Source organism: Rana temporaria, chromosome 3 (assembly GCF_905171775.1).
Source record: "Rana temporaria chromosome 3, aRanTem1.1, whole genome shotgun sequence".
In the NCBI taxonomy this organism is placed as follows: domain Eukaryota; kingdom Metazoa; phylum Chordata; class Amphibia; order Anura; family Ranidae; genus Rana; species Rana temporaria.
This window is the reverse complement of record NC_053491.1, coordinates 45,806,267-45,928,162: the sequence shown is the minus strand read 5'-3', so window position 1 is coordinate 45,928,162 and position 121,896 is coordinate 45,806,267. Positions and strand designations below refer to the sequence as shown.

At 44.7% G+C, this 121,896-nt stretch overlaps 3 protein-coding genes across 3 annotated transcripts; 2 read left to right on the top strand and 1 right to left on the bottom strand.

Moving 5' to 3' along the window:
* Positions 1-815: 815 nt before the first annotated feature.
* On the top strand, positions 816-12,493 carry HYPK (huntingtin interacting protein K). Its single transcript, XM_040342490.1, has 4 exons — positions 816-1,012; positions 3,290-3,345; positions 8,942-8,993; positions 12,043-12,493. The coding sequence occupies exons 1-4, from the start codon at positions 854-856 to the stop codon at positions 12,136-12,138; spliced, it is 363 nt and encodes a 120-aa protein (XP_040198424.1). The 5' UTR covers positions 816-853; the 3' UTR covers positions 12,139-12,493.
* A 23,093-nt stretch (positions 12,494-35,586) lies between these two features.
* On the bottom strand, positions 35,587-51,073 carry MFAP1 (microfibril associated protein 1). Its single transcript, XM_040342488.1, has 9 exons — positions 50,896-51,073; positions 45,811-46,030; positions 44,276-44,414; positions 43,525-43,706; positions 41,915-42,023; positions 40,921-41,081; positions 39,299-39,458; positions 37,621-37,710; positions 35,587-35,985 (listed from the first exon to the last, which is right to left on the bottom strand). Exons 1-9 carry the CDS (start codon positions 50,972-50,974, stop codon positions 35,806-35,808), a joined length of 1,320 nt encoding a protein of 439 aa, XP_040198422.1. The 5' UTR covers positions 50,975-51,073; the 3' UTR covers positions 35,587-35,805.
* A 7-nt stretch (positions 51,074-51,080) lies between these two features.
* RPL37A (ribosomal protein L37a) lies at positions 51,081-61,417 on the top strand. Its single transcript, XM_040342489.1, has 4 exons — positions 51,081-51,171; positions 55,057-55,185; positions 55,262-55,344; positions 61,277-61,417. The coding sequence occupies exons 1-4, from the start codon at positions 51,169-51,171 to the stop codon at positions 61,338-61,340; spliced, it is 279 nt and encodes a 92-aa protein (XP_040198423.1). The 5' UTR covers positions 51,081-51,168; the 3' UTR covers positions 61,341-61,417.
* Positions 61,418-121,896: the final 60,479 nt, after the last annotated feature.

The window sequence follows — 121,896 nt, the reverse complement described above, 5'->3', positions numbered from 1 at the left end:
CCGACGCAGTAAAGTTACGATGTTTACGTTAGGCTTTTCCCGGCGTATAGTTGCCCCTGCTATATGAGGCATAAGTGCGGCGTACCAATGTTAAGTATGGCCGTCGTTCCCGCGTCAAAATTTTAAAAAGTTACGTCGTTTGTGTAAGTCGTCCGTGAATGGGGCTGGACGTCATTTACGTTCACGTCGAAACCAATGACGTCCTTGTGGCGTACTTTGGAGCAATGCACACTGGAAAATTCCACAGACGGCGCATGCGCCGTTCCACAAAAACGTCGGGTCACAGTAGTTTTACATAAAACACGCCCCCCTGATCCAAATTTGAATTAGGCAGGCTTACGCCAGCCGATTTACGCTACGCCGCTGCAACTTACGGAGCAAGTGCTTTGAGAATACAGCACTTGCCTGTCTAAGTTGCGGAGGCGTAATGTAAAGCGGATACGTTACGCCCGCACAAAATTACGCCGCTGGACGAGAATCTGGGCCAAAGTGTTTAGGTTTGACTTGAATAAAAGGTGACAACCCTACTATTATACATATAAGAGCGAGGGAGAAAGGGGGAACCTGAGGGAATTGCTTCCAAATGAAGGGACTTCAGAGCTTTAATTTTTTTACATTTTATTCACTGGTATGACTTATACTTTATAAGTATGAAATATATTTTATGCACTAGTATGACTTATACTTTGTCAAAAGCGTTTAATAAGCCGACTGAATAGCACGTCCGCATCTTCCTGCCCCACTCCAAAATGGCCGCCGAGGCCTATCGCAGGATGTGATGTCACTGGCTGCACCGGAAGTAGAGGTCCACGCTCGGGTCTGTCACCTTTCTTCCGGTTTGTGAGAGGAAAACATGGCGGCAGAGGGGGATGTGGAGCTGGAGCTGGAAAATGAGGAGAACTGCGAGCGGCCGGCTGACAAGCCTAGGAAACATGACAGCGGGGCGGCCGACCTGGAGAGAGTGACCGACTATGCGGAGGAGAAGGAGATCCAGAGCTCCAACCTGGAGACGGTGAGAGGACGGCCGGGGGGGTGGGGATCGGGCACACATGGCTCGGTGTACTGAGGGGTCCTCCCTGTGATGACTGGAGATCGGGTTCCCGGGCCATATGATTCCTGTCATCACTTCTACAGGATTTTAATGATTTTTTTTTTTTTTTAACCACTTCAGCCCCGAAGGAATTGTCTGCCAAATGACCAGGCCACTTTTTGTGAGTAGGCACTGCGTCGCTTTAACTGACAATTGCGCAGTCGCGCAACCCAAACAAAATTGACGCACCCCCTCATTTTTTTTTTTGCGCTGTAAACAAAAAAAAAAAAAAGGAAATTTTGAAAGAAAAAAAAAAGCAATATTTTGTACTTTTTTCTATAATAAATATCCCAATTTAACCACTTGCCGCCCGCCAATGACATATTGACGGCGGCAAAGTGGTTGTAGAATCCTGACTGGACGTCATATGATGTCCTCAGGATTCTGAGCCGCTGCGCGCCCCCAGGGGCGCGCATCGCGGAGATCGTTGTTGCGGGTTGTCAGTCTGACACCCCGCAACACCGATCTTGGTAAAGAGTCTCCCGCGGAGACTCTTTACCACGTGATCAGCCGTGACCAATCACGGCTGATCACGATGTAAATAGGAAAAGCCGGTAATCGGCTTTTCCTCACTCGCGTCTGTCAGACGCGAGTAGAGGAGAGCCTATCGGCTGCTCCTGTGACGGGGGGGGGGGTTTGTGCTGATCGATCATCAGCACAGCACCCCCCCCCCCCCCCCCCGAGGATGCCCACTGGACCACCAGGGATGGCCATATAGACCACCAGAAATAAAACAAAAATAAAGGATGCCACCCTAGACCACCAGGGATGAGGAGGACACAGAAAATGGATGTCAATCAGTGCCGCAATGAATGCCAATCAGTGCCCACAATGGGCATCACTGATTGGCAGGCATTGTTTGGCACTGATGGGCATCCATTAGTACAACACATACAATAGTGCCCGTCCGTGCCGCCTATCCGTGCCCGTCCGTGCCGCCTATCCGTGCCCGTCCGTGCCGCCTATCCGTGCCCATCCGTGCCGCCTATCCGTGCCTATCTGTGCCACCTCATTGGTGCCCATCAGTGCCGCCTTATCAGTGCCTGTCAGTGCAGTACCATCAGTGAAGGAGAAAACGTACTTATTTACAATGTTTTATAACAGAAACAAAAAAAAACGTTTTTTTTTTTTAAATTTCGGTCATTTTTTTTTTTTGCAAAAAATAAATATCCCAGAGGTGATCAAATACCACCAAAAGAAAGCTCTATTTGTGGGAACAAAATGATAAAAATTTAGTTTGGGCACAGTGTAGCATGACCGCGCAATTGTCATTCAAAGTGCAACAGCGCTGAAAGCTAAAAATTGGTCTGGGCAGGAAGGTGTATAAGTGCCCGGTATGGAAGTGGTTAAAAACCAAAAACTATTTTTTTTTTCTCAGTTTAGGCCGATACGTATTCTTCTACAAATTTTTGGTAAAAAAAATCACAAAAAGCGTATATTGATTGGTTTGCGCAAAAGTTATAGCGTCTACAAAATAGGGCAAAGATTTATGGCATTTTTATTAGTAATGGCGGCGATCTGCGTTTTTTATTTTTTTCCTGGAACTGCGATTTTGCAGCGGACAAATTGGACACTTTTTTTTTGGGACCAGCAACAATTATGCTGTAAAAATGCATTGATTACTGTGAAAATGTCACTGGCAGGGAAGGGGTTAACACTAGGGGCTGATCAATGGGTTAACTGTTCTCACTGTAGGGGGATGGGACTGTCTAGGACAGGTGTCCTCAAACTACGGCCCTCCAGTTGTTCAGGAACTACATTTCCCATCATGCCTAGTCATATCTGTGAATGTCAGAGTGTTACAATGCCTCATGGGACTTGTAGTTCCGCAACAGCTGGAGGACCATAGATTGAAGATCCCTGGTCTAGGAGGAGAGAGAGTGGTACTCATACTTTTGTATGAACACACAATCTGTCTCCTCTCCCCTGAGAGAACCGGGATGTGTTTTTACACACACATTCCGGTTCTCGCTCTGTCACAAGCAATCTCAGATGCCCGGTGGTCATTGCGTGTGCCGCCTACAAGCGTTTTTAAAGGGCCGACGTACAGCTACGCCCAGGGGAGCCATTCTGCTGCAGTATAACTGCGGGGCGGCCGGTCGGGAACCGGTTAAATATGATTCACCTTCTTCGTAAAAACTTTCGACTGCACATGAATTCAAAGCATATTTATCTATTTATTTTTTTCCCCTTTTTCAGGCCATGTCAGTAATTGGAGACCGACGATCAAGAGAACAGAAAGCCAAGCAAGAAAGGTCAGTTTGTGCGACTTCATCTCTTTTTTCCCCCATAGTATCTAGTAGCCTGATGTTGATGGTTACATTCTTGGCCGTAGGGTTCAATATTGAGTTGGTCCGCCTTTTGCAGCTATAACAGCTTCAACTCCTCTGGGAAGGCCGTCCACAAGGTTTAGGAGTGTGTCTATGGGAATGTTTGACTATTCTTCCAGAAGTGCATTTGTGAGGTCAGGCACTGATGTTGGATGAGAGTGGAGACTGGGAACCAGGCCTTCTAATTCATCCCGAAGGTGATCTATAGGGTTGAGGTCGGAACTCTGCAGTAGAGGTGCACATCTTCACTGGTCTCACAATTGGATTATGATTACAGTATTTATCGGGGTATAGCACGCACCCCTAAAGTTGCCCCAATTCCTGTGGAAAAAAGATTTTTTGTACTTAGTTTTGGTGTCTTGCATCGTCCATCGTCGGGTCCGGCGTCCGTCTGTGGCTTCGGGTGTCCTCTTTGTCGTGTCCAGCATCCTTCTGCGGCGTCCTCGCATCCTCCCCGCTCGTTTCCCGCGCCGAGTTTTAATACTGCGCCGACATATACAGAGCGCAGTACACTCGTGTATCGTCGGGCAGGCTCGGCAACTCTCGCGCTGACGTCCTGTACGTCCAGGACGTCAGTGCGAGAGGAGCCGAGACTGGCCGACGATACACAAGTGTACTGTGCTCGGTATATGCAGGCGCAGTATTCAAACTCGGCGCGAGTATCGGTGTATACCGCGCACCCACGATTTTATGGGCAAAAAAGTGCGCGGTATACGCCGATAAATACGGTATCTGGTCAACGATTTGATTCCGCCATGCATCACAATTACCAATTGAGCTCCCACTTCCGCCTGGGCTGCCTAGGCAGCCCTTCCTCCCTACAGTCTTCTGGGACACATCACAGGTCCCAGAAGATTGCCAGGCTATGCAGGACAGCGCAGTGAGACATGCGCACTCTACTGTAAAGCTGCAAGCTGTCACAGCCAGATGCCCACAGTAGTATTGCCAGTGTCGTGGACAGGCGGGGGGAGAGAACGGAGGGTTCGGGTGGCCACGTCGCTGGATTGTGGGATAGGTGGGTGTCTTTTTGCGCAAACTCGTGGAATGGCGACAAACTACGGTACCTAAAATCTCCATAGGCGACACTTTAAAAAAATATGTATATCGCTTACCAGGTTAGAGTTACAGAGGAAGTCTAGTGCTAGAATTATTTCTCTCACTGTGATGATCGCGGCGATATATCACATGTGTGATTTGAACATCGTCTACATATGTGGGCGCGACTTGCATATGCGTTTTCTTTGCTGCGGGGACAGGGAAGCTTTAAAAAAATGAGTTGCACACACTTTTTTTATTAAAAAAAAAAAAATACATTGATCAACTTTTTTTTTTTTTTAAACACAATGTAAACATCCCTTGTGACAGTAATAGGTGGTGACTGGTACTCTTTATGGAGGGATCGGAGGTCTAAAAGACCCCCAATCCCTCCTTTGCACTTTAAAGTATTCAGATCGCCAAAAACAGCGATTCTGAATACTGTCTTTTTTTTATTTATTTTTTTACACCAGCGCCACTTCTGTGTTTACATACAGGAGACTGGAACAAAGCCTTTTCCGGCTTCCTGTCTGTCTCCAGCCCCGGGAAGTGTCAGATCAGGTCCGCCCGCTCTAAAAAAACGGTATCGGGATGATGCCTGCAGCTGCAGGCATCATCACGGTATAACCCCCTAAAGCCGAGGCTGCTATACGCTCAGAGCGCTCTTTGGGGAGGGGCGGGGCAAGTCAGGATGACATCACCCGGAAATCGATTTCTCCGGTCGCATGCAACGATGACGCATCAGGGTCACCAGAATCGTGATGCAGCGATTAAGTTCAGCACCCCTACTGTGCAGGCCAGTCAAGTTCCTTCACCCCAAACTCGCTCATCCATGTCTTTATGGACCTTGCTTTGTGCACCGGTGTGCAGTCATGTTGGAACAGGAAGGGGCCATCTCCAAAGTGTTTGCACAAAGTTGGGAGCATGAAACTGTCCAAAATGTCTTGTATGCTGACGCCTTAACCACTTAAGACCTGGACCAAAATGCAGCTAAAGGACCTTGCCTCTTTTTGCGATTCGGCACTGCGTTGCTTTAACTGACAATTGCGTGGTCGTGCGATGTGGCTTCCAAACAAAATTGGCGTCCTTTTTTTCCCACAACTTGAGCTTTCTTTTGGTGGTATTTGATCACCTCTGCGTTTTTTATTTTTTGTGCTATAAACAAAAATAGAGCGACAATTTTGAAAAAAAAATAAATTTTTGCTATAATATCCCCCAAAAATATATAAATCGCAATAAGCGTTTATCGGTTGGTTTGCGCAAAATTTATAGCGTTTACAAAATAGGGGATAGTTTTATTGCATTTTTATTAATTTTTTTTTTTTTTTTTTTTTTTACTACTAATGGCAGCGATCAGCTATTTATTTATTTATTTATTTATTTATTTTTTTGTTCCATGACTGCGACATTATGGCGGACACTTCGGACAATTTTGACACATGTTTGGGACCATTGCATTTAAAATGCATTGTTTACTGTGGAAATGACAGTTGCAGTTTGGGAGTTAACCACAGGGGGCGCTGAAGGGGTTATGTTTCACCTAGTGTGTGTTTACAACTGTAGGGGGGTGTGGCTGTAGGAGTGACGTCATCGATGGTGTCCCCCTATAAAAGGGATGACACGATCGATGCAGCCGCCACAGTGAAGCACGGGGAAGCCGTGTTTACATACGGCTCTCCCCGTTCTTCAGCTCTGGGGAGCGATTGCGGGATCCCAGCGGCCGCCAGGCACGCGCATTGGAAACTCAGTGATGCGGCAGGCTCCCTGCGATTGGCATCCACACTGCGGTCGTACGGCCGGCAGGAAGTGGTTAGAGTGGCGTGGTGTTAGAAGTTGGGGTGATTGGGTGATTGACTCATCTGTATTGGTGACCATTGTCCTCAAGGAAGGAAATACTACATTTTAGAGTTGTTTCTAGAACAAGAGATGAAGGTAAATCTTCCAATAGGGATCCCTGTTCCAGGGACACCGAATGGCAATTCCCCACACTTTTACATATTTTCTGTTGCTTCTCTGGGATGTGAAGAGAAATGTTTCCCATTGCTACACAGCAAAAAAAAAAAAAAAAAGGTTTTGGCTATACATTCACTTTAAAGTGATTGTAAAGTCTGAAGTTTTTTTTAAAATTTCATTGCATTCTATGCATTGAGATAGAAAAATTCTGTGTGCAGCAGCCCCCCCTAATACTTGCCTGAGCCCCAACTCTATCTAGTAATATTGCAGGAGAGACTGAGCAGTTCAACTGCTGTTGATCAAAGCCAGTTAGCCAATGAGGGGAGAGAGGGGGCAGGACCCAACTGTGACTCTGTGTCTGAATGGAAACGCAGAGCTGTGGCTCAGCTCGGGTGCCCCCCATAGCAAGCTGCTTGCTGTGGGGGCACTCAACAGGAGGGAGGGGCCAGGAGCAGCGAAGAGGGACCCGAGAAAAGGAGGATCCAGACTGCTCTGTGCAAATCCACTACACAGAGCAGGTAAGTATAACATGTTTATTTTTAAAGCGGTTGTATACCCGCAACTATTATTATTATTATTATTATTATTATTATTATTATTATATATATATTTTTACACACCTGAAAGGCAAAAGGCATAATGAGACTTCATTCCGGCAAGGTCCGGTGGCTGCCGGGCCTCTAGCCGAGGATCCCCGCTGCGCCGCTGCAGTTGGCGGCGCATTGCGAGGGGAATGTCTCCTAAACCGTACAGGTTTAGGAGATATTCTTTATACCTACAGGTAAGCCTTATTATAGGCTTACCTGTAGGTAAAGGTGCTAGTAAAAACTTTACTACCACTTTAAATAAAAAAAAAAAGAGACTTTACAATCACTTTAATGTGTTTTTTTTTTTTATAAAGCAGTCACCTTTTCTCAGCATTCACACATCCATCATAAACATTCTCTGTAATGTATCTAATATGTGTATTTCCTGTTATCAGTTCCTTCTAGTGGCTATACTGCATTACCTGCACTAGATGGAGCTGATGATCATAGGAAATACACATATTCGACACATTACAGGCAATATCTTATTTATAAATGGACCCTAATGGCTTCCTAACTCTGCATTCATTTCTCAGCCTTTCCAGTAGTTTAGAGCAGGGACCCTCAAATTACGACCCTCCAGCTGTTGTAGAACTACACTTCCCATGAGGCATTGTAACACAATGACTTTCACAGACATGACTAGGCATGATGGGAATTGTAGTTTCTGAACAACTGGAGGGCCGTAGTGTGAAGATCCCTGGTTTAGAGTGTGAATAGGGAAATTATCTGCTTGCATACATCGGCCCTTCACCCCTTCTCACACAACTTAACTGGCTCTTAAGGGTTGGGTGATCTGATGTCTCAAGTACATGACCATTGTAATTGGGTGTCGCAGTGGTCACATTATTGGGAGCGCACATACCATCAGCTCCTGATTATAACTAGAGATTGGGAGCTGTTGGTGACCCCCTCTATCACTGTGCTGGGAGTGTGCAGTGAGCTTTCATTCAGCACGGAACCCCCAATCACCATGGATGTATATGTGTGTGTCTGTCAAGATGCACCCTCCTTGCTGCTGCACATGTGCTCTATGTGGTCGGCAAAAGATTCATGGCTTATTTAATGAAGAGCAGACCTAGTATGGGCGGAATGATGGAAGACCCTCTTGAATCTATTTATTTTTCATTTAATAATCTGGTAAATGGGAAGTCTGTTTATACTATTCCCCGTCCTGTGTTGCCACTTTGCTTCACACTTTCTAAATGCTGAACATTGACGATTCTGAGATGTTTTGTGAACGGAATGATTTACATAATACTGAAGTATTAGAATTATTAGCATTAGGGTTGTCCCGATACCGATACTAGTATCGGTATCGGGACCGATTCCGAGTATTTGCGGGAGTACTTGTACTCCCGCAAATACCCCTGATATCGAAATAGAATACTTGAACCCCCCCGCCGCCACTACGCCGCCACTACGCCGCATCCCCGCTGCCGCTTGGTTAATACGGGCGGGGAACATTACAGCTTTCATTTGAATAGCTGTAGTGTTTCCCGCCGCGTATAGACACCCCCCCTTGTTCGGGTGAACTGTCCAATCCCGAGCAAGGGTGAGTGTCCATACGCAGCGCGGCGCGAAAGACTACAGCTACCAAGCGGCAGCGCGGCAGCATGTACGGGGGGGGGGGGACAACATGGCTGGATATAGGGGGAGGGGGGGGACATGGCTGGATATGGGGGGGGGGGGGGGGACATGGCTGCATTTAGGGGCACATTTAAAAAAAAGTATCGGTATTCGGTATCGGCGAGTACTTGAAAAAATGTATCGGTACTTGTACTTAGTCCTAAAAAAGTGGTATCGGGACAACCCTAATTAGCATGCTACAGCTATAACGTTTAGATAGGTACAAACTGACGTAACCTACCCTCATCTTTATAGATTTCTAAACTATTAGGAGGTGAAAATGTATTTATAAAATGTTTTTCTATTTTTTTTTTTAGAGAAAAGGAACTTGCCAAGGTCACAATCAAGAGGGAAGACGTGGAGCTTATTGTGAGTGAATTAATTTTCATCTGTAAAACATCATTTAACTGACCTTGCATAAAATCGGGGCTTGACAAATCTCAAAAGGGAAATTCTTCTAAGGCCCCTTTCACACGGGCGCCTCTGTTTTGCAGAACCTGTTTGCTCAGAGGGGGATCGCCACTAATCCCCGCTGAGCAGGCGGGTGACAGGTCCGTCACCGCTCACTGTGGAGAGGGACACAGTCCTGCCCTCCTCTGTGGGGCAAACGGACCGCCGGTCACATTCATGATCAAAGGCTGTGAGGAGAAATTTCTCCTCGCTCTCACAAATTCCCCATTAGGGAGGGCTTTATTGTATGTGCCGGATGACAGCTTGAAGCAAACAAAAGGGAATTGCCGGCACATTCTTTCCTGAAAGTTTTGGTACTGACTAGTCCATTTTGAATGTGTCCAATAAGGATTAAATCCAGGTAATCGATTTACTCACAATGACAATTATGGCTGAACTCTAGCTTCAAATGATTGTCATGTATAGTTTTATACCGACATGTACTCCTGTGCTTTACGTTTCACAGCCCTGATGGAGGATTTGTGAACTCGCAAAACTTTTTTTTAAATCCTTGCATTAGGATAAAATGATAAATCCCAGGACTGAACATATCTGTGTGGCACTTGCATTCATTTTTTTTTTTTTGCACGATTTTTGTGGTGTGTTTGAAGCAAAATCATTCATTTTGAATGGTCCTCCCTTCGCTTCACAAACACAGCAAAAATATTCATACCAAATTTTTTGCATTTGGCGATGCTTGTTTTTCGTGTTTTGTCACACGACAATCGCTGAAAACCCACACTGCTTTTGGGGCTGCCATTAAGAAATAATTAGAACATTTGTCATGTTTTTATCGCTGTAGGTGTGTCCCCGTTGGGGAGATTCACCCTCTCTTGGTCATGTCTACATTTATCACTGATTGAAAAATCACAACGTTTGAGTTGTCACCAGAAAAGGAATAATCTTTCTCACCAGGACCCTAGTTCTGGTGACCATGCTAAGGACCAGGGATTACACTTGCTGAGAGTATTTTCACTTCCTGTTGTCACTATGGGACAGGAAATGAAGGGTAATACCCCCCAACGGGACACCAATGGCAAAAAAAAAATTACAGGATTTCTAACCCTCCCTTACTCTATCCAAAGTAAAAAAAATATTTGACTTTAGTTCTACTTTAACAGTATTTTCCCCTATTGGAGTGTTTAGCAACATAAAGAACTTGACCTTCAGTCACACTGCTGATTACATTACTTGGCTGACGGGAGAACAATCAATGGTTTCTGTGGAGTTGACACCATAAAACCAGATTTAACAATTCTGAAAGTGAAACTTGTAATTCTAATGTTCGCTCTCAAGAAAACCCTGGAGACAATGGGGGGGGGGGAGGGGTGGGGGGTGTTTTATGAAGCAGATTTGCACCCAGTCACCTGAAATTACTCTTGAAATGGGGAAAAGAATAGTCCTGCTGGTGATCACTTGGCTCAACGTTTTTGGTTTTAAAAGGCAAAATCTTCTATATTAGAGAAGTGTAGGTTTTGAAGAAAAATTTATGCTCCATCTAGGTGGATGTAGCATGGATCTGATGCTGCATCTATCCCTCGCCACCACTACAATTGAGTAACCAAAGACCGCTTATCACTCAGTTCTCGGTCTACAGAGAACAGTGACTGACAGTCTCCAGTTCTTTCCTCTGCCCCCCCAGCGTTTACTGGAGCGCCAGGCTGTGGAGAGGGCTTGAGCGACTGGCTCAGGTTCTCAGTGGTGTGCTGAGAGGCTAAGCCAGCTGCCAGTCGGGCATCTCGGTGGATTCCGACATTAAAGTTGGGATCCGTCCAGAGTTCAGCTGACAGCAGACTTTTTAGCCCACTGTAGGTCACAGGAGTGCAGAACAAACGGCATTTGTGTGACTTACAGGTGAATGGTTTAAGGGCTTGGTCACACGTGCAGTATGCTCTGAAGAGTGATATGCGTTGACCTCCTGTTTTAACCCTGTAAATGCCAAACTACTGCGCAGCAGTCATGTGCATTCCACGTGGTTGTAGGCAGATTGCAGTGTGGCCCCATAGACTTGTGTTGGTCATGGTCGACAGTGGTAATGCCTGCCAAATGCAATATGCTGTTTAAAGCGGGAGTTCACCCGGAAAAATGTTTTTAACATTAGATTCATGCTTATTTTGTCAAGGGGAATCAGGCAGTTTTTTTAAAAACAAAGCAGTACTTCCCGTTTTAGAGAGCGATCTTCTTCGCCGCTTCCGGGTATGGTCTTCGGGACTGGGCGTTCCTATTTGATTGACAGGCTTCCGGCGGTCGCATCTATCGCGTCACGAGTAGCCGAAAGAAGCCGAGCGTCGGTGCGGCTCTATACGGCGCCTGCGCACCGACGTTCGGCTACTTTCGGAAAATTCGTGACGCGATGTATGTGACGGTCGGAAGCCTGTCGGAAGACTGTCAATCAAATAGGAACGCCCAGTCCCGCAGCCCATACCCGGAAGCGGCGGAGAAGATTGCTCTCTAAAACGGTAAGTACTGCTTCGTTTTAAAAAAAAAAAAACACCCGATTCCCCTTGACAAAATGAGCATCAATCTAATGTTAAAAATGTACATTTCCGGTTGAACCTACACTTTAATTGAGAGTTCACGGGGGTAGTTGGGGTGGTAAAACCATCCGTTTGTATACTGTTCCTCCAGCCACTCTCGCATAAGCTGCAAAGGCATTGGAAGGGGGGTGTACATATGCTGCGATGCAAAGCAAAATAAAAAATATCTCTGCTGCCACATTTGGTGGGCAGTGTTACTCATCGTATATATAATCCACTCAACTGAATGGGAGCACCCACCAACCTCTGTGTATAAATGGGTGGTGAGGAGGCGATATAACACCTCTCCGCCTGTGAAATGCGCTCTGAAGAGCGTTTCAGTGCAGATCGTTCTTTAGAGGGGAACGCTACTGTAAATAAGGCCATACTGTGTTTAGCTACGACTTGCATTATGTTGCAGTGATGATTTAAGCTTTACCTTCTTCTTTCAGATGAATGAAATGGAAATTCCTCGATCAGCAGCTGAACGAAGTCTGAGGGAACACATGGGAAATGTGGTAGAAGCTCTCATCACTCTAACCAACTGAACTCAATCACATTTACTAAAGCTTCATCTCTCCTTATGGAAACCTTCCATTAAAAGTGGGAGCAAGCCTGGATGGTGGACTATTCATTATACCAGAGAGGAACAACCTGGATCTCCGAGATAATTGTGAAACTACAAGTCCCAGCAAGCTCCGACATAGGTGTGTTGGGACTTCTAATTCCACAGCTGACAGGTTTTCTTTAGATTATGCCATGTTGGTTAAGAACATGTTTAACAAATGGACCAACTAATGGATACATCGGGTCCTATTCAAGTGTTTATTATCAATTTGAGAGCCCAAATGGCAATGTGTAATAAGTTATTTTGAATAAAGGACAACTTTATTATGTTTGCTGTATGAGCCTTGTGTGTTTTTTTTTTTAATTTTTTTACAACAATATATTTTTTATCATGTACGTCTTTTATGGAATAACCTTAGTGAAGTTGTAAAGGCATTGTTTTTTATCTTAATGTACTGCTCACATTTTTATTAAAGAACACTTTGAAAACACATCAGATCTCCATGGAGGGAAAAAAATCACGCTGGATATCTACAGTGCATCCGGAAAGTATTCGCAGCCCTTCACTTTTTCCACATTTTTCTATGTTGCCTTTTTCCAAAATTAAAGTCGTTATTTTCCTCAAAATTCTACAAACATACACCATAATGACAACGTGAAAGAAGTTTATTTGAAATCTTTGCAAATTTATAAAAAATAAACGAGATACACATGTACGTGAGGATTAACAGCCTTTGCACAATACTTTCTTGAAGCCCCTTTTGGCATCAATTACAGCCTCAAGTCTTTTTGAGTATGATGCTACAAGCTTGGCACACCTATTTTTGGGCAGTTTCTCCCATTCTTCTTTGCAGGACCTCTCCAGTGCCATCAGGTTGGATGGGGAGCGTCGGTGCACAGCCATTTTTAGATCTCTCTAGAGATGTTCAATTGGGTTCAAGTCTGGGCTCTGGCTGGGCCACTCAAGGAAATTCAGAGTTATCCCTTAGCCACTCCTTTGTTATCTTAGCTGTGTGTTTAGGGTTGTTGTCCTATTGGAAGAGAAACCTTCGCCCTAGTCTGTGGTCCAGAGTGCACAGGAGAAAGTTTTCATCAAGGATGTCTGTATATTGCTGCATTCATATTTCTCTTGATCCTAACTAAAGTCCCTGCCACTGAAAAAACATCCCCACATCATGTTGCCACCACCATGCTTCACTGTAGGGATGGTATTGGCCAGATGATGATCGGTGCCTTGTTTCCCCCAGACATGACTCTTGCCATTCAGGCCAAAGAGTTCAATCTTTGTTTCATCAGACCAGAGAATTGTTATCCATTCTCATGGTTTGAAAGTCCTTCAGGTGCCTTTTAGCAAGCCCCAGGTGGGCTGTCATGTGGCTTTTACTGAGGAGTGGCTTCCATCTGGCCACTTTACCATACAGGTCTGATTGGTGTAGTGCTACAGAGATAGATGTTCTCCTTTCTCAACAGAGAATTGCTGGAGCTCTGTCAGAGTGGCCATTGGGTTCTTGGTCTTATCCCTGATGAAAGCCAATCGTACCGTGTACGAGGCTAACTGAGCATCTGGTTTTTGTCAAAAGGGTGCGTGTCAGGAACTTGTCTTGCATACTAACGTTGCACAATTGTCATGCCACAAACACGAATGTAGTGACGTTCTACAAGGAATTTTCAGCTCTTGAGTGCCATGCTTTGGGCCCCTTCTGCTTATTTTAGTGTTGGGTGAGCATTGATTCAGAGTATGCCTGTTTGTACTTTTGACTTTTGTGTGATGGATTTGAGTACTGACCATCAGAAAATCTGACGACAAACCGTTGTCCGCCAAAAATGTACTAACATTGTTGGCCGAAAATTAGACAAGTTGTCAAAAGGAGCTTAGTAACGGTAAGAATTTAGGACAACAGTCTGTCAACAAACAATCCCCTTCTAACAATCGTACTGTGTGTGATAATAAATAAGGCTCTGCTCCCCTGATCGTTCAATACAATCCTGTCTCGGAGGTCTACAGACAGTTCCTTTGGATGTCATGGCTTGGTTTGTGCTCTGACAGGCACTGTTTCCTGTGGGACCTTTTATATAGATAGGTGTGTCTTTCCAAATTGTGGACAATCAACTGAATGTACCACAAGTGGACTCCAATTGCCGTATTTTTCGGACCATAAGGCGCACTTTTCCCCCCAAAAATATGGGGGAAAATGTGTCTGCGTCTTATGGAACGAAAATACATTAGGCCCCGCCGCCATGAGAACCAAGTGAGGGGTGCAGAAATGTATTCCTGCCTGCGGAAAACCCATCCCCCTGCTCCTCTCCTCCGATGGCCGCTCTGTCCTCTGTCACTGTGTGCGGACAATGCAGCTGACGGCTCGGGAAGTGTAACTGTCCTACGTGGAGGGGATCCAAGCCTCACGCTGCTCCATCCAACTCCACCTACAGCATGCCTGCAGCCTGTCCCGACTGAGCAGCTTCACACATCCCTTCTATCGCCCCTCCCTCCTTGCTTGTGTGTTCTGTCTGTAAAGGAGAGGTGGGCAGGAAGATTAAAAAGAAGCAGCCAACAAACACTGATATACTACTGAATGATCCAGAGAGCCCCCAGGAGTATTCCAAGTGAGTGTGCACACTTCTCACTGACCCCCTCTGACCTCTCTCTCTCTTCCTAACCCCAGCTCAGCATAAAGAACATCTTTTAGAAAATTTCCTTTTGCAGGGATAACGAAGTTGGCTCTAATTTCCAGGAGCACATATACAATCTCTCCTTTGTTATTTTTGCATGTTTCCAACCTTTTTCTCCACTCTCCATTCTTCATCACTGAGGAGGAGTAGCACAGTTTTACCTTGAAATCATTTGAAACAATGAATTTCCCTGTGCTGTGCAGAGCTGTACAGAGTACACTGATCAAAGATACCGTATTTCCCAGCGTATAAGACGACCCCCTAATTTTCCAGCTAAAATGCTGGTTTTGGGATATACTCACTGTATAAGACGACCCCTCACTGTGCCATTATACATGCCTCACTGTGCCAGTATGCCTGCCTCGAAGATCTTCCTACCTTCTCCTGTTTGCAGAGTTTCTCAGGCTGTGGGCGTCCATTATTCAAATGCCGCGCCTCCTCCTCAGGCTGTTCCGTGATAGGCGGAACACTAATTTTCCCAGCAGAGCCTCTGTTCAGTGTTCCGCCTGTCACGGATGTCCTCTCGTCCGAGGCCGAGGATGAGAAGGCATCCTTGATAGGCGGAACACTGAACAGAGGCTCTGCTGGGAAAATTAGTGTTCCGCCTATCACGGAACAGTCTGAGGAGGAGGCGCGACTTTTGAATAATGGATAGCCGCCGTCTGACAGACAGGTACCCGGCGTATAAGTCGACCCCGACTTTTGGGGCATGATTTTAGATGCAAAAAGTCGTCTTATACGCCGGAAAATACGGTATATCATTTTTCTTCCTGCAAGCAGCCAGTGACTATCTTTGCAGCAAAGTGGACTGTGTTTTTAATTTAATTTTATTCATTAATGGCACAGGTCAGGCTGCATTTCATGGTCACTGGTAAATATTCTTGTACACCATTTGGTTCAGAATACTTTTTTTTTTTTTTCTTGTTTTCCTCCTCCAAAACCTTAGTGTGTCTTATAGAGCGAAAAATACGATAAGTTGTAGAAACATCTCAAGGATAATCAGTGAAAACAGGAAAATAATGAATTTAACCCATTTTTCAATAAGGCTGTAACATAACAAAATGTGGAAAAAGTGAAGCACTGTGAATACTTTCTGGATGCACTGTATACTGACGTGGACTAGGTTAATATGTTAGGAACAAAAGAATACCACATTGTTTGATGGAAATGAAAAATTATCAACCTACAAAGGGCTGAATTCAAAGCCACCCCCAAAAAAACAAAGTGAATATATGATGCAGCAGGCTAGTGCATTTTGCTATAATTTCATTGCACCAATTCAAAATGGTACTAAGTAGATTATATGGCCCCCACGTGCTTGTATGTATGCCTGATGTCAGGACATGCTCTTAATAAGGTGACGGATGCTGTCCTGGGGTATTTCCTCCCAGATGTGGACCGGAGCATCACTGAGCTCCTGAACAGACTGAGGTGCAACCTGGTGGCTTTGAATGGATTGTAACATAATGTTCCAGAGGTGTTCTATTTGTCTTAGTTCAGGTGAATGTGGGGGGGCCATTCAATGGTATAAATTCCATCATCCTCCAGGAACTAGCTGCATACTCTTGCCACATGAAGCTGACCACTGTCATGCACCAGGAGGAACCCAGAACCTACTGCACCAATGTAGGGTTTGACAATGGGTCCAAGGATTTCATCCCGATACCTAATGGCAGGGGGTCATTGTCTAGCCCAGAGGTCTCCAAACTGTGGCCCTTTGTTTGCATCTGGCCCTTGGGGCACTGTTTCGTCTACTGATCCCAACAATGGGACATAATTCCCCCCACTGACACTAATGAAGGGACACAGCTCCCCAAATTACACCAATGATGGGGCACTATTCCTCACAGGGACACCAACAATGGGGCACAATTACTCCCACTGAAACAATGGGGAATTATTGTTTCATACTGACATCGGGTATTTTTCTACTCCCAGTGGCTACAGTCCGGCCCCCCTAACGTCTGAAGGATAGTAAACTGGCACTTTGTTTATAAGGTTTGGCAACCCCTGGTCTAGTCTGTAGAGGTCTGTGCGTCTCTCCATGGATGTGCCTCCCAGACCATCACTGACCCACCACCAAAACCAGTCCCGCTGAACAATGTTACATTCAGCATAGCATTCTCCATGGCTTCTCCAGACCCTTTCACATCTCAGGGTGAACCTGCTCTCATCTGTGAAAAGCATGGGGCACCTGCCAATTCTGGTGTTCAATGGCAAATGCCAATTGAGCTCCACGGTGCTGGGCAGTGATCACAGGACCCACTAGAGGATGTCAGGCCACCCTCATGAAGTCAGTTTCTGATTGTTTGGTCAGAGACATTCACACCAGTGGCCTGCTGAAGGTCATTTTGTACGGTTCTGCCTTACTTCCTGGACAAACTTTAGGTCATTATATAGGAAGGAGTTGACCCGCTGAGGGTAGATGATGCAGGGTGCGTGCTAATAAGATCAGCTGGTCAACTCCTTCCTGTGTCATGATCTGTCCAGGCAGAAGTAATCGAGCAGTGTGTTTAAATATCTATGAAGAGAATGAGGTAATCCGGTGTAGATATAATGGAAAGCTGTTTTATTTTGAAAAAGAAGTACATTAATCCAATGTTGCAAAGAAATTATATATATCTTTATCTTTCAATATGACCATCTAACGTGGAGGCTACACCTAGCCACATACCCTGCTGGGCCTTCGAACACATTTAAAGTGGTATCTAGACGGTCCGTGCTGTGGCCTTGAGGTGAGCATTCTATACCACTAGAGGTGTGTGCACCGAAGCTTGCCTTTTTCTAAACACTGGAGTTTTGGTTCTTCACTATATTACCGTTCACAACCTACCAAGGATTGCACTTTTTAAACCTTTTTTCTGGATGTGAGACTTTCACTTGTATTTTACTTCATTGGATTTTGCACCTCTTAATTTTACGGTACCACAATTAATTTGGTCTTGCGGTACCAATCTTGGACTAATATACACACTTATTATATATTTATAGCATTGTGCCATTCTATTTGTGTTTCTATTTTTGATATATGTATATATTGTTTGTACACTGTTAAGATTTCTTAGGCCACTTACCCTCACTGTTTAGATTGGATATTGTTTTAGTGACCACCCCGCCCAACTGGTGGGACTCTCTTTTAGTTCTACCCCTCACCATCTACACAGCGCAGTCACTATCACTCATTTCATTCACCTTTTGTGGCCGGGACCGATTTCAGGTAACTACAGCAGTGCCCCCTAGGTTTAGAGCATCGATAGCGCGAGAGCCCTTCCATTTCATTGTATGTATAAAGAAAGATACACACGTGCAAAGGGAAGATAATGGACTTTGGAGGCGTAGTATAGTTAAAATTATGGATATTTAATATAGAAAAGTAATTTAATAAAATACAAAATATACATAAGAAAACGCCAGAAATACGGCCTATAATTGCAAACACAATGGAAGACTTGCAACCACTTGAACACTGCGTGACATCCCACCTTCTGAGAATTCAACCGGTCTTCAAACTCTACGATTAAGTGGTTGCAAGTCTTCCATTTTTTTTTACCTTTATAACTGTAATTTTAGTTAGTAGGTGGCTTGTCATGCCCTTGTGTTTGCAATTATAGGCCGTATTTCTGGCATTTTCTTATGTATGTTTTGTATTTTATTAAATTACTTTTCTATATTAAATATCCATAATTTTAACTATACTACGCCTCCAAAGTCCAGTATGGAACCAGACCCTCTCCGTAAGCACACTCATACAGACCACAGCAGGAATAATGCAGCCAAATAATGATCATAAGGAAAGAAAGGAACTCCAATACTGTGCTATCATTCGGACAATTTTTTGAACAATTTGCCAAAGGGCTATTTAAAAGGTTAAAAACGTCAATCTCACGTGTAAAAAGCAAATTTGCTGGTAAACTTTCAGATACGAACACACACACTTCCGGGTCACATGGGCCGCAAAGGCATCAGTGCATAGCTCTGCCCGACATGTTTCGTCAAACGTGAAGTCTTCCTGGGGCACGGACGATGCACTGATCCATCGCGTTAAATAGAGTAACCAGGCCTCATTTTCACACAGTGGCCATGACAGATAGAAGTTTCCTTCCCATGCATAACATATACAACTACATTGTAATTGGAGATGGCAGTGTTAAAGTCCAATTTTATGCCCAATCACGAATAGCGGGATTGTACTAGTAGACATCAACACGAAATGTAAAGTATAGATAGAATTATGTTAAAAAACCTTTAATACCGTTACAATTGATCATACTAAAAAATACTGTAGGAACCTTGAGTGGTCAAAACATAAAATGCTGATATAAATTCACATGAATTCTAAAAAAATCCACCAACATTTTAAGGGAAGATTAGTGTCAAGTGTACTGTGCTACTTCAAACATGCGGAATCCTTATCGCGTTTCATGATCAAGTCCCTTTTACGTGCGAAAAAACTATTGCGGACCCACAGGGTCGTTACCTATTACTTTGGGGTACCCTGTTGGATTTGGAGGTGACAGTCTGTTCCTATTATGCTCCCAATGAACGTCAGCTTCCCTTTTTATCTCATCTATTTAATCTGATACGCACTCACTCCAAAGGTACTTTGTTGTTCTGTGGAGATTCTAACATGGTGCTCAACCCCACACTGGATCGATCAGTTCCAGTTCCAGATGGGGTGGACTCCTCCTCCAGGTCCTACAGGAACTTCTTGAATAATATGGGATTAGTGGACATTTGGAGAGAATTGCATTCCCTGACAAAAGATTATACTTACTATTCCCACCCTTATGCACGTTACTCTCCTATTGATCATGCGTATGTTTCTCGAAACCTTATTCCTAGAGTCTGTTCTGCTTCTATCTTAATGGTGCCCTTGTCAGACCATGACCGGATTTTGGTGGTTTGTAATTCACTTTCACTTAAACACCCGTTATCGAGCTGGTGTTTGAATGATTCCCTCCTATCCCATGACACGCTTGTCAACGACATGCGTTCCCACTCGGCGGAATACTTTCAAATCAATGCCTCTTTGGTCTCCTCACCGCATACCCTTTGGGAGCCGTATAAAGCAGTAATCCGTGGCCATCTCATTCAACAGGCTAAAATCTGTCGCCTGGAGCCTGAATTGGCCCTTTTGGGAGGCGTATAAAGCAGTAATCCGTGGCCATCTCATTCAACAGGCTGAAATCTGTCGCCTGGAGCCTGAATTGGCTTCGACCACAACCAAAACTGAATTAAAACATCATTTATCGACTCTTAATAGGGGTCTAGTTGACAATTTGCACTGTGACCTTGACCTCTGTCTGACGGACCAGGCAGATCGACATTTGCTCTGGACCAAGCAAAAATGTTATGCCAATGCCAAAAGAATGGGATTGTTATTGGCTAATAAACTTAAGTCCTTTGACTCTCGGAAACTAGCTTTGTCACTCAGAACGAGGTTTCAGGTCCGTACATCTAACCCAGTTAAGATCCTGGGTGAATTTAGTTTCCATTAAGCAAAGCTTTATTCATCAGGGGCTACTGCCTCCAACGTCGAGATTCAAGCCTTCCTACAGAGTTCGGCTCTACCTTCTCTACAACAGTCCCACAGCACTGAGCTGGGGGCCGATGTGACAGAGGACGAAGTGCGTCTGGCAATTAAAGCACTTAAATTGCATAAGCGTCCTGGGCCGGATGGTTTTACAGCCTTATTCTAAAAAAAAAAAAACTACCGGATATAGTAGTCTCTCATCTAACAACCATGTTCAATAGTCTAAAGAAAGATGAATATTTCTCTGCGGATATGTTACGGGCCTCAATAGTGATGCTTCCAAAACCTAGGACAGACACGCAGTCATGGGTTAATTTTCGCCCAATTTCTCTTATCAACATTGACGTGAAACTCCTAACCAAAGTGCTTGCTAGTTGCTTGAACAAGATTTTGCATCAACAGATTTTGTCCCTCTGTGCCAGGCCACTGAAAACATATGCCATATGCTCCTTCTAACCCATTTAGCTCACAGCCACGCTATACCACTCAAGTTATTGTCCTTGGATATTCGGAAGGCATTATATCTAAAAGAAGTCCTCCGCCATAGAGGCCTGGGTGATTCCTTCCTACGCTGGGTTAATACGTTGTACTCCCAACCGACGACCTCGGTCAAATACATGGATTATGAAACCCCTAGATTCCCCATTTCCCAAAACTTTTGTACACCCTCCAAGTCCTACTGGTTCTAATCCCCTCACATGTCCTAAGTTCTCTGCATTCTTAAATTTGTCTGGGAATCTACAAGGCCAAGATTAAAACAGGCAGTATTGTACAAACAGAAGCTTACTGGTGGTTTGGGAGTTCCAAATTTAATTCACTATTATAAAGCTGCGCAGATTACACCCTTAATACAATTATATGCTGGAGGGTCAGCTCCACTTTGGACATATATTGACCTGGTGACATGGCGGAGGTAGACCATGTCCCTTTATCGTCACTTTTGTGGCTACCAGCTCAATGTCGTCCAAAGCCTCTAAACCCTATTTTGACTCATTCCCTCACAATATGGGACCCGGTCAAATATTCTGCAGAGCTATTGTAACCCCACTTACCCCTCCTGGACATATTCCACTGCCCATGGTTTCCCCCAGGGCTGCATGCCCTACATAGCTTTCAGTGGTTTCGCTCCAAAGGCCTGACAATGGTCCACTCTTTCCTCACATCTAGAGGGGTGTACACCTTTCAGCAACTTCAGGAGACTTATGAGGCCCCCGACCGAGAGAAATACCGCTTTATTCAAATTCGCCATTTCCTGGACTTCCTGGTTGAAAATTATGATAGTTCCAGACCATCAACTGCATTCGAAACCAGGTGCCGTACTCATCCGACCATGCAGGACTTAGTCTAATTACTCTACTCTTCTCTTCTAGGTGCCTCTAACACTTCAGCCCCCTCTTACTGCACAAGATGGGAATCGGATTTTGGTGCCCTTCCATCCCCTGAGCTATTCTGATCAGGGCAATATGAAGCACATATGGTGGGCATGCCCCAAAGTTAAAAGGTTTGTGTGCACGCTCTGGTCAATACACTCTTTCATTCCAATATACGTAAGAACCCGTGGGAAGCGTTACTTCATAAGCCTATTTTGGAGTTAACGAAACGAGAGAGAGTCTTGGCAACACACATCTTCATGGCCACTAAACAAACCATTGCGAAGGCATGGAAAACACCCCTTCTCTTGTTTGAGGAGGTGAAGTGATGGGTGCATGGTACATTGACAAACAAGAAGCTTATGGCGATACTTGCGGACGATAGGGACACATTTTGTAAGATCTGGCAACCCTGGTTGGACCAGCTCCCAGCGACAAGCCTGTCCTCCCATTTTTTGGACATATAGGAAACCCTGACGAGACCCACCAATGCTGACCATGGTTTCCCGGGGCTTACTTTCTACTTTCTTCTTTAAGATTCCTATTTCTTCAGATTCTTTCTCTCTTTTTGCTCTTTTCTCTCTTCAGCCTCTCTTCTTTATTTCATACTTTGGGTCATTTTGTCACTAAATGCCAGTAGGCGGTGTCTGTCAATTGTTTTCTGGTCACATTTCTAGGAGGTCCTTTTTATACATATACTGTATATACACAAACATAGCTCAAACTCAGGTATTGTTTAAGGTTTGTTATATGATGGTCGTTACAATAATCCCTGATTAATGTATTTCTAGGCTTTTGATGGTAACCTTACCTGGTTACCCCTTGCCTATGCTTGTAGTTCTTAGCTATATCGCATAAAGGGTCTATTTATCTGTGACATATAAGTTATTCTCAATCTACTGTCCACAATTGACCCTGGTGTCTATTCACTGTTTAGTGTGTAAAAGAAAATAAGAAACATACCTAGAAGTGATGATTGGCTATGCTCCCACCTGGACACAGTCTGTTCCCATTGAGTGGGAGGCATATACCGTTATCGGTTCAACTGACTTGGTTATATGTTGACTTTTTAGGCATTGAATCCGATAAGTATTGCTACTATGCGGTTATTTTTAATCTGCATATATATTGTATATATTATTAACGGAAACCTGAAAATTTCTTATTTGATTCCTGGAAATCTCTTTTGGAAAATCTTCAATAAAAAAAGTATGGTAAAAGACAAATTATATTGATAAATTCATAAATAAAATGTATTCAAACACTGTTTTTAAAAAAATTCAAATAATATACCGACAGACTTGGGCTCCATATGTTGCTTACAGGTAAAGGGGGGAAGGGGGATAGGGGGGGAGAGGAACGGGAATAATATTAATTATTTTCTTTCTTTCTTTCTTTCTTTCTTTCTTTCTTTCTTTCTTTCTTTCTTTCTTTCTTTCTATCTTTCTTTCTTTCTCTTTTTTTCCCTCTATCAGGGACGGGGATAAATGGGGTGGGTCTTGGGTGGATAGTAAATACAAGGATAGAGTGTAAGAACAGTTCCAAACCAAAATAGAGTTTTGAAAGTGATAAAGGAAAAATTTTAGATAGGAGCAGTTAAACATTTTCGAGTTTTGAATAGGTAAAAAGTGATAAAGGTAAAATAAAAGTATATAAGAGTGAATTATGCAGAATTGTCAAATACGATGTACTATCTGTAAAGTTGTAGTTTGAATATCTTTGTGAAAGAAAAAAAAACATTAAAATAAAGAATAAAAAAATATAATAAAAAAATCAAATAATCAATACCCAATAACATTAGTTATTTATTTGTTTAAGTACCGTGTTAGAATAATTTTTATTTATGAATTTATTAATATAATTTTATCAATATGATTGGGCATAAAATTGGACATCAACACTGCTATCACCAATTACAATGTAGTTGTATATGTTATGGATGGTAAGGAGACTTCTATCTGTCATGGCCGCTGTGTGCGTCGCCCATTCCCCACGTGTGATGAAACATGTCGGATGAGCTACGTGTTGACGCCATCGCGACCCATGTGAATCGGAAATGTGCGGGTGTTCATATCTGTAAGTTTGCCGACAAATTTGCTTTTTACATGCAAGATTGACATTTTTTTTTATTCTTTATTTTATTTTATCAAATATAAAAGATTGACATGAATCATATACATTTGGTACAAAAGAAAACACTCCTATTAACCCTGTTATCTTCCCCTTTATATATTTTTTCTTCCTTGTGTCACCCCCCTCCCTCTCCTCTTATCTCTCCATTACTGATTTTATCATTTAACATTTGTCCTTTGCTCCCACTATGGGTGAGGTCTCACCATCTGAGGTCTTATTTCCACAAAATACCTATGGGACTTTTTAAATCCTTTCCAGCATTCCCATTTGTCTGTAAACCCTTTGTTTTTTTTTTCCTCTAGACCCTGCTTTAGGCTTTCCAATCTATATGTCTCCTCTACGCCAGTGTTTCTCAACTCCAGTCCTTGAGGCGCCCCAACAGGTCATGTTTTCAGGATTTCCCTCAGATGAAATGGCTGTGGTAATTACCAAGGCCCGTGAAACTGATCAAATCACCTGTGCAAAATAATGGAAAGCCTGAAAACATGACATGTTGGGGCGCCTTGAGGACTGGAGTTGAGAAACACTGCTCTACGCTAACTATCCATTCCTGTACTGTGGGGTTTTCCACCTCATGCCATTTTTTGGGAATAAGTCTTTTTGCTGCATTCTGTAAATGTGGGATTACTGATTCTTATTATATTGTTTTACCGGTCCTCCTATTCCATTATGCAACACCACCCAAGGATCCTCAGGAATTTCCTGTTTAGTAATTACTTTTATTAACTGTACAATCTTTTTCCAGAATATTTTTACTTTTGGGCAATCCCACCACAGATGGGCCATCGTTCCTGTTACCTTACATCCTCGCCAGCAATCTGCTGATTTTCCTGGTTGGAATTTACTAATTTTGTTGGGGGTTGCGTACCAGCTTGTCAAACATTTATAGTTAATTTCCACTGTTTTAATGTCAACCGTGGAACTGTAGGTTAATTGCAAAATCTTTCTGATAGTGGCTTTATCTCTCTGTGACCCAAGTTCCCTTTCCCATTTTCTTATGAATGGCGGGAACTCCGGCTGGTCAATTGCGGATAATATTTTATATTTGCGGGAAATTTTATTTTTTGTATTTTCTGCTATACTTAGCCATTCCAGTACTGTTAAATCATCTCTTGTTCTTATTGGTTGAGGTAACTGTTCAACAAAATGACTTATTTTCTAAATAGGTTCCTTTAAGCTAGTGCATTGTTGGTTCACTTACCCTTTCCTTCCATTTCCCTTCTAATTTTTTCCTTTGTTTTCTTTGTCTGAATTTCTCACTTCCTGTTCCTCCTCAGTAAGCTGTTCAGTAAGCTGTTCTAAATGACTTTCCGCCATTTGGAAGATGGTGGAAAGCTTACTGAGGAGAAACAGGAAGTGAGAAATTCAAACAAAGAAAAAAAAACATTTAGTAGGGAAATCGATGGAAAAAGTAAGTGAACCAACAATGCACTAGCTTAAAGGAACCTATTTAGAAAATAAAAGACGAACCTTTACAACACCTTTAACTGGAGGTACCGCCACTCATTTATTACCATTAAATTAGTGTTGTGTTTCAGCTCTTGAAAAGGTATAATTTTCCCTCATTTTACTATATCTCCTAATTGTGCAATCTCAGTTTTTATCCAATTACCTCCTATTGCCTTTTTACCTGGTGTGAAGTAATCGTTTTCTTTTAGGCCTTGTACACACGGTCGGACAAAACCGATGAAAACGGACTGAAGTTCAGTTTCATCGGTCCAAACCGACCGTGTGTGGGCCCCATCGGTCCGTTATCTTTCGGTTGCAAAATTTAGAACTTGCTTTAAAATTGAACCGATGGACGCCTAACCGATCGGTCAAAACCAATGGTTAGTACGCAAAAGCATCGGTTCCAAACTCGCGCATGCTCAGAATCAAGTCGACGCATGCTTGGAAGCATTGAACTTCATTTTTCTCTGCACGTCGTTGTGTTTTACGTCACCGTGTTGGACTCGATCGGTTTTTGAACTGATGGTGTGTAGACACATCAGACCATCAGTCAGCTTCATCGGTTAACCGATGAAACGGACCTTCAGTCCGTTTTCATCAGTTTGGACTGATCGTGTGTACAGGGCCTAAGTGTAATTAAAGGTGAGTTATATTTCCCCTTACTAACTTTGTACGTTGCATCCCATATTTTAAGTGCCATTCGTGTCAGTGCATGTGTATTTACATCTAGTGTTCTGAGTTGTGGGGGATTCCAAATAATACTACCTAATATAGTGTTACTCATTGTGTTTTCTAGGTTAACCCACCTTTTTAATTTTTACCCTTAGTTCATTCCATCACATGTGTTAGCACTATTGCAATGTAATATTTTATAATATCAGGTACTGCTAACCCCCTTGCTTTGTTCCTTGTTTTAATACTGAAAGTCAGATTCTGTTTTTTTTTGTGTAGCCACATGAAATTCTTGATTATCATTACTAGCGCCTTAAAGTAGTGTTGTGAAAGTCAAGATTGATGTTTTTAACCTTGTAAGTAAACCTTTGGCTTTTGCAAATTGGCCGAATGGTATCACACTATTATAGCTAGATTCAGGTAGGCCGCCCTAACTTTGCGGCGGCGTAGTGTATTGTGTTTACACTACGCCGCCGTAAGTTAGCGAGGCAAGTACATGATTCACAAAGTACTTGCCTGCTAAGTTACGGCGGCGTAGCGTAAATGCGGCGGGCGCAAGCGCGCCTAATTCAAAATAGGCTGAGGGGGCGTGTTTTATGATAATTTGGTTTGACCTGACGTGATTGACGTTTTTTTGGAACGGCGCATGCGCCGTCTGCCTACATTTCCCAGTGTGCATTGCGGCTAAGTACGCCGCACGGTCCTATTGATTTCGACGTGGACGTAAATGACGTAAAACCCTATTCACGGACGACTTACGCAAACGACGTAAAATTTTCGAATTTCAATGCGGGAACGGCGGCCATACTTTAACATTACTATTCCAACTAATTGATGGAATATCTTTAGGCCTGATAGAGCGTTACGTAAACGGCGTATCTGTACTGCGTTGGCCGGGTGTACGTTCGTGAATAGGCGTATCTAGTGATTTACATATTCTACGCCGACCGCAATGGAAGCGCCACCTAGCGGCCAGCCTAAATATTGCACCCTAAGATAGGACGGCGCAAGCCGTCGTATCTTAGATACGTTTAAGTGTATCTCTGTTTGAGTATACACTTAAACTTACAGAACGCAGATTCCGAGTTAGGTCGGCGTATCTACTGATATGCCGGCCTAACTCTTACTGAATCTAGCTATTAGAGTTCCTTTCTCTCCTTATGATCATTATTTGTTTGAGTGTGCTTACTCACTTGGACTTGATATATGAAATATTCATCATAGGGACTTTTTTGCACATCAATTGCTTAAGTTATTTATATATGCACTGCACTTTATTATGTATTACTAGCGCAATTATTTTTTTGTATACGCTGCTTTCCTTGATTATGTCACTGGGATTAATTGCTGCTGTTATATATCAATTTATATTTTCTTCACTTCACTTTATAACACTACACTTTGGAACATTTATTACCACAAAGAGATTGGAACATTCCCCAGAAATACTTCATATCTTGCCATCTTCAGACGGGCCTCACGCAGGGGAAGTATCTGCTTCTTGGACTAAGATGTTGATCGATTACACAATCATACTACATCCTGCCGTTTTTGTTATAGCCTAGTGTGCACACATTTCTCACTAAGATCGATTCTCTGCTGCTACCTCTGTGTTATAGTGTTCCGTATACAGTATGTGGAATGACTGGGAGAGGATAGATGCAAGAAATGCTTCCCATTGTCTGCAGAATTCTGATGACATTATTTCAGAAGCACCTCCCAGTACTAAGCACAGGAGAGGACAGATCTTACCATTATTCAAGTCGCTCCCACAGATCGCCTGGTAAATCTGGCAAATGATAGTGATCTTCTTAGAGCAGGGGTCTCCAAACTGTGGCCCTTTGCTAGCCTTTATCCGGCCTTTGGGGCATTATTCCTCCAACTGATATGAGGCACTATTCCTCCCACTGACACCTACAAGGGGGCACTATTTCTTCTACTGATATCGTTGATGGGATACTATTCCTCCTACTGATAGGGGCCCTACTCCTCCTCCTACTGACCACCAACCCTGAGGCCATATTTATTCTCACTGGTGCTGGGCCTGGGTCATTTTCTGCCCCGCTGGCCACAATCTGGCTCTCCTAAAGTCTGAAGGACAATAAACTGGCCCTTTGTTTGAAAAGTTTGGAGACTGCTGTTCTTAGAGCATCCCTAGCTCTATCATGGCCTACAGGCTCTATTTGATTGCTGTTGGCACCTCTCAAACTAGAAATGAAAGCATATCCCTGTGTCCCAGAACATGGGTTGCAGGCTTGTCCTAATATCAATCCGGTGGTTAGTAAATGTAAAGAGGAAAGAATCACTGCTACTTCCGGCCAGCCCAGGTGAATAAATGATAGAGTTGCCTCAGCCTACATTTCTCCACTAAACCACACGTGCTAATGCATTTAGCCCTATGACGAAGCCCTGGTGTGAAATGCATCGGCACGCGTGGTTTGGTGGAGACATGTAGGCTGAAGCTGCTCTTTATTGTTTATTCACATGGGCTTGCTGGAGTAGGGTGATCATTTCCAGTTGACAGGGCTGAGGCTTGTTAAATTTGAAGTGCTCTGAACACAGCCAGCTTATGAAAAGAACAAGAGGCAAGGGACAAAATGTAAACAGAACATTGTTGCAAGGGAAGTGAAAGGATGATACCCCCTTTGTTAGAAAGGAAAGTTATGAAAGAGGACCTCCTTATATTTATTGAGGACCAAGAAGATGTCAAAACTTGGCCTTTGAGCTGTTGACGACAGAGGGAAGGCCACAAAAGGTCAACATGTGCACAAGACCAGGACAGAGAAGATCACCACCAGAGGGCACTGACCTCACCCAAAGGAACACAGAGCCTGAATCAGCAAGAAGTAGTGACACCTATTTAAGGAAACTATGGGCCAGATTCATGAACAATTACGGCGGCGTAACGTATCCCGTTTACGTTACACCGCCGCAAGTTTTCAGCGTAAGTGCTTGATTCACAAAGCACTTGCCTGTAAACTTGCGGCGACGTAGCGTAAAGCCGTCCGGCGCAAGCCCGCCTAATTCAAATGGGACGGGGACCATTTAAATTAGGCGCGTTCCCGCGCCGAACGTACTGCGCATGCTCTGTTTTGAAATTTCCCGCCGTGCTTTGCGCAAAATGACGTCGCCCCAACGTAATGTTTTGAACGGCGACGTGCGTTACGTCCTTTCGTATTCCCGGACGGCTTACGCAAAAAAAATAAAAATATTTGAAATTCGACGCGGGAATGACGGCCATACTTTAACATGGGATGTCTATTTTTACAACACCTAAATAGCAGCCGTAACTTTGCGACGGGAAAAGCCGACTAGCGACGACGTAAGAGAATGCGACGAACGCGCGTACCTTCGTGGATCGCAGTAAACAGCTAATTAGCATACCCGACGCGGAAAACTACGCGATCTCCACCCAGCGGGCGCCGAAGTATTGCATCCTAAGATCCGAAGGCGTACAAAGCCGTACGCCTGTCGGATCTTAGCCAAATGCCGTTGTATCTTTGTTTGTGAATTCAAAATAAAGATACGACGCAGCAAATTTGAAAGTACGCCGATACTACGTACTTATTCTGTGAATCTGGCCCTATCTGTTTAAGGAAAAACAGAATTACGACATGGTGTGGCCAACAGAAAAAAAAAAACACTGGGCCTCAGACAAAACCAAGTCCAGAGAAAAAATTGTCTAACCACTTCAGCCCTGGACCATTTGGCTGGCCAAAGACCAGAGCGCTTTTTGTGATTCGGCACTGCGTAGCTTTAACTGACAATTGCACAGTCGTGCGACCTGGCTCTCAAACAAAATTGGCGTCCTTTTTTTCCTACAAATAGAGATTTCTTTTGGTGGTATTTGATCACCTTTGCAGGGGGTTTTTTTTGCGCTATAAACAAAAATAGAGTGCCAATTTTTTTTTAAAAAGCAATATTTTTAACTTTTTGCTATAATAAATATCCCCAAAAAATATATATATATATAAAAAAAAATCCTCAGTTTAGGGCGATACGTATTCTTCTACATATTTTTGGTAAAAAAATAATTGCAATAAGCGTTTATTAACTGGTTTGGGCAAAAGTTAAAGCCTCTACAAAATAGGGGATAGTTTTATGGCATTTTTTTTTTTTTACTAGTATAGGTGGCGATCAGTGATTTTTATTGTGACTTCGAAATTATGGCACATCGGACACTTTTGGCACTTATTTGGGACCATTCACATTTATCAGTGCTATAAAAATGCACTGATTACTGTGTAAATGTGACTGGCAGTGAAGGGGTTAACCTGCAGGGGGCGCTGAAGGGGTTAAGTGTGACCTAGGGATGTGTTCTAACTGTGTGGGGGCGGGGCTACGTGTGACATGACACTGATCACCACTCCAGGGAGCTGTGATTAGTGTCCTGTCACTAGGCAGAACGGGGAAATGCTTGTTTACATTAGCATTTCTCTGTTCTTCCTCTCCATGAGACGGTCACGGGACTCCCGGCGGATGTCGAGCCCGCGTGACCCGTAGTCAGACTCACGGAGCTTGCGCCCGCAACTCCAGGCCTTAAAGGCGACGTATACGTTGATCTGCCCAGCTGTGCCATTCTGCCGACGTATATAGTAATGCAGCGGTCGGCAAGGGGCTAGTCAACCCTTTCAACAACGAGGAACCCTTGAAATAGCTTTCTAGTCTCGGAGAACCCCTGCTAATAATTACTATTATGTATAACTCATGATACATTAGTCAGTGGGAAGAATGCGTCTTACACTTGTGGTCTTTGGAAAGAATCGCCCCCTTACAGATAGACAAAAAGCTCAACGGTGTCAATGAGAACTTATCCGAGGCAGAATTTGCTCTAGGAACCCCAAGCAACCTCAGGAGGAACCCTGCTTGAGAAAACATGGTCTAGTCAAAAAAACAGTCTTACTAAACAATATAGCCAAAGAATGTGAGAATCATCACAGCATAACAATCCATAAGGATTGAGAAGTTTTAGGAAAACCAGTAGACAACTCAAGGGTACAATCCTATGAAGTCAGCCAGACTGAAGGGGGAAAGAGGCAATTCTACGAAGGAGGGGATAAAGGATATACCACAACCCCAGACTGGTGAAAAGTGCAGTTGAAAGAGGCTGAAGGAAGAAAAACATCCATTTAGGACTCACAGGCGCCTAACGGCAGAACGAAAACAATCTAACAGATTCCTTTTTTAGTGTTATACATCTAATCTCCAGCTCCAACTATTCTTTTTTTTTTTTTAAAGGTACATTTTTATTTTGAAATTTTTGTACATACAAAACAGACAATACAACAAACACACATCCTAGGCGAACATTGCCCGGTACATCATTTTACAAAACTTTGGTAGCTGGTACACATTGAGCATTTTCATAGAAACACAGAGAAAGGTGGGAGAAAAACAACAGAATCCATAATTTACTCACTTGGTTCTATTCAACGGGCAGAGGTATCAGTCATCAGTCAAAGTTCAAGGAGCAGGAGGTATGGTGCTCTCGGAATCAACCCAAGAGCCCCAGACCTTCAAGAATTTTTTGGCCTCATATGTCATCTTATACAGCGGTATAGCACGATTGATGGTGGTGAGCCAAAAGGTAATGGTAGGTAAGGATGGAGACTTCCAGTGGTAGGTTATAGACTTCTTAGCATAGAACAGTACTATCCGCAGGGCTCCAACTATTCTGCCTGACTCTTTTGATTGTACAATCGAGGTTCATGGGGATGGAAGTGTTCATCGGGTTTTACCACATTGCTAAGCACATTTACTTAAAGGGGTCGTAAAGGTAAAACATTTTTTCCTAAATAGCTTCCTTTACCTTAGTGCAGTCCTCCTTCACGTACCTCATCCTTCCATTTTGCTTTTAAATGTTCTTATTTCTTCTGAGAAATCCTCACATCCTGTTCTTCTGTCTGTAACTCCACACAGTAATGCGCCCCCTCCCTTGAGGGGGGAGGGGGCGAGCAGGAGAGTCAGAACACCCTCTAACACACAGCTCCTTTCTCTATCTGCAACGTAGAGAGCGTCCTGACTCTCCTGCTCGTCCCCTCAAGGGAGGGGGTGAGCACAACACTCCACACCAGGGAGAAAGCCTTGCATTACTGTGTGGAGTTACAGACAGAAGAACAGGAAGTGGTGATTTCTTAGAAGAAATAAGGACATTTAAAAGCAAAATCAAAGGATGAAGTAAGTGAAGGAGGACTGCACTAAGGTAAAGGAAGCCATTTAGGGAAAACATTTTTTGGTCTACAGGGGTTTATTTGGTCCGGGAGCCCTGAGTGTTGAAAGTGTGCCCCTAGTCTCAGCATCTGTAGCTGCAGAGCCACGTGCAGCACTCTTCCCGCCCAATTATGAAACACTTTGTATTATGTGAACCTAGTCACAAAATACAAAGCATTCTTTAAATGGACACCAGGGGGTGGGTAGGGCAGAGCAGCTGCTGTGTGAGAAAATGGCATCTCCCCTGTCAGAGCAGCAGGAGTATAGCAATAGCTGTACTCCCAGCACTCAAAAATGTAAACTACAGATACAAAAGAGAAGTTCACAAGATGTCATACACCTCATTGGACCTAAAGAACAACTCTGGGATGGTGAAAAAATTTGCACAGTAGCCCAATATAGTCAGTTAGGCAAAACTGCTGACATTGTATTGCTTAAAACTGTGTATTTTATCCAAAACTTACTGTCTTAAAAGCTGTGATGTCATCATTCTGCTCTAAAAGTTACTGTCCCCAGGATCCAGGGTCTCAGAAGCGATGATGTCACTTCCTATTAATGCTCATCGCCACTCACTGAGACTACACATCCCAGAATGCCCTGGGATTTAGAGTCTGTGTGGGTGGGACTGCTGGCATGTGTGCTACACAGCGACTTTGAGCTCCACCCACCGATATCGCTTTCCTCTCATTTTATGAGTTGGTTTCACATTGTTTCCCCATAGTGTAAATAGTAAGCCAATGTGATAAGGCTTGCTTTCTCTCAGCAGTGCACATCCTTGTCTGCCAGTGAAGGGTCTGTCTCACAGGAGGGGGGACAGACCAGGAGTGCAGTGGCCAGAGCATCCAATGACACAGCACAGTAGGTGGATCAGACCGGGAGTCCGAGTATCCTTGGTCCACCCATTGCACCGTAATTACGCATCCCTTGCCTCTACTAAAAAAAAAACCTATAGCTGTGCGCAGCCGACTGACTCCTTCTGACTTCACAGCTGGCTGCCCACGTGTGAGTCGCACTGCACCCCGTGATCTCCTGGGACCTGCAATTTGTTCCAAGAGCTTGCGAGCTAACTGGAAGTGGGAGCGGGTATCTGTCAAAACCAGATACCTGTCGCCCCCCCCCCCCAAGAAAAAAAAATATATACATTCTAAAAATGTGGTGGTGGTGGGGGTCTTTAGGTATTGGAGGAGGAAAAAGAGAAACTTCCCCTGTTGGGTGAAGTTCTGGTTTAACTCATTAAAAGCCACCAAAAAAAGAAGAAAAAGGCATATGAACTCCTGGAGTTCTGCCAAACCAATATCCATTCCTCACTATTATAGTGGGGAATGGTTCATGCCCCCACAACAGCTTGTACACCAGTTGGAGCCCTTCTGGAAGGGTGTGAATTCCTCTCTCCTTCCTCACATATTATTACTGTATTACCTGAGGGGGCCAATCCTGAGGTCTGAGTACCGTCACCTGGGTGCAGGGGGAAGCCCTATACAAGGCTCTGACACAGAGCTTACATACGGATTATCACTCAAGGGTCCAATAAACCGGGAATGGAAATTATAGGCTGCATAAGAGAGGCTATCAAGAGAACCTTTTACTTTGACCTGAATAGCTTAACCACTTCAGCCCCGGAAGATTTTACCCCCTTCCTGACCAGAGCATTTTTTACAATTTGGCACTGCTTTGATTAACTGACAATTGCGCAGTCGTGAGACGCTGTACCCAAACAAAATTTGTTCTATTTTTCCCACAAATATAGATTTTTTTTTTGGTGCCATTTGATTATCTCTGCTGTTTTTTATTTTTTTTGCGCTAAAGTGAAAATTTAGAAAAAAAAAATTTTTTTTACTTTTTGCTAGAATAAATATGCCCAAATAAAAATAAATAAATAAATAATTTCTTCATCAGTTTAGGTCAATAAATTTTCTTCTACATATTTTTGGAAAAAAATAAATATATGAAAATCACAATAAGCATATATTGATTGGTTTGTGCAAAAGTTATAGCGTCTACAAACTATGGGAAAGATTTATGGCATTTTTATTTATTTACTAGTAATGGCGGTGATCTGCAATTTTTAGCGGTACTGCGACTTTCAGATCGGACACCTTTGACACATTTTTGGAACCAGACAATTATACAACGATCCGTGCGATAAAAATGCACTGCTTGCTGTGTAAATGACACTGGCAGGGAACGGGTTAACACTAGGGGACGATCAAGGGGTTAAATGTGTGTTCCCTTAGTGCAGGGATCCTCAAACTACGGCCCTCCAGCTGTTGCAGAACTACAAATCCCATGAGGCATTGCAAAACTCTGACATTCACAGACATGATGGGAATTGTAGTTCCTGAACACCTGGAGGGCCGTAGTTTGAAGACCCCTGCCTTAGTGTGTTCTAACTGTATGGGGATAGGACTGAGTAGGAGAGCAGACATATCACTTTTTCTATTTATTAGGAACAAACAACATGTCTCCTCTGACAGCACAGGGATTTGCATGTTTATACACACACACACACACACACACAAATCCCTGTGCTGGTGATCGCACTTTCCCAGCGATCACCACCAGCCACGCACATCGGGTCCCCCGCCGTGCAGCGGCATCCTCTGGTGGCCAAAAAGGGGAAGGATGTACCCATATGGGATTTCGCCCAGGAGAGCCATCCTGCCACAGTATATCTGCGTGAGCCGGTCGAGGAACTGGTTAAAGTGCACCTGTCGCACAGCACAAAACGTACTTTTGTGTAGGGTCCACAGTTAGCCATCAGCCATTGTTCCGAAATCAGCAAATAGCTGGTTGTCAAAGGGTTTGGTACAGTTAAATCAAATTATGGACTTCAGATAAAGACCTGAATCACTGGGGGAAGATCGACTAAAACTGGTGCACACCGAGTCTGGTGCAGCTGTACCATAGTAGTAAATCAAGTTCAAGGTTTTATTGTCAAAGTTAAACAAGCTAAAGTTAGGCCACACCTATGGATTTTTTTTTTGTGTGCGTTTTCAGTTTTGCAGGAAGACACTATAGTCCATTTAACATGGTTTCCTATGGATGTTGTTCACATCTGTGCATTTTATGGAAAATAAGGGACTTTTTTCTGTTTTTTGGTTCCATAGACTTCAATGGATCAAAATCGTGCATTGAAAAATGCAAAATGCACCTGTAATATGCAAACTGCATAGGTGTGAACCAGGCCTTAGAAGCCGTTTGGTTACTATGCAGAGCTGCAGAAAATTCTGTGTGCACCAGTTTTAGTAAATCTCCCCCAATGGTTCTTTATGTCATTACTACAAATACCACCTACAGTGGAATTGTCCCACCCCAGCTGTAAAACATCCCACACCTAAAGACTGCGCATGATCAGGTAGTCCAAACAATTTCAAACACTTGAATGCATATTGTAATGTTTGATATTAAATTTATGCAAGGCTTGATACATAAAACTAACCAAACATGTTTAAGGTTAAAAGTTACAGAGCATTGTGAATATTTACACAATCTTCATAGACAAAGAAAGTTCTGGGAACTGAGAATTTCTTACAAAAGAAAAAATAATTATTTACATGAAGGATTTAATCCCGGAATACAGGAAAAAGATAACAAGTTCGCAAATTGATCCTCTAAGTTTTCCTTTTCTTCACAGAAGGTCTCTCAAACACATCCCTTACACCAGCTGCCTTCTGCTTGAAGAATTTGGTGTTCTGGGCACTCTCCTGGCCCCATGCAGAGTCAAACGATGTTGTGTCTTGATCCACCAAGTGAGTGTATTTTGTCCTACCAGAACGTCCAAAGTTTTTGACCTAAAAGACAGAACACATTATGAACAAGTGCGTCACAGAAGTCATTTTCCAAAGTTGAACCATTTAATGCATCTAAATGTGGTCAGTTCAACAAAATTATTGAGCTAGCTCCAATATAGTTCATGTAGTCATGTTTTTCCTTTTTTTTTTGTATTTTAGGAGTATGAAAAAAAAAAATGCACTTGAATTGAAATGTTTTGGAGATTTGCTGGTAAAGCTAAAAGTGGACCCTAGAGATCACTCCAACCCCCTGGAAATGGGCCTCAGTCTGAAACATGACGACTCGGACCCACCACATGACATACTAGTCAAAATGCACTTCTTTCGCTCCAAGGAACGCCTTTTGCAAGCAGACAGGAACTCGGCCTCTCTTCAGTTCCAGGGTAATCGATTCAGCCCCCAAGCTGACTTGGCACAGTCCAACCCTTCAGAAGTGACGAGCCATGCGCCCATACCTGCTGATCCTATTCTGAGGGGGTCAGGTATCTCTGGGGATACCCCCTCTGCCTCCTTTTTTTCCCACAATGGCAAGGAAGTATCGGCCCACGCGTCTGAGGGGCTGTACTCTCATTTCTAAGAATTGGGCCCCGAACTACCATCTGGCACATCTGGGACCCTCAACAGCCCTCGCCTATTGGGATCTCACCCATCCCAGCGGAAACCTTCATCTCTGACCTACTCCCAGGAAGACAAGGCCTTGCAGCTCCTGCACTCTCAAACCTTCCAAACAGTGGGTGCTGGCTGATAGCTCAACTTCCTGTTCTTTAAGCAAGACTTCACGTGGCTTCCGTTCTTCATTGGGTGATGTTACATGTTAACATTTCTAACCGTTTTTCCATTTCTCTCAGGTTACCCTGTTACCAATGTAGCCCAATACTGGGTATCATTTAAAGCGCAATTTAATAGCGGCCACATCACCATTATGGCTGCCTTCAAAGGGCTGGTTGTATCTGGGGTGTGCCATGTACAGAGATGCACCATGTACAGGGTTCAGAGATGCGCCATATATAAGGTTCAGAGATGCGCCATGTACAGGGTTCAGAGATGCGCCATGTACAGGGTTCAGAGATGCGCCATGTACAGGGTTCAGAGATGCGCCATGTACAGGGTTCAGAGATGCGCCATGTACAGGGTTCAGAGATGCGCCATGTACAGGGTTCAGGGGGTGCTGTGTACAAAGTCCCTCGCATCTCTCTCCTACCTGGCCTGCCTCTAGTACCTCCCTGTGTAGGTGGGTCTTCCTCACCTTGCAGAGAGATTGTGCTCGCTCTCAGATTCTGAAGAGCTGTCCCTACTGTGAGTACATGCAGGGATCTGATGATAAAAAAGTCGGGAGCGGGAGGCGAGAGTCAGAGGTGGCTGAATCGAGTTCAACGTTTCAGCTGCAAAACGTTATGGTGCGAAAGGCCTGTGGGCCTTGCGTTTGACATATGTTCTCTAGTCTAAACTGTTGACCCTGTTGCCCCACTTTGAGCAGCTGGTCTTGTACTTGGAGATTACTCCACCCGCCAGGCAGCAACAACCTGGGACCCATTCTTTCTACACTGTCCTCATATGTTACAGAGCAACTTGTGTCTACAAGCAAACTAGCACATACACAACACTGTACTTGTGTACAATATGTACAAAAGTTACCTGCATGACTTTGGGTAGGATAGTTTTATTAAAGTGGTCTTCCAATGTGGGAGCACTGAAGTCTCTCTTATATACATCATCATCTTCATCCTGTGGTGAGAAAAGAAATATAAATGTTCCAGTTTCTATGTTAAAAATAACAGGTTTAAAAGCAGCTATAGCAGAAACAATAACATTCCAACAGTAGAACATATTGACCCCCTCAGCTCTGTAGTGTGTGGGGAAATTGCTCATTTTATGTACCCCCATTTACAGCACATTTCTTAGCTTTTCAGTAATGTAGGAATCTCCCTCTACCACAGTTCTGAACGACACATAGATCTTAAACTAGAACTTCATGTCTGGTGGTTTGCCTATAAAAATGTAGTTTGGGCCGGCCTGACCAAAACAATTACTCATTATTAAAGAAAGCTACGGTGTACCAACCATTCAGGGAGCATCCTGTATATTTATCTATAAATACAAGGGGCCAGACTCACAAAAGAGATACGACGGTGTATCTCCTGATACGCCGTCGTATCTCTGAGATTCGGTTGTCGTATCTATGCGCCCGATTCATAGAATCAGGTTACGCATAGATAGCCCTAAGATCCGACAGGTGTAAGTGACTTACACCGTCGGATCTTAGTCTGCAATTCTAGGCAGGCCGCTAGGTGGCGATTCCATTGCGGTCGGCGTAGAATATGCAAATGACTAGTTACGCCGATTCACAAACGTCTGCTTTGCCCGTCGCTCTTAATTTACGTCGTTTCCGTAGAGATACGCGGCGTAAAACTAAGACTGTCCTCTAGGTGGTCTAGCCAATGTTAAGTATGGCCGTCGATCCCGCGTCGAAATTTGAAATTCCACGTCGTTTGCGTAAGTCGTCCGTGAATGGCGCTGGACGCCATTTACGTTAACGTCGAAACCAATGACGTCCTTGCGACGTCATTTAGCGCAATGCACTTCGGGTAATTTTAGGGACGGAGCATGTGCAGTACGTTCGGCGCGGGAACGCGCCTAATTTAAATGGTCCCCGCCCCATTTGAATTAGGCGGGCTTGCGCCGGGCGGAATTACGCTACGCCGCCACAAGTTCACAGGCAAGTGCTTTGTGAATCAAGCACTTATGCTGTAAACTTGCAGCGGTGTAACGTAAATGGGATACGTTACGCCGCCGCAGCCAGATTCTGTGAATCTGGCCCAAGGTCTTTTCTGATTGGCCGAGGTGAAAAGGTGGGTGGATGACAATCACTGGCACTACTCTTTTCATAGGAATTATAAAACAACTTTTAGGCTTTATGACCCTTTCACATGGGCACCTGCCGTTCCGATCAGCAGGGAATCTGTGAGCCGATCCCCTGCAGATCAGAGCAGAGTGGGGCGGATGAGAGGTCTGTGTGCAGAGCAGACAAACAGACCTCGTACTGCTCTATGGGCAGCTGGGAGTAAACGTACTCCACTGTCTGATTACACCTGACTGCCTCCAATCCAGTCGAGGACACCTTCACTTTTTTTTTTTTTTTTTTTTTTCTTAACATGCCGGATCAGACCCAGAGATAGGCGTGTATATACTGAAGCAAAGAAAGGTTTTATGCAAATCCCCCCACAAGACCCAACTTTAAAATGCAATTGGATTTAGACTAGATGAAATCCCTGTACAAATCTTCTGAGGATAACTATAGAATATCATTTCTTACCAGGAAGAAAGCTCCTCTGTGGTAGTATTTCTGCAGGAATTTGTATTTTCCCTTTAGAGCTTTGTTGGTGATTATCTTTCCATTGGCACGAAGTTCAGCACGGCGTTCCTCTTCGGTCATATTACGCATGCGGTCTATTTCTGCCTTCTCCTTCTCCATTCTAGAACATAAAGAAGAGATTATCATAATTACAGCATTTCTGTTTATGGTGTAAAATGGTTGTTTTGTGGGCAGCATACTATACTAGAAATCCAGATATAGAACATCAACATAAATAAATTTGTTCCTTAAAGCGAACCTGTGTCTGCCCATGCAGTGCAGAGCAACATATTCAAAGTAATGTTTGCCTTCACCAGCCACACAAATATTCTTTACTCACTGGATGCTCCATTTAGCTGTTAGGAGCTAAGAAAAATACCCAGTACGGGCCTATGTTATGTAGGACTTGTCTTCATCCCATGATATGCCAAAGTACCATGGCGTCAATATGTATATGTGTTTTTTTAGCATGCCTTGCGTTTATGTGATTTTGTGTATGCACTTTTTGTCATTGAGTATGCTGTATATAATCTCACAAGGTACAGTAAAACGTTCTTTGCAATGACTGCTTTTTGGTATACATCTCTTATCTAAAGTCCAAAAAAAAAAAAACACTGTTGGATATTATGTAATATCTCATACAAGTACCGTATTTATCGGCGTATACCGCGCACTTTTTTGCCCTGAAATTCAGGGCAAAATCATGGGTGCGCGATATACGCCAAGACCCGCGCCGAGTTTGAACTACTGCGCCGGCATATACCGAGCGCAGTACACTCGTGTATAGTCGGGCAGGCTCGGCTCCTCTCGCAGTCACGTCCTGGATGTACAGGACGCACAGGACGTGACCGCAAGAGGAGCCGAGCCTGCCCGACTATACACGAGTGTACTGCGCTCGGTATGTGCCGGCGCAGTAGTTCAAACTCAGCGCGGGAAGGACACCGCAGAAGGACGCCGGACCCGACGAGGAGGACAGCACCGAAGCCGCAGACGGACGCCGGACCCGACGAGGAGGACACCGCCGCAGATGGACGCCGGACTCTATGAAGTACTAAAATGTTTTTGTTTTTTTTACAGGAATGCGGGTCCACTTTAGGGGTGAGCGCTATACGCCGGAGCGCGCAATACCCCGATAAATATGGTAATACTTTGCTTTATATCCTGTGCTTACTTCTTTATAGCGATTGGCCTCGTTCAAAGTCCCCCTGACCAAAATTCTCTTACTTTCTGTACTTCTAAGTATAGGGAACATTTAATGGAGAAGTCCAGCATTAGCTTGTTTGGCTGGGCTTCTCTTATGGGTCACAGGAGTGCAATTCGTTTTGCACACCTGTGACCCATCGTCAGCAGAGAGCGCTCTGAAGTCATCTCTGCTGACGTCACTGGAATCAGTCCAGGCACCGCATCATCCCGACAATAAAGTCTTGATCCGCCAGGTGCCTGGACTGATACCCATTTCAGCCTCTCAGCGAGTCCTGAGAGTGATGCTACACACCCCATATTGTATATATCATATACCAATTATTAAACATTTATAGTACACATTAGTTGAATGTTTCTGACAAAATAAAATGAGAACATACGCTTCTCTCTCTTCACGATCACGTTTAATGCGTTTCAGTTCCCGAACCTTCCAGGATTCATACTCCTCCTCATCATTCTCATCATCCGTGTTCAGGGCGTCCAGAGCTGCCAGAGTTCTCTTGTTTTCCTCTATCTCTTTCTTTGTTTCTTCCTCCACAATCTGTAAAGTCAGAGAAGTATTAGCTACACAGGCGACTGAATATTTCTGCTACTGCTCCTTTCTTGTACAGTTAGCGTTGCACAGATTTCAGTGTGCTGCACATGACTGCCAACAAGTGGATAAATCTCTCAGGCCCCCGTACACACGACCGAGGAACTCGACGTGCCAAACACATCGAGTTCCTCGGCGAGTTCAGTGTGGAAGCCGCCGAGGAGCTCGGCGGGCCGACTTTCCTCATTGAACAACGAGGAAATAGAGAACATGTTCTCTTTTCGGCCTGACGAGTTCCTCGACGGGTTCCTCGCTGAAAAGTGTACACACGACCGAGTTTCTCGCCAGAATCCAGCTCCGACCGAGTTTCTGGCTGAATTCTGCCGAGAAACTCGGTCGTGTGCACGGGGCCTCAGAATAGCAAAGAGATGTAATCACTTGTGTAGCCCCAGCCTTAAAAGTAGAATTCCAGCTTGAACATGGCTCAGAAAAGACTTGCACTTTTGTCAACAAAACACAAGGCTTTCTCTGACTGGCCGAGGTGGAAATCGTGATTTGCCTGCCTCTCCACCTCAGCCAATCGGAGAAAGCCTTGAATGGCGGAGAAGCACTTAACTCTGCGCCATTTAGTTTTGGCAGCAGTTGCCCATACAGCTGCCAGTACTCAGCACCGCATACGGGTTGCTGCTAATGCTACTACAGCGCAAACAGCGGCCACATAGTTATGTAATGGAAGTCGTTTCGTTTGGGTCATCTTGGCCCGCGAAAACTATTTACAGTCATATTAAACCTGGAATTCTACTTTAGCAGCATGAGAACAGATAGATCCGTTGCACAGTTACCTTTAGGGTGTATTTACGTCTTTCTTCTGCCATCTTCTTAGCTTCAACCTCCAACTCCTTCTGTTTTTGTGCTTCCACTTCTTTTTCTTGAACCGTTACTCTATCCTTCCTGGAAAAGTAGATGTGCACAATAACCCACTAAAAAGCTATTTTAAAATATCTTTGTGTCACTTTATATGCATGTCTTAGGAAGGCCATCGCAATATCACAAGGAATCATGTACACAGGTATGAGGGCAGAAGGTATTCTTTCCACTTGCATTATTTAACAGTTGGTAAAGCTTGTGTACATGGCAGGGTCACCACTCACAATGTGAACTTTCTAAAGGGGCATGTCGGGGGTGAAGAAGGGACGCTTTCTGCACGGGGGACATCAGTGACATCACAGGCTTCGGTTTCAGGCAAGCGACACATAATGGGCTACTATGCAATGCAAAGTAGCCCATTATGCTTTACCTTTGCAGGGAAATAAAGAGGCAGTAAAACCCATCAGGGTTTACTTCATCTTTAAAGTGATTGTAAAGTCTTGTTTAAAAAAAAAAAATATGTTATACTTACCTCCTCTGTGCAGCTGGTTTTGCACAGAGCAGCCCAGATCCTCCTCTTCTCGGGTCCCTTCTCAGCGCCCCTAGCCCCTCCCTCCTGACGAGTGCCCCATTCAGCAAGCAGCTTGCTATAAGGGCACCCTAGAAGAGCTGCAGCTCCGTGTGCCCAAAAACGGAGCTGTCGTTCAGCCCCGCCCCCCTCTCTCCTGATTGGCTAACATACTTTGACTGACAGCAAAAGGAACCAATGGCGCTTAGCCAATCAGAAGGGAGAGTCCTGGACAGGCGAGGAACTCGTGGACATCTCTGGATAGAGATGGGGCTCAGGAAAGTATTAGGGGGGGCTGCTGCACACAGAAAGCCTTTTATCTTAATGCAATAGAATACATAAAGACAAAAACCTTCTGCCTTTACAACCACATTAAACATCATATGTCACAACTTCAAGCCCCACTGACATAACAGATTAGGCCCTCAGACTGCTGAATAGTAAAAAGAGTGGTATGCAGTCCACAGTCACAGTACCATGACATATGATGAATAGCACAGTCTAATGATCAAAAGGTAGGTGAAGACTTAACTGCAGATATATGGCCCCAACAGTCTTCCACCCTAAACTGCAGCCATGGATCAAAGCTGGAACCAGGTGTGTAGCAATGGGGGTGTTACTAGTAATATCATAATTGTATTGGGGCACAATAAGCGCTTATTAGCAAGTCCACATTGTGAAATAGTAGGTCACAGTGCTTAATCCACACTCCATACAGAAATCCCAGCTAGTACTGCCTCAGAAGTAATTGCTCACCGTTCCCCCGGGTTCTAGATGGTTTCCGGCCATGTAGCACTGAAGGATCACATACGTGTTACTGGTCAGTGAACTATGGGCAGACATGGATGGCCAAAGCCTCTGTAAATAATGCCACCCACTGGGAATATACTTGGCAATAGCAGTTTCGCAAAGCATATAATATGAGGTGTTGTGGAATATCTGTGCTTAGATGTTATTACTTGCTTCACTGCATTTTTGATTTACTATGGAAAATGCATTGGTACCCCCCTCACTTACTTCCTAATGTATACTGGTTTAAGTTTTGGTTCTGGCTCTTCTTCACTGTCTGTGTATTCTTCATATTCAGATACCATCTCTTCCTCAGATTTCCATTCATCCTCCACCTCCAACACTTCCATTTCCTCATTCTTCCTCTCCTCGGCTTTTAGTCGCATCATACAACGTCGACGCTCAATTTCCTGCAAAAAATATAAGCCTATTGATGATCCAAAATCTCAAATCAACACTTACAGGAGTATCTATGAATATTGTTTGTTTATATGGTGCCAAGTGATTCTTCAGCACTGTACAGAAAATACAATCATTCTCATCGATCCCTAAAAAAGGGGCATCCAATTCAACAGCCCTACCAAATAAAAACATATACACAGACAAACTAAAGTAAGTCTGCTGATAAAACACAGTGATGATCTACAAACTCTCAGCGCAACAGCAAGGCAACTAGTATCTTCAGAAAGTCATTGATGGCAAGGTTATAATATTTATTATTTTCTTTAATGCCATTTCTAAAACAAAATTATCATCAACAGCTCGCTGATCATACCAATGTTGCATGAGATGTAGATGTGAACATTATTTCAGGGGATCCTCAAAGGTAAAAAGGTTGAGAATCACTGCTCTAGATATTCTAATTAGACAATGATGAACAACCGGCTTATGTGACATAATAGAATTTGGTCTTTGGCCTTCACAGTTACACCGGTTCAAATCACGCAAGTAATATAAAAAAGCAGAAGTGCAAACTTACCTCATCGTCCACCTCCTCTTCCTCCTCCTCACTGGTGTCCTCTCCTCTTTCAACCCCTCGCCATTCTTCTCCTGGTTCAGATTCTGGCTCACTTTCGCCTACCACTTCTGGTTCCACGATCTTACGGTGTCTGGCCAACCTACAAGAGGGAAAGCACGTACTCTAAGGCAGGGGTAGCGAATTAAAATTTAGGGAGATACGGTCACTAAAAAAAAAAATTCTGGCCGAGATTCGAAGCACAAGACTACAGACATGATACGAGAGATGGTCAGAGACTACAGACATGATACGAGAGATGGTCAGAGACTACAGACATGATACGAGAGATGGTCAGAGACTACAGACATGATACGAGAGATGGTCAGAGACTACAGACATGATACGAGAGATGGTCAGAGACTACAGACATGATACGAGAGATGGTCAGAGACTACAGACGAGATGGTCAGAGACTACAGACGAGATGGTCAGAGACTACAGACGAGATGGTCAGAGACTACAGACATGATATAAGAGATGGTCAGAGACTACAGACACGATATGAGAGATGGCCAGAGACTACAGACACGATATGAGAGATGGTCAGAGACTACAGACATGATATGAGAGATGGTCAGAGACTACAGACACGATATGAGAGATGGTCAGAGACTACAGACATGATATGAGAGATGGTCAGGGGTGGGGTTATGCTGCAGGATACTTTCAGACTATGAACATGCTAAAGGAGCTGTTGGAGACTGGGGACATGCTTTAGGACAGGGATATGCAATTAGCGGACCTCCAGCTGTTGCAGAACTACAATTCCCATGAGGCATAGCAAGACTCTGACAGCCAGAAGCATGGCACCCAGAGGCAGAGGCATGATGGAACTTGTAGTTTTGCAACAGCTGGAGGTCCGCTAATTGCATATCCCTGCTTTAGGAGACAATCATAGGCTGGAAACCTTACCCGAGACTAGGAATCACTGCTTGAACAGGGCAGTAGTGAAACACAGATTAGTCTACAGGGTCCCGGTGGGTCACACCCTGAGGGCTTGCACCTGGCTGAAGGTTGGGCACCAGAGATTTAAAGAGGTAGTATGCGATCCATACTAGCACATTATGAGAAACTTACCTTAGAACAAATCCCTCCAGCGCTGTGATGTCACAGCTGAGAGGGCTGACATTCTTCCCCGGTCTTCCTTCCAGATTCGCGGCCTCTGGCTACATGAGTGGCTGGGGGCGCGATGACATCACTTCTACGCATTTGCACAGAAACCGCCAGTTATGGCACAGGCCTTCAGAGCGCCGGTGATGTCATCCGCTGCAAGCACTCTGAAGATCTCCTAAACTGTGCATGCTTAGGAGATATTCACGGTACCTACAGGTAAGCCTTATTATAAAGTTTACCTGCAAGTACAAGTGGAGTAACAGAGTTTGCTACCACTTTAAATATTTTACAATCAGGACCGGGTACATGCAATATACCCTTCTGAAGAGCACAGCTGTGCAACTATCAGCTACTTGTGTATCATGTTTAAATGAATCCATTACCTCTCTTCTACATCTTCATTCATGCGGTTCTGTAACCGACGCAGACGTGGGTCGCTGGTGCTTTCTTCTGGCTGTTCTTCCACTTCCACCTCCTGTTCCTTCCCCTTCTTGATGAACTGGAACTCCTCATCTTCCTCATCAGAGGATTCCATAGGTGCATAGTCTGGTCTTTTACCGGAGACATATCTTTTTACCTTCACCTTCTCCATCGAGATTTCACCTGAAAGATACAGAAAGCATGTTCACATATGACAACGGTTTAGGTTTTAATGCAAATTACATTTTGGCTAAAAATGATCGGTAAAGCAAGAACTCCTCAAACACAAACAGAAATCATTTTCAACTAAATAGTGCATCAAAACAGAGCCCACCACTGGCATTACTCCATCCTCTATAATCCACAAAAAAAATATATATATTTTTTTAAAGGGTCCTCTGTGTTTCCAATAAATCATATGCCTGTACAAGTCCATGCACCCAACATCAGGTCAGGCCTAAGGGAAGGAGGTTTAAATTAAGGTTTTTAAACGATAAGTTCACCTTTCTGAACCTGTTACACACATATTTAGGATGCAACATCTGACATGTTCAGCATCCTACCGCAATCCCCTCCCTTAGTCTCCTTGACAGCGTGTGGGGGATCCTCTACCTGCACCCACTGTCACAAATTTGACAACAGTGTGGCCATGCGGAGCTCCACCCACACAACCAAGTCTTTCATTCACAAAGGTCTGTGAATGAATGAACTACAAGTACCCTCTCATACTGCAGTAGATGGCTTGTAGATCTCAATAGACTGTGAAGGCGCTGGTGAGCGCTCTTATCGTTTACTGATTCTTCCTGCTCTCCATTAAAGGGGAGTTCCAGCCATTTGTATGTTTATTAAAAGTCAGCAGCAACAAAAAGTGTAGCTGCTGGCTTTTAATAAACAGACACTTACCTGCTCCAGCGACGCGCCGGCCGGGGCTCCTCTCCCCCCTCCCCGGCCGGCGTCTTCATTCTCAGTGTGGGCACCCGGCCGTGACAGCTTTCGGCTTCATGGCCGGGCACCCACTGCACATGCGCGAGCGGCACTGCGCATGCGCGAGCGGCGCGGCGCCGTGTAATTGGCCAGGAGATCGCCTAGGACCTGTGACGTGTCCTAGGCGATCGCCTACAGCAGCCCCTTCCTGAAGGCGATTAAGCTTAGTCGCCTACAGGAAGGAGGAAGTGGGACAGGAAGTCCCACTCTTGCTGAAGCCCCCACTCCCCAAATGTGGCATGTAAGGGGGAGAGGAGTGGGTTAAGAGGAAGTTCCAAATTTGGGTGGAACTCCTCTTTAACTGTCTTCCCATAGGGGAGGTAAAAGCAGACAGCTATCCTGAGAGTCAACAGGGGCCTGACATTGCACCCACAATCTGCTGATTGCAGCAGAAATGCCCTGCAGGGTCCTAAAAAATAAAGACTTAAAGCGGAGCTCCACCCTAAAGTGGAACTCCCGCTGATCGGAACCCTCCCCCCCTCCGGTGTCACATTTGACACCTTTCAGGGGAGGGGGGTGCAGATACCTGTCTAAAAACAGGTATTTGCACCCACTTCCGGCCACACAGTCTCGGGTAAACTGCGGGCACGACGTCACCTCACGTCGCCCCCCCCCCCTGTTGTGTTCTGGGAACACTCGGCTCCCAGTACACAGCGGGAGCCAACCGGCAGGCGTAGAGCGACTCGCGCATGCGCCGTAGGAAACCGGGCAGTGAAGCCGGAGCGCTTCCCTTCCTGGTTTCCTCACCGAGGATGGCGGGGGGCAGCAGAGTGACGAGCGATCGCTCGTCCTCTGCTGCGGACGCCGCTGGACTCCAGGACAGGTAAGTGTCCTAATATTAAAAGTCAGCAGCTGCAGTATTTGTAGCAGCTGGCATTTAAAAAAATAAATAAATCAGCGCCCACCCGCTTTAATAAAATAGCATTTATTTTTTTAAAGTGAAACGTTAAAAACCTCTAATCCAGGGGTCCCCATCCCCCGGGCCACAGACCTGTGCATGACCAGGCCGCACGGTGGGAGGTTAGCGGCGACATCGCTCTGCAAAGGGCTATTACAGACGGCAGTTGCCTCTCACCACCTGCTGTGTCCCCATGTCCGTGTGTCCTCTCCTCCGGCCCAAAGGTAGAAGTACTAAGCAGGGAAGGCAGAGATTAGAGGGGGACCATACACCAGGGCTTGACAAATTTACTTTGAATCTAGGAGGCAGCTTAAAATAAAGTAAAACGTTATGTTTTTAACCACTTCAATGCTGGGCATTTTCACCCCCTCCTGCCCAGGCCAATTTTCAGCTTTCAGCGCTGTCACACTTTTGAATGACAATTGCGCGGTCATGCAACACTGTAACCCAGGGGTGCCCAACCTTTTGAAGAGCGAGGGCCACTTAAAGTGTAAGTAAACCCACCTATTATCTTTAGGCAAGGAAGCTGCCATCTTGGCCTATGTTTAATCTTCAACTGCCATGATGCTGCACATGTGATCAGTTATGACACAAGCCATTGGATGGTTTGACAGTTTGGTTGAGAGCACAACCAATGTGACAGTTAGCAATGCCGGCATGCCGGAAATGTAACTGCTTTTTGAAACTGCTAGATCGATGGGTTTACTTCCACTTTAAGCGACTTGGTAACCAGTTGCGGGCCACAATGAGCAGATGACAGTCACAGACAGTCAGCACTGACATACTGTACTCTTACCTATCTAGCTCCATGTTGTAAGGTATTTATACTGCTCAGATGTGCACCTAGGCAGCGCCAATACCCCTATTATCATCATTATTTTTAGATGACAGTCTGCGTCCACTCTGCATATGCAAAGCGGACACAGACCACTCTACTCTATGGGCCCTCTCATCTGATCAAATGGAAGGGGGCGGATCCACTTCTGTTTTTTTTTTGCAGATCGGATTAGGAGGCAAGTCTGTTTACATCTGCCGCTCCATAGAGGTGAATGGAGGGTCCGATTGGGTCAGACAGATCATGTTAAAGGGGCATAAGGCTACTTTTACACGGATGGTCTGCTGTCTACCCCCACCGTGGATGCAGTGCAGTGCACATGTGGCTTTCCTGCAGGTTAGCTGCACTTTGCCATAGAATTCTATCATATCTGCAGGTGTGGTGCACTTTATGAAAGTGCGCCACACCCACAGGTAAAACCAGAAGTCTATGGCGCAGTGCAGGTAGGCCGCAGGTACACTGTGCTACTCCTGCGGATCAGTTTGAAAGCAGCCCAATAACCACTGCAGAACAGATATATCCATATATACACTGTGCCAACAAGATTATTACTAAAATCAGAGTGCATTTGGTATCACTCCACCTATGACAGGAGCCAGTGCTATATAGTAAGCATTGGCTTATGCGGCTCGGCAGCTGCTTGCTTCCTCTACCACTGGCTTCATTCATAACACTGATGCTCTGGCATGGCGGGTAGACAACTGGCAATCTGGGCTTGCCAACCCACCATCCCAGAGCAGGCGATCACGGGCCACATATGAGGGCTCCGCGGGCCACTGGTTGGGCACCCCTGCTGTAACCAAATTACATTTTTTATTATTATTCTGTTCACACAAATAGAGCTTTCTATTGGTGGCATTTAATCACCACCGTTTTTTTTACTTTGCAATATATATATATATAAAAAAAAAAAAAAAAAAAAAAAAACACACCTTTTTCTTTATTTTGGTTATAAAACGTTGCAAATAATAAGTACCGTATTTATCGGCGTATACCGCGCACTTTTTTGCCCTGAAAATCAGGGCAAAATCATGGGTGCGCGATATACACCGATACCCGCGCCGAGTTTGAATACTGTGCCGGCATATACCGAGCGCAGTACACTCGTGTATAGTCGGGCAGTCTCGGCTCCTCCCGCGCTCACGTCCTGGACGTGAGCGCGACAGTAGCCGAGCCTGCCCGAGTGTACTGCACTCGGTATATGCCGGCGCAGTATTCAAACTCGGCGCGGGAAACGAGCGAGGACGCCGCAGAAGGACGCCGGACCCGACGAAGAGGACACCCAAAGCCGCAGACGGACGCCGGACCCGACGAGGCCGCCGCGCAAGGACACCAAAACTGTAAGTACAATATCCTTTTTTCCACAGGAATTTCTGGCCATCTTTAGGGGTGCGCGCTATACGCCGGAGCGCGCTATACCCCAATAAATACGGTATTTTTTTTGTTCTTTACTGATGTGCAGTGAGGAGGTTGTATTGATGGGCACTGATATTCTGCCCCCCGATTATCAATGCAAATGTCTCCTATTACAGGATCACCGTTATCGTTTTTCCTTTCCTCGCTCTGAGGAAAGGAAATGCAGATAACTGGCATTTGTTTACATGGGATCAGTTGTGATTTGACAAAGAGTACACGGGGGGCGGGGTTATGGGAAAACGTTAATAGACATCCTCCGAGATCTGGAGGACCGCGCTGTAGCCGTCTTTCAGCCATACCACGGTCTGCAAATGGGAGGTAGATGTGGTTGTCTGACAGAAGCCCAAGCGTCAGGAATGCAATTTCTAGTCGCCATGGTGACCAATCCAAGCCCTGCCATACACAATACAACCTGATTGTACAATCTCCTATAGATCTACCGCCAACTATGTAGTAGAAGGGACCTTCTGATTGGTTAGATGTGGTGGTCCTCCGAGTACACCATTTTGGTAACCCTAACGCTGATTGTAGGGAGATAATATGGTCAGATTGCAACATGTATGGTGACCTAAAGGAGGTTGGACAATCAGATTATATGGGCACCATAGGAGTGCAGGAACACTTTGGTCTGAGCATACACCATGGCACAATCTGATTGGACAATCTCCTGCAGATCTGCCAGTAATGCACAGATCTTCCTGATTGGATAGTTTGTGTGTCCCCCTCATACGATCTGATTGTATGGCCAGCAATAGAAGAATCTATTAGAGGAAAACAAATCTCCAGTTGTCCCCTCCCCCATCCTATGATCAGTAATAGAACGGTATATAGGTTTGTATACAGTGCGCCCCTCCCCCACACAGACTGGGCTCTGCGGCCTACCCGGGTCCCCGCACCACACACACGGCTCCTCACCTTTCTCATTGCGGACAGGGACGGCCCCGGCCGTGGACTGGATCGGCGGCTGCTTGTTGAGCGCATTGGAGGACGCCATGGCTCCGGTACTGGGGGGAGAACCGACAAACAGGTCTATAGAGGAAAAGCCCAGGACAGCTGGAGGACCGGAAACCACAGAGACGATAGAAGGACGGATTCGGCACTCTCTATGGTCACTTCCGGGTGCGGCGGGGTGCGTAAATGGCGCATGCGCGGTAGGCTCCTCCCTTTCCGCTCGGGTCCTAGAGGAAGATGGTGAGAGGATTGTGTGTGTCCGTGGCGGGTCATGTAATCTGGTGTCATCCTTCCCCGGGGGAGGCCCCGCTGTACAGCCGGGATGTGTGTCTGTCTGCGGGGGACTCTGCTGTCCCGGGCCGGGGTTGTATGGATGTGTCTGGGTGATGGTGGGCCTTCTAAAGAGAAGGATGGCCGGGTCTCCTCCTGTGGGGGTCAGGCCGGGTGTTCTGTACACAGGACAGGCCTCCAGTGATAGGGATGTGTGGAGGGTCCATCCTATACATGATGATTGGGCTGTGTACACAGGAGGGACACTTCATGTACCGATAAAGACACATTTCCACAGGAAGTGAAGAGGAATCTCCTGATCGGGGACACAGATGAGGGGCAAATGAACCTTTACAGGGGCTGTAATTCTCAATTATTCTGTATAGAATAAGTGAGAATTTATAATCCACCCCTGTAAGGTTCATCTTCCCCATCTGTGTCCCCCGTTCAGGAGATTTCTCTTCACTTCCTGTCCCACAGCCAAACAGGAAGTGAGAGGGAATTGCTGCAAAGTGAGGGAGAATCTGTGTCCCCCCCATGGGAAGATTCCCCTCTGTTCTTCCAATGTCACCCCCAAAACTTGGATGTCTTCATGTTTTATTCTTGGAGAACTGGAAACGGAGAGAAGGAAATATCCCTATGGGGACACAGCAATAAAAACTGACAGGGGTTCTAATCCTCCACAACTAAAGATTTTTGTTGCCTTTTTAGTTCTACATTAAATTCACCCACCCCCGGGATCAAAGCCGAATCTCCCATTCTGCCTGCGATCTCAAAGCGCACCACAATGGTAAAACGCGGGTTCAGGTGCCATTGTATTCAGTAGCAGCGGTTTTGTCGATTGAACCCGCGTCCCCTGAGAAGGAGCCGAGGAGCTTCGATTGGGGCGACACGCTTCACAGCCCCTGAAGAGCCCCGTCTCACTCAGGAGCTTACAAACTGCCCATAAAACGCTAGTGCTTTTGCGGCGTTTTTTTGAAGGTCCCGTGATTCAAAAACTGCTTCCAAGAAACATTTTGCAGAGCTTCCCATTCATTTCAATGGAGAGGGGCGTTTTTTTTTTTGCGTTTCAAACGTGCGCCAAAGATGCTGCTTGGGGAGTTTCTTCACCGCCTCGGTGTGAAAGCATTCGTTGGTTTTAATGGAAATATGTGCTTTTTTTCGGCTGCTAGCGGGTCGCCTTTAAACCGCACTAGCGGCCGAAGATTGGGTTAAACCTGCCCGTGTTGCTTCTGAAGCGCTGCCCATTCATTTCATTTTTTTTTTTGTTTTTAACATTGGGGGGTTTGTATGGAACATGTTTACATCAATGCATTTTTGTGCCTCTGCTTTTCGAGGTCAGACTTTTTTCAACACAACTGTGTTTTTTTTTTAAATTTAATGGAGAGAAGTGGCTGAAAAGCATGTATGCGTTTTTAACAACATTTTTTTTTCTTTTGGGAGTTCCACCCAAACAATTGAACTTCTGCTTTTTGGAACCCCCCCTCTGGTGTCACATTTGGCACCTTTCAGGGGGGTGCAGATACCTGTATAAGCCCTGGTTCACACTGGGTACGATTTGAGATGCGATTTGACATGTCAAATCGCATCTCAAATCGGCGGAAATTGTTGGCAATGGCACTGTCCTAATCAGTGCGACGCCGCATCTGCGATTTCAAAAAGTAGTTCCTGTACTACTTTTTGCGATTTCGGGCCGCGATTTACATTAAATTGCGGCCGAAATTGCGGCAAAATCGCGCATTTTACCGCAATTTTGAATTCGCAGCAGTGTGAAACCTAGGCTAAAACATGTATTTGCATCTACTTCTGAGGGAGACTATCCAGCTGCGCTACATGGGCATTAGGGTACCGGGTAGTGAAGCCGCAGCGCTTCACTTCCTGATTCCCTCAGAGGATGGCAGCGGGGGCAACAGAGAGACGAGCGATTGCTCGTCTTCGGCTGCCGACGTTGCAGACTCGCTGGAAAGGTAAGTGTCCATTTATTGAAAGTCAGCAGCTGATGATCATTTTTTTTTTGCTTAGAATGAAGATCACGATTCTCACGGTGTAAAATCTTTTAAATTTTTTTTAAAAAAAAGTGCTAACTTTAGTGCTAACTTTATTGGCTAGTTTTTTTTTTAATTCATTAGTTATTTTTTTCCAAAAAAAATGCATTTAAAAAGACTGCTGCGCAAATACAGTGCAACATAAAATATTGCAACAACCGCCATTTTATTCTCTAGTGTCTCTACTAAAAAAGTATATAATGTTTGGGGGTTCTAAGTAATTTTCTAGCAAAAAAAATGATTTTAACTTGAAAAGAGCTGTCAGAAAAAGGTTTGGTGTTTAAGTGGTTAAACGTTCCTAATTTACATACAGAAGTTTATTCCTTTGATGTAAAAGTCAATGTGATACAATGTTTAGACTTAAACTTTCCACTGATAAAGAATGTTTTCAAAACTTGGCAGGCTGCCCAGACTTTGGCTGAGAGCAGACAGGAAATTCTTTGCATGTCAAAGATCGTGAAACCCTGTGTCAAGATCGCAACGGGAAAAAGATCGCGTTAACGATTCTTGACGCGTAATCGTGCAGCTCTAAGCTGCAGTATATGTAGCTGCTGGCTTTTAATATTTTATTTTTTTCGTGGGACCTCTGCTTTAGGCCTCATTCACACGAGGTGGACTCCGTTCCTACGGAGTCCGCCAGCTCATCGGGAGATCAGTCAGCAGATCTTCGCTGAGCCAACGGAAGACAAGCTGCTCGCTGAGCGGGGAGGGGCTTGTCGGGCACCGCTGTCTCCTATGGAGCGATCTGATCTTATCCGCCATGGACGGATGGGGACTGGTCCCCATACGTCTGTTTTTATTGGGTCGGATGTCAGCGGACATGTCTCCGCTGACATCCGACGCTCCATAGGGATGCATGGAGCGGCCGTTCAGGTCCGCCGTCAAAACTGACAGGCGGCCCTGAACGGTCCGTCCGTGTGAATGAGGCCTAAATCTGCCCAATAAAAAACGCACATAGCAAAAGCGCTGCAGAAAGAAAGTCTCAAAAGCAACATGCATAGAAATGAATTGAGCCTTAGTGTGCCTCCACTCTGAATGAGGGGGGGGTGCACTTTTTTTTTTGTGCAGCAACTGACTTGCTGGACCACCAGATGATAGAAGAAAGTCTAAAAAATATAAAATGTTTGCAGCCACTGCATCTAAGAATTGGTAAACTGCAAAGTTTGCTTTTGAGTTTAAAAACTGACTCCTTTGCATGTTTGGGAGTGAAAACATCTCTGCACATGCATGTCTCTGTGTATATTACAGCCGACCAATAGGGGGAAGAATGTATGACTGAAGAGACCAATAGGGTGTATTCTGTCATAAAATCATTGCCTGTCGGCAGTTTTTAAAAAAGTGGGTTTGATGCATCTGAAGGAAATATATCCCCAGCTGCCGGCATCCGCCTGGGAAATCTAACACATCCCCAGGAGGCTTTGGGACCAGTGTCATCAGGGGGGGTCTGGCTGCCAACACCCAGAATTGATGGCGGGCTCCATGTGTAAACAAAGCTGGTGGTATGGGGCCCAGCATGTAGCTGCAGAATGCTTGATTCACCGGGGGGGGGTGCTTCATGTGGAAAATAATTCAAAAAGATAAGTGGGGAGTACAAAACAAAATGATTTGGGAGGGGGCGCCGAGGGTGTAACTCTTTAATACTGCAGAGATAACTCCTTGATTGGAGGACCAGCCATGTGACTGATTTCTTTTCTGACTTTGTTCCCCTCATTGATTTGTGCTCAGATGGTTGCATTGCCAAGTGCAGGCAGTGTAAACCTTGCAGAGGTTTGTAGTGATGTGTAAATCTCATGTCTGTAAATTCTTGCAGGCCAAACGCACCAAGAAGGTCGGGATTGTCGGTAAATATGGGACCCGTTATGGTGCTTCCCTAAGGAAGATGGTCAAGAAAATTGAAATCAGCCAACACGCCAAGTACACCTGCTCCTTCTGTGGCAAGGTAAAGACTCGTCCATTCATTGTGTGGAAAGGACTTTGTGTTGTATTGTGGGATCTGATCTGTATGTTCTCCTTAGACCAAAATGAAGAGGAAGGCTGTAGGAATCTGGCGCTGCGGTTCTTGCATGAAAATTGTAGCCGGAGGAGCCTGGACCTACAAGTAAGTAAAGTTACAAAACAAACTGTATGTAAAATGTGAGGCTGATTTATTAAAACGGAGAGTGCAAAATCTGGTGCAGCTGTGCATGGTAGCCAATCGGCTTCTAGCTTTAGCTTCTTCAATTAAGCTTTGACAATAAAACCTGGAAGCTGATTGGTTTCTGTGCAGAGCTGCAGATTTTGCACTCCCCATTTTTAGTAAATGACCCCAAGTGTTTTCACAATACAATCCCCAGAAAGATATAGATATTTTCTAAGGCAGTGATGGCGAACCTTGGCACCCCAGATGTTTAGAAACAACATTTCCCATGATTCTCAACTACACTGCAGAGTGCACGAGCATCATGGGAAATGCAGTTCCAAAACATCTGGGGTGCCAAGGTTCACCATCACTGCTCTAGGGTGTCCAGAAAAAATAAAGTTCTAAGTCGGCCTCAAAAATCGCTCGCATTTTGCAAGTGGATTTTAAGGGCTGCCTGGGAGCGGTGGGCGAACACCGCCGGCAGCCTGTGTGGTATGGGAGACTTTCTCCCAGCGATGGCGGAGGGGAAGAGAGCCGCCCAGATGTTTACACCGCAGGGAGCACAGCGATAAGTTTTTTCATTTAAATTTCCGTGTACCACGCTGCTCACTGTCAGATACAGCCCCTCCTCCTGTTCCCGGGATTTTGATAGACAGATCACCCGTCCAATCCAGTTTGACGGGTGATCAGTCAAAGTTCCACGGGCCAGGGGGCGGGGCTGTTTATGACGTTGAGCAGCGGGAACACAGCAATTGAAATGAAAGCTGTTATCGCTGTGTTCCCTGCGCTGCACTTGATCACCTGGGTGGCTCTCCTGTTACTCTCCTCCCCTGCACAGGTAGGCTGAATGGTGGGCACATGGCTGCATTTGGTGGGCATGGTTACAGTTAAAAAAAAAAAAAAAAAAAAAATGTTTAACTTCTGCATTAAACATTTAAGTGTCATGTCACAAGATAATTTAAGGATGTGTTTAGGAGTGGGCAACAGGTGGTGAGTAACCCTTAAGGCCTGGCTTGTAGCTCAGGGCTTGAAATTTTGAGGCCTGTTTTTAAGTCATTTTCAAGGGAGAACGAAGATTTGCAGTCCAAGGACCTTGGCTCTGGAACGCTCTACCCACGAATATCTGCATGGAAGAAAACAGGCTTTTAGGAAAAAACTAGACCCACCTCTTCTGAAAGATCAGGATGACACTGGATGCAAAAGCGCCTAGAGGCGATTTAGTTCGCATTTGTAGCGCTATACAAGTTACTCAGCCCCCCCCACATCGGGGGCTTTCTAGATATTAACAATTGTGAAGCACTACTGAATGTTCAGGGCCACATTGTTCTCAGGGAATACATAGAAATGCACCTTCATACGGTGTGCTGTCCCCCCTCATGTACAGGTGAGCTGTGAATTTACAGTGACTATTTTTCTGGCAGTTCTGTGCTTTGAAGAATTTGAGCGTTGAATGGCATTTTAGTGCCCATATGCCCCCAACAATAGACATTGCTTGATGGGGGGGAGAGACAACAGGAGAGCAGCAATGCTCCTAAATTAACCAACTGGATGTTTTTAAATGTATACAGGAGCACTGGGAGCAGCTGCTTTAGAAGTATAAAGATTGTGACATCATTGCCCCACCTCCCGGCCTTGTCCAATTAACATTTTGCATTCATTGTGAGAGCAAGCACGTTTTTACTGAATGGCACCCATGCCCAGCTCCTGTGTTCAGCAGGAGAGCCAGTCTGCACAGGGGCTAGTTTCCACAGTATGACAACACCCTTGTATTCAAGCTTGGCCAATGTATCTGCAAAATAAGCATACATGGAATTCAGCTCTAATGCAGGCCTTCACCTCATGTTTATCCAAATTGGGGACAGTAGGTAGCAGGGCAGGGGCATTTTTAAGAATAAATGTGTATATAAAATACATAATTAGTTGTGCTTTTCTTTTACTACTTTTAGTTGCTCTTTAACCACATGAAGACCAGGAGTTTTCTGGCACTCTTTATTTACAAGTTTTAAATCTCTCTGTGTGTCTGTGTGTGTGTGTGATTTAGATATTTTAGCAAAGACCCTAGAGCATAAAATGGTGGTTGTTGCAATTTTTTTATGGCACACTGTATTTACGCAACAGTTTCTCAAATGCAAGGCCAACATATTGTGCTTTAAAATTGCGCACACTTGTGGAATGGTGACAAACTACAGTACTTGCAATTCTCCATAGGGGATGTTTTAAACGCCTTTACAGGTTACCTGTTTAGAGGTCTAGCGCTAGAATTATTATGTTGGCGTTTGCGCTAATACCTTGTCAATTTGTATGTTTGCTTCTGTGCGTGAGCATGGAGGGGAATTTTTTATTTATATCTTTTCATCACGTTTATTCCTATAAAAATACCTGTAATAGAAATAAGGATGACAGGTCCTCTTTATCAAAAGATCTGGGTTTAAAAAGATCCCAGATCTCGTTACAACCCCCAGGACTGGATATGGCGTCACTCCGGTCCTTCAAGGCCTAGAGCAGTGATGGTGAACCTTGGCACCCCAGATGTTTTGGAACTACATTTCCCATGATGCTCAACTACACTGCAGAGTGCATGAGCATCATGGGAAATGTAGTTCCAAAACATCTGAGGTGCCAAGGTTCTCCATCACTGGCCTAGAGGTTATCAAAGCAGATCTACTCCACTTGCAAACGTGTGTATGTGTGTGTGTGTGTGTGTGTGTGTGTATATATGTGTGTGTGTGTGTGTGTGTGTGTATATATGTGTGTGTGTGTGTGTGTGTGTGTATATATATATATGTGTGTGTGTGTGTGTGTGTGTGTGTGTGTGTGTGTGTGTGTGTGTGTGTGTGTGTGTGTGTGTGTGTGTGTGTGTGTGTGTGTGTGTGTGTGTGTATGTATGTGTGTGTGTGTGTGTGTGTGTGTATATATATATATATATGTATGTATATATATGTATGTATATATATATATATGTGTGTGTGTGTGTGTGTGTGTGTGTGTATATATGTATGTGTGTGTGTGTGTGTGTGTGTGTGTATATATGTGTGTGTGTATATATGTGTGTGTGTATATATGTGTGTGTGTGTATATTAGGGTTGTCCAGATACCGATACCAGTATCGGGACCGATACCGAGTATTTGCGCTAGTACTCGCGCAAATACTCCCGATACCAAAATAGAATTTTTTTTTTTTTTTTTTTTTTTTTTGTGACATCGAACACAAATTGGATGGCACCATTGGATGGCACTGATAGGTGGCACTGGCATTGATTGGGTGGCACTTATGAGATGCACTAATAAGCTGCCTCCCTGCACTGATGCACTAATGGGCACTGATCTGCACTGATAGGTGGCACTGGCTTGCTGCACTTTTGGGCACTGGCACCGATGAGCTGCACTGACAGTGATCACTACTTCAATGATATGTAGTTTTCCAGTACCGTATGCTAAAAAACAGCCCCACACCATGATGTACCAGTTCTTCATAATTCTAAAGAAAATATCTTTGGTCTGTATTGTGGTTTGAAAACGGTCACATGACATTAAAAAAAAAGTATCGGTATTCGGTATCGGCGACTACTTGAAAAAAAAGTATCGGTACTTGTACTCGGTCCTAAAAAAGTGGTATCGGGACAACCCTAGTGTGTGTGTGTGTGTGTGTGTGTGTGTGTGTGTGTGTATATATATACACACACACACACACACACACACACACACACACACACACACACACACACACACACACACACACACACACACACACACACACACACACACACACAGATCCCCCTCTCTCCCTCTCTCCCTCTCTCCCTCTCTCCCTCTCTCCCTCTCTCCCTCTCTCCCTCTCTCCCTCTCTCCCTCTCTCCCTCTCTCCCTCTCTCCCTCTCTCCCTCTCTCCCTCTCTCCCTCTCCCCCTCTCTCCCTCTCCCCCTCTCTCCCCATCAAAAACTCAGGGATCAGGAGTCACGGATCATTTTCGGATCGGTAAAAAAAACACAAGACAAACAAGTTTTTTTTTTTTTTTTTTTTTTTTGTCTTTTTTAACTTCTAATGGCGGCGATCATCAATTTTTTTTTTCGTGACCGCGACATTATGGCGGACACATCGGACAATTTTGGGACCATTACAGTGGGAAACATGGCAATTACAGTGTTACTGTTTTACTAGTGTGGGGGCAATGTTGGCTATGGCTATTAATAGCCATAGCCAACATTGCCCCCACACTAGTAAAACAGTAACACTGTAATTGCCATTTTTGCCACTGTAATAATAGTCATAGCCAACATTGCCCCCACACTAAACAGTAACACTGTGTATAGCCATTTTCCCCACTGATTACAGTGGGGAAAATGGCTATACACACAGTGTTACTGTTTACTAGTGTGGGGGCAATGTTGGCTATGACTATTATTACAGTGGCAAAAATGGTAATTACAGTGTTACTGTTTTACTAGACCGAGTACATCAGTACAGTGAGTTGGCTAATGGCCATTAAGCCATTAGCCAACTCACTGTACTGATGTACTCGGTCCGTCTCACTGTACTCGGGTTGCATGCAGAGTCAGCGGCGCAGCGCGCTCTTGCAAAATAGAAAAAATCCACGAGCAGAGAGAGGGGTGATGACGTCCGCGCGCACCGCTGCTGAGTGTACCAAGATGGCCAACCGCTCCGGAGCTAGGCCGAAGCCGCTGTCTTTCCGCGGATCGCATACTGTGCCGATCCGAAAAGGTCGACCCGTTCGGATCGGGCACGATCCGTTGTGTGTGTGTGTGTGTGTGTATATATACACACACACACACACGGCGTAGCTCTGCTTTGATGACCTCTAGGCCTTGAAGGACGCCATATCCAGTCCTGGGGGTTGTAACGAGATCTGGGATCTTTTTAAACCCAGATCTTTTGATATATAATATTTCGGTTGGCACATGGTTAAAGTGGAGGTTCACCCGAAAACTAAATTTTTAACATTAGATTGATGCTCATTTTGTCTAGGGGAATCGGCTAGTTTCTTTTAAAATCCGAGCAGTACTTACCGTTTTAGAGAGCGATCTTCTCCGCTGCTTCCGGGTATGGGCTGCGGGACTGGGCGTTCCTATTTGACAGGCTTCCGACGGTCGCATACAATGCGTCACGATTTTCCGAAAGTAGCCGAACATCGGTGCGCAGGCGCTGTATAGAGCCGCACCGACGTTCGGCTACTCGTGACGCGATGTATGCGACCGTCGGAAGCTTGTCAATCAAATTGGAACGCCCATACCCGGAAGTGGCGGAAAAGATCGCTCTCTTAAACGGCAAGTACTGCTTCGATTTTAAAAAAACTACCTGATTCCCCTTGACAAAATGAGCATCAATCTCATGTTAAATTTTTTTCGGGTGAACTCCCGCTTTAATATTCTAATTTTCGCCATGTAGAATATTCGGGAAAGGGAAATTCTTACAAAAGGTATCGTGATAAACATTTAGAAGAATCTGCATGCAAGCAATGAGAAGTATACCCCGTTGTAAAGTAAAGGATTACAAGCAATTATTATTTTACAGGTAGTTTGTCTGGCAGAATATCTACACATTTTAGCAGGGATTAGTAATAGTGCAAAATCTGTATAAAAACCACAATTTATAGCCGCTGTGACCAAAATAACAAGAGCTGGGGATTTGTGTTCTGCTGATGAGATGACTGCTTTTTGCATCTAAACAACAAAAGATGTTCTTCCTGGACGTGTTTTTTTCTCTAGAAAACCTAATTCTCGGTAGTACTCAAAAAGCAATTACTGTGTCCTAATTTACTTGAGCAGCAAATTGTAATTAGCCTCTGCCTGCAAGATTGTTCGTTTCATTTTGGCGTTCCTTGTAAGCACAAAGGAGGAACACAGATTGAGCGGTTATTGTGTATCGCTAAATCTTATTATTTCTGTTCTTCCAGCACCACCTCGGCCGTCACAGTGAAATCCGCCATCAGAAGACTGAAGGAATTGAAAGACCAATAGATCATCCATCCTTCTGAAGTTCTGCTCCTTGTCTGTTTTTCTGGACTGTTCTTTAATAAAGGATGTCTTGTAAAATGGAAACCTTTTCATGTTTATGTCTTTTTTTATATTGTGGCTTGGGGGGGGGGGGGGCAATTACTGTTGGAGAAATCAATGGGATAAAACCAAGTTGGATAACACTGCTTGAATGATACTTGCAAGGGTTAAATTGGCCACAGAGATTGGAGCTTAGCAGGTGAAGATTTTTATCCAACCTGGTTAATGACTTTTTTGCCTTCCAGATGGTCTTGTATTGATTGCTGCTTGATCCTGGTGGAATCTGCAGTTTCTGTGGGCTTACAATAAGTGGTCTGCAGTGATCACACTATCCAACGTTTATTTATTTTTTTCAGGCTTGCAGGAAAACGTATCACTAGGTGATCAATTTCACAGTCCCAACCTGAGGAAATGGAAAAATATTTTTACTGTTTCAGTCAAAGTATTGTAGCATTTGCTGTAGTACTTTGTGTGTTGTCAAGTGCAGGCAGCACTATTTTATTGTAATCCACAAAATATTCAACTAATTGGTCTTGGTTGCCATGGACATTGGATGATTGGCTAGTTTTAGCCTCCCTCTAGTAAGGCCAGTTTCACACTTGACACAGCTTACAGCACCTGTTCCCCCGAATCGGGTCCAAATTTCTGCCTGAATTCGGCCCTGATTCTGAACCCAAAGATGCACAGGAATCTTTCCAAATACGGCTGCCCCGGAGTTGTGTGAACCAGCTCCAATGAGAACCGGTCACACATTCGTGTCATGCGACTTGAGAGGAAACCCACATCCAGTTTGCATAAGTGTGAATCCAGCCTGACTGGTAAACCTGCTTTTACTAAGTATTTGGCAAAGTAAGCCAACAGTGCTGCTTTACCCTAGGTTCCATTAATTTGACTAGAAGTCACACCACAAGTCTGATCATGATGATCCTACTTGTGAGCTGAGGGGGGGAACCTGAACCCTCGCCAAAATGGAAAGAAAACCTGATGCTCTGTATTGCTGGAACTGCTGTGTGCCATTGTCCATGGGGTGGGGCCATCTGGTCATGTCATCCAGAGGCCCTTTCCTTTGTGACGTTGCCATGCAGGCATGATGGGGGGGGGGGGGGGGTGGGGCCTCTGGATGATGTCACTGGGTCCTAGCATTAGTAGGGGTACAATGTACCTCATGCTCATTCACATAGGGTGTGGGATCTGGGGGCCCTCCTTGTTAAAGGGGCTTTCAGATTCCGATAAGTCCCCCACATGCAGACCCCCAAAAACGACCAGGGTTGTTGGCAAGAGGCTCTTGATATATGGGGACAAGGTGCTTTGGGTGCAATGGTGCAGGTAATTGAAATCCAGTGAAAAAAAATGTGCTGAGGATGGCTTTCAGGCTGGGTTCACACTTAATTTGCATGTCGCTCACAGCAGGGATACGGTGTGTCCTGGTTCTCAATTTCAGGGACAAATCGGGCCCAGATTTTCTCAATTTGGACCTGAAACTGAGCCAAAGATACACGGGACCCCTGTGCAATCCGCTCCACAGCCACCACGCTGATGCGTGAACCGGCTCCGTTGAGAACCGGTCAGTCTCCTGTCATGCAAATTGGATGCGGTTAAAGCTGCATCCAATTTGCACTAGTGTGAACCCAGCCTGAAGGAAAAAAAATTGCATTTATTTTTTTACTAGGAGGCTGCAAATGAAGCCAGTTATCAGCAGATTGTGGATGCAATGCAGACTGTCGGTGTAAGCTGCCTGCTGGTACCTCATATGGGCAGGCAGTTACACAATGACAGGAATCTCTTCCTGTCCTATGAACTACCTAGAGTGCTCGGCATCTCCCTGGTAGTTCATTGAGAACAGTTGCAAAGGCTGTAGGTACCTGTAGTCTCCTATCCACAGACCTCTGTGTGGAATGACGTGGCCATGTCTTTTAAAAAAAAATGTCACTGAGTTTGAGGAGAGGATCCCAGCTCTCGATCACTAGTGGCGTGTCAGGGAGAGGCTGCAGCTGCGTGATGGGGAAATTGTATATTACATATTTCCTTGGTTGTCGAGTGGTCTCACAAATATCTAATAATTTTTTCCAAGCCCTGGTTAAGAGACCATACCAGGGATATGCAATTGGTGAACCTCCAGCTGTTGCAGAACTATTCCCATGAGGCATAGCAAGACTGACAGGCAGAAGCATGACACCCAGAGGGGAGAGGCATGATGGGACTTGTAGTTTTGCAACAGCTGGAGGTCCGATTAAAGCGGATGTGCCATGGGAACAAAATATTAAAAGCCAGCAGCTACAAATACTGCAGCTGCTGACTTTTAATATTAGGACACTTACCTGTCCTGGAGTCCAGCGCCGATCGCAGCAGAGCACGAGCGATCGCTCGTCACTCTGCTGCTCCCCCCGCCATCCACGCTGAGGGAACCAGGAAGTGAAGCGCTGCGGCTTCACTGCCCGGTTCCCTATGGCGCATGCGCGAGTCGCGCCCGCCGATTGGCTCACACGCTGTGTGCTGGGAGCCGAGTGTTCCCAGCACACAACGGGCGACAGACGGGATGTGACGGAATGCCCGTCTTTCGCCCGTAGCGTGTGGCCGGAAGTGGGTGCAAATACCTGTCTTTAGACAGGTGTCTGCTCCCCCCCTGAAAGGTGTCAAATGTGACACCGGAGGGGGGAGGGTTCCGATCAGCGGGACTCCACTTTAGGGTGGAGAACCGCTTTAATTGCATATCTCTGCCTTATACCAAAGGAATGTTATTGTTGGCTGACCAGGATGTGACTGAGCCCACTTTTTTTTTGTTTTTTTACAATTACATTTGAATATATATATATATTACACACCCACCCCCCTTGTAATACTTATCTCATCTCGAGCTGCATCATGCAACAGTCTGGTCTAAATACCTGGAAAAAGCCTTTATGGGCGGGGGGTTACAACTCTGTGGCAAAACAGCATCTTTAGTTACCGTATTTATCGGCGTATAACACGCACCCCAATTTTGGGAGGGAAGTTTAAGGGAAAAAAATTACATTTTAAATAAAGAATGATGAAGCAAAATTAGGGTCATAGCTCGTCAATGCACCCTGCTCAGTGCCCATCTGCAGCCATTAAATTGCCCAACAATGCAGCCTGTTCAGTGCCTATCTGTAGCCTATAAATTACCCAGCAATGCAGCCTGTTCAGTGGCCATTTGCAGCCTCACCTTTCCCATCATTGCAGCCTCGCCAGTGTTGGATTATCCCTGCTGTCTCCGAGGGAAGAGGAGGAGCGAGTGCCGCTGAATTACACAGAGCTACGATCTACTGTGTACCCGGTGTTGAAAGGAGAAAGGTCCGCTGTCGAATAATGCCCGCCCTGTACTTTGCAGCGATTGCGCAGTACAGGGCACAATGGAGCCGCCAAAAGGCTCCGAACATGAACAGCTGTGCACAGCATCTGCGCATAGCAGACGACTTTCTGCCACTCGCTCCCGCACACTCCCAATGCTCGTGTAACTCTGCAAGGGGCGGATATAATGTTGATTAAAACAGATGCCTACAGAAGTGGCCATATTTAATAATGATGGGCTGAGCAGATAAATTGGGGGTGGGTTTCTGAATAAACTACACAGGCTTCTCAATAATACATCCGCAACTTTGAGACACCACCCCCATCGTATGAGCTCTATCTATCATGTTACAATACGGCCTCTTCTGTATGCATCCGCTCCTTGCAGCGTTCAATGAATAATACGCCCACCCCTTGCAGAGTTGCACGAGCATCGGGAGCTTGCGGCAGCGTGTGACACAATGTAGTTTTAATTGCGCAGGCGCCGTGTACAGCTGTTCATGTTCGGAAACCTTTTAGCGGCACCGTTGTGCTCTGTACGGCGCTGCGCCTGCGCAGTACAGGGCGAGCATTATTCGAAGGGGGACCTTTCTTGTCAGAATACCGGCACTCCATCATTCACAGCCACACCTCCTGGCCCTGCTCATATGATGGACAGAACAGTGGCCCAATGCGGGGCCAGGAGGTGTGGCCATGCGTGACGGAGCGCCGGGTACACAGGAGATTGTGGCTCTATGTAATTCAGCGACGCTCGCTCCTCTTCCCTCAGAGACAGCAGGGATAGGGGTATAAGACGCACCCACAATTTTCCCCTGATTTTAAGGGGAAAAAAGTGCGTGTTATACGCCGATAAATACAGTAAGTATTATTATATTTTCTTTACCTGTATCTGTCATTACTTTTAATATATGTTATACTTATATATAAGTATATGTGTGATCTCTCTCTGCACATATTGAACACAACCCCAAAAACGTGACAAAACACAGCGGGAACATGTAATATGTTTCACCCTAAAAAATTGTGAACGTGTAATATTTTCCCCAAAGGTGAACTCATCATTTAACCACTTAAGGACCGCCGCACGACCATATACGTCGACAGAATGGCACGGCTGGGCACAAGGGCGTACATGTACGTCCCCTTTAAGAACCTTCCCTGTTCTTCTCTGTGGCAGTGTTGGTGATCGTCTGTTCCCTGTCATAGGGAACGACGATCAGTGACGTCACACGTCCAGCCACACCCCCCTACAGTAAGAAAGGTCACACTTAACCCCCTATAGCGCCCCCCTAGTGGTTAACCCCTTCACTGCCATTGTCATTTTCAGAGTAATCAGTGCATTTTTATAGCACTTTTCGCTGTGAAAATGACAATGGTCCCAAAAATGTGTCAAAAGTGTCCGATGTGTGCGCCATAATGTCGCAGTCACAAAAAAAAATCGCTGATCGCCGCCATTACTAGTAGAAAAAAAATATTAATAAAAATGCCATAAAACTATCCCCTATTTTGTAAACGCTATAACTTTTGCGCAAACCAATCAATAAACGCCTATTGCGATTTTTTTTACCACAAATATGTAGAAGAATACGTATCAGCCTAAACTGAGGGAAAAAAAAATGTTTTATATATTTTTTGGGGATATTTATTAAAGCAAAAAGTCAAAAATATATATATTTTTTAAAATTGGCACTCTATTTTTGTTTATAGCACAAAAAATAAAAACCGCAAAGGTGATCAAATACCACCAAAAGAAAGCTCTATTTGTGGGGGAAAAAAAAGGATGCCAATTTTTCTTTGGGAGCCACGTTGCACGACCGCGCGATTGTCAGTTAAAACGTTGCAGTGCTGAATCGCAAAAAGGGGCCAAGTCCTTAAACCTGCATAATGGTCCGAGTCTTAACTGGTTGCCGACCAGCCGCCGTCGTTTTACGGCGGCAGGTCGGCTCCCCTGCGCGAGAGCACGTAATATAACGTCGGCTCTCGCGCAGGCCACTAGGGGCGCGTGCGCACCGCCCGCTCGCCCCAGACTCCCGTGCGTGTGCCCGGCGGGCGCGATCGCCGCCGGGCACACACGATCGCTCGTTACAGAACGAGGACCGTGAGCTGTGTGTGTAAACACACAGCTCCCGGTCCTGTCAGGGAGAAAAAAAATGCTGATCTTCTGATCTTCTGTTCATACGATGTATGAACAGAAGATCAGTAATTTCCCCATGTCAGTCCACCCCCCCCTACAGTTAGAACACACCCAGGGAACATACTTAACCCCTTCCCCGCCCCCTAGTGTTAACCCCTTCACTGCCAGTGGCATTTTTATAGTAATCCAATGCATTTTTATAGCACTGATCGCTATAAAAATGCCAATGGTCCCAAAAATGTGTCAGTAGTGTCCACCATAATGTCGCAGTACCGGAAAAAAAACGCTGATCACCGCCATTACTAGTAAAAAAAAATATTAATAAAACTGCCATAAAAATACCCCCTATTTTGTAAACGCTATAACTTTTGCGCAAACCAATCAATAAACGCTTATTGCGATATTTTTTTAACAAAAATAGGTAGAAGAATACGTATCGGCCTAAACTGAGGAAAAAAAAATGCTTTTTTATATATTTTTGGGGGATATTTATTACAGCAAAAAGTAAAACATTTTGTTTTTTTTTTTCAAAATTGTCGCACTATTTTTGTTTATAGTGCAAAAACTAAAAACCGCAGAGGTGATCAAATAGCACCAAAAGAAAGCTCTATTTGTGTGGGGGAAAAAAGACGCCAATTTTGTTTGGAAGCCACGTCGCACGACCGCGCAATTGTCAGTTAAAGCGACGCAGTGCCGAATCGCAAAAAGTGCTCTGGTCTTTGACCAGCAATATGGTCCGGGGGTTAAGTGGTTAACCAGTTAATTGTTTTCTTGATATATATATATTTTTTTTTATACTGTGAATATGCAGATTAGAAATGCAAGCATAATCCAAATCCGATTCCCTGGCTGTGCATTCATTTCACATTGGGACAGCCCTGGATGTGTTTTTCCCACATCATACAAAATAAACTGCGACTTTTCTCACCATTTCATTGGTGTGCATAACTTCTAACACCCTGTGGGTCCCACTGGAGTACTTTCCTGGAAGAATGTGTGAAAAAAAGGTTAGAGAGTTACATTAGGTGCATTTCCTTATACAAAAACACTTCTGTATACATCCATGAGAGGTCTGGTGGAATAATTGAAGCTGATAGGTTGTTATAATAGAAAAACAGCATTACTAGTGCAAATTTGTCTCATTATTACCATAAATGTTGCATCAACAGCTATCCTTATCAGCATGTCCCTCATCTCCTAAAGACACAAGTTCCAGGTGTTGAGGAAATTAAAATTCCTGAAGATCAGGCATTAAACTGAGTGGCTCTTATGGGCGATTCTCTAGCCAATAGTTTTGCGCTGTGATTAAGTAATATAAATCTACCCCAAGGTGTGTTTACAGATGTCTTCTAGACTATAAATTAAAGTGAAGGCAAAAATTCTTGACACATTCATTAATTTATAGGAAATCTTTTGTTAGCTGCGCTAAACTGAATAATTTACAAGTTTTCAGTCCACCTAAAACTAGCATTTCAGTTTTTGGTGGATGTTAACCACTTCAGCCCCTTCCTTATCAGAGCACTTTTTGCGATTCGGCACTGCGTCGCTTTAACTGACCATTGCGCGGTCGTGCGACGTGGCTCCCAAACAAAATTGACGTCCTTTTTTTCACACAAATAGAGCTTTCTTTTGGTGGTATTTGATCACCTCTTTTTTTTTGCTCTATAAACAAAAATAGAGCAACAATTTTCAAAAATAAATCAATATTTTTTACTTTTTGCTACAATAAATATCCCCCCAAAAATCTATAAAAAAAACTAAGGGGTAGATTCATAGAGACTTTTGATGGGTGTATCAGTAGATACGCCGTCGTAAGTCCGAATCGCAGCCGTCGTATATTTAAGCATATTCTCAAACTGAGATACGCTTAAATATTGCTAAGATACGACTGGCGTAAGTCTCCTACGCCGTTGTATCTTAACTGCATATTTACGCTGACCGCTAGGGGCGTGTACGCTGATTTACGCCTAGAATATGTAAATAAGCTATTTTCACGCCTATTCACGAACGTACGCCCGGCCGTCGCAGTAAAGATACGCTGTTTACGTAAGGGGTTTTCAGGCGTAAAGATAAAACACCAAAAACATGGCGCAGCCAATGTTAAGTATGGACGTCGGAACCGCGTCGAGTTTGCATAAATCGTCCGTGAATGGGGCTGGCCGTAAGTTAGGTTCACGTCGAAAGCATGACGATTTGCCGACGTCATTTGAAGCATGCACACTGGGATACGTCCACGGACGGCGCATGCGCCGTTCGTTAACAACGTCAAATACGTGGGGTCACTAGTATTTTACATAGAACACGCCCCCGACCAGCCTATTTTGAATTAGGCGGGCTTACGCCGGCCCAGTTACACTGCGCCGCCGTAAGTTACAGCGCAAGTTCTTTGTGAATACAGGACCTGCTGCTCAAACTTACGGCGGCGTAGTGTATCTGAGATACGCTACGCCGGCCGAAATCTACGTGAATCTACCCCTAAATTTTTCCACAGTTTAGACCAATACGTATTCTTCTACATATTTTTGGTAAAAAAAAAATTGCAACAAGCGTCTACAAAATAGGGCATAGATTTATTGCAGTTTTATATATTTTTATTTTTTTACTAGAAATGGCGGTCATCTGCGATTTTTATTGTGACCATGACATTGCGGCGGACATATCGGACACTTTTGCCCAATTTTTGGGACCATTCACATTTATACAGCGATTAGTGCTATAAAACTGCACTGATTACTGTATAAATGTGACTGGCAGGGAAGGGGTTAACACTAGGGGACGCTGAAGGTGTTTAATATGTTCCCTAGGGAGTGATTCTAACTGTAGGGGGAGGGGACTCACAAGGGGAGGAGACCGAGGTGTGTTTCTCTGTACTGGGAACACACCATCGGTCTCCTCACCTCTGACAGGACTGTGGATCTGTGTGTTTACACACAGATCCACAGTCCTGCAGTGACTGCAGGCAATCGGGGGTGCCCGGCGGACATCGTGGCCGCCGGGCACGCGCACCGTGTCCTGAGAGATGCCGGCGGTGCGCGCCCCCTAGATGGCCAGGAAGCCCAGGACGTCATATGACGTCCATCCAGGATGTGAGATCCCATCTGTGGACGTCATTTGACAATGGGCGGGTAGGGAAGTGGTTAAAGTGTATGTAAACCCTCAACTTGTAAAACAACCCATTCCATTTAACCACTTTCAGACCACCTGCCCACAATGTACTGAAGACAATTGGCCCGTAGGCCGCTGCCTGCCTTTGGGTTTAGGGCGCACGGATGTGCACCCCCCACGACACCCGATGTGATTGTATACAACGAGAGTCTGTCAGCAAGTCCTGGCCAATGATTCATGGCCCGGGACCTACAATCAACACAGGGCTCTGTACAGAGGGACCGATAGGAATGGGATTGGAAACAAAGCGACATTTAAGACAAATCAGCACACATTACTCATTTTTAGGCACACATTTAACCCCTTGATCACACAAGATGTTAAAGGGACACTAAAGGTTCCCATTTAAAAAATAAATAAAATAACAAACATGTCATACTTACCTCCACTGTGCACACAGTGGCCCCGATCCTGGTCTTCTGGGGTCCCTTAGCGGCTGTCTCGGCTTCTCCCTGCAAGAACTAACCCCCTTAATGGGAGCTCTCTCCCATAGGGGTTAGTTCTTGCGGACGCGCTCCCGTGATACGGCCTGTGGCTAAAGCCGCCAACTGTATCACTCGGGCCCCGCCCCCCGGCGTGCCGCGTCATTGGGTGTGATTGACAGCAGCGTGAGCCAATGGCTGCTCTGCTATCAATCCATCCAATCTAGCCAATCGACAGCCAGACTGAGTGGAGAAGAGGACGTCGGGGGTGAATGCATAGAATGCATTAAGGTGAAAAAACATGTGCCTTTACAACCCCATTAAAGTGGAACTTCACCCTAAAGAGGAAGTTCCACTTTATGTCCTCCTTCCCCCTCCTGTACTACATTTGGCACTTGAAATTATTTCGAGGGAGCGGGTATCTAATTTTGATAGGTATCTCCCCCTCTCAGCCCGCAACCTTCTGGGACATTTCATAGGTCACAGAAGGCTGCAGGACCAATCACAGGGTGCAGCATGGCTCGCTCATGCGCAGTGGGAAGCCTGCAGTGAAGCCACAAGGAGTCACAGCGGGCTTCCCACAATAAACATATCAGCACTGGGAACCCAAAGACCGGCAAACAACTGGCCCGGGTGAGGACAGCTCTGGATTCCTGGACAGGTAAGTGAACTCTTATTAAAATTCAGCAGTTACAGTATTTAAATTTTCTCTAGGGGGGAGATCCTCTTTAGGCCGGGTTCCCACTATCTTCGCGTGTGGCTTACAGCAGGGGTCCGGTGCGTCCCCGTTCACCGTTTCGGGTCCGATTTCATTTGTGGCTGAATTCGGACCTGAAACGGACAAAAAGACACCCAGGGCTCCTGTACAAATTCACACCAGAGCCACAGCGGAGCTAGGTGAACCGGCTCCATAGAGAGACAGTCAAAGTATCCTGCTATTGCGAATTGGATGTGGGGAACCTGCATCCAATTCGCAATATTGTGAACCCAGCCATAAGAATATTTTCAGTAAGTACCAGCTGATGTTTGAGTTATGCAGTGTCCTCATTACAAAAATGTATTTATGTAAACTACTAATTTCATAAACCACCTTAAAATGGAGATGAACAGAGGCAGACATATGAGTACAGCTTGGTTGTTGGCAACCATGGTATCATAGGCGTGCGCACATAGGCACACCAACGGCGGATCCAGGGGGGGGGGCAACAGGGCAATTGCCCCCCTGAGACAATCATGTCACATTGGCTTTTTTTATCATTTTTTTTAAAAACTGCTTTGCGGTGCCTGCAGCTGCCGCTGCCGAGTCTCTCTCACTCTCTCTCTCTCATCACCAGGGCCGGACTGGCCCAGCCTTCCTGTCCTGAGGCTTCTTTGAGCTGTAGCTGACTGCAGCGCTCCCCCTCTCTCCTGCGTGTATGACACCGGGCATCTCTCGCTGTGTGTGAGAGCTGGGTCTGTGTTCGGGCTGTGCTGCCTGTGCTAGACCTGCTCGTGTGATAGTAGATGGAGATTGAACACTGATTGAATCAGTGTTTTGTCTATCACACAAGCCTGTCTAGGGGGGGGCCTTGCTAGAGTACACTGCCCTGCCGAACACAGACCTACAGCTCCTGTTTGTTCCATGACACACATTGGGAGAGGAGATATCTGCTGTGTGTGTTCGAGGCAATGCCATGGTGAGTGCCATGCACAGTGGGGCTTCATTCATATACAAAGTGGGGCTGCATTCATATACAAAGTGGGGCATTCATTCATTCACAAAGTGGGGCTGCATTCATATACAACGTGGGGCTGCATTCATATACAACGTGGGGCTGCATTCATATACAAAGTGGGGCTGCATTCATATACAAAGTGGGGCTGCATTAATATACAAAAGTGGGGCTGCATTCATAGACAAAAGTGGGACTGCATTCATAGACAAAGTGGGACTGCATTCATAGACAAAAGTGGGGCTGCATTAATATACAAAAGTGGGGCTGCATTAATATACAAAGTGGGGCTGCATTAATATACAAAAGTGGGGCTGCATTAATATACAAAAGTGGGACTGCATTCATATACAAACGTGGGACTGCATTCATAGACAAAAGGGGGCTGCATTTATATACACAAGTGGGGCTGCATTTATATACAAAAGTGGGACTGCATTAATATACAAAAGTGGGGCTGCATTTATATACAAAAGTGGGACTGCATGTATATACAAAAGTGGGGCTGCATTTATATACAAAAGTGGGACTGAATTTATATACAAAAGTGGGACTGAATTTATATACAAAAGTGGGATTGCATTTATATACAAAAGTGGGGCTGCATTCATATACAAAAGTGGGACTGCATTCATATACAAAAGTGGGGCTGTATTTATATATACAGCAGGGCTGCATTTATATACAAAAGTGGGACTGCATATCCCACTTTTGTTGGTGTGCCTGAATTTATATACAAAAGTGGGACTGCATTTATATACAAAAGTGGGACTGCGTTTATATACAAAAGTGGGGCTGCATTCATATACAAAAGTTGGACTGAATTTATATACAAAAGTGGGACTGCATTTATATACAAAAGTGGGACTGAATTTATATATACAGTGGGACTGAATTTATATACAAAAGTGGGGCTGCATTTATATACAAAAGTGGGACTGAATTTATATACAAAGTGGGACTGAATTTATATACAAAAGTGGGACTGCATTTATATACAAAAGTGGGGCTGCATTCATATACAAAAGTGGGACTGAATTTATATACAAAAGTGGGACTGCATTTATATACAAAAGTGGGACTGCGTTCATATATACAGTGGGGCTGCATTTATATACAAAAGTGGGGCTGCATTTATATACAAAAGTGGGGCTGCGTTCATATATACAGTGGGGCTGCATTCATATGTACAGTGAGGCTGCAATGATGGGCACTGATGAGGCTGCATTGATCTCTTGTACCATGTCTTCAGTCTCTGACCATCTCTTGTACCATGACCATCCCTTGTACCATGTCTGCCGTCTCTGACCATCTCTTGTACCATGTCTGCAGTCTCTGACCATCTCTTGTACCATGTCTGCAGTCTCTGACCATCTCTTGTACCATGTCTGCAGTCTCTGACCATCTCTTGTACCATGTCTGCAGTCTCTGACCATCCCTTGTACCACGTCTGCAGTCTCTGACCATCTAGTGTATCATGTCTGCATTCTCTGACCATCTCTTGTACCACGTCTGCAGTCTCTGACCATCTCTTGTACCACGTCTGCAGTCTCTGACCATCTCTTGTACCATGTCTGCAGTCCCTGACAATCGTCTACAAACTATGGGATAGATTTATAGCATTTATATTTAAAAAAAAAATTCTAGTAATGGCGGCGATCATTGATTTTTTAGCGGTACTGCAACATTGCAGCGGACACACCGGACACCTAATTGAGTTTTTTAAGCAACACCTTATTTTCTAGCAGTGCCCCTCCCGAGACTAGACTCTGGATCCGCCCTTGAGGCACACCCTAATCACCCCATGCACATTAGTGTTATCACTCTGTGTAGCAGCAGGAACATGGGAAAGATCTCCCTTTTACTGCCTCTGCCATAAGAGAAGTGTTTATGCTCTTCTCTTTCACTGTACCAGCATGAAGATCAATGTGCCAGGGTCATACATATGTAGACACATACACACATGTTTGTTTGAGCTTAAGGGTGCACACCCTAATGCAATAGGCTGCGCACACCTATGCATGGTATGCTGTAATATGTTACATTTGTGTTGCCACCTACATTCTTTTTGAACAGTAATCTTGGCTTACCATATACCGCTCAGTTCTTGTGCTGTGAGTTACTGCTGATAATTGGTAATGCAGCGGTTAACAAACCAGCACTTAGCAAGCGTTTCTATGCAGTGAAAGACCTTGGCATTAACAAAGATTTTCAAGTATACTTCAGAATCTATCTGCCTGGCCAACTAAGTATTGTGACATTTACTTATTAGCGTCCATTCCTCCTTATTTACGTATTTTCATTTCTATTAGCGAGGATAAAAGGTTGAATTACGCCCAGATGCATGTCAGAAAAACAGAATGATGTATGTAATTAAAGTGGATCTTCAATAATTTTTTCAACTTTCCATCTATTAACCACTTCATTACTGGGCACTTAAACCCGCTTCGTGCCCAGACCAATTTTCAGCTTTCAGCGCTGACGCATTTTGAATGACAATTGCGCGGTCATACAACACTGTACCTAAATTATATTTTTATCATTTTTTTCCCACAAATAGAGCTTTCTTTTGGTGGTATTTGATCATCTCTGCGATTTTTATTTTTTGCGCTATAAACATAAAAAAGACAGAAAATTTTGAAAAAAAACACAATATTTTTTACTTTTTGTTATAATAATATCCCAATTTTTTTTTAAAAAAATAAAAAATTTTCTCAGTTTAGGCCGATACGTATTCTTCTACATATTTTTGTTAAAAAAATCGCAATAAGTGTATATTGATTGGTTTGCGCAAAAGTTATAGTGCTTACAAAATAGGGGATAGATTTATGATTTTTTTTTTTTTACTAGTAATGGCTGCGATCTGCGATTTTATTTTGTCAGGCCTGCGATATTGCGGCGGACGTATCGGACACTTTTGAGACAATTTTGGGACCATTAAAATTTACACAGCGATCAGTGCTATAAAAATGCACTAATTACTGTATAAATGTGACTGGCAGTGAAGGGGTTAACACTAGGGGGTGAGGAAGGGGTTAAATGTGTATCCTGGGTGTGTTCTAACTGTGTGGGGGGAGGGGACTGACTGGGGGAGGTGACCGATGCTGTGTCTCTATGTACAAGGGACACAGATCGGTCTCCTCTCTCCCTGACAGGACATGGAGCTATGTGTTTACACACAGAGCTCCACGTCCCTGCTGTCACAGCTGATCACGGTTACCTGGCGGCATCGCGGCTGCCAGGCACACGCATCGGCTCCCGAGCGATGCGCCGGGCACGTTGTTTCCCCGCTGCGCGCCCCCAGCGGCGCACACAGGGAATGTTAACAAGCAGGACGTCCAAAGACGTCCACTCGGCACTTGGGAGCCGCGCTGTGGACGTCTTTCGTCCATAGCGCGGATCCCAAGTGGTTAAATCTTCTTCTCTTGTTTTAACTTTCGATAGTAAATTTTTTTTTTCCTGACAGTAAATACCCCAGTGGTCCCCAACCTTTTTGGCACCAAGGACCGGTTTGTGGAAGAATATTTTTCCAAGGCCCGGTAGGAGGAATCGTGATGTGTTGCGTTAGCGGGTTCCCGCATCATGCAAACTGCTGGGAGTGTCCAGTTAACAACACCCCCAAATCAGTTCGCATATCGCAGTGCGATCAGAAAACTCGGACAGGAATCGGATCGCATGGGTGATGAAAATATTATTAAAATGTCCCAGTATAAAAAATTATTAAATGTCCCAGTATTAAAAAATGGATTTAAAGTGGAGTTCCACCCTGGAAAAAAACATTTGCCCAAAAATAAAATAAAAAATAAAAAAAAAAAATGTGAAAAAAAAAAAAATGTATACTCACCCGAAATACCTGTTGCTATGCGGAAGTTCGTAATCTGCCACTTCCGTAGCCGCGGTCCGTCTTCTTCTTCATCTTCTCCTAGTGAATGGGGCATGCTGCTTTCTGGGAACTGTGTGTGTTCTCAGAGAGCAGCCGCCCATTCACAAGTCGGCGCGAGACTCGCGCATTGTTATAGAAAAATTAATAACGCACGTACATAATTAATAATCAGAGAAATATTAATATCGCACGTAAATAATTAAAAAAAGCTATAAAAACCTTTTTGTCTATATAAAAATTAAAGCAAAGAATAGCGCTGCGAAAAAGAGAAAAATATTACATTTATTGATACAGAGAAGAAACTTGTATTACTCCAATATTTCCAACCATAACATAAAGGATGTCACTTGTTAAAACAGAGAGGATATTGCTGAATACTGATACAACATACATGATAATATGGCTATAGAGGAGTCAACAATAAGTAATGCTAAGTTGTAGAGAGAGACAGAGAGACAGAGGGCGAGAGAGAGAGATAGAGACACAGAGAGAGACAGAGAGAGAGAGAGAGATAGAGAGACAGACAGAGAGACAGAGAGAGAGAGACAGAGAGAGGGAGATAGAGAGGTTACATCACCACACCTGGGTCAGCTCATCCATCATACTTGAGTCTGCTTGGTCAAGGCATCATACTCTGATTTTATACCCCTCAGACTACACCTTTTCCCTCCAAAAAACTCAAGTTTCCCGCGGATACGATTGGATGACTTATGTTTCTTTACAGAATGACAGTTAAGGACCCTTTTTTAATATACACACACACCTAGTAACACAGTCCAAAATGTGGTCTTCAAACAGCAGATGACAGGAAATTCCTGTACTTCACTGAGGGGACACTTCTTATCAGATCCCCATCCCTTTGAGATAACCTCCCTATGTTATTATAGGTTTAAAAGCCTTTTGTTAGGTGAACTGTAACATCGAGTCACTCTGTTGACTAGAAAAACAGGACAGTCGACCAACGACTCATTAATAAAAAAAGCCTTGTACAAGAATTACATATACACCTTCATACAAATCTTATAAATATGGATTTGAAAAATGTCTACCACAGTTCCCCCTGAAGTTCATCCTTGAACTTATGTCCTCCTTCAATGATTCGGTACCCCCCCACAACGGCCCAGAAGCCCCGACCCTTCCCCCACCATCACTGCGGCCTCTTCCTTTCTTGAACTCGCCGTAACTCATCAAGGTAGACTTGAGACAGTCCTGGTGCCTTTGAGACTTCCGATCCGAACCCTGAGTGTCTATACTGCAATGTTTCATCGCCCCCCTGCATTGGAGGAGTGGAATTCCAACATCGATGGCAGGATCCTTATATATTTAGTCCTGTATCTTGGAAAGATGGTGTTCTGATTGTCACCATTGGATCGGACCGCGAGACAGCACTTTTTCAGCATGGTGAAGAAGGGTTTCGGAGTGTCTTATTCATTTGTTATAGAAAAATTAATAACGCACGTACATAATTAATAATCAGAGAAATATTAATATTGCACGTAAATAATTAAAATAAGCTATAAAAACCTTTTTGTCTATATAAAAATTAAAGCAAAGAATAGCGCTGCGAAAAAGAGAAAAATATTACATTTATTGATACAGAGAAGAAACTTGTATTACTCCAATATTTCCAACCATAACATAAAGGATGTCACTTGTTAAAACAGAGAGGATATTGCTGAATACTAAATTGCTAAAATGTGGTCTTCAAACAGCAGATTACAGGAAATTCCTGTACTTCACTGAGGGGACACTTCTTATCAGATCCCCATCCCTTTGAGATAACCTCCCTATGTTATTATAGGTTTAAAAGCCTTTTGTTAGGTGAACTGTAACATCGAGTCACTCTGTTGACTAGAAAAACAGGACAGTCGACCAACGACTCATTAATAAAAAAAAGCCTTGTACAAGAATTACATATACACCTTCATACAAATCTTATAAATATGGATTTGAAAAATCTCTACAACAGCATGCGCAGTAGGAAATGGGCAGTGAAGCCGTAAGGCTAGTGTGAATGGAGGCGCGGGACCTGCAACGATCGTGGGATCGGCATCGGGGGAGGGTGGGCCATCAGCGCTGGCAAGTAGGACAGGTAAGTGTCCTTATTAAAAGTCAGCAGCTACACTGTTAGTAGCTGCTGACTTTTAAAAAAAATAAATTTGCGGGTGGAATCCCGCTTTAATTGTTTTTTTATACTGGGACATTTCATCATTTTTTTAATGTCCCAGTATAAAAAAATGATGAAATGTCCCAGTATAAAAAAATTAATAAATGTCCAAGTTTAAAAAAAATATACAAGTCCCTCTGCAGTGCCCACTGTACTTACAGTCTCAGCACAGGAATGTGAGGGGGAGCCGTTAGAGATTGCGGGAATGCATAGGGAGGGTGGGCGGAGAGATGATGTCATTCTCTCTCGCTCTCATCGGGTGGCCGCACGTAGCCTTGCATGTTAGGGCGGAACAGCGGCATGCCTCTGCGTAGCGCAGAGAGATGGCGTCATCTCTCTGTTCGGGCAGCTGCATTTCTGACGCTCTCCTCCGTGGCCCAGATATAGCGGCGGTACGGCCCGGACAGTGTCCCTTGCGTTGCAGCCCGGCTAGAGAGGCTGCATGGCCCGGCTATGGGCCGCTGCCCGGGGGTTGACGACCTCTGCCATATACAGCCCACTTCCTGTTTCTTATCTGGTAAAAAAGCCTAGGCTTATGACATCATGCACAGCAGAGAGCTGTTTTACTAACGAAAGTTAAACTCTCGTGAGACTTTGCCAGGAAGGGAGGTAGGATGAGTCACAAGAGGGCCAATGAGAGTTGCAGAGCTGGAGGTGTGTGTCTGTGTAAGTCCAGGAAGTGAACAGGCAGCAGCTTCAGCTGCCCACAGTTAAAAGGGCTGCAGCCAGCGGAGTGAGATTTCTGCAGCCTATTTGGCAAGTACAGAATCACAGTATATATAAAATTATATGCAAAGTGGTTGGAGGGAAGCTTCACAGTGGCAAAGATGTTTTTATTACAAATTATGTGAGCAGACTGCAGTTCCTCTTTAAATTCAACTGTCATGGACCTGAAATCTGTCCAGAAATCAATTAAACGTCTAATTAGGTGTCTACATGATATTCCAAAAGAAGCAGTAACCAACCTAGTTGTGGAGCGTTTGCTGATTTGTTAGCATTATCTTAAAGTGGTTGTAAACCCTTACAGACCACTTTAGGCTACAGGTAAACCTATAATAAGTCTTACCTGTAGCTACCCCGGATATCTCCTCAACCTGCATGGTTGTTCCCTGTGCCGATGTCACATAGATGGAGCACGTATGTGCCATTGCTTCAGTGACCGTGCTGTTACCAGCGGCTCCCGCTCGCATGTGCGGGAGTGACATCATTGCGGCTCCGGCCAATCACAGCGCCGGAGCCACGATACCCGGAAGTCATTAAGTCATTCCGGGAGAGATGTTGCCGCTGGAGGGGGGGACGAGGACCGCTGCGGGGGCTTCGGAATTTGGCCAGTCAAAGCCCCAGAGCAGTGATACCCGGAAGTCACTCCGGGTATCATGGTGGCGTCGGAGGAGGCGAACGAGGGCTTCGATCTCAGGTAAGTCGTTTATAATGAGCTAGTATGCTGTGCATACAAGCTCATTATGCCTTTGTCTTGCAGGTTGTCGTTTTAATTTTTTTTTGACAAGAGGGTTTACTTCCTCTTTAATAAACCCTAATTTTTCCTCAAGAGTTAGGAATACATTTTTTAATATACTTCTAGTTTTAGGAATACAATCTGCACTATATCCTTAGGGTTAGGAATATAGGGCCTGATCCACAAAAAGCCGGCGGAACGTAATTTTTCCTATTTAAGTTACACCGCCGCAAAATCTCTACCTAAGTGCCCGATCCACAAAGCACTTACCTAGAAATTTTGAGCGGTGTAACTTAAATCCGTCCGGCACAAGGCGTTCCTAATTTAATGGGGCGAGTCCCATTTAAATTAGGCGCGCTCCCGCGCCGGACGTACTGCACATGCTCCCGACGTCATTTTCCCGACGTGCTTTGCGCGGTTTTACGTTGCGCCGGGTTTTGAGAATTGCGACGGGTGTAAAAAAAAAAACGAGTTGCAGCGAAAAAAAAAAAAAAAGACAGCGACGCGGGGTAGAATGGTCTACTTTTACAAGGTGTAAACAGTTTACACTTTGTAAAAGCAGCCCTAATATTGCGATTGCAAACTAATACTTACGAAGAAAAAACGAAGCTTAAAAGCTTCGTGGATCTCCATAAGTGCTAATTTGCATACCCAAAGCGGCATTTCGACGAGAAATGCCCCCAGCGGCGGCTGCGGTACTGCATCCTAAGATCCGACAGTGTAAGTCCCTTACACATGTCGGATCTTCTGCCTATCTATGTGAAACTGATTCTGTGGATCAGTTCCATAGATAGAAACAGGGATACGACGGTGTATCAGTAGATACGCCGGAGTATCCCTTTTGAGGATCAGGTCCATATTTCTTAGTAAAAACCTAGGGTTGGGAATGTATAACCCACATATACCCCTAGAGTTAGGCTCCTTTTACACAATGAGGTGGGAGGTGTGCTGACGGTATAGTGGTGCTATACTGTCGGAATTGCCGCAGAATTGCGGCAGTATTCGTCCGCTAACGGTGCGGTTTTGCAGGAACAAAGATTGTCTCTGGACAGCCGCACTCTGAACAAATTGTAGCCTTTTATTAAAAGAAGGACAGCACTTCAAGTCACAGCAAAAAATAAATAAACCTGACCTCTGACGCGTTTCGCACTGAAACTAGTGCTTAGTCATGGGTTTAACCCCCGCTAGCGGCCGACGGTATTACCGCAGTTCCCCATTGATTTCAATGGGAAGGAGCGGCGGTGGAGGAGCGCTAAACACACCGCTCCTCTCACCGCTCCAAAGATGCTGCTGACAGGACTTTTGGAGCGGTCCTGCTAGCGCACCGCTCCAGTGTGAAAGCCCCCCGGGCTTTCACATTGAGACTGCAGGGCAGGATTTTTTGCAGGCGCTATTTAGGCGCTATTTTTAACGCTAAAAACGTCTGAGAAACTCCTCAGTGTGAAAGGGGCCTTAGGAATATATCTCCTACTATACCCCCAGGGTTTGGAATTTATCACTCTATATACTTCTAGGATTGGAAACATATTACCTAATATACAGTAGCTTTAGGGATAGGAATATATTCCCAAATATTCCCTCAGGGTTAGGAATGTATTCTATATTATACCTCTAGAGCTAGCCTACTATTAGAAATACAACCCCTATGGGAATACATCCTTAGGTTTAGGAATAGAATCCTGCATGTACCCAGGGCCGGATTTGCTCTCCCTGCCGCCCCAAGGCCAGGTTCCGCAATGCACCCCCTCCCCGCCAACCGAACCCCTCCCCCCAAATCAACGGAGAATGGGCAGCACGGTTAGTTCAATTTTTTTTACTTTTTATCACTTTTTTTTTGTAGCTTGTCGCTTACTTTTTTTAATTTTTGTATAATTTTCTTATTATTTTCCTTATTTTTCGTATTCTTTACATTTTTATTTTATTAATTTAATTATTATTTCTTATTATTTATTTATTTTTTATCAATTGTTTTCACTTAACTTTTTTGCTATCACACAGGAGAAAACAATTCCCTGTGTGATAGCAATTGGAGGTGACATGTTCTCTTTATTGACCCTGTCACCTCCAAAACAGGAGTCCTAGCACTGTGCCAGAACTCCTGTCACAGCTGAGATGGGAAGAGAACAGCTCTCCTCTCTCACTATGTACATCAGCAGCAGGGACAGGAGACAGACTCGGTGGCCGGGGGGAGGATGGAGTCCCAAAGACAGAGCCAGCAGAGAGAGGTATGTGGGGTGGGGGGGGGGGGAGGGGAGGACGGACGAGAGCACATATTTTACTAGTGATTTCAGCGACATCACCGCAATCACTTGTTAACGAGCGAGCGGATTCCCCCATAACTTACCGCCCTTAACTGTATGTTCCGGGCGTCGGGGGACTCCATTAGATATGTGCATTCCTGTTCATACGAATGTTATTTTCGTACGAAAATTTTCATTTTCGTACCCGCAGAATAATGTGTACATACGGAAAAATTAAAGCAGCAAAATACGAAAACGACGGGATTACGAATGAGCCGCATAACGAACAACCGCAAATACGAACGAACGATCCGACGAAAATACGACAAAACGAAAACGGCAAAAGAACGAAAATGACATCTATAACAAAAGACTTGCATTCTGTATTTTGTTTGAATCCTTGTTCTGTTCGTATTTTGATTTCGTATGTTCATATGACATCTAACAAAAGATTTTCATTCTGTATTTTGTTTGAATCCTTTTTCTGTTTGTATGTTCATATGACATCTTATAACAAAAGATTTGTATTCTGTATTCTGAATTCCTTTTTTCTGTTCGTAATTTGGTTTCAAAATACAGAATGCAAATCTTTCGTTATAAGATGTAATTCTCGTTTTTTTGAATGGGCAGTGAGTGTACTGTAGTTAGTTAGTGAAGCAGCTTCTCTTTTGTGCTGAGTACAGTAGTACAGTAAAACCAAATAAACTTTTCTGTGGATTTTCGTCTGAAGGGAGATCAGTTGGCCAGACTTTTGAACCTGGAACCCAAAAATGGTTTTCTGATGGAGTTTAAAAACGAACGAACGTTCGGTAAAACGATCGTTTTTATGTTTGTTGTTAAAAAAGTCTGACCAAGTGTATGGGGCTTAACAATAGTTAATATGGATGAGCTGCGTGTTGAAAGTGCCGCGAATCCCGCGATATATTTACGAAAGTACAAAATGACGAAAATTCACGAAAATTATTGTCTAACAAGTAACGAACATGAATTAAACAGAATAACGAACCATCCCGCATGTACGAAAATAAAACGGTAACCAAAATACGAAACGATCAGAATACGAAAAAATTGCGTCGTACGAAAAATGAACGGGAGCGAACAGGAAAACGGGCGTCTTACGAAAAACGAACGGGAACGAACCTACGGAACTATACGAAACGGAACAAAAAAAAACAAAAAAAAATTCTGTGCACATGTCTAGACTTCATGCCACTGCCGCCCCTTGGCGCCCTGCCGCCCCAAGGACTGGCCTCAGTGGCCTTGTGGGAAATCCGGGCCTGCATGATGTACCCCTACGGTTAAGAATATAAGCCCTAAATGACCTTTGGGTGTAATACGGTATATCTCTAATGTTAGAATTTGTTTCCTGTTATGTTTTTGTTATTCTCAGTAGTGCATCCTACTTGAATGTTAGAGGTATTTTCTTCTTTATATAACAGTTTTTTATTAATCTTACTCTGCCTAATTTCCCCCCCAAAAAGTAAGCCGTGACATTTTCAAAAAATCAAGTTCCACCTTCAATAATAATTCTAATAATATTACCTTCTTAGGGCAATATTAACCACGTTTATGTGCCATAAATCATAGGAATTATAAGTAAGAGCAGGTCATTCTAATGATACATGGTGGCTAGATGGCAGTGTTGCTATAATTAGGAGAAGCTAAGCAGCAATAGTTTTGTAACTGAGGTTTCTGGTTCTTTCACAGCTTTTGATTATAAATTATTAGAATAAATGTTTATAGGCCAACTGACATTTAAATTTAAAAATTCACAGAATGGTTTCATTTTTTAAATCTAAGTCTAGGATTGAGTTTATAGTGATCTGCATAGTGTGTTTTATGTGTTGTGATTGTCATAAACCTGAACCCAGAGGAGCATTTTCCCATAACCTGGATGAGATATATGATAAAAGGTATCTCTCTTTTTCCATGTTCCTTAAAGTGTAACTCCAGTACAGAGTAAAAAGAAAGAAAATCATTGTCATGAGTTAGGACTACCGTATATACTCGAGTATAAGCCGACCCGAGTATAAGCCGACCCGAGTATAAGCCGACCTGAGTATAAGCCGAGGCACCTAATTTTACCACAAAAAACTGGGAAAACGTATTGACTCGAGTATAAGCCTAGGGTGAGAATGCAGCAGCTACTGTAAGCGGAAAAGAGGGTCAACAATGCCCATTTGCATGCCTCACTGTGCCCATTTGCACGCCTCACTGTGCCCATTGCAACCTCCCTGTGCCCATCCTCACTGCGCCCATTACAACCTCACTGTGCCCATTGCAACCTCACTGTGCCAATTGCTACCTAACTTTGCTCATTGCAACCTCACTGTACTCATCCTCACTGTGCCCACTACAACCTCACTGTGCCCATTACAACCTCCCTGTGCCCATTGCAACCTCACTGTGCCCATTGCAACCTCACTGTGCTCATTGCAACCTCCCTGTGCCCATTACAACCTCACTCTGCCCATTACAACCTCACTGTGTCCATTGCAACCCCACTGTGCCCATTGCAACCTCACTGTGCCCATTGCAACCTCACTGTGCTCATCATCACTGTGCCCATTACAACCTCATTGTGCCATTACAACCTCACTGTGCCCATTACCTCACTGTGCTCTATACCTCACTGTGCCCATTACAACCTCACTGTGCACATTGCAGCGTGACTGAAATTATTGACAGGCTGCGCTGCGGGCGTCCATTTTTTAAAACTCGCGGCTTCCTCCTGGTCCCGTTCCGTGATAGGCATTTGACACTGTGTTCAGTGTTCCGCCTATCACGGACGTTCTTTCATCCTTCGGGCTCAGTTTCCCAGCAGACACTGTGTTCAGTGTTCCGCCAATTACGGACGTTCTTTCATCCTCGGACAAGAGAAGGTCCATGATAGGAAGAACACTGAACACAGAACACAGTGTCTGCTGGGAAACTGAGTCCGAGGATGAAAGAACATCCATGATAGGCGGAACACTGAACACAGTGTCAAACGACTATCACAAAACGGGACGGGACCAGGAGGAAGCCGCGGGTTTTAAAAAATGGACGCACAAGTTACACTGACTCGAGTATAAGCCAAGAGGGGTATTTTCATCCCTAAAAAAAGGGGTTATGCTCCTGCCACCTGCCTAGAAATGCATGAGTTTTCTTTAGCCTTGTATGATGGTAATTACATTGAAAAAAGTAACAATTTCAGCATCTGCCCAATCCAGTTGGAGATCCTATGATCCTTCCTAGACCCCATGCCTAGGTCTTCAGTGACAGACCATCCCTCATGATTTAGGTTGGGGTAGAAGGGATACATCGTACATTACCATTCTAGTATGCAGGAGGCTGATCGTATGAATAGAGATTGAGATTACCCCCGCACAATACTCTGCAATACCCCCGCACATCACTCTGCAATACCCCCGCACAATACTCTGCAATACCCCCGCACATCACTCTGCAATACCCCCGAACAATACTCTGCAATACCCCCGCACATCACTCTGCAATACCCCCGCACATCACTCTGCAATACCTCCGCACGCTATAACTTTCACAAAGACCAAATAATATTCACCATTTTGTACTTATTAAAGATATGTAGCAGTATAAATTTTGGCCCAAATTTATGAAGAAAAATTACAAATTTGCTAAATTTTATAACAGAAACAAAGAAAATTTCATTTTTTTTACAGAATTTTCAGTCTTTTTTCTTTTATAGCGCAAAAAATTAAAAACCCAATGGTGATTAAATACCACCAAAAGTGCCCAGTGGTCAATTGATTAATTCAGCCCTCTTTTTCTTATTTATTTTTTTATCTGTATTTGTGTACTTTAAGCCCCTTTTACACATGCGGACACATGTTCATCCGCTGACACCCGACCTCAACGTTCTCCGCAATGCTCCGATTCTGCAGACGGAGGAAAATCATATTTTTCCATCCGTCTGCAGAGCGGATCGGGTGAACACAGACAGACGGTCCCCATAAGCCATTGGATGGTCAGATTTGCTCCCCCTCTCTGAGATGAGACATTATGTCAACCAACCAATGGCAATTGGACAAAAACCAACATGTCCCCCAGTACTTCCGCCCTTACAAGCGCCCCGGGACTCGCCAGCAGTTCCCGAGTGCGCGAATGCGCCGGCTTGGCGCACGCGCGGAAGGCTACGTGGCCGGCTCGCGTGACGTCAGACGTCTTCTGACACACACGCGAGCGGGGTATATTTAAACGATTCAGCTTTTTCACTCTCCAGCTGCCTTTTGGAGGGTGTAGCCATATCGTATACCGTGGTCCACGCTATTACCATCAAGCTTAGAGGTGAGTCACAAAATGCCGCCTGGAGGGGGATCATTTCAATTATTTTATTTGGTTAACAAACGAGCTGTATTTAGACAATACCTAACATGCATCTGCTTTATCATCTCCCTGCTAGATCTGTTTAGGCTGCAAGCAGGCTCTTTAGCCCTCCAGCCATCAGTCTTTGCAGCAAGGGTCTGCTACTTTAAGCCTTCAGCTTCTGCAGCAAGGTCCTGCCTTATTAAGCAAGGCAGGTGCCTAGACGTTCTGTTTTCTTTTGTACTTTTTTTTCGTTTCATTTTTATTTTTCTCAAAAAAAACCCCTCTTTTTATTATCTACCTAGGTGCTATATTTATATATCAGCTTATAGGCGTGCATTGAATTACTTATATGTATACCCTTGCATTATATTATTCAAGTCAAATACCTTTTATGGCAATGTCTTAATTACTCAACTTATCTACCATGTTGGGACACATTGGCCCGGATTCACATACATCGGCGCATATTTATGCGGGCGTAGCGTATCTAATATACGCTACGCCGACGCAGCGCACAAATGCAAGCACTGGATTCACAAAGCACTCACTCCCACTCGCTGTTAGCCCTCGTTCACACCTAGGCGTATATACGCCTGTAGTGCGACGCCGCAGCCGCCCCTGAGACGCTGGAGGGATGATTTTACATTGCCCTCTATGGAGATGGTTCACATCTCCACGCCGAACGCCGTACGCCTGCCGCCTGAAAACAAGTCCCGGACCTTTTTTTCAGGCGGCTTTCGGCGTTCGGCATAGGAGATGTAATCTCCATAGAGGGGGTAAGGCTGCATTCACAATCGCGGCGTTCTGTCGCCGCAAATCGCGGTACAAAATGCCGCAATTTGTCGCCGCAATTCGCGGGATAAAACGCCGTGATTTTGTACGCCAAGGTGTGAATGCAGCCTTAAAGATACGCTGCGTTTCCTCGGCGTAAGCCAGCGTAGGTGGAAGTGGGCGTGAGCGATGCTAATGAGGCGTGACCCCATGCAAATGATGTATTGAGCGTACAACGTAAACGACAAAATATACGACGGCTTGTGTTCCCTGGTCCATACCTTTGCATGAGTTGCGCCTCCTATATGGGGAATAACTTTACGCCGGATGTACGACTTATGCAAACCGCGTATATAATGCGCCGGGCGCAACTACGTTCGTTAATCGGCGTATCTCCCTCATTTGCATATGTGCATAGAAAATCTAAAAGAGCGGCAAATGCGCCCAGCTTAAATATGCGCCCACGATACGACGGCGTAGGAAAGTTACGTCGGTCGGATGAAGCATATTTTCAGGCGTATCTCTGTTTATGGGCACGGGGCATAGATACGATGGCGCATACTTACACTTACGCGGCGTATCTGGAGATACGTCGGCGTAAGTGCTTTGTGAATCTGGGCCATATTGTGAAATCGACTCCAGCTGATATTTCTGGACAGGATGGCTAGAGTTAATCAATTTTTAGGCATATAGGTCGGTTTTCTTGCACCCTTTTTGGGCCATTACTGGCTTCTTATATCTTTATAGCCTTATTATTTTATTTTATTTTGTTACCTTGTATTCAAACCCCCAGCCGACACTGTGACTCTTATTTATAATTATATATTTTTAGTTACCCGATGTACACCCTCGGGTACTAGCCCTTTCCATTTGGTTGCAGTGGCTTGCAGCACAGGACACGGATTTCTTTCAATTTTCATCTAGCCTCACCCCCAAGGGTGTAGGTGGACTGCGGTTGCAATCCCGGGAGACGCAGGGCGATCACAGTCTACATTATCCAATAGCACCATTAATTTGGTGAGCTTAAAACCAATACTATCTAATGTCTTTTCATGACCTCGGTCTTCGAACTGTAGTTTAATATATATCCTTATATTGTTTTTTGTTTATTGTTTTCCACATACTGTAGTTCTTAATGCTCCTGAAGAAGTGGTCCTGATCCATGAAACATGTAGAGCAACCTTTGAGCAACTTTAACAATTGTCAAGATCCCAACAGGGGGCCGACCCAGGTGATATCAACTCTAAACTGCTACGCTTTGTTGTGACAGCGTCATCAGCGTTCTAAGTTTACACCTGTGGCTTTTGTCACCCAGTTATATATCTTGACATTTTGTTTTTTGTTTTTATCTATTTCGTGTTTTATATGCTTCACCAGATGCAATTGACACCGGTGAATTATATTTATTTGTAAAATATTAAAAATCATTTTCTATTTTTCTAACAAGTGCCTGCAAAGTCCATCTTTTCTACCACAATTCTCCACGGAGTGTATCACACAGGAGCACGCCGGCAAGCTAACCCCCTTGGGAGAGCGCTTCCCAGAAGGGGTTAGCTCTTTCGGGGAGGTGCCGAGACAACCGCCGAGGGACCCCAGAAGACGAGGACTGCAAAGGAGAACTGCACAGTGGAGGTAGGTATGGTATCTTTGTTATTAAAAAGAAATTAAACCTTTACAACCCCTTTAAATACAGCTCCTGATTGCATGACCAAGGAAGTCAACCACAGATGAGTTGATTTATATAGAAGGAGGGGGGGAGAGGTTTGGGACATTGCGTGTGTACTATATGCCTCCATTCCTGATTCAATTGAACATAGAGAGGGTGTTGGGACTTTGTGTGAGGCAAGTGTCAACCAAATAGGATAATGGCTGAGTGCGATTTTATACCCTTTATGACAATTAAATAAAATTGCTTAGCCATTTGTACGTGTATTATCCTATTTGGTCTTCCTCACACAAAGTCCCAACTTCCTCTCTATGTTCCCAGATGAGTTGAATCAATCAGTCTGCACTCATTCAAAAGTTCCACTTTAAGGTGAGGCAGGTCTTTTCAAGTAAAAAATTTGACAATGGTCCATTCTTTAAAGTGGAGGTTCACCCGAAAACTTAATTTTTAACATTAGATTGATGCTCATTTTGTCAAGGGGAATCGGGTAGTTTTTTTAAAATCGAAGCAGTACTTACCGTTTTAGAGAGCGATCTTCTCCGCCGCTTCCGGGTATGGGCTGCGGGACTGGGCGTTCCTATTTGATTGACAGGCTTCCGAACGGTCGCATACATCGCGTCACGATTTTCCGAAAGTAGCCGAACGTCGGTGGGCAGGCGCCGTATAGAGCCGCACCGACGTTCGGCTTCTATCGGCTACTCGTGACGCGATGTATGCGACCGTCGGAAGCCTGTCAATCAAATAGGAACGCCCAGTCCCAAAGACCATACCCGGAAGCGGCGGAGAAGATCGCTCTCTAAAACGGTAAGTACTGCTTCGATTTAAAAAAAACTACCCGATTCCCCTTGACAAAATGAGCATGAATCTGTTAAAAAAAAAATTCGGGTGAACTCCCGCTTTAACAGAATAAAACAAGTGCTTGTTTTCCTGATACTTGATATAATGGGGTTAATTTACTAAAGGTTGTTCACTTTGCAAGGGAATTCCCAGTTTGCAGGGGAATTTTCCCTTATGCCGCGTACACACGGTCGGATTTTCCGATGGAAAAAGTCAAATGGGAGCTTTTTATCGGATATTCCGACCGTGTGTATGCCCCATCAAACTTTTTCCGTCTGAATTTCCTACGGACTTAGATAGAGAGCAAGTTCTCTATTTTTCAGACGGAAAAAATTCCTATCGGAAAAATCCGTTCGCCTGTATGGAATTCCGACGCACTAAAAACCATGCATGTTTGGAATCAAGTCGACGCATGTTTAGAAGCATTAAACTTAATTTTTTTTCGGCTGATCGTAGTGTTGTACATCACCGCGTTCTTGACGGTCGGAATTTGGTGTGACCGTGTGAATGCAAGACAGCTTGAGTGGAGTTCCGTCGGAAAAACCATACCTTATTCCGACGGAAAAAATGGTCGTGTGTACAGGGCATTAGATTAGTAAACATGGGCCCAGATTCTCAAAGGCGTTTGCGCCGTCGTAAGTCCTAATCTGGCCCTGGGTATCTATGCGACTGATTCTTAGAATCAGTTACGCATAGATACCCATTAGATCTGACAGGCGTAAGGCTCTTACGCTGTCAGATCTTAAATGCAATTTTTTTTCCCGCCGCTAGGTGTCGCCGACGTCGTTTTCCCCGTCGCTTATGTAAATTAGCAAATTACGACGATTCCCGAACGTACGTGCGCTCGACGCAGAGAATTTACGACGTTTCCGTAGCCTTTGCGACGCGTAAAGTTGCCCCTGGGTCTATGAGGCGCAGCCAATGTTAAGTATGGCCGTCGTTCCCGCGTCAAAATTTAAAAAATCTACGTTGTTTGCGTAAGACGTCCGTGAATGGCGCTGGACGCCATTTACGTTAACGTCTAAGCAAATGACGTCGGTGCGACGTCATTTAGCGCAATGCACGTCGGGTAATCTACCCGACGGAGCATGCGCAGTACGCTCAACGCGGGAACGCGCCTAATTTAAATGGTGCCCGCCCCATTACGATACACCACCGCAAGTTTACAGGTAAGTGTTCTGAGAATCAGGCACTAAGGCTGTAAACCTGCGGCGGTGTAACGTAAATCACATACGTTACGCTGCCCAGGAGCAACGTAATTATATGTGAATCTGGCCCATGGTGAATATTCACTTTGCAAAGAATACCCAATCATGTGCAAGAGGAATAACAAAATAATAACATTTTTGTTTGCACGACTGGATGGTGGAAGTCAGCAGAGCTTCACCTCATTCACTAAGCTAAGGGAACATTCCCTTGAAAAGTGAACAGCCTATTTGATTTCAATAAATCAACCTCAATGATTCCAAGCTCTTTGGGCTTCTAAAGTTGTTTCTTCTCAAATTTTCTGTTACGTCAACCAGTTAAAGAACCAGGCCTGTTGTGCGGAGGCATGAGCTTGTGGCTGTGATAAGAGTTTTGGCTTTGCTCCATTTGATTAAGCCTGGTCTATAAAACACTCTTTAGAGCTCTGCTAGCTTCTAGCTTAGTGTATTCAGATTTAAAGCGGGAGTTCACCCATTTCTAAAAAAAATTTTTTTCTTCCCCTAGATTCCTGCTCGTTCGGTCTAGGGGAATCGGCTATTTGTATTAAAATAGGTGCAGTACTTACCCGTTTTCGAGCTGCATCTTCTTCCGTCGCTTCCGGGTATGGGTCTTCGGGAGCGGGCGTTCCTTCTTGATTGACAGTCTTCCGAGAGGCTTCCGACGGTCGCATCCATCGCGTCACTCGTAGCCGAAAGAAGCCGAACGTCGGTGCGGCTCTATACTGCGCCTGCGCACCGACGTTCGGCTTCTTTCGGAAAATCGTGACGCGATGGATGCGACCGTCGGAAGCCTCTCGGAAACCTGTCAATCAAGAAGGAACGCCCATTCCCGAAGCCCATACCCGGAAGCGACGGAGAGGATGCATCTCGTAAACGGGTAAGTACTGCACCTATTTTTAAATAAATAGCCGATTCCCCTAGTAATAACGAGCATCCATCTAAGGGGAAAAAGTGCCCTCTAAGGGTGAACCCCCGCTTTAACATTGCTCAGTGGGACTTAGATTAACAAGAAAAGTCAATTTAAAGTGATCCTGTGCTTTGTTTATGTAGGACAAATTGAGAGGTTAAGCTAATAGCCAGCCCTGGGTGCTTCTATTACTTAGCTTTCCTTCCCTATCACTCCATTCATCCACAGGAGCACAGAGAAGAAGCCCCGTCTACGCTCCAAGTCAACCATTTTGGAGATTACAGAGCACTTAGAACTTTTTCTTTCCATTTTTCCCTTTAGCAGTAAAGTAATATTAAATCCTAAGGGCCAGATTCAGGTACAAATGCGGCGGCGTAACGTATCGTCTTTACGTTACACCGCCGCAAGTTTTCAGCTCAAGTGCCTGATTCACCAAGCACTTGCGTGTAAAATTTCGGCGGCGTAGCGTAAAGCCGTCCGGCGCAAGCCCACCTAATTCAAATGGGGCGTGTACCATTTAAATTAGGCGCGTTCCCGCGCCGAACGTTCTGCGCATGCTCTATTTGGAAATTTCCCGCCGTGCTTTGCGCAAAATTACGGCGCCCCGACGTGTTTGTGAATGGCGACGTGCGTAACGTACTTACGCAAAAAAAAAAAAATCATATTCGACGTGGGAACGGCGGCCATACTTTAACATGGCTCGTCTAAAGTTAAGCCATGAATAAGCAGGCTTAACTTTGCGACGGGAAAAAACGACGAGCGACAACGTAACGCACGCGAGTAGCTTCGTTGATCGCCGTAAAAGCTAATTTGCATACCCGACTCTGGAAAACAACGCAAACTCCACCCAGCGGCGGCCGAAGTATTGCAGCCTAAGATCCGAAGGCGTACGAAGCCGTAAGCCTGTCGGATCTTAGCCAAATGCCGTCGTATCTTGTTTGTGAATCACAAATTAAGATACGACGCGGCAAATTTGAAAATACGCCGGAGTATCAGTAGATACTCCGGCGTATTTCTTCTGTGAATATGGCCCTAAGTGTTTTTGGTTTAACACATTAACCACTTAAGACCCGGACCTTTAGGCAGCTAAAGGACCCGGACAGTTTTTGCGATTCGGCACTGCGTCGCTTTAACTGACAATTGCGCGGTCGTGCGACGTGGCTTCCAAACAAAATTGGCGTCCTTTTTTTCCCACAAATAGAGCTTTCTTTTGGTGGTATTTGATCACCTTTGCGGTTTTTATTTTTTGCGCTACAAACAAAAATAAAGCGACAATTTTGAAACAAATGCAATACTTTTTACTTTTTTCTATAATAAATATCCCCCAAAAATATATAAAACATTATTTTTTTTCCTCAGTTTAGGCCGATACGTATTCTTCTATCTATTTTTGGTAAAAAAATCGCAATAAGCGTTTATCGATTGGTTTGCGCAAAATTTATAGCGTTTACAAAAAAGTGGATAGTTTTATTGCATTTTTATGATCTTTTTTTTTTTACTACTAATGGCGGCGATCAGCGATTTTTTCCGTGACTGCGACATTATGGCGGACACTTCGGACAATTTTGACACATTTTTGGGACCATTGTCAAAGCAAAAAATGCATTAAAAATGCATTGTTTACTGTGAAAATGACAATTGCAGTTTGGGAGTTAGCCATAAGGGGGCGCTGAAGGGGTTATGTGTGACCACATTTGTGTTTCTAACTGTAGGGGGGACCGATCGCGGGACTCCAGCGGCGATCGGGTCCGCGAGTCCCGCGGCCACGGTCACGGAGCTTCGGACCGGGTCGCATGCACTCTCCCGTGCGTGACCCCACGGCTCGGCTTAAAGAGCCATGTACATGTACGTGGATGTGCCCAGCCGTGCCGTTCTGCCGACGTATATCGGCGTGAAGGGGTCCGTCACTAAAGGATTTTTTTTTTTTAGCTAAATAGCTTCCTTTACCTTACTGCAGTACTGGTTTCATGTCCTCATTGTTCGTTTTTGATTGAAGTTGCTGTAATTCTGCTGTGATCTCCACACTTCCTGCTTGTCTGGCTCCTTATAACCACAGTACTGGGAGCTTTTCACTGTGGTCTAAGCTGTCATTACTGTGTGTCTAAAACTCCTCAGAACCAATCAGATTCATTTTAAAAACAAAACACTGCCCTGGATTTGTTTGTTTTTGTTCTGTGGGTCTCTTTACTTCACAGAAACATGAAACCAGTTTAAAAACGAAAGTGAAACTAGAGGCACATTATATGATTGAATTTAATCTATTTTTAATCATTTTTAAAAGGAATCAGTTCACTTTTATGTCTCTATACCCTGTAATAGGCATGTGCATTTCGATTCGTTCCGAATCGAAATTCGGACAAATTTTTCATTATTCGGACATTCGGATGCATACGAATTCCCGAATTGCAATATTAATGAATTTACCGAATCCGAACGAACGTTTTCGATTCCGAATCGAAAACCCGCGGACGAAATTCGATCGGAATTCGAATTTTTTTTTTTGGAATTTCGATCGAATTTCGTCCGCGGGTTTTCGATTTGGAATTCGAACAAATTATTATTTTTTTTTTTTTGGAATTCCGATCGAATTTCGTCCGCGGGTTTTCGATTTGGAATTCGATTTTTTATTTTTTTTTCGAATTCCGATCGAATTTCGAAATTATATTCGAAGAAAGAATTTTCGAATTCGACCGGATTTTTCGAAATTCGGTCGAAAACGAACGAGTTCCGAAAACGAATTTAACACATGTAACGAACCTAACTTAACAAAATTAATTAAAGCGGATGTGTCACGGGGAAAAAATATTAAAAGCCAGCAGCTACAAATACTGCAGCTGCTGACTTTTAATATTAGGACACTTACCTGTCCTGGAGTCCAGCGCTGATCGCAGCAGAGCACGAGCGATCGCTCGCCTCTCTGCTGCTCCCCCCTCCATCCACGCTCAGGGAACCAGGAAGTGAAGCGCTGCGGCTTCACTGCCCGGTTCCCTACGGCGCATGCGCGAGTCGCGCTGCGCCCGCCGATTGGCTCACACGCTGTGTGCTGGGAGCCGAGTGTTCCCAGCACACAACGGGCGACAGACGGGATGTGACGGAATGCCCGTCTTTCGCCCGTAGCGTGTGGCCGGAAGTGGGTGCAAATACCTGTCTTTAGACAGGTGTCTGCACCCCCCTCCCCCCTGAAAGGTGTCAAATGTGACACCGGAGGGGGGGAGGGTTCCGATCAGCGGGACTCCACTTTAGGGTGGAGGACCGCTTTAAATAACGAATTAAAACGAAACGAAACGAAACAAAATTTTCCCTTTTGCACATGCCTACCCTGTAAACAGTCATTTCAGCATTTTTTTTTTTTCCTTTAGTGACCCTTTAAGCCTTCCAGCTTGACTGCCGGTTTCCCACTGTGCATGCACAAGTTGCGCTGCGCCTTTCTGAAATGTCACGCAGTCTTATGGGTCCCAGAAGGGTGGCTGAATATATTTGTCGATTGTTGCCGCATTTTGATCCGGAAGTGGGAGTGGGTACCTGTCAACCCCTCCTCCCAAAAAGTGCCAAATGTGACAGTGAAGAGGTGGAGGGTGCAAACAAGTGGAGCTTCACCTTTTGGGTTTAAACAATAAAACATTACTCACTAAACTATTTGTTCAAAATCTTGCTGACTGCCTTATAGCACTCTTCCTGCTACAGGGTGGCAGCTGTGGGCAGGATCACACATCGGACATTTGCTGTCGGAATTTCCGACAAATGTTTGAGAGCTGGTTCTCAATTTTTCCGACAAAACTAAATTTCTTGTCGGAAATTCCGATCGTCTGTATGCAATTCCGACACACAAAAATCCTACGCATGCTTGGAATCAATTTTCTTGGCTCGTTGTAGTATTGTATGTGACCGCGTTATAACGCTTGTGTAAACCAATCACTATACGCTTATTGGCATTGATAGTCCGCCACAATATCGCAGTCCCGCTATAAAAAATATTCCATAAACATATTCCATAGTTTGTAGACGCTATAACGCTATGTACAATATACACTTGTTGGGATTGATTTTTTGTATATATATATATTATAGAAAGTAAAAAATATTGTTCTTTCTTTAAAAATTGTCGTTGTTATTTTGTTTGTAGCGCAAAAAAATGAAGACCACAGTGATGATAAAATACCACCAAAAGGAAGCGCTATTTGTGGGAAATAAATGACATACATTTTATTTGGGTACAGCTGTGCAATTGTCAGGTTAAACAATGCAGTGCCGTATCACAAAAAATGGAAATCTTCTGTGGGTCAAGTGGTTAAATGGGTTGTAAAGGAAAACATTTTTTCCCCTAAATAGCTTCCTTTACCTTAGTGCAGTCCTCCTTCACTTACCTCATCCTTCCATTTTGCTTTTAAATGTCCTTATTTCTTCTGAGAAATCCTCACTTCCTGTTCTTCTGTCTGTAACTCCACACAGTAATGCAAGGCTTTCTCCCTGGTGTGGAGAAAGCCTCTTGAGGGGGGAGGGGGCGCGCAGGAGTGTCAGGACGCCCACTAACACACAGCTCCTTTCTCTATCTGCAAAGTAGAGAGTGTCCTGACTTGCCTGCTCGCCCCCTCCCCCCTCAAGAGGCTTTCTCCACACCAAGGAGAAAGCCTTGCATTACGTTGTGGAGTTACAGACAGAAGAACAGGAAGTGAGGATTTCTCAGAAGAAATAAGGACATTTAAAAGCAAAATGGAAGGATGAGGTAAGTGAAGGAGGACTGCACTAAGGTAAAGGAAGCTATTTAGGGGGGAAAAAAATCCTTTACAACCCCTTTAATGCAAGATATTTATTCAAATTGTAATCTTTAGGTTTTTGTCTTTGCTATTATGTCTAGATTAAAACTTTTGTTTATTAGGTTGCTCTGATTTCTCCCGGATAGTGTTTGGAGGTTCTGTTTTTCTTGGGAACCCCAAATTTCTCTTTCATGACATGATGCTATTACACAAGGTTGAAGCAGACTTTGGTTTCAGGATTTGTTTACCTCAGTTCTCTTTTGGGTAATTGCATTCTATATCTGGCCTGCTATAATAGAGTATAGTGGAAGATGGAAATAATTTATAAATACTTGTATTTTCACATAATGACAGCACATAATAACTCTCCATTGTGTTCTTCGTGTTCTGGATTATTTTAGTGGAAAACATTGAGGGATCACAGGAAGGGCAAGTCAATTCAAACTCTTCCTGTTTCTGTCTTATGTATGTAGGCGAGTCTGTCTGCTCTCTGAGGCGTAGTTCCATAAAGCTTACATGGAAACACAATTACTAGCAATTTCAGCTTTTTAGCACAAGAGCAATCGGTCAATGTGCGTCTGCTGCATCCACAAACATATGGGGCCATATTCTGAGTATAGTTACGACGGAGTATCTCAGGATACTCCGTCGTATCTCTCTTTTTTGGGCCGCGTATCTATGCGAGTGATTCTTAGAATAATTTTCGCATAGATACACTTAAGATCCGCCATGTGTAAGTCACTTATGCCTAGTACACACGAGAGGATTTATCCGCGGATACGGTCCTCCGGACCGTTTCCGCGGATAAATCCTCTGAGGATTTTGATCCGATGGAGTGTACACACCATCGGATCGAAATGCGCGCCGAATTCCCATCGTGACGACGTGTCGCGCCGTCGCCGCGATGATGACGCGGCGACGTGCGCGACGCTGTCATATAAGGAATTCCACGCATGCGTCGAATCATTACGACGCATGCGAGGGATGGGTTCGGACGGATCGATCCGGTGAGTCTGTACAGACCACCGGATCGATCTGCTGGAGCCGATTCCAGCGGATAGATTTCTTAGCATGTTAAGAAATTTTTATCCGCTGGAAATCGGTCGGCCCGAAATATATCCGCGGATGAATATCCGCTGGATCGTACACACCAGCGGATCTATCCGCTGAAACCGATCCGCGGGTCAATTTCAGCGGATCGATCCTCTCGTGTGTACGGGGCCTTACACTGTCGGATCTTAAATGTAATTACCCAGCCGGCCGCTAGGTGGCGTTTACGTTCAGGTCTCATTTGTTTATGCAAATGAGCCTGATACGCCGATTCCCGAACAAATTCGCGTTGCGTAACCGTTGCTTACGTCGTCTGCGTAGGCGTAAGGTTACCCCTGCTATATGAGGGGTAACCTTACGCCAGTCCCACGTAGGCCATGTTAAGTATGGCGTCGGGTCCGCGTCGTGTTTTTCCTTCGGGTACGTCATTTTACTAAGTCGTTCTTGAATACAACTTTACGTCAATGACGCACACGTCGGCGTCATTGACGTTTTACGCCGAGAACTGGAGCATGCGCACTGGGCTATTTTAAGCCCGGCGCATGCGCAGTTCGTTAGAATCGGGGGCGCGCTTAATTTAAATACAAGCCGCCCCCTTGGATTTACGCGGGGATACGCCGGGCCAATTACACTACGCCGCCCCAAACTACGGAGCAAGTGTTTGGGGAATACAGCACTTGCTCCTGTAGGTTGGGGCGGCGGAGTGTAAATGGCTTACGCGCTGCCCGCCTACAATGTAGGAGAATATGGCCCATGGTTATTATTCAATCCAGTAACAGTGATGTTCTCAGGTCCTTGTAAAAGAGGAACGCCACCCTTACTGTGGAAAAGAACAATTCCAGCTCAAGCCAACTCTGGCATTTCTCTCCTACATGTAAAAATCATAATTTTTTGGGGAAAACATAACAATTTTCATGAATTAAACACTTGCCGACCAGTGCACGTCTATATACGTCAGCACAATGGCACCGCTGGACAGATGGACGTACCTGTACGCCCCCTTCAAGAAGCGGCATTGTTGGCGTGTGCGCCACCGAAAGCTCCGTGAGTCCGACTGCAGGTCCTGCAAACTTGATGTCCGCGGGGATCGTCTCATGGAGAGGCAGAACAGGGAAATGCTAATGTAAACAAGCATTTCCCCATTCTTCCTAGTGACAGGACACTGATCACAGCTCCCTGTAATCAGAAGTGGTGATCAGTGTCCTGTCACACGTAGCCCATCCCTCCTACAGTTAGAACACATCTCTAGGACACACTTAACCCCTTCATTTTTTCCAGTAATCAGTGCATTTTTATAGCACTGATCGCTGTATCAGCCCTGGTTCACACTGATGCTACTTTGAAATCGTGCTACTTTACTTGAAGTAGCGCGATTTCAAAGTAGCAAGGTCAGCGCGATTTCAGGTGCTACTTGATAGACATCTGTGTGGCTTCATACACAGATGTCTATAGAAATCGCACCTGAAATCGGCAAAAGTAGTGCAGGAACTATTTTTGCAAATCGGTGCGGCGCCGCAAAATCGATGTCGCACCGATTGGAACAGTGCCATTGCCACCAATTGTCATGCAATTTGAGAGATCAAATCGCATGACAAGTCGCAGCCTATTGGTGGCAATGGCACTGTTCCAATCGCTCCAATGTGAACCTGGGCTCAATGACAATGATCCCAAAATAGCGTCAAAAGTGTCCGATGTGTGCGCCATAATGTCACAGTCACAAAAAAATCACTGATCACCACCATTACTAGTAAAAAAAAAAATATTAATAAAAATGCCATAAAACTATCCCCTATTTTGTAGACGCTATAACTTTTGCGCAAACCAATCAATAAACGCTTATTGTGATTTTTCTTTTACCAAAAATATGTAGGAGAATATGTATCGGCCTAAACTGAGGAAAAAAAAAGTTTTTATATATATATATATATATATATATATATATATATATATATATATATATATATATATTTGGGGGATATTTATTATAGCAAAAAGTAAAAAATGTTGCATTTTTTTTCAAAATTGTCGCTCTGTTTTTGTTTATAGCGCAAAAAATAAAAACTGCAGAGGTGATCAAATACCACCAAAGGAAAGCTCTATTTGTGGGGAAAAAAGGACGTCAATTTTGTTTGGGAGTCACGTCGAACGACTGCGCAATTGTCAGTTAAAGCGACGCAGTGCCGAATCGCAAAAAGTGGCCTGGTCTTTGGCCAGCCAAATGGTCCGTGGCTTAAAAGGGTTGTAAAGGTACACATTTTTTTCCTAAAAAGCTTCCTTTACCTTAGTGCAGTCCTCCTTCACTTACCTCATCCTTTCATTTTGCACGTAAAAGACGATTTGCGCTTTTCTGTCTGTTACAACGTGATGAATGTGCTTACTCCATTACGAACGCTAGTTTTACCAGAACGAGCGGTCTCATCTCATAACTTGCTTCTGAGCATGCGTGGATTTTTCATGTCGTTAAAGCCCACACACGATCATTTTTTACAATCCGAAAAACGACAACGTTAAAAACGTTGTGAAAAAATAGAGCATGTTCAATTTTTTTGCCCGTTTTTTAGAACCCGAAAAATGCTCTGAAACCCACACACGATGGTTTTTAGTGAAATTTAAAAAAAAACATCATTTTTTAGAACCCGAAAAACGGTTGTGTGTACGCGACATTAGGCTAGGCACATTCAACCGCAGGTTCCATAGACACAGATCGCTGATGTCACAGTTATTTTCGAATCTTCAATCTATATCAAACTGTTGTCGAAACGATCCAAAAATATAATGGATAGGAAAATAAAGCATTTTTTTATTTCGGATTTTGCACATTCGTTATCGTTTTACTAAAACTAACACGAAAATCCAGAAGTTTGGACGAAAATGCATTCGGACGATAACGAATGCACATGTCTAGCGTGGACCGCAGTGCAGTAGAGGCGGCATTGGTGGTGGTCGTGCATGCTCGGATTCAGCAAGGATTTCACAACTCCATGAGTATGGCCGCGTACACACGGTCGGACAAAACCGATGAGAATGGACCGAGGTTCAGTTTCATCGGTCCAAACCAATCAGTTTCATCGGTCTGTTGTCCTTCGGTCCAAAATTTTAAAACATGCTTTAACCACTTAAGCTAAATGCCCAGGCCAGGTTTTGCGATTCGGCACTGCGTTGCTTTAACAGACAATTGCGCGGTCGTACGACGTGGCTTCCAAACAAAATTGGCGTCCTTTTTTCCCCACAAATAGAGCTTTCTTTTGGTGGTATTTGATCACCTCTGCGGTTTTTATTTTTTGCGCTATAAACAAAATAGAGCGACAATTTTGAAAAAAATGCAATATTTTTTACTTTAAAAAACATATATATAAAAAAAAAATTTTTTCCTCAGTTTAGGCCGATATGTATTCTTCTACCTATTTTTGGTAAAAAAAAATCGCAATAAGCGTTTATCGATTGGTTTGCGCAAAATGTATAGCGTTTACAAAATAGGGGATAGTTTTATTGCATTTTTATTAATTTTTATTTTTATTACTATTGGCGGCGATCAGCGATTTTTTTCGTGACTGCGACATTATGGCGGACACTTCGAACAATTTTGACACATTTTTGGGACCATTGTCATTTTCACAGCAAAAAATGCATTTAAATTGCATTGTTTATTGTGAAAATGACAGTTGCAGTTTGGGAGTTAACCACAGGTGGCGCTGTAGGAGTTAGGGTTCACCTAGTGTGTGTTTACAACTGTAGGGGGGTGTGGCTGTAGGACTGACGTCATCGATCGAGTCTCCCTTATAAAAAGGATCACTCGATCGATACGCCGCCACAGTGAAGCACGGGGAAGCCGTGTTTACATACGGCTCTCCCCGTTCTTCAGCTCCAGGGAGCGATCGCGAAGGAGCGGCTATAAACGAATAGCCGCGCCGTCTTCCCGATCGGACCCCCCACCCGCTAGAAGGCAGGGACGTATATATACGCCCATCTGCCTGTCCGTGCCATTTTGCGGACGTAAATAGTCGTGCGGTGGGCGTTAAGGGGTTAAAATCGAACCGATAGACCGCTGCCCGATCGGTCCAAACCGATGGTTAGTACAGAAAGCATCGGTTTAAAACCCGCGCATGCTGAGAATCAAGTCGATGCATGCTTGGAAGCATTGAACTTCGTTTTATTCAGCACGTCGTTGTGTTTGACGTCACCGCGTTCTGACCCGATCGGTTTTTGGAACGATGGTGTGTACACGCATCAGACCATCAGGCCACTTCAGCGGTGAACCAATGGAAATGGCCCGTCGGACCATTCTCATCGGTTTGGAACGACCGTGTGTATGCGGCCTTAGTCTTCTGCGTACTAGAGAAGCTAATGTATAATTCTGATGAAATATTCTGTATAAATGTCAGAAAGCTTGGTCAGGCCTGAATGGGTATTTATTCTGTTGCCAGATTCGGTGTTACCTTTAGAGCTAACAAAGGAATTTATCTATGATAGGGCGGTGTGCCAGTGTAATTACAGTTTTGACAGATATTGTTGCGCATGAAAAAAAAAATCTATAATCTGACTTCACTAAACTGAGAACTGGTTCCAGTGGGTTCATGTTCTTTATGCATGAATACCGATTTTGCTTTTAAAGTTAAAGCAGGTCCAACTGACATTCTTAGAGCAAACAGTTTTCTCATATGCCGTAGCTTGAATATTGTACAGTGAATAAATAATAGTTACACAGTTCTTAGCATACCAGTTGGATATTTTTGCTTATCTATTCTAGGAAACAGATATATGAAGTGTTCAGCCTGTAGTAGTGGCCCCGCACATCCTTAGAGGGTGACACGCTGGCACATTAAAAGCAATTGCAGCTTGCAAATGAGTCTGCTTTTTGCCATGGCCAAACCAGCTAATGGATCTCTAGACTATTAGCGGAAGAAGCCGTCTATGACCACTTAAATAAAAGACCTGTCACTGTGCATGAAATGAGTATTTCAGTGTGGTGCTAATATAAGCACTGCTTTCTAAATTGTGCTAGATGCATACAAGTAAAATAGAGGTTGGGAGTTGCATCTTTTATTCCAAATCTATAGAAGCTAAACTTTCAAAGCACAGTGCTGTGTCCTTTATAATTACCATAACATTTGCAGCCTTTGCTGTGGCCTTTAAAAAATAAACTGTAATGGGTTTGTTGACATTTTTTCCCATTAATAGATTTTTAAGGTGATGTTTTAACTTGCCGACCATCCGCCGCAGTTTTACTGAGGCAACATAGCTCGTCTGGGTGAAATGGCGTTGTTACGTCATTTCGCCCTGTGACCACTAGGGGTGTGCACACCGCCAGGGGCACGTGCGTGCGCGCGCCCGCTGCTTGCCCCTGGAGCCGATGCGAGTGCCCGGCGGGCGCGATGACCGACGGGCACCTGCAATCGCTCGTGACAGAGCGAGAACTGGGAGCTGTGGCCCAGATTCTCAAAAGAGATACGACAGCGCATCTCCAGATACGCCGTCGTATCTCTGCCTAGCGCCGTCGTATCTATGCGACTGATTCTTAGAATCAGTTACGCATAGATATCCCTTAGGTCCGACAGGCGTAAGTCTCTTACGCCGTCGGATCTTAACTGCAATTTTTTTTGCCTGCTAGGTGGCGCTTCCGTCGATTTCCCTGTCGAGTATGCAAATTAACTAGATACGCGAATTCCCGAAAGTCCGCGCGGCCGACGCAGTAAAGTTACGACATTTACGTTAGGCTTTTCCCGGCATAAAGTTTCCCCTGGGTCTATGAGGCGCAGTCAATGTTAAGTATGGCCGTCGTTCCCGCATCGAAATTTTAAAATTTACGTCGTTTGCGTAAGTCGTCCGTGAATGGTGCTGGACGTAATTTACGTCCATGTCAAAACCAATGACTTCCTTGCGACGTCATTTAGAGCAATGCACGCCGGGATATTTTAGGGACGGCGCAAGCGCAGTTCGTTCGGCGCGGGGACGCGCTTCATTTAAATGAAACACTCCCCCTACCCGCCGAATTTGAATTCCGCCGGGTGTTTTACGCTAAGCCGCCGCAACTTTACAGGCAAGTGCTTTGTGAATAAAGCACTTGCCTGAAAAACTTGCGGCGGCGTAACGTAAAACAGATACGTTACGCCCGCCCAAATTTACGCCCATCTACGTGAATCTGCCCCTGTGTGTGTAAAGCTCCCGGTTATTTCAGGGTGAGAAATTACTGATCGTATGTTCATACAATGTCCCCTAGTAAGTCCCACCCCCCTTCAGTTAGAACACAAATTAGGGAACACAATTAACCCCTTGATTGCCCCTAGTGTTAACCCCTTCACTGCCAGTGACATTTTTACAGTGCATAATCAGTGCATTTTTATATCACTAATCGCAAATGTCTGTAGCGCTCACCCCCGAAGAAGCCGCTGGTTATAGATTGGGTGGCATGTTACCTCTGTGTCTGCGCCATCTAGGGTAGTTGATGAGAGCCAAAGCAATGGAATGTTCACACAGCAGGTGTCTTTTTGTTGTGCTTTTATTTTACCCGACACGGTAAACAAATAAAACTTGAGGTAGAGAGTAAAGAAGTATGAGGAGAGGAAACAGCAGATTCAGGCCTAACGAAACGGAAGCAGTCCTGCTTCCAACGACACTTTGCTTTCGTCGCCACTCCAGCCGGAGTGGGTATAGTGTACCTGGACAGGCCTCTCACACCGACCTGGCAGCCAGAGTATCACTCAGAACTTTTGAGGGAAAAGATCTCTGCCACAGACCCTTCCCTAGAACTTAGATCATGTAGACAATCCTCCTTGGTAGAATGTGTGCCTGGATCAGCTTCAGGTAGTTTTCAAATAGGTTACCGACTGACAGGTTGCTGACATCCAACCTTTCAGTGTCCGGTTACCTTGATCCCTGATGGATTGTCGAGGCCCTGTTGGATCGCCAGCCTCTCTTGGCTCTCCTCAGGCGGACTCCCCACCGAACAGCTATCTTGCTTGGGATCTTCTTAGAATGGGGAACCCAGTCGATTACTGGGGCCCCGCCACAGCTTTAAATGTCACTGGCCAACATGGTCCCGGAACCAGGAACACCGCGTGGCACCCGCACCCCGGCCTGGTAGGCTATCTCACCGGGGGGGCCATGATGTGTGGTCACCCTAAAGGTGGGTGCCACATCAGGAAAAGACCCCGCCTTAATGGCCTCTGCTCCAGAAGTCCCCTCTCCCAGCATGCCCCGCGAGAGAAACCTTCTCCTGATTGGCTGCTGGCAAGAGGCACCCCAGCCTGGACTCCACTGGCGCCACCTGTCGCCCCAGGGTGGTATAACACCCCGGCAACAACAGAATGAGCCCACAGTACAGCCCAGCTGAAACAGAGACCCTTTGTAGAATTGAAAATCAGAATCTGAGTCTGTACACTCTGATTACCCCCTAAATTTTGTCAGCACCGGTACTTAGAAGTAACCAGGCGCTACATGTCAATGGACCCAAAAATGTGTCAAAAGTGTCCGATGTGTCTGCCATAATGCCGCAGTCCCAATAAAAATCGCAGATCGCCGCCATTACTAGTAAAAAAATAAATAATAAAAAATATGCCATAATTTTATCCTCTATTTTGTAGACACTATGGGCCAGATTCACGTAGCGCAGCGGATCTATAGATCCGCTCGATCTACGTGAATTTAGATCCGCTCCCGCAAGTTTAGGAGGCAAGTGGCTAATTCACAAACCACTTACCTCCAAACTTGCGACGGCGGATCCTAAATCCCCCGGCGGAATTCAAATTCCGGGGCTAGGGGAGTGTACTATTTAAATCAGGCGCGTTCCCGCGCCGATTTAAATGCGCATGCGCCGTCCGGGGAATTTCCCGGCGTGCATTGCTCCCACTGACGTCGCTAGGACGTCAGTGGTTTCGACGCTTACGTAAACGACGTCCATCCGTATTCTAGAACGACTTACGCAAACGACGTTAACATTTTTTAATTCGATGCAGGAACGTCGGCTATAGTTAACATTGGCTGCGCCTGATGAAAGCAGGGGTAAGTATACGACGGGTACGCCGCTACGGAAACGTCGTAAAAAGACTGCGTCGGGTCCGCGTACGTTCGTGAATTTGCGTATCTCGCTGATTTACATATTATTCAGTGTAAATCAGCGGGAACGCCCCCGGCGCCATTTTTAAATTGAAAAAAAGATCCGACAGTGTAACACATTGTAACACTGTCGGATCTAGCCCTATCTATGCGTATCTGATTCTATGAATCAGGCGCATCGATAGGACCAGTTTACGTCAGAGATACGATGGTGTATCTGTAGATACACCGTCGTATCTCTTTGTGAATCTGGCCCTATAACTTTTGCGCAAACCAATCAATATACGCTTATTGCGATTTTTATTACCAAAAATATGTAGAAGAATACGTATTGGCCTAAACTGAGGAAAATAATATTCAGATGGTAGGGTCAGAACATGAAAGCATGGATCCATCCTGCCTTGTATCAACGGTTCAGGCTGCTGGTGATGTAATGGTGCGGGGGGATATTTTCTTGGCACACTTTGGGCCCCTTAGCATCGTTTAAGGCCTACCTGAGTATTGTTGCTGGCCATGTCCATCATTTTATGACTACAGTGTACCCATCTTCTGATGGCTACTTCCGCCAGGACAATGTCACAAAGCTCAAATCATCTCACCACTGGTTTCTTCAACATAACAATAACATGACAATGAGGTCACTGTACTACAATGGCCTCCACCGTCACCAGATCTCATCCAATAGAGCACCTTTTGTGATCTGGTATAATGGGAGATTCGCATCATGGATCTGCAGCCAACAAATCTACAGCAACTGCGTGATGCTATCATGTCAATATGGACCAAAATCTAAGGAATTTTTCCAACACCTTGTTGAATCTATGCCAGGAAGAATTAAGGCAGTTCTGAAAGCAAAGGGGGTCCAACCCGGTCTAGCAAGTTGTACCTAATAAAGTGTCTGGTGAGTGTATATCCTGTACCTCCCCTCACTGGAAGAACACATTAGCTTTGCAGGCAAGTCAAACACAAGGCATGAACTGGTAGGCAGGGAACTGAACATGTTTAAGGCGCTGAACTAAACAGGGTGAACACTGCCTTATATTATGGCAATTACCTACCCTGCAGCAATGCTAACCCAAACTTTAACCAATGCAAACAGGGTTAAAAATATCAGCATTAGCTAATCCCCCAAAAAAGAAATCCTCAATTGCACTTAGTGGGTGGGTGTACGCGTTACTGATAAAGGAGAACCCCTGGAGGTGACTATAGGTACCTGGCGCATAATAGTGAGTATTAGCTGGCTATCATTTGGGCCCTTCTGTAAGGTGATGCATGTGAAACTGTCCCTCTAAGGCCGCGTACACACGGTCGTTCCAAACCGGTGAGAATGGTCCGACGGACCGTTTCCATCGGTTCACCGCTAAAGTGGCCTGACGGTCTGATGTGCGTACACACCATCGGTTCAAAATTCGATCGGGTCAGAACGCGGTGACGTAAAACACACGACGTGCTGAAAAAAATGAAGTTCAATGCTTCCAAGCATGCGTCGACTTGATTCTGAGCATGTGTGGGTTTTGAACCGATGCTTTTGTGTACTAACCATCGGTTTGGACCGATCGGTCAGCGGTCCATCGGTTCGATTTTAAAGCAAGTTTTAAAATTTTGCTCCGAAGGACAACAGACCGATGGGCCATACACACGGTCGGTTTGGACCGATGAAACTGAACTTCGGTCCATTCTCATTGGTTTGGACCGATGGTGTGTACGCGGCCCAGAGTTTACAATAGATGGCTTATGGGCTGCTAAGTAAGGAGCAGTCTCTATTGTATTAACTGTTGGCATTAACCACTTCCCGACCGCCGCATGTATATGTACGCCCACAGAATGGCACGTACAGGCAAATGGGCATACAGGTACGTCCTTGCCTTCTAGCGGGTGGGGGGTCCGATCGGGACCCCCCCGCTACATGCGGCGGTCGGATTCCCACGGGGAGCGATCCGGGACGACGGCGGGGATATTCGTTTATAGCCGCTCCGTCGCGATCGCTCCCCGGAGCTGAAGAACGGGAAGAGCCGTATGTAAACACATACTTCATACTTCCCGTGCTTCACTATGGCGCTGCATCGATCGAGTGATCCCTTTTATAGGGAGACTCGATCGATGACGTCAGTCCTACAGCCACACCCCCCTACAGTTGTAAACACACACTAAGTGAACACTAACTCCTACAGCGCCCCCTGTGGTTAACTCCCAAACTGCAACTGTCATTTTCACAATAAACAATGCAATTTAAATGCATTTTTTGCTGTAAAAATGACAATGGTCCCAAAAATGTTTTAAAATTGTCCGAAGTGTCCGCCATAATGTCGCAGTCACGAAAAAAATCGCTGATCGCCGCCATTAGTAGTAAAAAAAAATAATTAATAAAAATGCAATAAAACTATCCCCTATTTTGTAAACGCTATAAATTTGGCGCAAACCAATCGATAAACGCCAATTGCTATTTTTTTTACCAAAAATAGGTAGAAGAATACGTATCGGCCTAAACTGAGGAAATTTTTTTTTTTATATATGTTTTTGATGGATATTTATTATAGCAAAAAGTAAAAAATATTGAATTTTTTTCAAAATTGTCGCTCTATTTTTGTTTATAGCGCAAAAAATAAAAACCGCAGAGGTGATCAAATACCACCAAAAGAAAGCTTTATTTGTGGGGAAGAAAGGACGCAAATTTTGTTTGGGAGCCACGTCGCACGACCGCGCAATTGTCTGTTAAAGCGACGCAGTGCCGAATCGCAAAACCTGGCCTGGGCATTTAGCTGCCTAAAGGTCCGGGGCTTAAGTGGTTAAGGGATTAAGCGATATAGTTCTGCTCACCAGTCCTGGTGTGCAACAGGTCTGGTTCCATAAGCTTGCTGCTCTGATCTCTTAGGCCTCGTACACACGGCCGAGGAACTCGACGTGCCAAACACATCGAGTTCCTCGGCCAGTTCAGCACTGAAGCCGCCGAGGAGCTCGGCGGGACGAGAGCTCCCATAGAACAACGAGGAAATAGAGAACATGTTCTCTATTTCCTCGTCGAGCTCCTCGTCGGCTTCCTCGGCCGAAAGTGTACACACGACCAGTTTCCTCGGCAGAATTCAGCCAGAAACTCGGTCGGAAGCTGAATTCTGCCGAGGAAACTGGTCGTGTGTACGGGGCCTTATAATTTGACTGGGAAAAGTTCTGCTTTCTCCTCCTATGCTTGCAGGTAACCCAGTATCTCCAAGACCCTATCCACTGTAACGTGCAGCTCTCCCGGGATGGCAGGAAGATTATAAGAACATGTGAAGGGAATTGAGAATGCTACATAATCTTTATATGCAATGTTTATGATTATTATTTTAAAATAAGAAAAAAAGATATACACTGTATACAATTTTAGCCCTGAGAATAATAAATAACAATAAATAACAAGAGAAAATAAAAATAAATACTATACTTTCCCAATAGATCATAACTACATCTTTTCTTAACCATTTCTGAGAATGTCTTATTAGCAAGGATGGTGTAACAAAAACTTTGATAATCTTTTTCATGAAATATGCACTGTGGGAAGCAGAATATGCTTTCTCTTGGTTGTTTTGCGGGTTTAGGTTCTCTTTTTGTTTGCTCCAGTTTTCATCCGTCAGTCCCACCGGAATATTGCTTCTATGAAAAAAAGTTATTTTCAACTGTAGACAGAGCTAGGAAGATCGTTGTGACAAAAAACAACAGTTTGAACATTTACAAAAGCATAACCAAACAGAATAAGTTATCATTACTGGCCCAGATTCAAAGAGATCTGCGCTATATTTGCGGAGGCGCAGGGCAACGATTTTGCCCTGCGCCCACGCAAATATTTTGCGCTGCCCTCGATTCACGGAGCAGTAGCTCCGTAAATTGCGAGGGCGCGCCGGCAAAATTGCCCGGCGTAAGCGCGCGCAATGTAAATGATCCCGCCGGGGGCGAGAATCATTTAAATTAGGCGCGCTCCCGCGCCGAGCGTAGAGCGCATGCTCCGTCGGGAAACTTTCCCGACGTGAATTGCGGCAAATGACGTCGCAAGGACATCATTTGCTTCAAAGTGAACGTGAATGGCGTCCAGCGCCATTCACGAATCACTTACGCAAACGACGTGAAATTCAAATTTCACGTCGCGGGAACGGCGGCTATACTTTAGCATTAGCTGCCCCTACTATTAGAAGGGGCAGCCTTACGCTAAAGATGCCGTACGGAAACTCCGTACCTTGCGTACGCAGGGCCCGCACAACATTGTGAATCGGCGTAAGTATGCAATTTGCATACTATACGCTGACCACAATGGGAGCGCCCCCTAGCGGTCAACGCAAGAATGCAGCCTAAAATCTGCGTGGCATAAGAGCCTTATGCCACGCAGATTTTAGGCTGCAGTCGGCGTAAAAAGAGTTCTCTGAATCAGGAGAACTTGTTACGCCGGCGCAAGTCAGCAATTGCGCTGCGTAACATATGGTTACGCAGGCGCAATTGCATACTGAATCTGGGCCACTGTTTACAAATGTACTTTTTCATTACCTTACTTGCGTAAGTTTTCAGTACTGGTCAGCCTAGGATAGAGATCTTCAGATTTTGCCAGTCCATGAATCTTAGTTGGTAGCATTTTTAAGAGTTATGCCGCGTACACACAAATGTTTTTCTTGTCCTAGAAAAAAAGTTTTTCTCAACAGGATTCTTGTCAAGCTTGCCTTGCATACACACGATCGTGAAAAAAAAAATGCTGGAGCAAAGCGCGGTGACGTACAACACACGTACGACGGCACTATAAAAGGGAAGTTCCATTCAGATGGCGACACCCTTTGGGCTGCTTTTGCTGATTTCGTGTTAGTAAAAGTTTGGTGAGTGACGATTCGCGATTTTCAGTCTTTGTGTTTTTCAGTCTGTTACAGCGTGATGAATGTGCTATCTCCATTACAAACGCTAGTTTTACCAGAACGAGCGCTCCCATCTCATAACTTGCTTCCGAGCATGCACGTTTTTTTTCACGTCTTTAAAGCCTACACACGACCGTTTTTCATGACGTGAAAAACAACGATGTGAAAAATTAGAGCATGTTCTACATTTTTAAAGGCAATTTTTCATTTTGAGAAAAATGCTCTGGAGCCTACACACGATCATTTTAAATGACCAATTTAAAAAATTGCATTTTTATCGTCAGGAAAAACGGTCGTGTGTACATGGCACTAGTAATAAAAAATGCTGCCTTCAACCATGGCATAAGATCCACCATGGGTGAGAACATATCTAATACTATTATTAGGGACACTAACTGAGATTAAGCGCTTAAAGCGGGGGTTCACCCAAAAATACATTTTTAACATTACATTCAGCCGAGTTGTCCAAATGACAATCGGCTGTTTTTTTTTTTCCCCCCCTTACATACACACTTTCACCGCCGCTTCCGGGTATGTCTTCTTCGGGACTGGGCATTCCTATCTGATTAACAGGCTTCCGACCGTCGCATACAGCGCGTCACGAGTTGCCGAAAGAAGCCGAACGTCTGTACGGCTCTATACGGCACCTGCGCACCGACGTTCGGCTTCTTTCGGCAACTCGTGACGCATAGTATGCGACGGTCGGAAGCCTGTCAATCAGATAGGAACGCCCAGTCCCGCAGAAGACAAACCCGGAAGCGGCGGTGAAAATAAGGTATGTACGGGAGAAAAAAAAAAAAAAACAGCCGATTGTCATTAGGACAACTCGGCTGAATGTAATGTTAAAAATTGATTTGTTGGGTGAACCTCCACTTTAAATTGTTAAAACCTATTAAAACCTCTAAACATAAATAGTTATTAATAATCCACTCTATGAAACAGTAAAAAATTCAAATATAAGTGAAAAAAAAATTCAACATTGAAGGGATCCAACTAGACGTGGATAATAACACTGGTGAAAAAATAGTCCAAACAAGTGAATGTAAGTCTTCAATTCACACAACCGCGAAGATAAGGAAATGGAGACAACCACCACCGATAGGAATGAGGCTTACCAAATTGAATGGACTTAACAAGGCATACGCCAAATGAGTCTTAAAGCAGAGGTTCACCCATAGAGAACACATTTTCCCCTTAGCTTCATGCTCGTTTTGTCTAGGGGAATCGGCTAGTTGTTTTAAAATATGACCTGTACTTACCGTTTACGAGATGCATCTTCTCCGCCGCTTCCGGGTATGGACTGCGGGACTGGGCGTTCCTTTTTGATTGACATTCTTCCGAGAGGCTTCCGACGGTCGCATCCATCGCGTCACGATTTTCCGAAAGAAGCCGAACGTCGGTGCGCAGGCGCAGTATAGAGCCGCACCGACGTTCGGCTTCTTTCAGCTACTAGTGACGCGATGGATGCGACCGTCGGAAGCCTCTCGGAAGACTGTCAATCAAGAAGGAACGCCCGCTCCCGAAGACCCATACCCGGAAGCGATGGAGAAGATGCATTTCAAAAACGGTAAGTACAGCTCATATTTTAAAACAACTAGCCGATTCCCCTAGACAAAACGAGCATGAATCTAAGGGGATTGTTTGAAAAAAATGTTTTATGGGTGAACTCCCGCTTTAAACTGTTAAAACCTATTAAAACCTCTAAACATAAATAATTATTAATAATCCACTCTATGAAACAGTAAAAAATTCAAATATAAGTGAAAAAAAAATTCAACATTGAAGGGATCCAACTAGACGTGGATAATAACACTGGTGAAAAAATTGTCCAAACAAGTGAATGTAAGTCTTCAATTCACACAACCGTGAAGATAAGGAAATGGAGACAACCACCACCGATAGGAATGAGGCTTACCAAATTGAATGGACTTAACAAGGCATACGCCAAATGAGTCTTAAGAGCTGTGTGGTACAGTTGCTCTCTGGGTAATGTAGTCTATAACAGGCCAGAGCAAATAGTATTTTTCCTCCCTGTACTCAATCTCCCAACACTCTCTGTGGTACCAGGACAAAAAGTAAACAACAGGTGGCTCTAACTCATCTCGGCCACAGGAGGGAGCTGAGATCATTCTCGATCAGCAAATGGTAGTCTTTTAGATCACATAAAAAAGGGTGATATCCCGCAACAATAGAATAAAATATTGACAAAAATGTGAGGGGTGTACTCACTTTTGTAAGATACTGTATATTTATAACTCAGCTTGGATGTTCCAATAAACATAGCCTTAGCTGAACATCTCTGCCCCAATACAAGATGTAAACTAAATCTTAGCAATATCTTTTGATTTTCAACAACCCTTAACATATTCATCATAAATACAACTATTTAACAAATGTATGAGCATGACAGCCTTTCCAGTTATTAAAGATGTCATAATAATGCCTCTCTTGGTACAATACTTGATTCAAGGTCAGGGATGAGCCGTGCAGAGCCATTGTTCCTCCAGCGGTTGCTACTTCTGCTATTCGTGTTGCTATGCCACGGAAAGAAAAACACATCAGGTAATCATCCTTTACAAATCGTCAGGATAACTGCTCCGTACACAACGTAGAACGCAGTCAGTAAATTCAGTAGTTGTCTTCCATTAATATTAATGCTGATTACGGTTTGGTCTTCTGACCAGCCTCTTGTCATAATGAAAACTGAGGAGGTGATGGGTAGGATGTAAGCAGTTGATACATACAGATAAACCCAAAAACAGAAATGTTAATAGACTGCAGCTTACCAATTCTTACATGTGATGGCTGCATTAAAAGTGCTCTATTCCATTTTTTTTTTCTTTTAGGCCTTGTACACACGACCAGACATGTCCGATGAAAACGGTCCGCGGACCGTTTTCATCGGACATGTCTGCTGGGAGGTTTTGGTCTGATGTGTGTACACACCAGGGCTTTTTTTCAGGGGGAACTCAGTTCCACCACCTTTGGCTCAGACCCTTTGGTGCCTTCTCACCACAATCACTTGTAAACACAGAAATCTGGTTTCTGTGTTTACAAGTGACAGCTCTGCACTCTGTTTAACCCCCCTGAACTCTGCATTCTGTATGTAATGCAATCCTGGTATTTAATGCCCCTTTAAGCCCCCTCTACTGTTTGTGAAATCTGAATGGGGTCGTGGTTGAGTTCCTGCACCTATTTTCTGAGAAAAAAAGCTCTGGTACACACCATCAGACCAAAATCCCAGCGGACAAAGAACGCGGTGACGTAGAAGACACCGACGTTCTCTGACACGGAAGTTCAATGCTTCCACGCATCCGTCAAATCAATTCGACGCATGCGCGGGATTTTGGGCCGCTGGTCATACGTCATAACCAGTGGACATGTCCGAAGAGTCATACTAACCATCGGACATGTCCGACGGACAGCTTTCCAGCGGACAAGTTTCTTAGCATGCTAAGAAACTTTTGTCCGCTGGAAACCTGTCTGCTCGGCCGGAAAATTGTCCGCTAGGCCCTACACACGGTCGGACATGTCTGCGGAAACTGGGACCAGTTTCAGCGGACATGTTCGGTCGTGTGTATGAGGCCTAAGTGATACTATAGGTTCAAATTTAAAAAAATAAAAATAAAAAACATATCATACTTACCTCCACTGTGCAGTTTGTCTGGGGTCCCTTAGTGGCTCTTGCGGCTCCTTCCCGCATCAGATAACCCCCTAGGAGAAGCACTCTCCCAGGAGGTCACCTTGCGGGAGTGCTTCCATATCCAGCATTTAGCGTCCATAGCCGCCGAATGCAGGACTCTGCCCCGGCCCCCTCCGATGCCCGCATCATTGGATTTGGTTGACAGCAGCGGGAGCCAATGGCTGCGCTGCTATCAATCTATCCAATCAAAAGCCGAGAACCCCGGGCAGAGAGACAGTGCGTCCTGGCCGTGGGACATTCCAGGGCTCAGGTAAGTAAAATGGGGGGGCTGGGGGGGTGGTGACTGCCAGAAGTTTTTCACCTTAAAGCGGAGCTCCACTCTAAAGTGGAACTTCCGCTCATCGGATTCCTCCCCCCCTCCAGTGCCACAATTGGCACCTTTCAGGGTGGAGGGGAGTGCACATACCTGTCTAAGACAAGTATTTGCACCCACTTCCGTGCATACAGTCTGCGGGTAGACTGCGGGTAGTGCGTAACTTCCCGGTCCCCCCCCTGTTGTGTACTGGGAAACACGCGGCTCCCAGAACACAACGGTAACCAGTGAAAGATGCATTAGGGAACTGGGAAGTGAAGCCGCAACGCTTCACTTTCTGATTCCCTCACCCATGGTGGTGGTGGGGGCAGCCGAGAGACGAGCAATCGCTCGTTTTCTGCTGCCGACTTTGCTGGACTCCAGGACAGGTAAGTGTCATAATAACAGTCAGCAGCTGCAGTATTTGTAGCTGCTGGCTTTTAATAATTTTTTTTACGGCGGAGCTCTACTTTAGGGTCCTTTCAGACATGCAGATCCCTTTGTTGATCCCCGCTGAGCCGGCAGATGACAGGGCGGTCCCCGAACACTGTGCAGGGACCGCCCTGTCAGATCTCCTCTCTCCCCTATGGGGGGATCGGATGAACACGGACCGTCTGTCAATGTTCACCCGATCCGCTCTGCAGACAGATGGAAAAATAGGATTTTCCTCCGTCTGCAGAATCGGACCATAGCGAGACGCAGTGGCGGAACTACCGCCATAGCAACCCACGCGGGCGCTATGGGGCCCGCAGCCGAGTGGGGCCCGGTGAGCAGGGCAAGGCAATGAGGTTTTTTTTTTTTTTTTTCACCGCCGCCGCCGCCGAGTGTCTAGTGCGGCTCTTTTGTATGGCTTTGCTGCTGAGTGCGGCAGCGGAGTAAAAGAGCGTGCTGCGCTGTGATAAATGTCCCGCCCTCCTCCTAGAGAAGACTAGCTCGTGTGATAGAGCCAGTGTGCTGTCTGTCACACAAGCTGGTCTAGAGGAGGAGGAGGGCGGGACATGTATCAGCGCGCCAGAACCCAGTGGGGGAACATCGTGAGACGACAGATGACCGCCGTGAGACGTGAGTCACAGCACAGGCAGAGTGAGGGGGACCTGATGTTTTTTTGATGATAATGATGGAGGGTGAGGGTGGGGGGGGGGGGGGCTGGCTTGGCTTGCAATTTTTTTTTAATGATGATGGGGATGGGGGGGGTCTGGCTTGCAAGCATACGACTTCACTCCCTGAACAAGGGCGCCCGAACATACCTGCTACCAGCTGCTTGTGATGACCTTACACACAGCCCTAATGCTGTGATGCCACCTACTGTCTGCTGTCATCATCATGCTTCTCGTCATCCCCCTGTTCCTGGCATCCCAGTGGGATGCCAGGAACAGGGGGATGACGAGGAGCACGATGATCCCACCATCCTACTTCTGAGGCTGTCATACATTTTATCACCCCTGTCATCTCCATCCTCCCCGTCACCTCCCTACCACCCACCCCTGTCATCTCCATCCTCCCCGTCACCTCCCTGTCATCTCCATCCTCCCCGTCACCTCCCTACCACCCACCCCTGTCATCTCCATCCTCCCCGTCACCTCCCTGTCATCTCCATCCTCCCCGTCACCTCCCTACCACCCACCCCTGTCATCTCCATCCTCCCCGTCACCTCCCTGTCATCTCCATCCTCCCCGTCACCTCCCTACCACCCACCCCTGTCATCTCCATCCTCCCCGTCGCCTCCCTACCACCCACCCCTGTCATCTCCATCCTCCCCGTCACCTCCCTACCACCCACCCCTGTCATCTCCATCCTCCCCGTCGCCTCCCTACCACCCACCCCTGTCATCTCAATCCTCCCTGTCACCTCCCTACCACCCAACCCTGTCATCTCCATCCTCCCTGTCAGCTTCCTACCACCCACCCTTGTCATCTCCATCCTCCCCGTCTTCTTCCTGCCACCCACCCTTGTCAGCTTCCTACCACCCACACTTGTCAGCTCCCTACCAAATTGCCTAGCACCGGCCCTGCCTGCACTGAGGGGCAAATTTCCACCAGCCCGCTCCACTGTGAGACAAATTGTTGCCAGCCCGTTCTGCCCGCTCCGCGCTCCACTGTGAGGCAAATTAACGCCCACCTGCCAGCCAGCCCGCTCCACCTGTTCTGCCAGCACGCTCCATTCACCTGGGCGTTGCGGGCAGAACAGGAGAACAGTCAGCGGGTGAGCGGGCTTGCTTGCCAATCAGCGGGCGGGGGAGCAGAGAGATGACATCATCTGCATCATTACAGATCTGTCCCCACTGTGCGGGCAGCAGAGAGATTACATTATCTCTCTGCTGCCTGCCTTTACTCTGGGACACAGCAAGTGGCAATCCGCAATGTGTGGCAGGTGATGTGGCAAGTGACAATCTGCTACGTGTGGCAGGTGACGTTGTGGCAAGTGACAATGTGTGACAGGTGGCGTCGTGGCAAGTGACAATCCTCAATGTGTGACATCGTGGCAAGTAACAATCTGCAATGTGTGGCAGGTGACAACCCGCATCTGGTGACGCGGCAAGTGACAATCCGCATCTGAAGGCAGGTGACGTTGGCAAGTGACACGCTCGGGGCTCTTACTGATTCTGCAATATGGTGAGTTGAACTATTTTATATAACAATGTAATAATAGAAATTATGCACTTCAAGCATTTTTATTATTATTATTTTTTACTAGTAATGGCAGTGATCTGTTTTTTTTTTGTGAGACTGCGACATTGCGGTGGACAGGTCAGAAACTTTTGACACATTTTTGGGACCATTCACATTTATACAGCGATCTGTGCTATTAAAATGCACTGATTAATGTGTAAATGTCACTGTCAGGGAAGGGATTAAATGTGTTCCCTGGGAGGTGTTTCTAACTGGGGGGGTGGGACTGACTGGAGGAGGAGAGAGATCTCTGTTCCTAATCACTAGGATAGAGCCATGACAGGTCCTCTTTTTACTCCTACATACATGTATAGAGCCATGACAGGTCCTCATTATACTTCTATATACACATATAATGCCATGACAGGTCCTCTTTATACTCCTATACATGTACAGTATAGAGCCATGACAGGTCCTCTTTAGTTATAATGATATCAAATAAAGGATGTGGGGCATTTTGGTGGGCGTGATTTTTTTTTCTGGGGGGGGGGGGGGCCCATACAACATTTTGCTATGGGGCCCTGTGATTTCTAGTTACGCCCCTGGCGAGACGGATGATATCGGGTGTCAGCAGATGTTCACCCGCTGACACCCGCTATCCCATAGGGATACATGTATGTCCCTTTTTCATCCGTAAACGGATGGATAAAAAAGCGGACATACGGTCCGCATGAGTGAAAGGGCCCTAATGCATAGGATGCATTAAGGTGAAAAAACAGGAGGGTTTACAACCCCTTTAATATACACGGGACGTTTTCACAACCTCTCCTAAACGATTTAACTTGACAGATAGTAACCCATGTTTAAAATGTCCGCTTTGCCACGTTTACATGCAGCGTTTAGCAGCGTTTTGCCGCATTTGCTTTTAGAAACGTTTTTTTTTTTTTAAATGACAAAAATGAAAAACGCCTGTAAACGAAACACGGCTAAACATGAGTTACTGCGCTTAGCCACGTTTAGAAGCACTTAGCGCTTGAAATGCCTCTAAACTCATCGTCTGAAGTAATTTTTTTTGCTTTCCAAAAATAGCCTCTAAACTCAACTGCCTAGAAACGACTATAAATGACCCTGTGTACATGTACTGATAGGCCCCATGTACACTGCTGGACACTTTTTTCAACTGCCCCTCAACTCATTCAATGTTATCTTATGTGTACATGTACACAGGGTCCTTTACAGTCGTTTTGAGGCACTTGCGCTTATAGGCCATTTTTTGAAGGCTAAAAAATGAGTTCAGACGCGGCTTTTTTAAACGTTTCTAAACGCAAACACAGCAAAACACCGCTAAACGCGGCATGTAAACGCGGCAAAACCGATATTTTAAACAGGGGTTACTATCTGTCAAGTTAAATCGTTCAGGAGAGGTTGTAAAAACATCCCGTGTACATGAAGCCTTATATTCACTGATCGGTAATATTTTCCAACTCCTTTTGAAGTGTTACTAAACCCACAACAGTAAAATCATTCTGTATATGCAGTAAAGCATTCTTGTTATACTCACTGTGGAACCTAAGGGGTTAATCCTCTGCATTGTGTAAAAAGGCTGTATTCTCTGATCCTCCCCTTCTTCCACAGTCCCTAAACCATCTCCTGATAGAACAGAGCCCTGGGGGCAAGCCACACATGATCAGTTTGGTGTGTATTGCTAGAGAGCTTCTTCTTTTTTTTTTCTTGGGAGGGTGTATGTGATCAACACAGGGCCAATCAGCACTGCCCAAACAGAGAGTCAAGGGTCCTGCCTTCTGATTGGACAATCACAGGAGAATGAAAACTCCTCCTACAAGCTTTAACCAGTGCTTTGCTGGACACTGATCGAAATCACAAGACTGCCCTAACTGCTGATGAGAAAGGTATTTAGCGGATTATATTTAACCACTTCCCGACCGCCGCATGTACATATACGTCGGCAGAATGGGACGGACAGGCACATTGGCGTACCTGTACGTCCCTGCCTAGACGTGGGTGGGGGGTCCGATCGGGACCCCCCCCGCGACTTGCGGCGGTCGGGTCCCCTCGGGGAGCGATCCGGGACGACGGCGCGGCTATTTGTTTATAGCCGCTCCGTCGCGATCGCTCCCCGGAGCTGAAGAACGGGGAGAGCCGTGTGTAAACACGGCTTCCCCGTGCTTCACTGTGTCGGCGCATCGATCGCGTCATTCCCTTTATAGGGAAGACACGATCGATGACGTCATTCCTACAGCCACACCCCCCTACTGTTGTAAACACACACACAGTGTACACCAAATCCTACAGCGCCACCTGTGGTTAACTCCCAAACTGCAACTGTCATTTTCACAATAAAGAATGCAATTTAAATGCATTTTTTGCTGTGAAAATGACAAAAATCCCAAAAATGTGTCAAAATTGTCCAAAGTGTCCGCCATAATGTCGCAGTCACGAAAAAAATCGCTGATCGCCGCCATTAGTAGTAAAAAAAAAAAATGCAAAAAAACTATCCCCTAATTTGTAAACGCTATAAATTTTGCGCAAACCAATCGATAAACGCTTATTGCGATTTTTTTTACCAAAAATAGGTCGAAGAATACGTATCGGCCTAAACTGAGGGAAAAAAAAAATGTTATATATGTTTTTGGGGGATATTTATTATAGCAAAAAGTAAAAAATATTGCATTTTTTTCAAAATTGTCGCTCTATTTTTGTTTATAGCGCAAAAAAATAAAAACCGCCGAGGTGATCAAATACCACCAAAAGAAAGCTCTATTTGTGGGGAAAAAAGGACGCCAATTTTGTTTGGGAGCCACGTCGCACGACCGCGCAATTGTCTGTTAAAGCGACGCAGTCCCAAACTGTAAAAACACCTTGGGTCTTTAGGCAGCAATATGGTCCGGGGCTTAAGTGGTTAAAAAAAAAAACTGTTGCATTTCCATGTTCTGTGTACTGTGGGAGACCAGATATAGTGAATGCAGGGTCCTGGGTTTTGTAACACATTAACAGAACATGCTTTCCAGCAAAAGCGCGGATTAGAGGGTTGAAACAAACCATTTAACTTTAATGCCGTGTACACACGGTAGTTTTTTGTGATGAAAAAAAACGACATTTTAAAAACGTCTTTTAAAATGACCATGTGTGGGGAAAACGTTGTTTTATGTCTTCTAAAAAACGACAAAAAAAAAAATTCGAACATGCTTACATTTTTTATGTCGTTTTTCAAAACGTCGTTTTTTGTGTCATGAAAAAATTATCGTGTGTGGGCTAAAATGACGTTTAAAGCAAAGTTTTTAAACCCGCGCATGCTCAGAAGCAAGTTATGACGCGAGCTTGAATGGAACAGAGTGCCGCCGTACGTTCTGAACGTAACCGCGCTTTGCTAGAGCATTTTGAAAAAACGATGGTGAGTAGGCAAGGTCGTTTTTTAAAATGAAGTTTGAGAAACGTCTTTTTTTTCCATGAGAAAAAACAACATTTTTTACAAGACAAAAAACGATCGTGTGTACGCGGCATAACAGCGGTGATTACATTGGTCAGCTATTATTTAGTAAATTGAACTGTGTATGCATTGTACATTTTAAAGATTGTGAGCAGGCAGGTTTAATTTATTTGCGAAGAGGCTTTGCATGTGTATTTTGGCAATAAATAGCCCCCTGCTTGCAGTTACATTTTAGAATTTAGTTCCACTTTAATTTGCTAGTCAAGTTCATCTACAGTGCCTTGAAAAACTATTCATACCCCTTGAAGAGCACGACTAATAGTTGTCCTGTGGACAGATTCTCCCACCTAAACTGTGGATCTCTGCAGCTTCTCCAGAGTTACCATGGGCCTCTTGGCTGCTTCTCTAATGAATGCTCTCCTTGTCCGGCCTGTCAGTTTAGGTGGACGGCCATGTCTTGGTAGTTGTGCCATACTCTTTCCATTTTCGGATGAAGGATTGAACAGAGCTCCATGAGAGGTTCAAAGCTTGGGATATGTTTTTATAACCTAACCCTGCTTTAAACTTCACCACAACTTTATCCCTGATCTGTCTGGTGTGTTCCTTGGCCTTCATAATGTGGTTTGTTCACTAAGGTTCTCTAACAAACCTATGAGGGCTTCACAGAACAGCTGTATTTATACTGAGATTAAATTACACACAGGTGGACTCAATTTACTAATTAGGTAACTTCTGAATACAAATGCACCCCACACTTTTCAGATATTTATTTGTAAAAAATGTTGAAACCCATTTATCATTTTCCTTCCACTTCACAATTATGTGCCACTTTGTGTTGGTCTATCACATAAAATCCCAATAAAATACATTTATGTTCTTGGTTGTAACATGACAAAATATGGAAACTTTCAAGGGGTATGAATACTTTTTCAAGGCGCTGTAAATCTTCTAGTGCATCTAATATGCCCCTCTCCCCAGACTGATGTTGCTGCTGTCCATTGGTGTCTCTGTTCCTCCTCCATCCAGAGTGAAGACATACTAAGACATGAATTCTGTTACTGGATGGATCACCAGGTGAAAATAAAGGAGAAAAAAAACTAAAAAATAAGAAAACAAATGCAGCCAATACATTTAATAATTAGTAAGCTGCAATATATAACATTTTCATTTTTGGATTTATTATTGATTTAACCAGGTAGTTATTTCAAAGCAGATCATCTTCTGTGGCGCCACATACATGCACTGTCACTGTACTAATGACACTGGCTGGGAAGGGATTAAATATCTAGGGCAATCAAAGGGTTAAATGTGTGCCTAGCCAGTGTTTGTGTACACTAATAGGTAGATTCACGTACAGTGGAATAAAGTTAGAGCGGAGTAGCTTAGGGTGTTTAGGCTACGCCGCCGTTAATTAGCTAGGCTAGTAGTGATTCTCAATCTACTTATCTGCTAATATACGGCGGCGTAGCCTAAAGCGGGCAGGCATAAGGGCGCCTAATTCAAATTTTTTGACGTTTTTTGACGTTTTTTCAATGCTACTG

Excerpts from the sequence above, each read along its gene's own strand:
- HYPK (XM_040342490.1), top strand. The coding sequence starts at position 854 with ATGGCGGCAGAGGGGGATGTGGAGCTGGAGCTGGAAAATGAGGAGAAC. Across the intron at positions 1,013-3,289 it reads AGAGCTCCAACCTGGAGACG|GCCATGTCAGTAATTGGAGA; the intron begins GTGAGAGGACGG and ends CCCCTTTTTCAG. Across the intron at positions 8,994-12,042 it reads GGGAAGACGTGGAGCTTATT|ATGAATGAAATGGAAATTCC; the intron begins GTGAGTGAATTA and ends TTCTTCTTTCAG.
- MFAP1 (XM_040342488.1), bottom strand. The coding sequence starts at position 50,974 with ATGGCGTCCTCCAATGCGCTCAACAAGCAGCCGCCGATCCAGTCCACG. Across the intron at positions 42,024-43,524 it reads AAACCAGTATACATTAGGAA|GAAGGATAGAGTAACGGTTC; the intron begins GTAAGTGAGGGG and ends CTACTTTTCCAG. Across the intron at positions 39,459-40,920 it reads GATCGTGAAGAGAGAGAAGC|AATGGAGAAGGAGAAGGCAG; the intron begins GTATGTTCTCAT and ends TTTATGTTCTAG.
- RPL37A (XM_040342489.1), top strand. Across the intron at positions 55,186-55,261 it reads CCTGCTCCTTCTGTGGCAAG|ACCAAAATGAAGAGGAAGGC; the intron begins GTAAAGACTCGT and ends TGTTCTCCTTAG. Across the intron at positions 55,345-61,276 it reads GGAGGAGCCTGGACCTACAA|CACCACCTCGGCCGTCACAG; the intron begins GTAAGTAAAGTT and ends CTGTTCTTCCAG.